The sequence below is a fragment of the Vulpes vulpes genome, chromosome 4, assembly GCF_048418805.1.
Source record: "Vulpes vulpes isolate BD-2025 chromosome 4, VulVul3, whole genome shotgun sequence".
In the NCBI taxonomy this organism is placed as follows: Eukaryota; Metazoa; Chordata; class Mammalia; order Carnivora; family Canidae; genus Vulpes; species Vulpes vulpes.
In genome coordinates this window covers 57962622-58106800 of record NC_132783.1, presented here as the reverse complement: position 1 = coordinate 58106800, position 144179 = coordinate 57962622, and the positions used below count along the sequence as shown (strand labels likewise).

At 38.9% G+C, this 144179-nt stretch overlaps 4 protein-coding genes and 1 pseudogene across 13 annotated transcripts in view; 2 read left to right on the top strand and 3 right to left on the bottom strand.

The window, feature by feature from the left end:
• The window catches only part of LOC112919567 (5'-nucleotidase domain-containing protein 2-like), a 14886-nt pseudogene extending 8857 nt beyond the window's left edge, over nucleotides 1–6029 (bottom strand).
• A 27866-nt stretch (nucleotides 6030–33895) lies between these two features.
• HELQ (helicase, POLQ like) lies at nucleotides 33896–82514 on the bottom strand. Of its 6 annotated transcripts, none has more exons than XM_025998172.2 (18): nucleotides 82127–82514; nucleotides 80245–80962; nucleotides 76433–76611; nucleotides 75646–75846; nucleotides 75115–75187; nucleotides 72782–72892; nucleotides 71645–71743; nucleotides 70047–70192; nucleotides 66164–66403; nucleotides 63622–63763; nucleotides 62968–63072; nucleotides 50046–50268; nucleotides 48153–48310; nucleotides 46811–46909; nucleotides 43823–43996; nucleotides 42635–42748; nucleotides 41142–41276; nucleotides 33896–34746 (listed from the first exon to the last, which is right to left on the bottom strand). In XM_025998172.2, the coding sequence occupies exons 6-18, from the start codon at nucleotides 72851–72853 to the stop codon at nucleotides 34642–34644; spliced, it is 1812 nt and encodes a 603-aa protein (XP_025853957.1). In that variant the 5' UTR covers nucleotides 72854–72892; nucleotides 75115–75187; nucleotides 75646–75846; nucleotides 76433–76611; nucleotides 80245–80962; nucleotides 82127–82514; the 3' UTR covers nucleotides 33896–34641. The 6 variants fall into 6 exon arrangements, with proteins under 6 accessions (XP_025853957.1, XP_025853955.1, XP_025853956.1 ...); XM_025998170.2 differs by having other exon boundaries at nucleotides 72795–72892; XM_025998171.2 differs by lacking the exon at nucleotides 42635–42748 and having other exon boundaries at nucleotides 72795–72892.
• A 367-nt stretch (nucleotides 82515–82881) lies between these two features.
• MRPS18C (mitochondrial ribosomal protein S18C) lies at nucleotides 82882–87557 on the top strand. 2 transcript variants are annotated; one of them, XM_025998168.2, is made up of 6 exons: nucleotides 82883–83027; nucleotides 83874–83926; nucleotides 85427–85510; nucleotides 86493–86550; nucleotides 87300–87359; nucleotides 87442–87557. In XM_025998168.2, the coding sequence occupies exons 1-6, from the start codon at nucleotides 82928–82930 to the stop codon at nucleotides 87516–87518; spliced, it is 432 nt and encodes a 143-aa protein (XP_025853953.1). In that variant the 5' UTR covers nucleotides 82883–82927; the 3' UTR covers nucleotides 87519–87557. The 2 variants fall into 2 exon arrangements, with proteins under 2 accessions (XP_025853954.1, XP_025853953.1); XM_025998169.2 differs by lacking the exon at nucleotides 86493–86550 and having other exon boundaries at nucleotides 82882–83027.
• On the bottom strand, nucleotides 86338–108335 carry ABRAXAS1 (abraxas 1, BRCA1 A complex subunit). 4 transcript variants are annotated; one of them, XM_072755771.1, is made up of 10 exons: nucleotides 108161–108276; nucleotides 106999–107157; nucleotides 105838–105928; nucleotides 102194–102230; nucleotides 99204–99270; nucleotides 96627–96820; nucleotides 95526–95645; nucleotides 94507–94591; nucleotides 91857–91971; nucleotides 90937–91474 (listed from the first exon to the last, which is right to left on the bottom strand). In XM_072755771.1, the coding sequence occupies exons 3-10, from the start codon at nucleotides 105866–105868 to the stop codon at nucleotides 91041–91043; spliced, it is 1083 nt and encodes a 360-aa protein (XP_072611872.1). In that variant the 5' UTR covers nucleotides 105869–105928; nucleotides 106999–107157; nucleotides 108161–108276; the 3' UTR covers nucleotides 90937–91040. The 4 variants fall into 4 exon arrangements, with proteins under 4 accessions (XP_025853950.1, XP_072611872.1, XP_025853952.1 ...); XM_025998165.2 differs by lacking the exon at nucleotides 106999–107157 and having other exon boundaries at nucleotides 86338–91474; nucleotides 108161–108335; XM_025998167.2 differs by lacking the exons at nucleotides 106999–107157; nucleotides 108161–108276 and adding an exon at nucleotides 107645–107763.
• A 33134-nt stretch (nucleotides 108336–141469) lies between these two features.
• The window catches only part of GPAT3 (glycerol-3-phosphate acyltransferase 3), a 61890-nt gene continuing 59180 nt past the window's right edge, over nucleotides 141470–144179 (top strand). Inside the window, exons 1-2 of the mRNA XM_025998164.2 lie at nucleotides 141470–141592; nucleotides 142398–142699. Of these exons, the coding sequence (XP_025853949.1) occupies nucleotides 142559–142699 (141 nt within the window). The 5' untranslated portion in view covers nucleotides 141470–141592; nucleotides 142398–142558. The remainder of the gene's footprint in view (nucleotides 141593–142397; nucleotides 142700–144179) is intronic.

Below are 144179 nucleotides of genomic sequence, written 5' to 3'. Positions count from 1 at the left end.
AAATAAATAAATAAAATCTTTAAAATAATGAATAAAGCTGCTAAGAATACCCTCACCTCTGTCTTTTTGTGGACATGTATTTTAATTTCTCTAGGGTGAATAGCTAGGAGTGAAATTATTGGGTCATAGGGTCCTTATGAAATCACCAAAAGTTATTCCCGAGTGATTGTACCATTTCACATTCCCATGGACAATGTATGAGAGTTCTGGTAATTCTACATCCCCACCAACATTAAGTAAGTATTGTCAGTTTTAAAAATGGTAGCTGTATGTGCCCGGACAGGACAGGGCATATAATCCTGTCTCATTGTGGTTTTAATGTTCATTTCTCTGATGACTAATGGTGTTTTTTATATGCTTATTTGCCATTTGAATAGCTTCCTTTATGAAATGACTGTCCAAAATTTAGTTAATTGTATAGCATTTTACCATATGTAAGGGTTGTATGCCAGATAGTAAAAATAGAAAAAGAATACATAGTGCTGTGGATTCAGATATTTAGATATCTGAAGAGCCAAAGAAATGCCAAATGTATTTGCATGATGGCCCTGTCTAGGTGGGGTGTCAGAGTTCTGTAAATTAAGAATCAGGACCTTGGGACGCCTGGGTGGCTCAGCAGTTGAACATCTGCCTTTGGCTCAGGGCGTGATCCTAGGTCCCAGGACCCAGTCCCACATCAGGCTCCCTGCCCGGAGCCTATTTCTCTCTCTTTTTATCTTTCTGCCTCTCATTCTCTGTGTCTCTCATGAATAATGATAACGATCTTTAAAAAAAAAGTGCTTAAGAATCTGATAAAACTCACATCCACAGATGTGGACCATGGTCAGGGTTACATTATGACTTTCAGAGGCTCTGGGGCACTTTTGCCTAGAAAAAATATTAGAAATTGTGTTCTACTGCAGCATTGGTGTAAAGATGAATATAATCCAAGCTTGGTTTGGAATTATATATTCACTATTATTACATTAATATTTTTCTTCTGATTTTAAAAGAAATTCAGAGGTGCCTGGCTGGCTCAGTCAGTAGAGCATGCAGCTCTTGATGTCGGGATTGTGAGTTCAAGCCCCACATTGTACGTGGAGCCTACTAGAAATTTTTTAAATGTTAATGAATAAATAAATAAATTAAATTAAAATGGAAGTATATTTGTAGGCACCTAAAAGTATCGTAGGTCCTAGACACTGTGCCAGTCTCAAAACTGAAGGTCATTCCTGTTATTGACCACCTCCTCCTTAAGTTGTAGTGTAGAAAATTATAGTAATTATAAAAGGGAACTCCCCCTAGGTCTGGGTTGTGAGAAAAGGAGACCCTTAGGTCTGTAATCCAGGCTCATTGTCCAGGCTGAATCTTCTGGTTGTTCTGTAACATTTCAAGGATGTGAGAAGGTAATTACCCAAAGTGTGGGACAATGTAACCTTTTCCTTGGCGAGTAAGCATCTTCCAACATCAGAAAGCGTTAAGTATAGGAATGTTTAGGAAAATCACACCTATTCATGAATATTTGAAGGTGAAAGAAACTGTACCTATTTGGTATTTAAGGGTTTAAGAGATTTGGGTCTGTTAGATTAATATTTCAGCTTTGTGATTCCCAACTAAATGTATAATTGAGCAACTGATTCAGCCCATGATTTTAAGTTCAAGTGTTATAAGTTTAATCTTTTAGATTTTAACTTACCTAAGAGCATAGAAAGGTTTGTTTGTCTAAGCAGTACTTGAAAGAAAAATCAAATATGTTCAATGTATAAATATAGCTGTAAATACTTGAGGGAATCTACTCACTTTAATAATCCCTCTTTAAGGTGAGTGCTTAAATTGTCTGGATTTATCAAGAGAGTTAAACATTTTTTTTAAACTGTGGTTTTGGGATCCCTGGGTGGCTCAGTGGTTTAGTGCCTGCCTTTAGCCCAGGGTGTGATCCTGGAGTCCCAGGATCGAGTCCCACATCAGGCTCCCTGCATGGTTCCATGGAACCTGCTTCTGCCACTGCCTGTGTCTCTGCCTCTTTCTCTCTCTCTCTCTGTGTCTCACGAATAAATAAATAAAATCTTTAAAAAAAAAAATAAAACTGTGGAAGCTTAAGCTTAAGAAATAGATTTTGAATAATTTGAATACTAATTTTTAAAATGAAAATAACTCTGTGTGTGTGTGTGTGTGTGTGTGTGCCAAAACGCCATCCATAAGGACATTAAAATCATGGTATTGATGATGTATATTGTGACAATGAAAGAAATGAAGTGATGAGGACAGGCTGTGTAAAGCAGGGATCCCAGGAGCCAAGTGCCAAGGGGAGCCTGCTCCTTACCCGAGCCTCATATTTGCCCTGTTTGGACCTTGGTCCCATGCTCAAACATGTGTCTCTGAAGTCATATGCCATATGTCCTAGATACTGACACCCCAATGTCAAAGCCCTGTGTCAATTTGCTATGGTCACCTTCCTACAAAATACACTTTAAATCTTTTCATCAGTATTTGGTCTCTCAAATATGGCTTCCTCCTTGCTTTTGCATTATTTATCTGCCTATTTATTCCACCCAGATTCTTCTTTTTACCCCCATGGTGCAAATTAAAGCCTTTGAAAGCAGCCTCAAATTTTTCAGTCACTAGGGTCCTATACCTTCATTTAACAGAATAATAATTCCTTAAATGCTGCCCTGGTGGCCTGAAAAAAAAAACATGCCCCCTTTCAAATTGCCTAATTCACATCCTGAGCATGATTTAGCCACCCAGCAACATCTAGAATTCTATTTTTATTTATCTCATTAATTAACTTTCTAGTTACTTTGAGAATTATTCTTAGAGTAGCCATAGTATATCGCTTGGTTAAGGGGTATATTAAAGACATTGAACTAATGTGGGTTATTTTAAGTTGCTATATGAGGTATAATACAGATGTATAATACACATATTCATATGCAAGAGGTATTTATTTAAAGATTTTATTTATTTATTTATTTATTTATTTATTTATTTATTTATTTGACAGAGAGGGAGAGCACAGGCAGGGGGAACAGCAGGCAGAGGGAGAAGCAGGCTTCCTACAATGCAGGGAGCCCTATGCAGGGGCGCTTGACCCCAGGACCCTACGATCATGACCTGAGCCAAAGGCAGATGCCTCACCAACTGTGCCACCTAGATGCCCCCTAAAAAGTATTTTTTAAATGTGAAGGTCATGATATTCTGATATACAGGAGGTTAAAATTACGTTAATTTCACATTAAAATTACCAAGTTTTTGTTCCCTGGGATATTGTCATGCACACACTACTCTTCACACCTCTGAGACCTGCTCCTCCCACCTGTCCACAGAGTTGATTCTGCGCAGAAAATTTGTGCTACGTTATGGCCACTGTTTCCTGCCGTTAGTTGACTGACCAAGGACAGAAATGCAATCTCAACTTGGTCATCCCTTTTGGAAAATTGAGAGATCCGGAAGACTGCCCACTGGCATGCAAGTGGGAGGCTCCGGGAACAGGGTTCAGAAACTATTGATGTGGGGCAGCCAGACTTCACCCCACCTGTAGAGCCAAAGAGCCCATCTACAGAGAGAGAGAGAACCAGATGTGCAGAATAAAGTAAAGCTAGATAAGGTCAAGGCAGCCATGGAGAGAGATGGAGCAGCTCATTTTTCATGGCTTTGTGGTTCCTGGTTCCAATCCCTTGTGAGCCAAGGACAGGACAGCACATCCTGTCCTTGGAATCTGTGAAGTGACCCTGCATTTTATAATAAACCCTCCCGTTCGTCCTAGGTTACTTTGCAAGGGTTTTTCTTACATGTAACCCAAAGAACTTTGATTATGAAATAAAGGCCGCTTACTAAATAGTAGGTACAGATCTGAATCTTTTTTTAAAAAAATTAACTTACTCAGGAGAAGAATAATACAATCTTTTTCTGTTTTGTTTTGTTTTTATTTTAATTCCACTATAGTTAACAGAGTTAGTGTCAGATGTACAATGTAGTGATTCAACAATTCTATACATAGTCAGTGCTCATCATGACAAGCGCACTCCTTAATCCCCGGGACCTATTTCACCCATCCCTCCATCCACCTCCTCTCTGATAACCATCATTTGTTCTCTATAGTTAAGAGCCTGTTTAAGGGTAAGGAAATCTTGGGCGCCTGGGTGGCCCAGTCTGCCTTCTGCTCAGGTCATGATCTCAGGGTCCTGGAATCAAACATCAGCTCCCTGCTCAGCGGGGAGCCTATCTCTCCACTTCCCTCTGCCCTTCCCCCCAGCTCGTGCCCTCTCCCACTTGTTCGGTCACAAAGAAATAAAATCTTAAAAAAAAAAAAAAAAGAGTAATACAATCTTAATGAAAGAAAGATCACAGTCCAGAGAGTTGTTATTAGGTTCTACCGTTGTTAGGATTTCCCTTCCTGTCTGAAAATTTTAAAACTGTACAGTAAGTTCACTTTAAAATACCAGAGTGAGGGATCCCTGGGTGGCGCAGCAGTTTAGCGCCTGCCTTTGGCCCAGGGCGCGATCCTGGAGACCCGGGATCAAGTCCCACATCGGGCTCCCGGTGTGTGGAGCCTGCTTCTCCCTCTGCCTGTGTCTCTGCCTCTCTCTCTCTCTCTGTGACTATCATAAATAATAATAAAAATAAAATAAAATAAAATACCAGAGTGAAAATTGCATAAAAATAAGCACATCATCATTTCCCCTTGATTTCCTCAGAAACTTTTCCTTTCCAGTGGAGATTTGTGAATTCTGTAATATACTCTATTCCACAGCTCAGTTCAGATCTTTTAGCAGACATTTAATAAGCGTATAATAGATTATACCAATATTGGCAATACAGGATGAATGAGATTGGTTCTTGCCTCTAGAGGAGTGCCAAACACATGAAGAGGGATGTAAATTCCCTTCCTCTCCTTTCTCTGCTGTTGGGGCTCTATGGGAAGATGGAGTGTGGTCACCCCATCTTTGTTTAGCTGGTCTAAACAAGCCATCTTCCTTGGAATCTGATCTAGCAGAAAAGCACTGAATTAAAAACTTGCTTTAAAAGCTGGACTTTGCCAGTACTAACACAGATCCGTGAAGACTTTTCCTAAGCCAGTTTCCTTGTTTATTTTCACAACTGTAACTGGGGCAAAGGCAAACTGAGAAGGGCTCACGTGGTAGATCGCGCATGATTCAGTTGTCAGAAACGGATGCCATTCCATGTATATTTTGCAGAAAGGGATTTTCAAAAAGGTAAGTAAGCACCTACAGAATTGTTGGGGCTACAAAGAAGGGCCCTAGACTGGACCTCTGGGATGAAGCTCAAGAACATATTGTAGAATTGGCTCAGCAGGGAATCAGAGGCTGAAGTGGGACTCATAGTTTTCAAAGACCATAGCCTTGGGTCAGCTGGGTGCCTCAGCGGTTGGGCATCTGCCTTCGGCTCAGGGTGTGATCCCGCAGTCCCGGGATCGATTCCCACATCGGGCTCCCTGCATGGAGCCTGCTTCTCCCTCTGCCTGTGTCTCTGCCTCTCTCTGTGTCTTTCACGAATAAATAAATAAAGTCTTTAAAAAACAAACAGAGACTCTAGCCTTGGTCCAGGACCAGCTGTCTCTGGACATCCATGAAGCTACTGAGGGACATCAGAACTCCAGGACAGCACCTGCCAGAGGAAGACAGCTGCGCAGTAGGACGATGGCCTCTACCTGGCTTCCACCTTCAAAATAGCAACAATGATTATTAAATGTGAGTAAAGCTAACACTTCCCAGTTCTATGTACCAGTCCAAGCAATTTATGTGATTTAACTCACTTAGTCCTCACAACAATCCTACGAGGTAAATGCTGTTACTACTGCCCCCATTATGCAGACAAGGACCCTGAGTTAGAGAGGAGACCTACTCAGGTCACACCAGGAGCAAGAAGCGGTAGAGCTGCGCATGCATCCTATTGGTGGACTTGATTTCGTACTTAGACCCCAGCTGCAAGGAACGCTGGGAAGCAAAGCGACACTTCTGTTTTTTTTCCCACCCCTGCAGCCTTCGAGGCAGTGCGGAAGGCAGCAAAAGGGCTGTCACCACGTCCATCCCCACCAGCCGGCTTGAGACCCAGGGCTCCCCCGACAAAGATGCCACAGCAACAGTGATTCAGCACAAATAGGTTCAATGCACTGAATCTGTCGTCTGCTACCCAAAGATTAGCTCACTACAAAACCCTATCAAAGTGATAGGGACAGATTCCGGATTGTATCCGACGCACCTCTTGTTTGAACAAGGCTTCATTTAGTTTCTTGCCTGTGTTTATTTCATCCATGCAAAATTACTAAAATTTAGTGATTCAAATTTATTCATTTTTGGCAAAATCCAAAGTGTTTCTCTTTAAAAACAAAGCAAACTAACTTTGAAAAATGATCACAAGCCCATTGGCTGTCAACAATTCCCCTTCATTTCTTAGAACCAAACTCAAAAGGCATCTCTTTCGTGAGGATTTCCCTCTGGCATTGAGTACTTTTGTGTATTAATTTTTTAAAGACTTTATTTATTTACTGATGAGAGACACAGAGAAAGAGGTAAAGAAATAGAGAAGCAGGCTCCTCACGGGGAGCGCAATGCAGGCCTTGATCCCTGGACGGGCATGACCCCCTGAGCTGAAAGTAGACTAGGTCAACCGCTAAGCCACCCAGGTGTCTCTTTTGTGTATTAACTCTATTCTCTTCTATGAAAGATCTCTACATGTCTGCATGAGTTTGCTAGGGAAGACGTAAAAATTACCATAGATTGGGGGGCTTAAAAACAGATACCTGTTTTCTGACTATTCTGGAGGCTGGAAGTCTGAGATCAGGGTGTTGACACTGTTGGTTTCTATTGAGGCCTCTCTTTGTGGCTTGTAGACGGTTGTGTCTTCAGGTGGCCTTCCCACTGTGTTTCTCAGTTCTAATCTCCTCTTCTAGAACTGGATTAGGGCCAGCCCGAATGACCCCATTTTAACTCAATAACCTCTTGAAATTCCCTATCTCCTAATATAGTCATATTCTGAGGTCCTGGGGATTAGGGCTTCAACATATGAATTTAGGAGGATACAATTCAGCACATAACAGCATCCTTTGCCAATAAAGCTATTGTCTTGGCATTTTTCATACCAAATAAATTTTTTCCAAATCTAACTTTAGTTTTAGATACAGGAGTTAAAACATTTTATGTAGTCAAACAATGCTCATCTTTTGGTTCAATTCTTCAATTATAGTCTTTAAATTTTTTCTTCTTTTTTTTTTAAAAAAGATTTTATTTATTTATTTATTTATTTATTTATTTGAGAGAGAGCATGAGTGGGGTGAGGAGCAAAGGTAGAGGGACAGACAGACAGACCCCTTGCTGATCTTGGAGCTGATGCAAGGAGTTGGATCCCATGAGGAGTTGGCTCCCATGATCCTGAGATCACAAACTGAACTGGGGTCAAGAGTTGGATGCTGTAACCAACTGACCCATCCAGGTACCCCTTAATTTTTTGTTCTATTTATTTATATAATTAAAGTCTCGCAAGCAGGACACTTGGGTGACTCAGTTGGTTGAGCATCTGCCTTCAGCTCAGATCAGGATCCCAGGATCCTGAGATGGGGCCCTGTGTCAGGCTCCCTGCTCTTTGGGGAGTCTGCTTTTCCCTCTCCCTGCCGCCTGTTCATGCTCTCTCACTCTCTCTCTCTCAAATAAATAAAATCTTAAAAAAAACAACAACTCTCTTAAACTTATTTTGGTATTATTCAAGCAAAAACCTAAATAGTTTTTATTTCTCTAAATTTTTAATTATTTATTCCTACATCACCTTTTTTAAAAAGCTATTTATTTATTTGAGGGATAATTAGAGAGAAAGGGAGAGTGAAAGCATGAGCAGAGGGAGGAGCAGAGGGAGAGGAAGAAATAGCCTCTGCTGAGCTCAGGCGGAGTTCAGTGGAGGGCTTGATCCCAGGTTGCTGAGATCATGACCTGAGTCATGCACTTAACCAACTGAGCCACCTAGGTTGCTTTCTGACATTGGCTTTTGAATATGCCTTCCTTTTTCCATTTGATATGTGATGGGGGATCCCTGGGTGGCGCAGCGGTTTGGCGCCTGCCTTTGGCCCAAGGCGCGATCCTGGAGACCCGGGATCGAATCCCACATCAGGCTCCCAGTGCATGGAGCCTGCTTCTCCCTCTGCCTGTGTCTCTGCCTCTCTCTCTTTCTCTCTGTATGACTATCATAAAAAAAAAAAAAAAAGATATGTGATGGTATCTTTTTTATAATATTGTAAATATTTGTATATAATTCTGTTGCTTTACATCCAAGACATATATATAGATTCAGACCAGTACCAGAAAGAGTGGGAAAGCGCATGTTTTCAGCTGGGTCATCCTTAAGTCTATGAGGAAACAGCTTAGGATGGTCACTTGCAAATCTAGCTCCCTCCTTGCCCTGGTCTCCTCTGCTGTTCCCTGGGCTCCAGACTCCATTTTGTTCCACTTAGTAGTTGAAGCCTGTGAAATTTTTTGCCCTTTGCATCAGAGACAGATAAAATAGATTTTTCTCTCCATCCTAGAGGGCAGTGTATCCTTACATCGTTCAGAGATCTGATGGGTGTGGAGGTTTGAAATAGCCATTCTGGTAAATGAAAGAAGGGATTATTTGGTCAGAGAATGTAGTGTGATTCACAGGCAGGGCTGAGCCCCATTTAAAGTTGGTGACCATCAATCTCTGGTGGAAGCCACCTGCTCCATTACGTGCATGTGACTCTTGAGGATGGTCGGGGAATGTGAATTCCTCTGTATAGGGATTGGAAACAAGAGGAGGTGGAGAGGCTGAATTCAGAGAGATGGAGAGAATGGGACATTATCTGGCTCAGAAATGATTAGCCTTGGACCAGAGAGAAAATGCTTCATCCTCTGAGGAGGAAGGAATGGAAAGGGATTGTGTGTGTATGCGTGTGTGCACACATCTGTAGAGGTGTGTGCAGAAATGGAAGAGTCCCTGCCTCTGACGCGTCACAGCGTCTTCCTTCTTCTTGGGCTGGGTGGTATGTGCCAGGCTCCCTCCATCTAATGCTCACCTGGGACTCTGAATCTGGAACAAATAGCTATTTTTGGCAACTGCTATGGAGATGGCAGCAGTGTCTGGTGTCACTGTGCCCCTTCCACCTGTCATGGCTAAAAGATAACTTTGTGTCCTTCCTTTTTTATTCCCTGGAGCTTCTTTCATTCTGGCTAGTTTTCCTGTTGTGGCCCTCAGGCCCCAGGCCAATATTATAAACCTGCACTATCCTTTTATTAAAATTGTCAGTACCAGTCTCTGTCACTGTTACTTGGGGGTGGGCTTTGGAGCCAAGCACAGGTTTTAGTCTTGTCCTTGGGACCAACTTTGTGGCCTTGGACAATATACTTAAGCATTCTAAGCCCCAATTTTTCTCATTTTGTGAAATAAGAATATATCTTTAAAGAGTTCTTGTTAGAATCAAATGAAATAGTAAGTGTAAATATCCTCAATAATATCAGCATTTTTGTAAGATGTTGATAAAGAAGAGTTATTCTTTTACACAGTGTTTTCTCATGTATGATCTTACAAGGCAGGACAGAGGTCCCCATTTTCAGGACGCCTGGGTGGCTCAGCAGTTTAGCGCTGCCTTCAGCCCAGGGTGTGATCCTGGAGACCCAGGATCGAGTCCCACATCGGGCTCCCTGCAAGAAGCCTGCTTCTCCCTGCTGGTATGTCTGCCTCTCTGTGTGTGTCTCTCATGAATGAATGAATGAATGAATGAATGAATGAATGAATGAATCTTTTTTAAAATCCCCATTTTACAGATTTGGAAACTGAGGTTCAGAGAGGCAAGGTGATACACTCAAGCTCACACAGGGAGTAAATCTGGGGTTTGGGTTTTCTGATTTGTGGTCCAGCTTTTCTAGAGGCCTGGCTGTGAACCTGTAGATGGGTATGAGAGTTTCGTGCAAACCTCTGGAGAAAGGTAATTTAGGGGTGGGCATTTGGAACGGAGACCAGCAGCATGCATTTTACTCCAGTGATTACAGTGAAGAGGAGAGGGAGCGCAGTCTTGTGTACGCCAGCGCCGAGGAGAAGCAGGCTCAAACAGAGAATATGGCTTATTGCACAGAGAAGAGAATCAGCGTTTTAACAGCACTTGAGAATAATGAGAGCAGGGGAAGGAGTGACAGAATTAGGCATTTCAAAGAGATCAAAAAAAATGAAGCCTGAGAGCAGGCCATTGGATGGGGCTACCGAGAAATCACTAGTACTCAGCTCCACCGTGTTCTGCTCCAATCTGCTCACCAGACTTACCTGTGTCATCAAGTTGACAAATATTTTAAAGCATTTGTTTCATTCACAAAAATAGATATAACTAAATAGAACATTAGTGACAGTTTCATTAAGTATACCATATTATGGTTTTCACTAATTGCCACTAATCCTCTAAATGGCAATGTTCCCTGAAAAGTTTAGAACATAGTAATTTCTAAAATCGTCCCATAAGGATGATGATATTTTCTTATTTTTAGTACTTTTTTATTGATCACTAGGAAAAAATGAATAGCTTTTCTGAAACATGTAAGTGCACAATTAAAAGCTAAAAAAAAAATCCAGCAACACAAGTAATGTAAAGCTATTTCCTAATGTACAGAAATAGAAAGTATGTGGGTTGCCTGGCTGGCTCAGTTGGTAGAGCATGTGACCTTAACCTTCAGGTTGTGGGTTTGAGCCCCATATTGGGCGTAGAGATTACTTAAAAATAATATCTGTAGGGATGCCTGGGTGGCTCAGTCAGTTGGGTATCTGCCTTCCACTCAAGTTGAAATCCCTGGATCCTGGGATCAAGCCCCGCATCAGGCTGGGAGCAGGGTGTTCATCAGCAAGTCTGCTTCCCCCTACCTGTGCTCTCATACATTCTCTCTTGAATAAATAAATAAATAAATAAATAAATAAATAAATAAATAAATAAAAAGTAACAGTATCTTTTTAGAAAAAGGACGAAAAAAAAAAAAAAGAAAAAGGACAAAAGGAAGTGCATAGTATCAGTGAGCAGTTTGATTTTTGTTTTTTGCAAGGTTGAGTATAAATGAGCTCAGTGCCTGACAGGTTCACTCAGCTCTAACATCCTAAATTAAGGCTGAGCACATGATTTGAAACTGACTTTGGAAATCAATCACAATGGGGAATAGAATGGGAAAAGACCTTACATGGTGCTTTGCACACTGTCCTCTCTATCTTATGACAAAGTGTTCGCTTTAGAACAGTGAAAAAGATATTATTTGGAAAATATTATTCTAGAAAATAGTTTATTTTTTAGAATAGATTTTACATAAAATAACATCTAGAATAGATGTTATTCTATTTTTTTGTTAATTTCTTGGAAATTTATTTTCAAATATATTTTATATTTTATTTTTAAAAGATATTTATTTATTTATTTATTTATTCATTCATTCATTCATTCATTCATTCATTCATTCATGAGAGACACACAGAGAAAGAGGCAGAGACACAGGCAGAGGGAGAAGCAGGCTCCATGCAGGGAGTCCAACGTGGGACTCCATCCGGGGACTCCAGGATCACACCCCCGGCCAAAGGCCGGCGCTAAACCGCTGAGCCACCGGGGCTGCCCTCAAATATATCTTAATAGAAAATATCAATGTAACTTTTTTATTTTTTAATTTTTATTTTTTCAAAGACTTTTACTCATTTATTCATGAGAGACACAGAGGGAGACACACAGAGACACAGGGGAGAAGCAGGCTCCATGCCAGGAGCCAGATGCGGGACTCCATCCCCAGACTCCAGGATTATGACCTGAGCCGAAGGCAGGCACTCAACCCCTGGGCCACCCAGATGCCCTTATAAATATAATTTTTAAATGTTTTTATGAAAATGTATTACTACTTAGTTTGCATTATGAAAAGTCATGAGGACAAAAGAGAAGCTCTGGCTATGTTGATAACCTTTGAGACCAGATTCCACAACCAGAACTTCATCATTTTCTCACTGAAGTGCTCAGGTAGAAGAGCACTGTGCGGTAGCAGGCTCCCTGCGGTAGAGGTGGTTGGTGTGAGGGGCCCAGATCCCTTTTGCCAGCAGGTGGACACACTCTCCTACTGTTACTGTGAGGCAGGGTGGAGTGGGGGGCCTCATAACACCCACTGTTGCTGCCCTAGCTAGAGAATTGCCCTCAGCCAGTAGGTGCAGACTGGGCCTGCCCCAGAAGCTCTGCTACCCTCTTGCCCATCCCTGAGTTGTCCGATGACTGACTGATGAGGAAGAGTCCAAGCAGCCTCAAGGGAGACCAACTCCGTATCATAGTATGTGCTCCAGGGCATCTCCGGGTTATTAGACTGAGCTAGGCTTCCATGGAGACCACATGCTTGCTTCACTTTATTCCCCTATTCTGTCCTGCTTCCCCCTTCCGCTGCTCCTGAGGCATTTGCCCCATAAAGCGCTTGAACGTGAATTCACATCTCAGGCTCTGCTTCTGGGGAACGTAACCAAAGACCCACTCCCAAAGGGAAGCCTGTCCCGTAACACTCATAACATGGAAGAGCTGGACAGAATAGAGGCTCTCTTAGGGCAGGATCATTCCTAAGACGAAACTGAGAGAAGGCTTGTAGACACATTGCTCCAATCCCTGCCTCCATCCTGGCATTCTTTCCTGTGTCTTCACGTCATCTTCTCAGAAGGATATTAACCATATGGGACATAGGGCCCACTCCGTTCCATGAAGACCTTGTCTTACTATTTCTATGATGACCTATTTCCAAATAAGATTACCTTCCGATGTCTTGGGGTTAGGATTTCAACAAATCTTTTTGGAGGGCACAAGTCCAACCATAATGGTTATATAGGTCAAATAAGAGACCTGTGAAGGCCAGATTCAGCCGGAGGGGTGTCAGCTGGCTGATAGTGGTGTTTCTCCGCTGTGTTTCTATAGCACCTGTTTCTACCTGTGTGCAGAGGACCCGTCTCTATCACAACACTTGTTACATTTTACACAATAATCACCACTTTGCTTTGCTTTCCTTAACCGCAATGCCCTGAGGGCAGGAGCAATTTGTTATTTGGCATCCTCAGTGCCTGGTATCAAACCTGCCACATAGGACTCACTTGCCAAAAACTTGTTGAACAAAAGTAAGATGGTTCTAGACTCTCAAATACAATTTGGCTTAGATTTTTGGGCCCACTACTTAGCTCCTCCGAGCCTCTAGTTTGCTATTCGTAAAATAGAATTAATTGAAACTAACCTGTGGAATTGTGGGAATAAAAGACCCAGACCAGTGCCACGGTTTAGAAAGTGTTTGCTTCTAACCCTTTCATTGCTTTTCTGTCTTTGAAGGTGTGGGGACTCACTTGGAACCCCCAGAGTTGGTATGAAGATTATTTTAAGGTGAAGATGGTTGAGATTCAACAGATGTAGAGAAAAGCCTTCTCAGAGCTTCCCTGATCTGGCTAACTCTTAAGAAATGAGGCTGCCATAAATTCTCCTAGGCGTGGTTTCTACTCCCAGGAGCGGGACCAGGAATAAGTCTTCTATATATCCACTCTCCAGGGGTGTTTCAAGGCCATGAAGAAGACAGAAAGGCCACCTGCACGTGTATAAACAAACATTCTCACAATTTTTTTGATCTCCCATTTGTTCTCCTAAAAATCCATTTGTTTTTGCTAGAGGAGTCTATTTCTTCTTCCCATAGAAGCTGTTAGACATACAAGTCTTTAACCATTTAACTAGCCAGCTACTTCTTTTACTGGCTCTTGTGTGCATACTGAAAAACCGTTCTCTTCTGTTAATCTGTCCTTTGTCAGTTTAATTCACAGGCCCTGGGCACTAAACCTAAGCGAGTAGAGGAAAAAATCTTTCCTTTGCTACGAAGGGTTTGGAAAAGAATTCTTTTTTTTTTTATTTCATTTTTGGCTGTGTGGCTCCACTATGTACAAATACAAACATCCTGGAACATTATCTTAATAAGGATGGATGATTCTGCCATAAAACAGTTTGATCATTATTGCTCTCAACAGCTTCTGGCAACTGCTGAACCACGTCTGAACCATAGATGTCCACAGTGACCCTTTTCTCCCTTACACAGAACGAACAGGGAGCACGTGTAATTTACATCATTAAAATGTTTAAGCTCCCAAGGCAAGAAGGAAAGAATATATACCAAAGTGTCAGCATGAATTATTTCTGGATGAAGACATTTTAAAATGTCTTTTTTGGGGGGGGGGGGGATCCTTATTTTGTAAATTTTCAGCAGCGAATATTATGGTTTTTTTTTGAATATTAGTTTTATAATAAAAAGGCTCTTTCTCAATAAATATTTTAAAAACAAAAGTAAGCAATTAGAAATACAAGGTAGGCGATTTCACCTAGACCACTCTCGTCTGCTGGTGTTTTTTTTTTCTTAATTGTTGTTTTGTTTCTTTTTTTTACCTTCAATCCAGATTTGACATGGTTTTTTATTTATTTATTTATTTTTAATTAATTTTTATTGGTGGTCAATTTACCAACATACAGAAAAACACCCAGTGCTCATCCCGTCAAGGGTCCACCTCAGTGCCCGTCACCCATTCCCCTCCAACACCCGCCCTCCTCCCCTTCCACCACCCCTAGTTTGTTTCCCAGAGTTAGGAGTCTTTATGTTCTGTCTCCCTTCCTGATATTTCCCAACATTTCTTCTCCCTTCCTTTATATTCCCTTTCACTATTATTTATATTCCCCAAATGAATGAGAACATACACTGCTTGTCCTTCTCCGATTGACTTATTTCACTCAGCATAATACCCTCCAGTTCCATCCACGTTGAAGCAAATGGTGGGTATTTGTCATTTCAAATGGATAAGTAATATTCCATTGTATACATAGACCACATCTTCTTTATCCATTCATCTTTCGATGGACACCGAGGCTCCTTCCACAGTTTGGCTATTGTGGCCATTGCTGTTAGAAACATCGGGGTGCAGGTGTCCCGACGTTTCATTGCATCTGAATCTTTGGGGTAAATCCCCAACAGTGCAATGGCTGGGTCGTAGGGCAGGTCTATTTTTAACTCTTTGAGGAACCTCCACACAGTTTTCCAGAGTGGCTGCACCAGTTCACATGACATGGCTTTTTAAACATTAACTGCATATTCAACATTCCTTGCTCGCTGGTCACCTAGAAGGTAGAGTCATTTCTTCTCGGATTTTGTAGTCAAGGTAAGTGTTGAAAAAAAAGAGAGAGAAAGAGAGAGAGAAAGAGACAACAGGCCCCAAATGGAGTCACTTGTGCAAACCCACATCGCTAAACCAAGACTTAATACCTAACTAAATGTAACCACAATTGTAACTGAACTCACGTGAGTTTGCTCCTTGGTGAGTTACAGGCGGAGACTATACCGAATGAAGTTATCACACAAAGGGAATTTTATTTGCAGCATGTAAGAAGATCACAAGGAGTAACTTCCAAAGCCATAACTCCTGGAGCAGGCGTGAGTGGGTTTTTTTTATTTGGAGTTAAGATAAATCTTCAGAAAAGGGAGTTTTGTCATCTTATGTTGAGGTAGGCATGAAGTTGTGCGTGCATTTTACGGAAACATGACTATGCGTGCATTGTATGTTATGTCAGGGAGGTTTGCGCTCCTCCTTGGGTGGAGATTTTAACATAACAGGCAGAAGAAAGTGGGACAATGGGAAGGGGCTGGGCCCTGCTTACTCTTGAAACAGCGCTGACTTATTGTCTCTGATCTGATATGACTATTTCTTGGCCTGGTAGAGACTGTGAGTTTTTGCATTCGTTTTGTTCCCTGGACATCCTTAACCACTGAGATTTTTGCATTTCTTTGTAATTCAGCACCTCCCGGGGAATTCCACCAGCATGTGCTTGGGCCAGGGAGGCACAGACCTGGGCAAGTAGCTGGGCACCTAAAATGACTTCTCTGGTTTCACAAAAGCACTGTCTCATCTTTCTCATCCTGGCTCACCACCCTCTGGGGAGCTTTCCCAGTGTAATCTGAAACCTGCCCCAGTACTCACAGGGCAGGGAGAGACCAAAGGAAGAGGCAGGCCACTCCAGGTTGGCAGGTGGCAATTTTAAGAATAGCAAAGGGAACTTAGATGCGAAGTTCATCTTGGGAGGCAGCAAGATGAATGGACCCTCTCACTTGTCCTCCAAATCTTAGGAGTTTATAAAGAGGCCCTAACTGGGCTCAGTCAAACCTAACTGTACCGGTGTTTTTGACATCATGTCACCATCTCAACACTATGTCCTTGGAGCAGCCTCTAGGAGCGGGAAAAGCAAGGGGAACCCACATTCCAAGGACGGGGTGTTCCCAAGTGCCCCAGTCTAGCACAGGGGTCTGTTGGAGGTCACCTCTTTTTGATGACCTTACCCAACATCTGGGGACCCCTTTTTATGCTTAGGTCATGTCTCAAACCCTGTCTTCACCCTGGAATGGAGTCTGGAACCAGTCTGGAATCACTTGACTAGCACTAGAGAGGAAATCTGCCTGACAGACCCTTGCTGTCCCCAAAAGGAAGGTGATTTAGCCACAAAAAATCCACTCTGCTAGTAACTTCCTTGTCCTGCCCCCTTCTGCCTATGAAAGTCTTTCATTTTGTACAGCTCTTTGGAGCTCCTTTCTATCTGCTAGATGTGATCTGATTTGTGAATCGTTGAGTAAAGCCAATAAGATCTTTAAAATTTACTCAATTGAATTTTGTTTTTTTTAATGTAGAGGTTGAACATTTGCCGCCCAAACATGAAACCAGAACTCATTTTATTTTATTTGCCAAAAATACCCCAGCTGGTCACAACTTTTTACTAGAGCTTAGCTCTGGGTGCTGCTTTTATCAAGCACAGCTCCTATTAACAAAGGAAAGAAGAAATTAACAAAGGAAAGGATAGAATGATTTCTTGGAAAGGAATGTGAAATAGTGAAATGTCCTTTTGAAACAAAGGTGATTTTAAGATCACATACTACTTATTTGAAAACAATACTAATGTTTATTATAATTTGGTTAAGGACAGATTATAAGAACACTTAACAGAAAACTTAACCTTGAACTGAATCGAGATAAAAAGAAAATAAGAATAAACTGGTGTCGAACAGCCTTATTAGGAAAAGATAAGAAATGCGTGTTCACATCTCTGACAGATTTTGCTTTTTAACTATTCTAATAAACTGGCATTTGTTGGGGAAATATAATTAAAGATGAAATGTCTTCATGACGCAGAAAACGTCTCTACAAAGAGAAAGAAAAAACATTTTTTTATTGAATAAGCATTAAGCCAGAATGTGATGCACATCTCAGGCCATCTGCTAAAGATGGCAAAGACAGAAGGAAATCTTGCTCTCTTACAGCTGAGTGAGTGATCGCACCCGTGACATTCGGTAGGTTTTGCAATTTGAAGTCAGATGATAGTTGAAGTTAGGCCTGTCTTCTCCTAGCAAACTGGGAGGTAGGGCATGATCTTCCTTGATGATTACATTTCACAGAGATGGCTCCAGGTCCTCTGTCCTCCGGAAAACATTCCTGAGTCGTGAGACTGGCAAGAGGCTTATTTAGCCATTACAAAGATTTATATACATTTGAAAAAACAAAGAAAGAAATTCTGAAAGAAAAGGGAAAGGAAGGTTTGTTTCCTTGTTTCCAAAAGGAAGAATTAAGCCCCTTACCTGCCCTTACACATACTGTGGGGTGACTTCTCAATTCACTTACTGTGTGTCAGATAATGGGGGGGGGGCAAGTGGGGGTGAGGGGTGTAATTCAGCAAATGTCAGGTATGCAGTTTTTCCTTTCTGCAAAACAGCAGAAGCATACTCTTTTTCTGATTGCCTAGACTAGGGTTTTTTAACCATGGCACTACTAACATTTTGTGGCCAGATGATTCTATGTGGTTGGGACAGTCCTGTGCATTGTAGGATGTTTAGCAGCATTCCTGGCCTCTTTATCCACTAGATGCCAGTAGGATAACCCCCTCCCCAACCTGTTGAGTGAGGAAAGTGCTAAGGAATAGGCTGGGAGAGACAGGAGCCCCTGCTTCTGCCCCACTCTCCTGACAAGGCTCAGGCAGGGGCCTACGTGACCAGACTCACAGAAATCCCAGATGTTGGGAAATGCTGAGGACAAAACCAGAGGTAAGGGAACATAACGGGACTGAGGAGACTACCTTGTTTGTCCTAAACGACAGCGATGGGATATCTCTATGACAGTGACACTTGGACCACTGAAAGTTACCAAACTTCAAACAAAAAGTAAACATGGTGCTTTCAGTGAGAGAGGCATCAAGAAGATTTAAGTTCCTTGGTCAGTTCTCAATAAAAGACTGCCACTCAAAGCCCTCCATGGCAACCCACTTGGGACCCATCTCACTCAAGAGAGCTTTTTTCTTTTATTTCTGTTCTCACCTGCACCTTGTAAACTTTCACTTCACTTCACCCTTTTGTGTCCGTGAGATTCATTTTTGACTCCATGAGACACGAACCCAGTAACCCTGTAACACTACAGCAACTAATAATGTCTCAGTTATAATCAGATGCCCCCAGTGGAGTGAGGGTGGGAATCACCCTCCGTTGAAAAGTACTGGCTTCAACAAATGATTGGGGCTCCTGGGTGGCTCAGTCTGTTAAGCATCTGACTCTTGATTTCGGCTCAGGTCATGATCTGGGGTCGTGAGATCGAGCCCACTGTGGGCTCAGTGCTCAGAGGAGAGTGTGCTTAAGGTTCTCTTTTTCTCCCCACCTCTGCCCCTGTCCTCTCATCCCCCCACCCTGGTTGGTGCTTATAGGCCTGCGAACAAAAGCTCTCTTTCTCTCTCAAAGCAAAACAAGGGACACGTGGGTGGCTCAGTCAGTTAAGTGGCTGCCCTCAGCTCAGGGCAGAGTCCCGCATCGCATCATCGGGCTCCCTGCTCAGTGGGGAACCTGCTGCTCCCCGTCCCTCTCAGAGCTATCCTGAAAAAGAGGAAGGAGGAATCCTTTTTTGGATGGTTTTGCCTGGCTGAGAGGATATGATCCTGCCGGCTGCCATCTGGCCACCATCATGGGGGAGCCTGACTGAGAATGGAGGCAATCTGGGGGGAAGAGAATTAGGGTAACAGAGGACAGTATCCTGAGGACACGCTTTGAGCCCTGGCTCTAGCCAAGTCTGAAACCACTGCTTTTGAATCGTTTCTTACTGTGAGTCATGGAAGCTGGGGCTGGGAAGTTAGTGTGCAACTGGCACACTCAGCACACTCACACAGCACTCACACACTCTCCATGCACTCCTTTCTTCCCAAATGGATGGGGTGGAGGAGGGGGATGAGAGTCATGATATTAATCCTCTCTCTCTCTTTTTTTAGTTGCAAAAATTTTGCCTCAAAATATTTTTTTTTATTTCTGTGGTGGTTTTAACATATTTCCACAAATACTTTGATACTTTGCTATCAAGCAAGTGGAGCTAAATTTGTCTCCCCTTAATTATGAACTAAGTAGACTTAGTGACTCACTTCTAGAGAGTAGAGGATGGACATGGAACTGTACTAACCACAATATCAAGATCTGCAGACACCACTTGAACTAAGGTGGTCAAAGGAAACATCTCCAACAATAATGAAGGACGGTACGTTGTTCTCCCTGATAGGATACGAGAAGGATATTGTACCACATGATATTTCTTCCAAAAATGGACTACCTCAGTGTAATCATGAGAAAATATGAGACGAACTAACATGTGGGGGCATTTTACAAAATAACTGACTGGTCTTCTTCAGGTCCAGGTCATGAAAACAAGAAACGACCAATAAACTGTTAGGAACCAAAGTTAACTAAGCAGGCATGATAACTAAATGCAATATAAATCTCAGTTCCTGGAACAGGAAAAAAAATTATTGGAAATACATTATTGGAACATTTGGTGAAATTTAATAAAGTTTTGCTTCATTAATATTGTATCAGTATGAGTTTATTAATTTTCATAAATGGTTATTAACACATTGGGTTTTTTAAAGACTTTATTTATTTGAGAGAAAGTGACAGAGAGGAAGAGTAGGGGGGTGGTGAGGAGGAGCAGAGAGAGACAGAGGAGTAGGCTCCCTGCTGAACAAGGGGCTTGACATGGGACTTGACCCAGGGATCCATCCCAGAACCCCAGGATCATGACCTGAGCCACAGGAGGGTGCTTAGTTGACTGAGCCACCCAGGTGCCCCTTAACATCCTCTTCTAATCTCCCTCAGCACTAATCTACTTTTGTCCTGAAGCTCCTCTCTCATCACTTGTGTTATGGTTTATTTATGAGAATGTCTTCTCTGCTACTAAGTTACATGTTTCTTAAGGGCCAGATCCTATCAGATTCATCTTTGTATCCTCTGCAGCATACATCAGGCCCTCAAAAGTACGGGTTACATGAGACAGCTTCAATGGGGACCACAATTAGTGATGTACGTGTGTCTTAAATTGATGTCCTGATTTTTGCAGTAAGATTAGAGGGAGATTTTTAGCAGTGTTCAGATTCTGGGAACTGGGCTCATTTGTTGACCCTTAACTGTTTGGGGTCCATCTCTCCTTTTTCTGTATTCTTCCCTACTCATAGCTAGGGACACATGCCATGGCCTAACACCTCAATTATCCCTTTCTTTGCCAGACAATGGTTCCCAAGTTCCTGCTGTCTTCAAAACATCAGTGGATTCCCTGTTCCTGTAAAGAGTTTAAGGATGGAAGGCAGTGGAAGGTCCCTGATGTTGCTGAGGAAGACCGAGCTGTGACTATCTGTTTATCAGAGAGAATGCAGTTTGGAAAACAGAGTCTATCCTAGATAATTCAGTTGAGGGAATGTGATGTAGGCAACTGCTTATAAAGTGTTGAAAGAGTTGAAAAGTCAAAGAAAGGACGGAGGAGGGACGCTTGGGTGGTTCAGCAGTTGAGCATCTGCCTTCGGCTCAGGTGGTGATCCTGGAGTCCCAGGGTTGAGTCGTGCATCGGGCTCCCCATAGGGAGCCTGCTTCTCCCTCTGCCTGTGTCTCTGCCTCTCTCTCTTTGTGCCTTGCATGAATAAATATATCTTTAAAAAAAAAAAAAAAGAAAGGATGGAGGAGGAAGAAGGGAGGAACAAACCATATATTAGCAATAGCAGAAAGCTGCCATTAGGGAGAAGATGGTATCAAGAGGCTGGAAGCCAGAGCTACTATCATCTGGGCGAACTGTAGGGGCCAAGGGCAGGCCACCCCAAGATGGACTACTTTAACATAAAGATTATTTTTAGTTAAAAGCAATCAAGACCCAGCCAATTCAGGAAAAGCTTTTTACCACCCCAATCCCCAAATAACTGCCTAAAAAGAATTTAGATAGAGGACCTGCTTCAGGTATAGAGCTTTCACCATAGACAACTACATATACTCTGAACTAATCATGGTAGACAGTGAGGAACCTAGCAAGGCCTGTTGGATCAAAATCCTCTATGTCCCATTGTTTCTGAGTGGCCCAGCAAACATTTGTTTACTAAACATTTACTTTTTTCATTCTTCCTGAAGATTGCATTTCTTCCCTTTAAGGGAAGACTCAGACCCGTGTCCCTTTCTGCTTGGTTCAGAATGACATGTACACTTCATGTTGCCTGACTGTCTTTGGAGTTTCCACGTCTATGTAGATTCTCTGTGTATATACTATTACATTTGATTTGTTTCTCCTGCTAATCTGTTTCATGTCAATTTGATTCTTAGTTTGGCTAGAAGGACCATGAATGGGGTATGAGGTCTTGCTCCCTGACAGAACTACCCACACTGCCAGAGGAGCTGAGACTGAGGAGGGGCTACCTGACAGCAGCTGGAACTTTGGGGGAACCATGGCCAGAGATGCTGTCCAATCTCCTACCGGTGCCTCTTATTGGAGAAATTGGGGAAGAAAAACTTTTCCTCTATCCTCTCAGGTTGAATAACGGGGGCCCTGAGAATTTAATTGACAAAAAGAAGATTAACAAAAGAAAAGGCAGAGTTAGTGTGTGCAATTAGTTTACACGCCAGAATGTTCTGATGAGTAACTCAAAGGGGAGGTTAGAATTTGGGAGTTTATATACCTAAGTTAGTAACGGAGGGGAGGCTGAAGAAAAGGCTTCTACTGGAACAAATAGGTTTCTTTAAGAAAGACAAATGGTTTTTAGGAGAACAAATAAGAGATAAGAAAATGTGTGGTGATGTCTATTTATACGGGTGCAGGTGGTCTTTCTGCCATGACATTCCCCTAGAGAGGGGAAATATGGTGGGCTTACTCTTGCTCTCTCCTGGGAACAGACCCACCCCTAGAGGGAATTTATGTAAATTAAATTTCTCAGAAGTTTCTCCTTTTATTTTAAAAATGATTTTATTTATTTATTTATTTATTTATTTATTTATTTATTTATTTATGAGACAGAAAGTATAAGCAGGGAGAGGGGCAGAGGCAGAGGGAGAAGCAGACTCCCCACTGAGCAGGGAACCCTGACACAGGGCTCGATCCCAGGACCTTGAGATCATAACCTGAACCAGAGGAAGACACCCAATCAACTGAGCCACCCAGGCACCCCAGAATTTTCTCCTTTTAGTCAGGTAAGAGAAGTTCTGAGGGGGCTTCTTAATATATCTGTTGAATCAAATATCTTCAAGTTAAGATAATCTTTATACCAACTCTGGGGTTCCAGAGGAAGGCAGTTTCAGGATACACCACCTGCAAATATGTCACGTAGCATACTGAATATTCTAAGCTGAAGGAGTTTGAGAAAACAGAAGCGGGAAGGTCACTGTGCCCTTCTTCCAAAATAGGTATTAAAACCCCCATGTGAGAAGTACTCTCCCTTTACCCCAGGAAAGGAACACCCTTATCTCTTAAGATAAAGGGACATGGGGAAGTATCTGAACAAACAAGCCTTACTAAGTTTTCTCTACTATACTTATCCCATACTCTTTTACTTGTTACATTTCTATACAACTGCCCACTCTTCATTAAACCATAAAAATACTCAGGTTTAACTGTTTCTTTGGCATTACATAAAACCTATATTAAATAAATTTGTGGGGGGATCCCTGGGTGGCTCAGGGGTTTAGCGCCTGCCTTTGGCCCAGGGCACGATCCTGGAGTCCCGGTATCGAGTCCCATGTTGGGCTCCCGGCATGGAGCCTGCTTCTCCCTCCTCCTGTGTCTCTGCCTCTCTCTCTCTTTCTCTATGTCTATCATAAATAAGTAAATAAATAAGTCTTTAAAAAAATAAATAAATTTGTGTGCTTTTCTCTTATTAATCTGTTCCTGTTGGTTTAATTTTCAGACCCAGCCAGGGACCTTGGTGGGTTGAGAAAAACTTTTTCCTTCCCTTCAGTCTCCCTAGATTTAACCTTGGAGGGTCAGTTGGGCAAGAGAGCCTGGGAAATGGAAGTGTTCAGATTGCAGGCTCTCAAATTCAGAGAAGAAAGAAGCAGGGAATGCTTCTAAGAGCAAACAGGCAAATGACGGGCCTCTTTTTCTGTGGTCTCCTGTGGTATACAGCTTTACCATTAGCCTCTTCCCAAGTCCTGCATTGTGAAGGAAACAATGCCCACCGGTCAAACAGCAAGCCCAGTGATTCACTGCTGGGTCTACTTAAGTGGCTTAGTGGTACTACCTAAATAGCCAGCAGAGCTTTGTATTTGAGAGACTTCCACCATGCCCTCAACAGTCACATACATGAAAACTACCGATATCTTGGTTTATAAGCAACACCAAACTAAACTATCTAAATAAAACACCCAAATAACACTTGGAAGCTTCTTAATTCACAACATAGATGTGACAATCATTCCCAAAGATATGGAATGAAGTCAATGTACCTGTGGAACAATTGCACTACAATTCTAGCAGGGACCAGCCAGGGCACCTGTTCCAAGGCTGGGATTCACCTTCTCTTTCTCCAGAGATCACTGAAGTTCACAATGTAAGAGCATAAGTCTGGAATGGGATTTTTTGGTCTTAGCCTGCTTAGTGGCTTGTATCAGACATAGAAATCCAATCAACCATTATTTATGAATGAAATCACCAGCTATTATGAATCAGAAACATCCCAAATCACGCATTGGAATAAATAATGGGAAAGACTTTCTCTCTGTCAAATTGATAAGAAAGGAGTTTCTTGACAAGAAAGAAGTTTTGGCAGCACTTTCTGGAAACTGCTCATTTGGCAGAAAAAGATAACAAAGTATGCATTACCCTCAGTAACAGGACAGATGCAGCAACTGCTGAGCTTGTTCCTCTTGTTCTTCTACCATTTAGGGAGGCATCACAATGTTCTTACCCTTTCTCTGTGTGGATGTGGACTCATGCCCTCCTCTGTGCTCCTCTCAAGGACTTTCAGCTTCTCCTGCAAGAACACATGTTCCTCCAGCCCAACATCCTGGCAAAAGCGAGTCTTTTTGGCAGCAGGACCATTAATGATAGTGGGAGTTGGCATAAATCTAGGAAGCCAGGGCACAAGGGAAGGCAGTGACCCAATTACTGACAGCTGTTAGAGCCTCGTTTCTTGGCATTTTAGTTTCCCCAGTAGAGTGGCACAGACACCACCATCATTAACATTTAATTTTGATTTAGTATGTCTGCACTGGCTGGAACAGCTAAAGTGCAGCCTGTTGCCTATAAAAGTTCAAGCCCCTTTGAGGTATTCTGAACTGCACCTGCTCAGGCCCAAGCGAGGGATAGAGGAAGCTGTTCAAGGTCATTTCAGCTTCTTCTTGCTACAGGGGTCTTGAAAGTTGATTTAAAAGCTATGTGAAGAGCTGGGATTATTTATGCAAAACTCTCTTCCTACTCCCCTGTGATCATGCTGAGAAAAAGAACCAAGAACTAAGGTTGTGTAATATAGATAGAAGGAAACCAAATATCAATATTGATGATGGCATTTTTTAAGTGAGTAAGTGGTGCATTTTTAACATAACTAAAGAGTGACGGAAGTCCTCTCCTTGACTACACTTTTGTGTGTGTGTGTGTGTGTGTGTGTGTTTTGTTTCTTTGCTTTTTAGGGTTTTTTTTTTTTTTTTTCCTGACCACACTTCAGACAGGCTTCTCAGGGCTCTCTCTTTGACAAGGCCTCAACTTTGACCTATGAAACCTGCATACTCTCAGCACAGATGATTTCATCTATTCTCCAGCTCCAGGAAGCCCCTACTAAAAGACCTGAACAAACACTAACATAATTTCTAAATGCTCAAGGCTGTACCCCTAGGGTAATCCCAGAGCCCTTTAAAGTATCTACTTGAAAAAATTGCTCAGAGAATTACTGTTTGTTCCAGTTCAAACCTGGTAAAAATGAGGCTTCAGGAATACCCCCACTCAAAATAGGTAATATCCTCAACATTTTTTAAAAATTAGTTCTAGCTTACATATACTGAATTATTAGTTCAGGGGTAGAATTTAGTGATTCACCAGTTTCACATAACATCCAGAGGGCATTACTTCAAGTGCCCTCCTTAATGTCCATCACCCAGTTACCCCATCCCTCCATTTATCTCCCCTCTAGCAACCCTCAATTTGTTTCTTAGAGTTAAGATTCTCTTGTGGTTTGCTTTCCTCTATATTTTCATCTTATTTTTTTCTCTTCCCTTCCCCTATGTTCATCTGTTTTGTTTCTTAAATTCCACAGATGAGTGAAATCATATGGTTTTTGTTTTTCTCTGACTGACTTGTTTTGGTTAGTATAATACCCTCTCAAAATCAATAAAAATAGGTCAAGCCTTGACATAAAATAGTGAAGCTTGCAAATTGCAAAGATAAAGAGAAAATTCTGAGAGCAGTTTGGGACAAGAGGTCCTTAACCTATAAGGGTAGACATGTAAGACTGGCAGCAGACTTTCCACAGAGACCTGGGAGGCCAGAAAAGGACTGGCATGATATATTCAACATGCTAAATGGCAAAAACATACAGCCAAGAATATTTTATCCAGCAAGGCTCTGATTCAGCATAGAAGGAGAAATAAAGAGTTTCCAGGGCAAATAAAAACTAAAGGAATTTGTGAACAATAAAGCAGCCCTACAAGAAATATTAAAGAGGCTCCTTTGAACAGAGAGAGAGAGAGAGAGAATGCCCAAAAGTAACACAGACCAGAAAGGAACAGAGACAATACAGGAACAGTGACTTTACAGGTTATACAATGGTACTAAATTCATATCTTTCAATAATTACTCTGAATGTAAATGGACTAAATGCTTCAATGAAAAGACACAGGGTATCAGAATAGATTTAAAAAAAAAAACAAGACCATCAATATGCTGCTTACAAGAGACTCATTTTAGATCCAAAGACATCTCTAGATGGAAAATGAGGGGATAGAGCATCATTTATCATGCTAACAGACATGAAAAAAAGCTGGGGTAGCCATCCTTATATCAGACCAACTAGATTTTAAATTAAAGACTGTAGGGACACCTGGGTGGTTCAATCAGTTAAGTATCTGCCTTTGGCAGATCATGATCTCGGGATCCTGGGATCTAGTGGCATATCAGGCTCCTTGCTCAGTGGGGAGCCTGCTTCTCCCTCTCCCTCTGCTGCTCCCCCTGCTTGTGCTCTTTCTCACTCTCTCTTCTCAAATAATTAAACAATAAAATATATAAAAAAAAAAAAAACCAAAGACTAATAAGAGATGAAGAAGGACACTACATCATAATAAAAGGATCTATCCAACAAGGATATCTAATAATTATAAGTATGCCCCCAACTTGGGAGCAGCCAAATATATAAACCAATTAATAACAAAATTAAGGAAACTCATTGATAATAATACAATAATAATAGGGGACTAAAATGCATTTATACTCCACTCACAGCAATGGACAGATCATCTAAACAGAAGATTAACAAGGAAACAATGGCTTTTGAATGACACCCTAGGACAGATGAACTTCACAGATATATTCAGAGCATTTCACCCTAAAGCAACAGAATACACATTTCTCTTGAATGCACATGGAACATTCTCCAGAATAGATCACATACTGGATCACAAATCAGGTCTCAACTGATACCAAAAGATTGAGATCATACCATGCATATTTTCAGGCCATAATAGAAGTCAACCACAAGAAAAAAATTTGGAAGGACCACAAATACATGGAGGTTAAAGAACATTTCCCCAGCTTTGAGATGCAGACCCTCTACCACCCAACACCACCTTCCCAAGAACCCAGAGCTACCTGTGGAAATGCAAACATGCAGGACAACAACTCCTGCTCTCCCACCGAGGCAATGGGCAGCTTGCTCTAACTTGCACCACTATCTCCAGTCACAAAGATACTAGATGTTTGCTTCTCCTCCAGATAAGCAGTGATGAATAAAGCCAGTCTGCTGGGTTTCGCACTTATTTCCTTCCCTACTCCTTCATCTTAACTTTAAAACACCCGTCACCTCTGCATGGACAGAAGTTGAACTCTGTTCACACTAGAACTTCTTCCCCATTACAGTGGTTTTACTGAGAAAAGTCTATCCTAGTGTCTGGCTTATTTTTGACAAAGGCCAAATCCATATCTTCTTGTATCTGCCCTAGGGAGCAAAGGTTAGTTTAGCCAGACCACAGTGCTAACAAGACTAAGTTTATGAATTTGATCTCCATATGGCTCTGTCCATATCGTGACCACATGCACACACCTCTGTCAGGTGTTTCATGAGTGCCTCTCATTGATCACAGGGGACATCAGATTAGAAAGTAGGGATGGCTCAACACAAACCATTTTCTGCTGCTTGTTTGTTTGGTTTGGCTTCTCATTACTTTTTAAGAACTCAAATATCCAGATGGTATGGCACTTTGTCTTTACCTCAGCTAAAAGACTGTCCTCCCCCAGATACCCTTCTCCTTTTCTGTCTCAGACATTCACAATTCTCCTGCCCTTTTAGCATCTTGTTCATGGCCTACATCTTCCACCAGGTCTTTCTCAAAAACTCCACCTCCCACTAGTGTCTATAAGCACTTGTCTTTTGTACCTTGTTTCATTCTGTTACATCAGTGGCTCATGGTTTATGTAACTATGTAAGAAATAATCAAATCACCTTATGTTTTCCATCAGTGTCAAAGCATCAGGCTCAGTGTATTGAAACCATTCAGTAAAATGCATTTACACATATTCATTGAGCTTTCAAACAGCTTTGACAAATTTTAACAAAATGAGGTTAAATTTCTTCATCATTTCTAGGATGGGCAATAGGCTGTTATTATAATGCTCAAAGTGCTTATAAATATATGCAAACTGAAGTGGTGTTATGGCATTTTATACAGAATGAAGAGCCAGTCTATTGCCTGTGGATTTTTTCCAATTTTGTGTGTGATCAGACAATATTATATTTTACCACAAGAAAAAAAAGTTGTATAGTGTAAGTTATAACACCTAGTTCTTTATACTTACCTTGCTGTTGGCATACATTTTCATAGTTTTACACAGATCTCTTTATTACTCCTACACCCTCTATGCCTATTTGAGAGAGCAAAAAATATATGGGAAAATGTCATAGACTAGTTGGCTTATAAAACTCCTCAGAGTTAGGGACTCAAACTTCCAATGTCCATAGCAATTGGATGTTTTTTATTGTTTTGTTTTAATCAACCAGGGGTAAGGACTTTTATATTTTACTTAAGCTGTTGTTAACAGCATAAGTAAAAAAAACCTTTGCACTGGAGAAAGTGTGATTAATAAAAATGGTAGGTGGGGCACCTGGATGGTGCAGTTGGTTGAGTATCAGACTCTTGATTTTGGCTCAGGTCATGATCTCAAGGACGTGGGATTGAGCCCCCCATTGGGCTCTATGCTCAGGACAGAGTCTGCCTGAGATTCTCTCTTCCTCTCCCTCTGCCCCTCCCTACTGTACTCTCTCTCTCTCTCTCTCAAATAAATAAATCTTTCAAAAAATAATGAAAATGGCAGGCATTTGTCACAGTTAACTTCTACAATTTTCAGGAATATAAAATCATCCCTTCGACAGGCATAACACATTTAACTTAGATTGTTCGCGTGCTGTGATCCACAAGGGGTCCTCCAGAATGGTGGTTTTCCAACTGTGTTCCATGCTACTTTCAGATTTATTAGTATCCTATTGCTGCTGTGACAAATTACCAACAAATCTCTGGCTTAAAACAATATAATTCTATTATTTTTACAGTTCTGAAGTCAGAAGTCTCAAGGTCTCAGTAGGCTAACAGGTGTCAGCAGACTTGAGTTCTTTCCTGAGGCTCTAAGAGAAAATCTGTTCCTTTGATTTTTCCAGCTTCTAGAGGCTGTCTGTATTCCTTGGCTTGAGGCCCCCTTCTACCCTCAAAGCCAGCAAGAGTTTCTTACATCATATCATCTGACTGCCTCTGACACTCCTGACTCCCTCTTTCCTTTATAAGGACCTTTGTGATTATAGTGGGGCACATAGATAATTCAGGATAACATTCCCATCCCCAGGTCAACCTTGATTCCATCTACAACCCTAATTCCCCCTTGCCATGTGACATGACATATTTATACTTTCCAAGGATTAGGAAGTAGGGCTCTTTGGGGTAGGGTAGTGGGGTGTTAATTCTGTCCACCACACCAGATATTATACACATTTGGGTTAAACTTTTTTCCCCAGGTCTATTGAGGCATTATTGGTATATAACATACGTAAATGTAAGGTGTACAATGTGAAGACTTGATACATACATATATTGCAAAATGATTACCACAATAAAATTAGTTAATATCTCCAACCTCTCACATAATTATTTTTTGTGTGTGGTGACTGCATTTAAGATGTGCTCTCTTATCAACTTTCAAGTATATAATACTGTACTGTTAACTATAGGCACCACACTGTTCATAGATCCCCAGAACTTAAAGCTTATAACTGGAAGTTTGTGCCCTTTGACCAAAATCTCCCCAACCCTCCTATTCCCTCATCCCAGCCTCTGGCAAACCAGCAATCTACTCTGTTTCTATGATTTTGGCTTATTTAGATTCCACATATAAATGAAAACATACAGTATTTGAGTCAAAATTCTTAAAGATTTTTTTTTTTTTAAATCTACGATAGTCACACACACACACACACACAGAGAGAGGCAGAGACACAGGCAGAGGGAGAAGCAGGCTCCATGCACCGGGAGCCTGATGTGGGACTCGATCCCGGGTCTCCAGGGCCAAAGGCAGGTGCCAAACTGCTGCACCACCCAGGGATCCCAAATTCTTAAAGATTTTTAAATTTATTTACTTTCATGAGAAACACAGAGAGAAGAGAGAGAGGCAGAGACATAGGCAGAGGGAGAAGCAGGCTCCATGCAGGGAGCCCGATGTGGGACTCGATCCTGGGTCTGCAGGATCATGCCCTGGGCTGGAGGCAGTGCTAAACCACTGAGCCACCCGGGCTGCTTTGAGTCAAAATTCTTAAAACAACAAAAACAGGTTAATTATTTGAAATACTCAGAAGAAACAAGGGCACCTGGGTGGCTCAGTTGGTTAAGCATCTACTTTCGGCTTAGGTCATGATCCCAGGGTCCTGGGATCGAGTCCCAAGTTGGGCTCCCTGCTCAGCTCCTCTCCCTCTGCCCCTGCCCTCTATGTGTGCATACTCTCTCTCTCTCTCTCTCTCTCAAAACAATAAAATCCTTTAAAAAATTATAAAAAATATATTCAGAGGAAACAAAGCTACACGAAGATAGGATGTACCAAATTTTAAACACCAGATACTACCAGTGTATTAACTTGGGCTGCCAATTTCATTTGTTTTAGTGTAGCCCTTAAACTGAAGCTTCTCCTGCAGTTTCTGTGTAGCATCTCATCTTGGGGGAGGTTTAATTGTGTCACATGTTTTGTTCAGCTAGAGCAAAGCCATTAATTTCTTCCAGAGTGTCAATTATAATTCTAAATAGCAAAGTTTTTACACATTACATACTTACATTTTCCTGAAAGACAATTGGTCACATCTTGAAGTACTCCAAATGGCCACTTATCACTTGAGTAACAATTTACTGAAGAAAGGGATCAAAGACTCTTTTTAAAATGCAAAATGGAGGAAATGAAGTGTGCTAATTTAGCACATCAAATTTTTATTTTTAATTATTTTACAGGATTTTAGGCAGGAGGAAGGGCTAATATACATATGCTCAGTCTGCCATCTTGATCAACTAACTCTTTTCCAAACACTTGTAGGGTAGCTCCTAATGTAAATACACCCAACAATAATAATAAAAAAGAATTATTAATATGTTCCAGGAATGAGGCTCTGTCATTTAATGGGGTGATCCAGGTCAAGCCACATTTTCTTTGTTTATAATATTTAGAGGAAAAAATAACATGGCCTAGAGGAATTGCCTAGATAACACATACACAATGTTTAGTAGTGTGGGCACATGATAAGGCCCTCAATAAATGATAGTTTCTTGTCATCCTTATTACCATTAAGAGTAACGAAAGAAAATATACACTGATCAATGTAATTATAAGTTACTGGAAATTGTCAAAGAAAACCAAGTATAACAATGCTTACATACTGTTGGTGTGTTACCTTTGCCATAATGGGATGTAGTTCAAAAGCTTCAGTGATTCTTTTGTGATCCTTACAAATGGAAGCATAAAGCGAAGGAGGACCTTGTCTTAGTCCTTCCTGAAAAAATATCAGTTTAGATATTTATTGAGAGGGCAGCTGGGTTTGAAAAGATTTAAACTTTGATGTACCTAATAGAAAAGCCTTTTTTTGGTGGTGGTTTGTTGAAGCTCATAGGGCAAATCAAAAGAAGCCAAGACATTAGAAAGATCTTGGGGAAGTTAAGTATCCTAGAAATGGGTGAGCGGTTCATAGCTTCCCCCTCTCCCGACCCCTCCCCCAAAACATAAAAACTAAAAGGAAAAGTGGACAACACATTGGAATTGCTGAAATTTTAATGTTTTCAAGCCTGATGTAAAGGAACTGTAGGTACTTTCCTGGTGCTTCAGTACAGTCAGGTGACATCATCAAAGACTTCACATTCAAATCTTTTCATTTCCCTAAAATTGAATCAGGTTTAAGGAGATGGGTAGAAATTCAGCTTACAGTTTTTCTAAATCATAATGTAGCCATTTGTTCCAACTCCAGTCACTAAATTACTGCTCTTTTCCACTGGGACTCAAGTAGTCAGGACTATAGCCTGTAGTAGCTATTGGTTTCTTTGCCTACCATCCCCTTCTCCCTGACTTCTGAAAAAATGAAAACAAAACCAAAACACTACACCCTGGCCACAGGGGTGGGCAAAAGACCAATCAGACCATTAGAATCCGTCCCAGGGAACTTTTCAACCTGGGGTTGGCAGCAGAGAGCTTTATCTGCTTTGATCGTGAATGTGTAAGGAAGTCTAGAGTTGTCTGATCAAGAAGGGGTGGCAAGTCCCCATCGTGCTGAGGCTCTGGTTCTAGTTGTCCTGAGGCCAGTTCTATCACTGCTGTGGCTTGACAGTGTGATCACTAAATATTCCTTTTTGTGTAAACTAGATCTGTGTGGGTTGCTGTTACTTGAATTGGAAAAACGTTTTCTTATATACTAAATTCTTAAGTGTATTTGTGTCTATTTTTATTTTCACTCTGTTCCCACTGATCTACTTTTCCCTTCTTCTCTAGTGTTTAAATTTCTCTACATTTTAAAATCTTTTAGGACTAAGTCCCCATCATTACGCTTCATACAGCCTTTTTAGTTGAATTAACCTAGAGAACCATTGACTGGGCAGGGGAAGATCATCCTGGACTGCAGATCTAGCTATTTTGGTTTCTGTAAAGGTCCCACGCCACCTCCACCATCCCTGCAATCTTGCCATCTCTAATCCTAAATTAAGTTGCTCAACTATACTTCAATTAAAAATAAATAAGAATAAATTAATTCGAGATTACTACTCAGTTTCTTGTAAATTGGTTTAGCAAGAATCGGGGCTTACCTTCAGGCTTGCTTACTTGGACAGATTAATGAAATGGAGATTTCTGGATTCAAGAAAAAATGAAGACTGGACTCTGAACCACTAGGAGCGCATCCCAAGTGGCCAGCAGGCTAGCCAGCTGCTCTTTTAGAACCTCTTTAGCTGCAACAAGTGGGACATGTTTAGTGAAGCCAAGATTTTACTAAGACACTGGATGCCATACTTTGGTTCATATGAAGGGTGGAGTGTAAATGAAGAGATGTAATGCTAGGGATAAAATCAAGGCCAGGAAAGGGACACTTAGGAAGGGATACAACGGGCAGATTCTACTAAGACAATATTGTATGAATGTTAGGTGAATAGACTTTAGATGGGAGAGCCTGGGTCTGAATCTCTGCTGTGCAACTAACTCGTACCTGACTTCGGAAAAGTTATTTTAATTTATCTGTGTCTTAGCTTACTCCTCTGTAAAATGGGAATAATAATAATAATATGGGCCTTACAGTGTTGTCGTAAGGATTAAATCAGTCATATGAAGGACTTATAACTGTACTTGGCTTATAGAAATTACTAGGTGAATGATGGTTCTAATAGTCTAAAATGTTAAGGCACAAAGAACTCAGACTGTGGATCTTCTTGCAAGGTTTCCAGTGGATGTCTCAGATAGGCGAGTAAAACTTTAAGCCAGGCCAGCGCTCAAAAACATTGCTAGTTATTACCTTTTTTCCTATAGATAACCACCCATGTACATTTGAACTATAAATCTAAAAAGGGATGGGAGAGAGGTAATATTTAAGTTGTGTTTAAAGAGAATCTTTGAATTGTTAATTTGGGTAGTGTTCATTCTTTGCCCAGGCTCCTACTTTCCATGAAGGACGGGCTGAGTGCCATGTGGCATACAAAGATGATAAAAAGGTCTAGACCCTCCAGGAGATTGCAAATGAGCGGTATGAAAAAAACCATGAGCATAATGAAGGGCTCAGGATACTTTGAGTAGGTGAAGAACCCATGTATGGGGTGGGATGAGGATGGACTTGGACAATTTCATAGAGGAGACAGTATTTGAGAATTTGTAGTTGACATTTGAAGCATATAGTGTATTTTTTTTAAAAAAAGATTTTATTTATTTATTCATGAGACACAGAGAGAGAGGCAGAGGGAGGAGCAGGCTCCCTGCAGGGAACATGATGAGGGACTTGATCCTGATCATGAACTGAGCCAAAGGCATATACTCAACCACTGAGCCATGCAGGTGCCCCCAAACAGTACATTAAAAAAAAAAAAAAAATTATTTACTTGAGTGAGAGAGTATGTGTGTGCAAACGAGTTGGGGGAGGGCCAGGGGGCACGGGGTTTGATCTCACCACCCTGAGGATCATGACTTGAGCCAAAATCAAGAGTTGGATGATCAACTAACTAGGCTACACAAGTGCCCCCATACAGCACATTTTAAACTAATTTTTCATATACTAGGGGTAGCATAAAACAATTAGGAACTGAAGGGTTTGGAAATCCCAGGGAAAATTCTGGGATTTCAAATAGTCTAGTTTGATGAAAAAATGTATAAGAGAATAATAAAAGGTCTGGCTATAAAGGTAAGCTGCAGATATGTTGAGGCCGTTGGATTTCATTTTGTGGTGGACACTAGATTTTTGAGCAGAGAGATAATGTGCAAGTATTGAACAAGATGGATTATTAGTGGGAAGGGTGAGAGGTATATTCAAACATCATCCACAGTTCTTAATATATAATTAAAATGTATTTTTTCATTTATAAATGATAGAGAATACTTAATAAAAATATGTACAATAAATCATTCATATTTGAAAATGCTTGTCAGACAGCTTCATGCCTTTTCAGAAGAGGCTGCAATACTGGGAAAATCAGAAGGCAATCTCAATAACTCTTCCACTTCCTCTTGTAAAGCCTCTGCTTTCTCATGTAACAGCATCTACAATAAAAACATCAAGACATGAGGCCAAAATATACATTGCCAGAGAATTGCTAACATTTTTACCACTGTCTATTAGATACTTGAATCCCTGCACATCAGTAATCTAGACATTAAAACTAATAATGAGATTGAAAAATAGCCACTTAAGCACAAGCGATTATAGTAAATGAAACTGAAGCATTTAGCTAAAGTCATTTTAGCTGATCATTGCATTTGGTATACCAAAAATAAAGGAGCTTTAATACTCTCAAAGATTTGTTTTATTGAAGACTCAACCACTTAAAAATTAACTTTTAATCTATAAAATTTAAGGCAATTTTGCAAAAATTTAATTAGCTCTTAAAATGTTATCCTTTATATATACTTTTTATTATTCTTCAAAGTTTAGTATGCTATGTTTTAAAAACCTATCAGTGTTTCAAAGAAAAGTTTTATTCAAGCTCCTAAAATTAACATAGCTAATTTCAAAAGAAACATAATGAGCCAAGAAAATATTTATGAACATGGCACATAGTAGATGTCAAAGAATATTTGCTGAATAATGATTTTCCCTCTTTCTTTTAAAAACCAGAAATAGGAGCACCTGACTGGCTCAGTGTAAGACTCTTGGTCTTGGGGTTGTGAGTTCTATCCCCACAGTGGGTGCAGGGATCACTAAAAAAATCTTTAAAAACAAAAAGCAAAAAACCAAAAATACAATTTTGGTATTTGCTGCAGCTGGTTGTTGTGTATACTGGGGTGCAGTATTTGCATTCCTTCTGTTTTAAAAGTTTTATAACAAAAAAGTTCAGCAAACTCATATCAAGGCAAAATTCACAGGACATAAAATGAAAGTGAAAAGCCCACTCTACCCATTTGACATAAAGCATAGCATTACACAGCATTATATATAGGATGGATTAAAATGCTATCAGTAAGCTTTCCAGTAGCTGAGGTAATGGTGACCATGTAAGACTCATCTCCCAATACATCCTCTAAAAACTACTCAGATCAATGAGAACAGCAAGTAAACTGCACAAAACCCATGTGCCAGCATTACTAGAATACAGAGAACATTATCACCTTCATATTATAGCTAAGACTACCTGCCAATTTCCAGTAGAACCATTTCTCAAGCTCCCACTCCAAGGGATTGCAGAGATCAAGGTGAGATTGAGGAAAAAAATACAAGGGAAGGAGAATAGGGAAACAGAAGGTCTTAGAGTAAATACTGTCACCTTCAGAGAGAGAAAGGCTATCCCAAGTATAAAAATACTGAGAAAAGACTATTGGTAGATTGAAGCACTATCTATAAGAAGGGACTTAAAGTACATGAAACTCTAGAAAGGCAGTCTTGGAAAGGCAATGCCTATGGGGGAGAAGATAAGTAAAAAAGAGAGGGGAGCCCCTTAGGCTGAGCAGGGAGGGGAAAAAGAAATAAAGGGTAAAATTTAGGGTCCTGTAGGACATAAGGAAATTCAAAAAATCAAAGAACACACTCTTCCTTGCACTCTTCTCCCACCATAAGTTGTTCATTAAACTAACCTTTGCTACACTGACAGAAGACTCTTGAACTAGAATTCTCATCAACCACTCCAGATGGCCATCTCTGTCTGAGAAATGCAGGGGCATAAGCAGTTCTTATTATACTAAATTACTACATAAAAGGAAACTGAAAATGAGAATCAAAGCTCTTCAACTCATAAAAATGTCCTCTCCTGAAAGCAAACTATGAAGCAGAAAACTGTAATGCAACATTCTAAATTGATTTAAATATTCCCAAATAAACATTTGGAGATATGGGGGAAAAACATATCCTGAATAAGCCCCAAACTAAGAACAGAAATGGACCGAGAACAGGAAGAAGTGACATAAAAGCTGAGTAAACTCAAGGAAGAAAGAAGAAATAGGCAAAATCGTATTAGAAATAAAAACTAAAAAAGTGCCCAAAGAAGAACAGATTATAATAAACCTTAATTAGGGTGATGGTAGTGGGGATGGTTGTAGGGGGCAAGATTACAAGATGATAAAAATGAGGTAAAGAAGTAAAGGGGCAGCTGGATGGCAGAGTCAGTTAAGTGTCTGGCTCAGGTTGTGATCTCAGGATGGTGAGACTGAGCCCTGCATTGGGCTCTGTGCTGAGCACAGAGTTTGCTTAGAGTTCTCTCTCCCTCTCCCTCTGCCCACCTGCCCTTCCCTCCCCTGCCTTCAAACAAATAAACCAATCTTAAAAAAAAAAAAAAAAAAAAAAGTAAAAATGGCCAGAGAGATAAAAAATGAAAGATGGGCAAAGAAAATTCAATATACATATAATTGGAGTTGTTAAGAAGAAAAAAATCAAACAGTGGATCATATTGAACTAATACTTAGAACTACAATATGGGGTGCCTGGGTGGCTTGGTCAGTTGAGTGTCTGACTCTTGGCTTCAGCTCAGATCATGATCTCATGGGTTGTGAGATCGAGCCCTGATGGGTTCCATGCTCAGCAAGGGCTGTGCTAGAGATTCTCTCCCTCTGCCCCCCACCCCCAACTCGCAGGTGCGCATGCACGTATATGCTACCTTTCTCTCAAATAAATAAATTAATTAAAAAACTACAATCCAAGGAAACTTCCAGAAATAAAAGAAAACGAAGATATCTTAGTAAAATTATTTCAACTTAAGAAAATAGGTTCATGTTTTACATACTAAAAATAAATATTAAGGATGGGGGGATCTCAAATAGAATACAAACAGAATCTAACTGCTCTTCAAATGAGTAACGTAAGCATGGTGAAGCAGATTTTTTTAAAAAGTAACATTTGAACACATTATTTCAATTATATATTCTCAGACGAAAGACAACAAGCTATAAATAATACTGAACTTTAGTTTTTTCGCAATGGTATGTTTTTTTTTTAATATTTTATTTATTTATTTAAAGAGAGAGAGAGGGGCAGAGGGAGAAGCAGGCTCCATGCAGGGAGCCCGACGTGGGACTCGATCCCGGGTCTCCAGGGTCACACCCTGGTTGGAAGGCAGCGCCAAACCGCTGAGCCACCCAGGCTGCCCTGCAATGGTATGCTTTAATAATTCTGAAATTATTCGCAGTATGTTCTAGTATTGAGCAAAACAAATACATTGATGAAAACAGGAGCTGGGTTTCTCACTGTTAGAGAAAGGAACTAAAAACATGAGAAGAGTAAGACTACAATGAGTCCTTTAGTGTGGGATCAATGTGGATTAAAGGTGACTAGAAATTCTTTGATGTTTACATTAACAGATGAGACCTAATTCTTCTCTTGAACCTGTGTTTCACTTGTAACTAACAGAACATAGTGGATATGATGCTGCATGATTTCCAATGGCCTGTCAAAAGAAATTGCAGCTTCTGCATTGGTTTCTTAGGATGAGACCATTCCAAGATCTCTTGAATGCTCCCTCCCATATCCCAGTACCATGCTATAAGAAACCCAAGCTAGGAGCAGCTGGCTGGCTCAGTCAGTAGAGCTTGCAACTCTTGATCTTGGGATTATGAGTTCAAGCCCAATGTTGAGTACAGAACTTACTTTAAAAAAAAAAAAAAGAAAAAGAAAAAGGACTAAGCTATAGGTAAATAAGAAACACACACTATTTTAAAGAAATTATACCAGATTAAATAAAATGGGACAGAGTTACCTTTGAAGCCCTGAACTTCTAAGGACAGAGAAAAGACGGATATAGCTATTCAGCTGCAAACATGGGCCTCTACTTATGGAAAAGAAAGAATGATCTAGATGAGAAAATTCAAAGCCAGGAAGAATCATTCCCAGGGAGAATTAAGTCCTAATCAAGGAACTGGCCACGTATGCATGACTGGATATCAGAAATGCTTCTACATACCACACATTTTCCCCCTTTTTGAGTGGGAGTATAATGTAGTTATCCTATCTCTGCTCACCATTGTATATGTACCTCTTTAGTTCATAGATCTTCAGAGTGACCTGTGAAATTGTGCTCAAGGAGCATCACCTGCACCTAGACTTGATTTAGAAGAAATATTGAATGGACCTTGACCCTGAGTCTGATGCCATAAAGGGATAAATCTTTTAGGGATGAGTATATTTTGCATGTGGGAGGAATGTAAATAACCTGTGGCCAGAGGGCAGACACTACAAATGACTGCAAATTATTTGGGACTCCCCTCATGTAGAGGTGGGTCTAATTCCTCTTCCTTTAGATCTGGGCTGATCTTAACAGCCTTCTAGTAACCAATAGTATACAGCAGAAGTGACACTACTCAACCTCAGAAGATTTCCTGCCTTTTCTGCCTTGATCTCTCAAAGTGTTCATTCTATGGACATTCCCACTTGAAACTGTGCTGCCATAAGAAACCCAAGCCCCATAGAAAGGCCATATGTAGTTGTTCCAGCTGAAAGTGGCAGATAACAGCCCCCATTCGCGACCGCCAGTCATGTGAGTGAACCATCTTGGATATCCAATTCAGTCAAGCCCAGTCAAAACCTGACTGTAATAGAAGGAGACTCCAAGTAAGAATCACGCAAACTAAACCTTTCCAGAATTCCTAATCCACAAAAACATAAAATAGCTGCTGTAAGCCACTAAATTTTGAGGTAAAACTTTGTTATGCAGCAGAATGTACCTGGAAAAATTAGAATTGGAGTTCTCAGTATGAGTTCATTGCTTTTAATAATTTACATGTAAGTATAAAAAAATAAATATACAGGCTTATATGGGTTCTCTCTGCTAAGAGAACCTAGAAACAATGTTATTTCTCTCCGGTAATGAGCATATTTGCCCCTAAAACTTAAGTTTCTAAAATAGCAATCCTCACCAAAAAGAACTAGGGCTTTTTGGAAAAATGGTTGATTCTATGACCAAGGCAGGCTGAACGTGGAACATCCTGTGCAAGAGTACTAGTTGTTAATTTTATTGTTTCTCAGTTCCAAATCATTCTTCATTGTCCTGTTGGAGATAGATACTAGGGCTAGATCTTGTCAACATTTCTTCTTTGCCAGCTGCTACAATGTTAAGCTTTGCCAATAGAGGGCACTGGAGGGACTGTGGGAGGAAGGGGCTTCTCTTTCCTGGCTTTGAGGTGTCTTTTTCTTATGGCTCCTGCAGTGCTAGTCCAGGATGCTGAATATCTGGTGGCACTCATTCCAGTGAGTTTCAACAGCATCCCTGCAGACAGTTTTCCAACATGTTCCATGGGTATTCAAGCTAGTTTCCAGGCAAGCACACTCCAGGGAGCTTCCTGGCAGTTTTGCTGGCATCCTAGTGGGTAGCTTCCTGCCTGCCAGCCTTGGCTGCGACACAATGAACTTATCTGCTGTCCAGTGAGCCACAGCCACACCCTCTCCAAGGAAGTATGACTCCCATCCACAGTGGGTGGCATGGGGTGAGAGTGGACACTTCTCATTATTACTTCCCATGGTTGATGAAGTTCTGTTTAGCCCTTAGAAGCCATCTAATCACCTTGGTTACTAGTTACTAACTCTTTATATTAAACTTTCCTCTTCAAATTACTGTGTGGTTTCTGTTCCTAATAATTAGACCCTGACAGATATATCCCAAAAGTAAGAAAATCCAATAATGATAGGGACAAGTCAAAAAGACAAATTGGCCTGCATCTAGAAAAGGATAACTAGAATAGTATATATAATAAATGCCCATTTACCCACTCAGCTTTAATAGTTATTGATCCATGGCTTCCAATATTTTTATTGTCTTAAATATTGCTTTCAGTATTTTAAAGTAATGCTCCATCTTCTATTGGAATCCTTCCACATGTGATATTTTGTCTTCAGGATAAATTCCCAGAGGTGGGAATTGTTTTCAGTCATTTGGGAAAGAAATTGCCTAAAACTAGATCCTTTAATGTGAATTAAAAAAACAGAAAAGAGAAACTCTTGGAGGTGAAGAGAGCTGTTTTCAAATATGTGAAAAACTACCAGAGGAACAAAGAAAATAGAATAGTTCTAGAGGGCAGTACTTATAATGTAATGGTGGACACTGTAGGAAGGCAACAGTTGCCTCATTAGATTGGGGTGCTTTACACTACAAGTGTTCAAAAATAGAACTACCTAATTTTTGAGGTTGTAAACTCCTTGTCAGTAAAGGCATGCAAAGGTGGGAAGACCAAATGTCAGGGATGCTGAGGAAGGGACTTCTGTGAAAAGGGTGAGGAGGCAGGATTCTGCAAGTTCTCACATTCCCTGTACTTCAGGGGACTCTTGAGATGGTCTAATTTCTAAGAGGTGCTTTTTCTCTTTTTGGCAAGCCTTGTATTGTAACAGATGCACTATTTCTATTCACGTATTGTGAGTATACACTTCTGTATCTACAGTTAAATGTTTTTGCTTCTATGACCGGAGTTTAAGGAGATAATATTACAAAATATCATGAAGGGTAAAAAATGGTTTGTTTGCTCACCTTTGCTGATGAAACCATTTGCTTGGCCTGGCTTCTTGATAAATGATCAATTGTTCTTATTAGAACTTCAGGATTTGCGTTAGCTAAGTGCGTCAGACTTTTATAACCTGCATTGTATAACTGTTTTGCTCGACCCTGAAAAGTATTACAAAAATCATTAGGGCCAGAATTTGAGATTAGGAAAAAATAATCAAGTGTTATTGAAGGGAAAAGTTTCACAAGCAAGAGACAGAAATAGACTAGGTAATAAGAAATCAATTATTCGATTTCGAAGTAATCATTTCAAAGTTATTAGAAGAGGTAACACATCTGAACCCTGAGAAATTTTTAATTAATTAATTAATTAATTAATGACAGACATAGAGAGAGAGAGGCAGAAACACAGGAGGGAGAAGCAGGCTCCATGCCAGGAGCCTAACATGGGACTTGATCCCGGGACTCCAGGATTGCGCTGTGGGCCAAAGGCAGGCGCTAAACCGCTGAGCCACCCAGGGATCCCCAACCCTGAGAAAATTTAAAAGATAAATCTGGGTGGTTCCAATCTGAGTGCAAGATAGCTCTCTGAGCAGCGTTAACTGATGTGTGTTGCAACCAGGAATGAGGAATCCATTAAGGCATTCGGGGAGGGGCATTATTTTAGACACCCAATCACAATGTTCTAGTCCAATATCCTTAAAATGTTTTCACCATCTACTTAGGGCACTTGGGGAACACGGGCGTGTGTGTTCCCAGGCAGAAAAATGCTTCTGATTGAAGGACTGAATGACAGAATAAGCTGAAATCAACAGCTGGCTAAAAACAGTAAGCTGTGGGATGCGTGGGTGGCTCAGAGGTTGAGCATCTGCCTTCAGCTCAGAGTGTGATCCCACGGTCCTGGGATCAAGTTGCACATTGGACTCCTTGCAGGGAGCCTGCTTTTCTCTCTGTCTGTGTCTCTGCCTCTCTCTGTGTGTCTCTCATGAATAAATAAATAAACTCTTTAAACAAAACAAAACCCAGAAAGCTGAGAAACCAGGTAAGGATACTCTCTTCTCACTCCCTTAGGAAATGGAAATAAGCCTTGTTCCCACCGAATCACTACTTCCTTGAAACAAGCAGGGAATCTAAACTGACAGAAGGTAAAATTCTTCATTGGAGTGGAAGAAGAAAGAGATGCTAAAGACAAATGGGGAGTCTCATTTTTATCCCTACTGTTTTTCATATACACTTGGGGAGTCTCATTTTTATCCCTACTGTTATTTTTTTTTTCACAAATGTGATTTTTTTCCCCATCAGGACAGCTTCCAGATTTACAAGGGATTTCTGGGAGGCCATAACACTTTATTAAAAAACAACAACAAAACACCCTCTCATGACAAATGAGGAATAAGGCTGTTGTTACTTACCTGTGGTATGACTTATTTTATGAAGAAGTCTTTTACTATTTAATTAGCAAAATCTGATTTTTCTGTTAGTTGAAATCATATCAGTTGGGAAACTGGGAAACTACTAACCTCTAAAACTCCAGTCACTTCCATGAGAGGGATTAGCTCTGCCTTTACACAGTAAGTCAACTTCTTGGTAAGTTCTACCAAAAGGGCTCTATACACCCAAAACTCCTCAAGTTCCTGCAGAATATAAAGAAATATATGGAATTGAAATCTGGTAAGTTATTTCAAAGTCTGATTGGCGTGGTAGGGGGTTCAGAGAGGATGTTCCCTGATACAAGTTCTGAAACTTGATTAAGCCAGAGATGAACAATAATTCCACACAAAATTAGCATAAGGAAACATGGCAGAGACTGAGGAATTTGATGACGTAGTTTTGGGATGAAGAAGAAGACTGAAAATTGACAAGAGTTCTATTCATTTTTAATCAAAACACCAGCAAGTGAATGCATAGTTTTTCTTTCCCAGATGACTGAAAACAATTCCCACCTCTGGGAATTTACCCTGAAGACAAAACATCACATGTGGAAGGATTCCAATACAAGATGTAGCAATACTTTAAAATACTGAAAGCAGTATTTAAGACAATAAAAATATTGGAAGCCGTGGATCAATAACTGTTAAAGCTGAGTGGGTAAATGGACATTTACTATATTATACACTTCCCATGGTTATCACCATGAGAGATACTCCTACACAGTCTATATCAATGGAGAACTGTTGTTTTAAGAGTTGATTCTAAATACTTGTAACTATTAGTGATGGTTCTAAGAGTAGGGGAACTAAGAGCTTTCAACTTGTTTGCTATATATTTTGAGTGATCCAGTCATTTTTGTATCTTTATCATAAGTTAGTATATAGGATTCTTATAAGCAGAAAAAAAAAGATGTATTTTATTTATTTTTATTTTATTTTTTTAAAGATTTTATTTATTTATTCATGAGAGACACAGAGAGAGAGAGAGAGAGAGAGAGAGAGAGAGAGAGGCAGAGACACAGGCAGAGGGAGAAGCAGGCTCCATGCAGGGAGCCTGATGTGGGACTTGATCCCAGGTCTCCAGGATCACGCCTTGGGCCAAAGATGGTGCTAAACCGCTGAGCCACCTGGGCTGCCCAACAAATGTATTTTAAATAAGTTTTGAGCGCTCTGTATTAGTAGAACAATGAAGAAATAATGACTAACCAGTTTATGAGTTTAGCAGCAATTAAAACAAAAAGATGCACAAGGCATGTGTCATCTAGTTAATGGAATTACCTCACAGAAATGTAGCACACAAGAGGAGAATGAGGCAGCTCCAGTGAGAAGACTTTGTATATAGCCTCGAGGCATATTAAATTTTTCAGACACACTCCAAATGTTGGCCTCTTTGAGCAGGGTATAAAGAACAAAAGACAGGTACAGTCTGTTGACAATGTCCTTGTCCACCTTCTAGAAAGACACAAACAAATTTATGTACTGGACCTGCTAAGAATGTAGCTTATGTTGAATTTGGACAAAAGGTAATGTGAATGAAGTTATACGCCAGGAAAGCCAGACTAGAATGCTTCCACAGAAATAAAACTAAGATTTAGCATATGTACTTTCAGATGATCATTTTTCCAAATATAAAAAAAAAGAAAATAAGCCAAATTATTTCCAATTTATTTATTTATTATTTCCAACTTAAACTCACTTCTATAGGGGAGCTGTAGTGGGTTGAATTGTGTCTGCCACCCCATACCTTTTTGTGGTACCTGTGAAAGTGACCTTACTTGGAAATAGAATCTTTGCAGATGTAATTAGCTAAAGATCTTGAGATGAAATCATCCTGGATGTACAGTGGACCCATTAGGGCTCTTTATTAAGTGACAGGTGTCTTTATAAGAGGAAAGGACACAGAGTGACACAGACAAGGCAATGCGAAGATGGCAACATCCAATGGAGACTCTGGAGGGATACATTTACAAGCTAAGGAACACCAAAGGTTGCCAGCAACCACCAAAAGCTAGGAGAAAGGCAACATATTTTCCTCCTCAGAGCCTCCAGAAGAAGCCATCTTGATCTCAGACTTTTGGCCTCCTGAACTTTGAGAGAATAAATTTCTGTTGTTTTAAGACACTCATTTTGTGCTAATTTGTTAGGGTAGCCCTAGGAAAAGAATAAAGGAAGGAGCTGGGAAGCCCTTTACATTTACTGTGGTAATTATAGGTTGCATATATTTGTGAATGTAATGAGACAAATGCATTTATTTAGATAGGTATGTTAATAAGCTTGTCCATATTGTAAACTAAGTAAATATTAGATTCTATGATTTCCACATGGTCATGATAAATAATTAATGTCTCCAAAGTTAAAACACTGAAAGAGAAAAATGCTACCTGTAGTTGACAATTTCTGTGTACCTGCTTTTGCTTGCAGTATCTAGTGGTCAGTTTTTGTATAAAGTATTTCATAGCCAATATCAAGCTAACTTAGAAACTGAGTAACTCATGCTTGAAATCAGAGGAAAGAAAGGATAAACTGAAAATAGAAAAAGGGGTATAAAATACAAAATTATATCCCTTATGATGGTAAAAGAATGGGACGAGAACTTATAGTGGCATATCAAAGACTGTATGAATTACAGATTCTATGTGTTGATACTTTTTAAAAAGTATTAAGCTGAAAAATCATGATAGTTGAATTGCTAATAGGGAGAGACTGCTTTTTAATTTCCCAATTTTAGTGTACCTTCATTATTAACTATAATTTGAGTCAATGTAGATTTTGCTTAGAATATATTTTCTAAGCTAAGAAAAATGATTTAATTATATTACATGGCAAGATAAGATGCTTTATGCCAATTTCAAGATCTTTTACAAGAAATACTTAAAGGTGGGGATGTCTTTTTCAATGTATAAATAAATCTGATTTTAAGTAAATATGCTCTCTAGAATTTAAATCAGCTGAACATTTATTGAGTATATTACATTAAAATGTAACAAAAATAAATTGATTCAAGTTTAAAAAGATGCATTAGTCTAGTAAGATTTTGCAGATGTTTATTATTTGGTAATGAGTTCCAAATTAATATGATTTTGTTTTAATTTATATTTTAAAGTTGTATATAAAAGGTTTAAGAAATATTTTTATTTAACATTTTGAACATCTAAACAAAATGTATGCATTTCTGAGGTAAAGGACTCAATCAAAATACTGTGATAAGATAAACATTAAAGTACTACACCGACATTTATAATTTTATGATTCAGTAGATAGGACAGGGCATCATTCAATTCAAATGTGTGTAGACTTTTCACTTTTCAAAATGAAATTAGTAATATTTACGTAAATTTAAAGATATGGAGGAAATGGCAGGTAAGATAATTGGGTTTCAATAAAAATTGTATTACCAACAAAATTATAAATATAAAAAGTGTATTATAAGGTGGAAAATATTAACTTAAGGAATTTGAAGGCATGTTTGCCAAAAATTATTTCCATTCCTCTTAAAGTTAGTGTATTAGACACTTGCTTCATATTTGTTGACTAAATTTCAAAATACTAAAATAGAAGAATATCATACAAAAAGGCATTAATTTATCAACTTCAACCTTTTACAGAGCTCTATGTACTTGAAGTACTAACTAGACTGGGAATTCTTTAAGGACAACAAAACCCAACAACAACAAAAACCTCAAACCAAACCTATCTTAGAATCCCTAATACCAAGTAGAATGCCTAATAAAAAGTTTCTAGGTCAGGGGGGCCTGGCTGGCTCAGTGAGAGGGGCATGTGACTCTTGATCTTGGATCATGAGTTCAAGCCACATGTTGGGTGTAAACATTATTTTAAAAAATAAGTTTCTAGAAAATTCATTTTTTTCCCTTGAACTGAACTTATTTCAGGATTATATACTATCATAAAAACATTTAATAAATATTTTACAATTTTTATAAGCCATAAGTAGCCTAAGAAAAATAGATAATAGGGTTTACCTTTTCCTATGATAAGAAGCTTATATGTGCATGACAGAGTGTTTCAGAAATGCAAAGGTATACACACAAAAAAGGCCATCATACCATTCAAAAATAAATACTGCTTTTAAAAAATGCCCAAATTTCTGCTCCTCAAATGTTTTAAATAGTAAAATGGGAATTATATTAATTTAAAGGAAAAAAATATGAAACAAAAAGACCAAATCAACAAAAGCCAATGATACAACAGCATTAATTCTGCTAAATTAACTTGGTTATTTAGGGAGAGAAAAAAAGACTATGGTACCTTCTTTATAGGTTGACCTGATGCTTTCTTCCCAATAAAGTTTTCAGAGACTCCCAGAAGAGCAGCTACATTTTGTTCTGCTGGACTAAGCTGGCTAAACTACATTTAAAAAGAGTAAACAGAGAAAAATCAAATTGTAACTTTAAAAAAAAAAAGATTTATTTATTTGAGAGAGAGAAAGCATGTGGTGAGATAGGGGGGCAGGAGAGGGAGAACGAATTTCAAGCAGACTCCCTACCGAGTGTGGAGCTCGACTCTGGGCTCAATCCCACGACCCTCAGATCATGACCTGAGTCAAAATCAAGAGTAGGATGCTTAGCTGACTGAGCCACCTAGGCACCTTTCAAATTGTAACTTTTAAAAATCTGCCATTTGAACCAAATTTAGTATTTCCTGTGATATCACATTATCATGGTTTTGAAGGATATGAAAAAACACAAATTTTACTTATACATATTGTAAAGCTCAAAAAATGTATTATTAAAACATAACATATTTTGGTAGAATACTTAAAGGCATGGTCACAAGCACTGTGACTATGGACTATGGTTTCCATGGTCCATGTGGTTATGTTTAATATTGAGAGGTCTGCGGGGAGGAAGGGAAGGGAAAGCTTTTGACAGTAACTGCATTATATAGGACCACTTAAAAAACTTAGTTACAATTTAAAATATGACATTAAAAAGAAAATTAATTTCCTGCAAATTAAGAGCAGCATACTGCTTCTGCCTACTATGTGTTCATGCATCTGCTCTGTTCATAGTAAAATCCTAACAGACTGTACTCTACCACCTGGTTTTGTAACAAGTAGGATCCAGCTCCACCTTCCTGTTAGTGATAAAACTGATATTGCTTCTCAGGTAGTTAACGTCACTGAGTTTAGTTATTTTGCTTGGCTCCGATAGAGCTTTCATGTAATTAAAATATCAAAAAAAAAAAAAACAAACAAACCCCCAGCTTTCATGGTTTTCTTCACATTGTAGGCATCATAAAATGGAGTGGCCCCTAAAACATAACAGTAACTATCTTCGGGGAATGAGATCAGGGATGATCCTCTTTTCTTTTCTGCACTTTTTGTTATTTTTTCGATAATGAACTTGTTTATATTTAACAGAAAAGTACTATTTAAGTGACACTTAAATACTAAGTGTCTTAATAGTACTAAAAGTACTATTAAGTGACTGAAAATGCTATTTCCATATTACTCTTCTAAAAACTGACACATGAAAGGCCCAATTACAAACATATTTTAGTAGAGAAAAAAAGTGAATAATCACTTAATAAAAATTGTATCATCATTAATAAATAAGACAGACCATACTGAAGAGCCTTCTATTCTCACCTGCCTGAAGTATATCATCCAGTCAGGGTCACAGTGAGAAGCCATGTCATAGGGAGTTGTTAAATAAATCAAGTGAAGAAGGCTTTCGAGAACAAGTCCTTCAAGACCTTTCTTCAGATCTCTGTACAGAATGTCACAATAAGCCAAATCTATAGTCCCTAAAAGGAAGATCAAAATTTCATCTTTCATAATTACCAAAGGGGGAGAAAGGTGATTTTTGAAAATGTCTTGTTGAGAAGTTACCTAAGCATAGCAAAAAGTCTTCAAAATTTCTTAACTCCAGCATAGTTAACACACAGTTTTATAGTTTCCAGTGTTCAGTGTAGTGATTCAGCAATTCTAAACATTACTCAGTGCTCAGTGCTCATCATGATGAGCGTACTCTTAATTCCCTTCACTTATTTCACTCATCCTTCCACCAAAATCCCTTCTTATGTAATTTATCACAACTATTTTGGAGGTCATTTTGACGGACCTCCAAATGTTTGATACATCAACATTTAATAAGATTACTCCTTCTGACCCAATTGCTGTTTTTGGAAATCTAACCCAGAGAAACATTTCCACACATACCCAAAAATAGATATAAACAGAGATGCCCATTGCAGTTTTGTCTATAGTTGAGAAAAATTAAAAAAAAAAAAAAAACAGTGCAAATGTCCATCAATAGGGGAATGGTTAATTAAATTACAGTATCTAGACTATGGATGATTATAGTAGTAAAAGAAAAATGAGGTAAATTTAAAGGGACTGACATGTTAAAGTACTCCTTAATATTTTAAGTGAGAAAAGTAAGCTGCCAAAAAATACTTACAACTATGACTTTATCTTAAAAATAAACTACAAAATAACATAAAAATGTATATACATGTATATATATAAAATCTATACACATATACATACAAACATACATATATAATATACATATACATGTTTATCTGTATGCATAATCATATGTGGAACAATACACATCAAATTGTTAACAGTGGTTGCCCCTGGAGGGTGGAAATGGGACAGGAGAATGGGATTTTCCATTACATAATTCTGAGTTCTAAGGAATTTTTTAAATGACAGACATGTATTATTTTTCATTAAGTAAATTATGATGTAGCCATTAAGAAAAAACTATTCCCTGTCAAGAAACAATTTTTAAGGAAAAAAGCAAGTTCTGGAACAAAACCAATGATTGTTTACTTAAAAACAAAAGCTTAAAAAAATCTTAAACTTGTATATTAAGTATATGTTATGCATTGAAATGAAATGTACAGAACATGTCTGAAAAGACATATACCAAATTGCCATTCTTGGTAGGATATTAAGATTTGTACGATTGTTAGTAGAGGGGTGTGTGAAGGGGGATGATAATCTTTTTCCCTCTAAATACTTCTGGAGTATCCTAAATTACTTGTAATTCAAAACATCTTTCAGGGTGTCTAAGTAGCTCAGCCAGTTCAACTCTTGATTTTGGCTCAGGTCATGATCTCAGGGTTGTGACATGGAGCCATGAGTCAGGCTCATGGTGGGTGTGGAGCCTGTTTAAAACTCTCTCTTCCCCTCCCCCTCTGCTCCTTCCTACTTCCTCTCTAAAAAAACAAAAACAAAAAACCCAATACTTTTTCAACTTTTTATTTATTTACTAAAAAACCCTTTCTAAAAAGTAAGTTCTACACCCAACATGTGGCCTGAACTCAGAACCCTGAGACAAAGAGTCACATGCTCTACTGACTGAGGCAGCCAGGTGCCTACACTTTTCAACTTTTAAAAGCGAAAGTAGTATAATAGCTTGTAAGATTAATGTTATTAATATGAAATTAGTTCCAATTTAAAGGAAGAGAATGATTTAACTTCTTTTTTTCCCGGCACATTTCCTCAGAAACTTAGGTAAACTCTTACCCTTAAAAGAAGCTCGTCCCAGTTTTGTAATATGAAAACTATATTGGATCTCTTCTTTGGGCTTATCAATAGTGTCTTTTTGTAGAAGTCCTTTTTCTGTCAGGTATCTAAGTGATTCGATGGTTATGTCCCACAGACTTTTTTCTTGTAATAAAATCTTTTGCTGAACACCAAAAAATGTACCACACATAAAGTGATATATGTCATCAAGATTTGTTGCAATCTGAAACAATTCAAGACATCATTGGAACATTTTCCTTAATTTAAGACATCGTTTTGAATGCATGTTAATGTCCATACTGCAAAGCTACTGAAATAAATTAGCATAAAACTAACATACTTGCACATATAAAGATAATTTTATAAGCGGCATTTTAAAATTAACAAGAAACAATTTTAAAAAGTTATCATATTCATACTTTTAATGAAAACATCTACATATTTTTCACCCAAAACTCCTCACATTTTTAAATAATTTTTCACAATGTCTCCAAAGCTGTGCTTTGTTTATTCTCCAACCAATTATCACTAATTCTCACTCAGCCTCCTTCAGAAATCCTCCCTTTACCCCTTTCCATCCACCTGTGAAAGTATTCTTTAGCAATAAAAATTGTATTTAAAAAAAACCACCACACACATGCAAAACATAACTGAAAGTCTCCACTGAAACAGGATCAGGCAATATTTCCCAATATATACCTAAAAATATATAGCAGTCTTCTCTTTTTGTCTCTCTCATTCCTGTTCTTTTGCTGCCTTTCTCTCTCCCCCTCTTAGTCACTATTTAAAATTTATAGTGGCAATCATTAAGTAATATTCAATCCTCCATTTGGTATTCAGATATAAAGTTAATGCTGAATTAGGATAATTTTATATTAGCCAATTTCAATGAAATCATTATGTTCTACTAAAATATAGTCAATCAATAAATGTATCACTTATTCTTACAGTTCTGATGACATTTTTTCAACTGGAAAACTTAAGTAATTATTTGATACTAAACCAATATAAGAGTTAAAAAAATATGATGAGGCAGAGACATTTACTATTATTTTCTTTTTAATAAACTCAATTTAAAAAAATGTTTGATGCTTTTTATTATTATTATTATTATTATTTTTTTAGAGAGTGTGCACAAGTGGGTGAAGGAGGGGCAGAGAGAGATACACACACCCTTAAGCAGGTTCCATGCTCAGCATAGAGCCTAATGTGGGGCTTGATCTCCCAACTCTGAGATCATGACCTGAGCCAAAATCAAGAGTAGGATCTTAACTGACTGAGCCACTCAGGCACCCAAAACTCCTTCTTAATATAATGAGGCTAAAATGGCAGTTTTAAGGTATTCAAGACTGATACTCAGTTTGTAGATTACCGATGAACTTAGCTGCTGAATTGTTTTCTACTTGGTTGATTATAGTTAACATTAAGGATATTAAAAAAAATCCTTTACTTGATCCTTCTAGCTACCATCATGTTATCTTTCTATCCCTTTGTGAAAAACTTGCAGATACAGTGATTTAGACCCACTGGTCCAGCCTCTGCCTCTGGCCTCCACAGCTTCTCAAAGCTGGATTCTTCGCTGTTGCCCCAACCTTCAGGTTCACCCATGCCCAACTCCAAAGTGAATAATCCATTCATTCATTCATTCATTCATTCATTCATTCAAGTATTTGCAGAGCACCAACCACATGCCAGGCATTGTGTTAGGTAGGCACTTGGATTCAGGGACAAATAACAATAAATATGGATTCTGCTTGTACAGGTTTTATATTCCTGTGGGGTAAAATCAGCCAAATCACTGCACTAACCAGAATATAATTACAAACTGATAGGTTCTACTAAAGCAATGTGGTTCTATAGATACAATAAACTGACTGGACTCAGAGGCACAGGGAGGCTTCCCTGAGGAAGCGATGGTTATGTGGGTAAGGGTGAGACAGGAGATGGAGTGGGGAAGATGCACGAATCTCACACTTAGTGAGCACTGGGGTGGGAAGGAACATCACGTGCTTGAGAACCTAAAAGGCCTGTATACCTGGAGTGCAGAGTGCAAGGAGGCTGGTGAGAGATGAGGATGGAGACAGGTAGAGGCCAAATCTACCACTGCAGACCATGATAAGGAATTTGGGCTTAATCTTAAAGGCAATGGAAACCACCACTGACAAATTTTAAGGAGAGAGGGGTAATACATTCTGAGTTTACATTTTGACAAGATCAGTCTGTGAAGAGTTATTTGGAGAGGATGTGGGAAAGCGTGGAAGAATGGATGCAAGGCAGTCAGCCCAGTTAGGGGACGATCACACTGCCCAGGCAGAAGACTGCAGGAGCACGGGCCCCAGTGTGGGTGCAGGGAGCAAGCAGGCTGCAAGCAGCCTATATTACCTGCCTCGTTTTGCCTCAGATTCTTTTTACAAAAGGGGAGCCACATTACTTAATTCAAAGGTATGCAAGGATCAGAGATTAAATACATAAAGTGTCTAACAGGGTGTCTAAGGTGTGGCTGTGATAAATAGATGATAACTGGAGGCTCCCTGAATCCTATGGCCCAACCACTGTTACGTTTTCTCATCAATTCCTAGAGTTTCCTTCTCTCCACCAAACCACCGGCCTAGTCTCTCCAGGGGTGCTCATCTGTACCCTCCTGCCCTGACCTCACTGCCCAACTCACAGACCTCACCCTTCTTGCTTCTCAGTTCTCTTCCACCTGACTGTTTCTGTCTAGAGGACTTCTGCTTCATTTCCAGCTCTAAAGGTTTTCCTGCTCTCCACCATGTCTAGAATTCCAGCATTCTTCCACAACTAGAGCCCTGTTGTGAACCCCCACTTCATGGTGTAAGAGTAATCTTGCTGGCCTGGCCTCCTCCTGACTGGGTCCAGTTTCTTGAGTTCTGCCTCCTATGGGCAAGCTTGGAACAACAGCTGCCTACCTGCTAATCTCCTGAACCAACTGCTGCCTGATTTCTTGCTGGGGCACTTCAACTGTTAAAACAGAATTTAAACGCGACTGTTTGTGCCCCATAGATCTTGTATTGCCAGGTCCAGAAAACCATATCCCTGTGGCCAAGTCAGTTTTCCTAGTCTCCCTGTTACCTGAGCACTTCCATCTTAAGGGAAGTTCCAACTCCCTCCCAATTCCACTACTTTTGCTGAGTCCTAACTCATATACATACTTGTCAGATGTATGCATTATGAATATTTCCTCTGGGACTTCTCACTTTTTTAGCAATGTCTTTTGAAGATAATCGTAAAAATTATGATGAAGTCTATTTAATTGAATTTTTCCCTTCATGGTTTATGTTTTTCGTTTCCCGCATAAGAAATCTTAACCCAAGGTAACAAAAAATTTTCTCCTATATGTCCTAGAAATTATATTTTTAGCTGTTAAGTTTAGGTCTATGGTCCATGTTTAATTATTCTGGACAAAATTAGAGTGAGGTAAGAGTACAGATTAATTTTTGGTTTTGTTCTATATAGATACCTAGTTGTTCCAGCACCATTTATTGAAAACAAACAAAACTATCCTTTGTCCATTTAAATATCTTGACACTTTTTGTTAAAAATTGATCATTTTGATCATTTATAGGGGTGCCTGGCTGGCTCAGTCAGTGGAGCATGCAACTCTTGATCTTGGAGTACTGAGTTCGAGCCCCATGTTGAGTGCAGAAATTATTTTTTTTTAAAAATTGATCATGTATGTGTAGGCCTAATTCTGGACTTATTGATCTATTGGTCTATATGAACCTTGCACCAATATCACACTGCCTTGATTACTGAAGCTTTATAGTAAGTCTCAAAGTAGTGTGAACACTCTTTGTTATTTTTTCACAAAATTGATTTTGGCTATTCTACTTTGTATTTCCAAAATAAATTCTATTAGCCTTCAATTTCCACTAAACAAGTCTATTGACTGGAATTGCACTAAATTTATATACCAATTTAGGAAGTATCAACAGATCAAAACTGTTCTAATTCTTTTTTTTTTCAAAGATTTTATTTATTTATTCATGAGAGACACACAGAGAGAGGCAGATACATAGGCAGAGGGAGAATCAGGCTCCCCGCAAGGAGCCCAATGTGGGACTTGATGCCAAGAGTCCAAGATCATCTGCCAAAAGCAGATGCTTAACCGCTGAGCTACCCAGGTGTCCTGACTGTTTTAATTCTTGACCATGGATAAAAAAGCAGGACCCATCTATTTGCTGTCTACAAGAGACTCATTTTAGACAGAAGGACACCTACAACCTGAAAATAAAAGGTTGGAGAACCATTTACCATTCAAATGGTCCTCAAAAGAAAGCAGGGGTAGCCATCCTTATATCAGATAAATTAAAATTTACCCCGAAGACTATAGTGAGAGATGAAGAGGGACACTATCTCATACTCAAAGGATCTATCCAACAAGAGGACTTAACAATCCTCAATATATATGCCCCGAATGTGGGAGCTGCCAAATATTTAAACCAATTAATAACCAAACTGAAGAAATACTTTGATAATAATACACTTATACTTGGTGACTTCAATCTAGCTCTTTCTATACTAGATAGGTCTTCTAAGCACAACATCTCCAAAGAAACGAGAGCTTTAAATGATACACTGGACCAGATGGATTTCACAGATATCTACAGAACTTTACATCCAAACTCAACTGATACACATTCTTCTCAAGTGCACATGGAACTTTCTCCAGAATAGACCACATACTGGGTCACAAATCGGGTCTGAACCGATACCAAAAGATCGGGATCGTCCCCTGCATATTCTCAGACCATAATGCCTTGAAATTAGAACTTAATCACAACAAGAAGTTTGGAAGGACCACAAACACGTGGAGGTTAAGGACCATCCTGCTAAAAGATGAAAAGGTCAACCAGGAAATTAAGGAAGAATTAAAAAGATTCATGGAAACTAATGAGAATGAAGATACAACCGTTCAAAATCTTTGGGATGCAGCAAAAGCAGTCCTGAGGGGGAAATACATCGCAATATAAGCATCCATTCAAAAACTGGAAAGAACTCAAATTCAAAAGCTCACCTTACACATAAAGGAACTAGAGAAAAAGCAACAAATGGACCCCACCCCCAGCAGAAGAAGACAGTTAATTAAAATTCGAGCAGAACTAAATGATATCGAGACCAAAAGAACTGTGGAACAGATCAACAGAACCAGGAGTTGGTTCTTTGAAAGAATTAATAAGATAGATAAACCATTAGCCAACCTTATTAAAAAGAAGAGAGAGAAGACTCAAATTAATAAAATCATGAATGAGAAAGGAGAGATCACTACCAACACCAAGGAAATACAAACGATTTTAAAAACATATTATGAACAGGTGTACGCCAATAAATTAGGCAATCTAGAAGAAATGGACGCATTCCTGGAAAGCCACAAACTACCAAAACTGGAGCAGGAAGAAACAGAAAACCTGAACAGGCCAATAACCAGGGAGGAAATTGAAGCAGTCATCAAAAACCTCCCGAGACACAAGAGTCCAGGGCCAGATGGCTTCCCAGGAGAATGCTATCAAACGTTTAAAGAAGAAATCATACCTATTCTACTAAAGCTGTTTGGAAAGATAGAAAGAGATGGAGTACTTCCAAATTCGTTCTATGAGGCCAGCATCACCTTAATTCCGAAACCAGACAAAGATCCCACCAAAAAGGAGAATTACAGACCAATATCCCTGATGAACATGGATGCAAAAATTCTCAACAAGATACTAGCCAATAGGATCCAACAACACATTAAGAAAATTATTCACCATGACCAAGTAGGATTTATCCCCGGGACACAAGGCTGGTTCAACACTCGTAAAACCATCAATGTGATTCATCATATCAGCAAGAGAAAAACCAAGAACCATATGATCCTCTCATTAGATGCAGAGAAAGCATTTGACAAAATACAGCATCCATTCCTGATCAAAACCCTTCAGAGTGTTGGGATAGAGGGAACTTTCCTTGACATCTTAAAAGCCATTTACGAAAAGCCCACAGCAAATATCATTCTCAATGGGGAAGCACTGGGAGCCTTTCCGCTAAGATCAGGAACAAGACAGGGATGTCCACTCTCACCACTGCTGTTCAACATAGTTCTGGAAGTCCTCGCCTCAGCAATCCGACAACAAAAAGACATTAAAGGCATTCAAATAGGCAAAGAAGAAGTCAAACTCTCCCTCTTCGCTGATGACATGATACTCTACATAGAAAACTCAAAAGCCTCCACCCCAAGATTGCTAGAACTCATACAGCAATTTGGTAGCGTGGCAGGATACAAAATCAATGCCCAGAAATCAATGGCATTTCTATACACTAACAATGAGACTGAAGAAAGAGAAATTAAGGAGTCAATCCCATTTACAATTACACCCAAAAGCATAAGATACCTAGGAATAAACCTAACCAAAGAGGTAAAGGATCTATACCCTAAAAACTATAGAACACTTCTGAAAGAAATTGAGGAAGACACAAAGAGATGGAAAAATATTCCATGCTCATGGATTGGCAGAATTAATATTGTAAAAATGTCAATGTTACCCAGGGCAATTTACACGTTTAATGCAATCCCTATCAAAATACCATGGACTTTCTTCAGAGAGTTAGAACAAATTATTTTAAGATTTGTGTGGAATCAGAAAAGACCCCGAATAGCCAGGGGAATTTTAAAAAAGAAAACCATAGCTGGGGGCATCACAATGCCAGATTTCAGGTTGTACTACAAAGCTGTGGTCATCAAGACAGTGTGGTACTGGCACAAAAACCGACACATAGATCAATGGAACAGAAAAGAGAACCCAGAAGTGGACCCTGAAATGTATGGTCATCTAATATTCGATAAAGGAGGAAAGACTATCCATTGGAAGAAAGACAGTCTCTTCAATAAATGGTCTTGGGAAAATTGGACATCCACATGCAGAAGAATGAAACTGGACCACTCTCTTTCACCATACACAAAGATAAACTCAAAATGTATGAGAGATCTAAATGTGAGACAAGATTCCATCAAAATCATAGAAGAGAACACAGGCAACACCCTTTTTGAACTTGGCCACAGTAACTTTTTGCAAGATACATCCACAAAGGCAAAAGAAACAAAAACAAAAATGAACTACTGGGACTTCACCAAGATAAGAAGCTTTTGCACAGCAAAGGATACAGTCAACAAAACTAAAAGACAACCTACAGAATGGGAGAAGATATTTGCAAATGACATATCAGATAAAGGGCTAGTTTCCAAAATCTATAAAGAACTTCTTAAACTCAACACCAAAGAAACAAACAATCCAATCATGAAATGGGCAAAAGACATGAAGAGAAATCTCACAGAGGAAGACATGGACATGGCCAACATGCACATGAGAAAATGCTCTGCATCACTTGCCATCAGGGAAATACAAATCAAAACCACAATGAGATACCACCTCACACCAGTGAGAATGGGGAAAATTAACAAGGCAGGAAACCACAAATGTTGGAGAGGATGCGGAGAAAAGGGAACCCTCTTACACTGTTGGTGGGAATGTGAACTGGTGCAGCCACTCTGGAAAACTGTGTGGAGGTTCCTCAAAGAGTTAAAAATAGACCTGCCCTACGACCCAGCAATTGCACTGTTGGGGATTTACCCCAAAGATTCAGATGCAATGAAACGTCGGGACACCTGCACCCCGATGTTTCTATCAGCAATGGCCACAATAGCCAAACTGTGGAAGGAGCCTCGGTGTCCATCGAAAGATGAATGGATAAAGAAGATGTGGTTTATGTATACAATGGAATATTCCTCAGCCATTAGAAACGACAAATACCCACCATTTGCTTCAACGTGGATGGAACTGGAGGGTATTATGCTGAGTGAAATAAGTCAATCGGAGAAGGACAAGCAGTGTATGTTCTCATTCATTTGGGGAATATAAATAATAGTGAAAGGGAATATAAAGAAAGGGAAAAGAAATGTTGGGAAATATCAGGAAGGGAGACAGAACATAAAGACTCCTAACTCTGGGAAACAAACTAGGGGTGGTGGAAGGGGAGGAGGGCGGGTGTTGGAGGGGAATGGGTGACGGGCACTGAGGCGGACACTTGACGGGATGAGCACTGGGTCTTTTTCTGTATGTTGGTAAATTGAACACCAATAAAAATTAATTTAAAAAAAAATAAAGAAAACCAAAACAACAACTGTAATTTATATTGTAATGGTTAAAATATATTCTCTGGCTATAGACCCAGAGGAATGATTCTGTTGATTATTAATGAAAGGATGGGAATCAGCCCTTGGTCTGTTATTGTTAGAGGTGTGTGTGTGTGTGTGTGTGTGTGTGTGTGTGTGTGTGTGTGAGAGAGAGAGAGAGAGAGAGAGAGATTTTTACATTAGCTAGTGCTAATTAAAAATATATATATATTAGCAACCTTTAAGACCAATATGGTTTTTCTGAAAAGGGTTGTTCAATGATTCAAAGGGGGTTGAGAACAATGATCTTTTACCTGGTTATATGGGAGTTTCTCCAAATCATTTCATCTCTATTTCACATATGACTGCAGTTTTGTTTTGGAATGTCTTAACATGATAAACAAATTAATTCAGGAATACTTATGAAAAAACAAACAAACAAAAAACAACAACAACCAAAAAAAGGAATACTTATGAAGAATTAAATATGACCTACATACTAATGCAGATATTAAGGATTGCATTTCACTTCAGGAATAAGAGGAGAAGCTACAGTATAACTTTATCATTGCATGAAAACATTCTCTGTCTTCATTCTTAAATTCTTCCAGTCATTTCTGGGGAAAACTGGAAAAAATGAATTGCCATCCTAAAATGTGAGTGACTGCATAATACAGAAATCTTCTCCTTTCCGGATGCGTGGGTGGCTCAATGGTTGAACGTCTGCCTTCAGCTCAGAGCATGATCCTGGAGTTCCTGGATCGAGTCCCACATTGGGCTCCCTGCATGGAGCCTGTTTCTCCTTCTGCCTGTGTCCCTGCCTCTCCCCGTGTCTCTCATGAATAAATAAATAAAATCTTAAAAAAAAAAAAAAAATTCTTGACCATGGTATCTCTCTCCATTTATTTAGGTCTCCTTTAATTTCTCTTAGCAGTTTTACAATTTTCAGTGTATAGATCTGACATATATTAAACTTATCCCTAAATACTGCATATTTTTTGATGCTCTTGTGAAAGGAGTTGTTTTTCTAATTATTTGTAGTGAGTGTATTATTTGTAGATACAATTGAGTTTTGTACATTGACCCTGTATCCTAGACATGCTGATTACACTCTAGTTTTCTTGTACGTTTTTTTCCTTTGGATTTTTCTTGAACCTAATATCAGCAAATAAGACAGTTTTACTTCTTCCTTTTAATCTACATGCCCTCGTTTCTCTTCCTGTCTTGTACTGGCTAGGATTTCTGATGTATGCTGAAAAGTAGGTAAGAACAGACCTCTTTTCTTTTCCTGATCTTAGATGGAAAAACATGTAGTCTTCACCATTAAGTGTGATGTTACCTGCAGTTTTTTTTTTTTTTAAATAAACACCTTTTAGCAGGTTGAATATAATCTCTTCTACTCCTAGTTTGCTGAGTTTTTATCATAAATGGGTGCTGAATTCTGTCAAATGGATAGTAACATTGAATTTTGAATGTCAAATGAATAGTAACATTGACTTTTGAATTTGAATTACTGGAATAAACCCTGTTTTGCTGGATTACTAATACTTTGATAAGGATTTTTATAACTATTTTTACCACAGATATTGGCCTTTACTTTTCTCCTCTTGTAATGTCTTTGTCTGCTGGTAAGATGAGATGAGCAGTGTTCCCTCTTCCTCTACTTTCTGGAAGAATGTGTTTTCCCTCCTTAAATGTTTGGTAGAGTTTACCATGAAGTCAGTTGGGCCTGGACTCTTCATTGTGGGAAGTTTTAAGTTATAAATTCAATTTCTTTAATAGATATAGGACTAGACTTTCTACTTCTTTTTCAGTCAGTTTTGGAAATTGTCTTCCAAGAATTTTTCCCATTTCATCTAAGTGGTTGGATTCAATTTTCAGTATTCAAGGATACAGTTACTCAAGGATTATTCTTTACTATCCCTTTAATATCTCTAGGATCTTTAGTGATGACCCTCCTTTCATTCCTGATATTGGTAATTTATGTATTCTCTCTTTTCCCTCTGATCAAATCAGTCAATAATCTTACTGATCTTTTCAATGAACTAGCTTGTAGTTTCATTATTTTTTTCCCTTGTCTACTTTTTATTTCATTTCTGGGTTTTTGTTTTTTTTTTATTTCCTTCTTTCTACTTTGCCCCTCCCCTCATTCCTAAAGTAAAACTTAGACTACTGAATTTGGATCTTTCTTTTATTCTAATAAGCACTTAAAGCCATAAATGTCCTTTTAAGCACTTCTTTGGCTTCATGCCACTAATTCTGATATATCTATTTTCATTTTCATTCCATTCAAAATATTTTCTAATATCCCTGTGATTTCTACTTTGACCACTGGTCAGAGTATGCTATTTAATGTCCAAATATTTAGGTAATTCCCTGATATCCCTCTGTTATTGTTGGTATACTATAATTATTTCCATTAGACAGTTTACTATATTTGATTATTTCAATCCTTTTAAATGTATTGAGACTTGTTTATGGTCTCAGAATATGATCTATGTTGGTGAAATATTTCACGTGCACTTGAGGAATATTCCACACATATGATGGTACACTGGAAAGAGTACAATCCAGCAAGGCAGAACTTAAATTATAGTCCCATCAAAACCATAATTCACTGAATGATCTTGGATTACTCATCAATTCTCCGAGTCTGTTATATAATATATAACTTATCTAATATATATCTTAATATATATAATTTAATATATAATTTGATGATCTTCATGATCTCTTCCTCCTTTACTAACTCCTTGGCAACCCTCCTACTACAGGTCTTTATTACATTATATATGGATTACTACATACTAGTAATTAGTATGATTACAGAAGAATCAGTAAAAAACTTAGAGTTAGTTTTAGGGCACTTTTTATTTTGAGAGCATGAAGTATGGAATGTGTTGATGAGATTGTTGATAAAGCTGAAGCCACTTGCAAAATGATTTTTTTAATGAAATGCATAAAGTCTTTTTGGATAATATAGTATGCACCGCTATTTGCTTGATTATGTGATGTCAAAAGTTTAACTATATTCCAAGTACAAAAACAAACTGGATTACTTTGAGGATGTTCACTAGCATTCACAATCGGTTTGTTTTGGTGTGGGGCAATTGCCACCAGCTAAAACAGTGTTGTTAATAGTAATTCAATAAAAATGATTTTAAATGTAAAAAAAAAAAAAAAAAAAGTACTACATTCTGTAGTACTTAGTACTACATTCTGTAACTAGTACTATATACTACATTATATATGGATTTACTCATTGCTTCTGAAGTGAATTCTGAAGTACACTTTAGAATTTCCTCTGATGAATGACAGTGTCACAACTCTATAGTCTACCATTTAAGTATACTCTTCCATTTTTCCCAATTTACAGCACACAGTCTGGCTTAATTTTTTCTACCCAACTTTCAACTCTTCAGGATCTGCAGCTCTCGTCTAGATCTATAGAATCTAGTCTGTTGACTCATCTCACACCATCTTAAACTTTCTCTTATTAATTCTATATTAAGTACCTTGAATGGCTTATTCCTTCTCTCTGCTTATCTAAGATGTCTATCTCCTTTACTACCCAGCACTGATTCCTTTTCTTCCTTATAGCCTTTCACTATTCTGAACTGCCAGGGAATATTATAATATTATTCATCTACAAGGTAATTAAAACTTATGGTATTTTTTATTTGTTAATTACTTTTTGTATTTTCACCTAAACTATTCAGGTTAATGAAGGTAGACTGCATGATAGGTTTTTTTTTTTTTTTTAAAGATTTTATTTATTTATTCATGAGAGACACAGAGAGAGATGCAGAGACACAGGCAGAGGGAGAAGCAGGCTCCTTGCAGGGAGCCCAATGTGGGACTCGATCCCTGGACCGAGGATCATGCCCTGAGCTGAAGGCAGATGCTCAACTGCTGAGCCATGCAGGCATCCCAGACTGCATGATAGGTTGGTTTTGTAGTGGAACAACAAATTCAAACCCTGCCTTTGCCACTTTATGGCCAGATGACCTTGGACACACTATTAAAATTTACTTAATTTAAGAATAACCATTGAAACACCTGAGTGGCTCATTGGTTAAGTGTCTGATTATTGATTTCTGCTCAGGTCATGATCTCAAAATCATGGGATCAAGCCCTATGTAGAGCTCTTCCTTGGCCTCCCTGCTCAGTGGGGAGTCTGCTTGAGATTCTCTCTCCCTCTGCCCCTCCCCAACTTCACGCAAACTCTCTCTCTAAAATAAGTAAATAAATCTTAAAAAAAAAAAGTAACAAAGAAGTTTAATTCAAGAGTAATCCTAAAAGAGAGCTAAATTCTAAGAAAATGAAGTTTTCCTACTGTCCTTTTTTTTTTTTTTAATTTTCTGCTTGATAAAGGCTATACTGATTTCACAAATGTTTATAATATCTTAGAATGATCATAGGGCTACAGGTGAACCTTATTCTTAACAAGGGCAGGGATGATGTATTATCCCCTATCAGGACCTATGTCCTTATAGTTTCTTATATCCTCTAGAGTATCCAAAAAGTCTCTCACTTGTAGTGATGCCTAGTTATGATTTGTTGATTTTTCATATTTCACATAACTCAAAGCATTTAAAAAGGTATGTATGAATCTAGGTTCAGAGTTCTCATGTCAGACTGCTCTTTTCCACATTAGATTAGAAGCTAACATTTGTTTTCATACTTACAGTTCTCATAACTTTCAAATCTCTATTTTCTTGGGTAATGGTAATAAGATTTAGAAATAATGAAAAATACCTTCAAACCAATCAAAGAGAGAAACAAAGTTTGGATTCCCTTGGTGAATTCTTGAACAAGATGGCTATAACAGTTTTCCAACGGTCTACTTATTAACTCCAATACCTATAAAAATTAAAGCAATGTTTTGTGTTATTATAAAAAAATAAAGTGTTCCATATAAAATTTTATATTTTGTATAGATCTTATAGAAGCAGGTGGTGTTAAGGACATAAAGACAAACAAATAAGAATTTAGCAGGTGTTCTCATGAAAATGGGAGAAAGATAAATATACTTTTTGTTGTACTCTTTCTAATCTTAATCACAGAGAGAAAGAATCATTATTTAAAGAAATATTAGTGGGATGCCTGGGTGGCTCAGCAGTTAAGCATCCGCCTTTGTTTTTGTTTTTTTTTTAAGCATCTGCCTTTGGCTCAGGGCGTGATCCTGCAATCCTGGGATCAAGTCCCACGTTGGGCTCCCTGCATGGAGCCTGCTTCTCCCTCTGCCTATGTCTCTGCCCCCCTCTATCTGTGTATCTCATAAAGAATAAATAAAATCTTTAAAAAGAAAACAGTATTAGTAATTAATTTTTAAAAGATGATATCATAAAAGGGCTAGACCAAAGAACAAAAAAAGACAAAACAAAAAGCCAACAACAATCAGATTATTACCTGTTGCTTGTCTTTTTCTTGCAGTATAAGGATACTCTCCCCAATAGAATCTATTCCAGCACGGCCAGCTCTGCCAATCATCTGTTTATATTGATTCCTCTTTAAAAATTCCTTAGCAACATAGGGAGCTCTTAGAATAACTCTATGGAATTGATAATATTAATTAAAAGTAATAATCCATTTATGATAATATCTATTTTAAAAATTTAATTTCATTATATGTGATATTAAATTTAATGACAGTTAACTCAAAATAATAAGTAACTGCTATTTAACAGGAACCAACAATGTCCTAGATTCTTTATGTACATTCTCAGTAATTCTACAAAATTCTTGGTAATAATGTTCTTTATTATTTTACCTTATTTTATTTACTTATTTATTTATTTTACAAAGAGGCTAACTGAAGCACAGGCAAACTAAGAGGCTTACCTCAACCCAGAGAACTAATAATTACCAGGGCCATGGTTTAAATGCGTTGGCCTAGCTACGGAGCTTAATTGTTACTAGAGCAACAGTCTCCAAAGACTGATTCTGATACCCCATAAACGAAAAATCTGACCATGCATCACCAACTTACTAATTTATTTATATTACTGTCAATTACATAAAATTGCAGGTTTCATCTGTTTTTGACCTACAAATAAGGCCATTTCCCTGTTCATGTATATAGTAGTCTATAGCCAGATTTCCTGTTTAAAAGTGAGAGGAAACCTATGTCATTTATCTGCTAATCAACCTACTCCTTTACAAATCTCAAGGACAGCCAAGATTATAACTTGGATTAAACACTTGGAGAAAACTTTGCATAAAAGAAAAGCAAAGAATATACAGAATAAATGTCTGACAGAAATAGGGAACAGAAAGAACTTTAAAAAGTTCCAATTGGGTGTCACCTGGGTGGCTCAGTCAGTTAAGTGTCTGACTTCTGAGCATAGAGCCTGCTTGTCCCTTTCTCTCTCTCCTTTGCCACTCCTCCTGGTCATGCTCTCTCCCTCTCCCTCTCCCTCTCTCTCTCAAATAAATAAATAAAATCTTAAAAAAAAATAAAAATAGTAAGTATAATTATTCAAGGATGGCAAAATAAAAAATAAATCATGGAAGGAAGCCATGGGATACAAGAGGCAGTGGTAAACAAAAAAGCATAATTGACAGGATGTTTTAAATAATTACGTACTATAAGATGAAAGAAAATTAAAAACCTGGCAGTAAAATTCTAGGTAGTTGCAACATACAGTAGCAGTATAGGAGAATACCCAAATGTTAAGACTGTTTTTATGTTCAGGAGGGGATACAGTCATCGATTAATTCTAAAATGGCAGAAAAGCATGTTTGATTACAACTGTTACAATTTTAAGAGTAACATCTGGGATAAGAAAAATAAGATATATAACTTCCTTTTTTATCCTCCAATTGTCTGAAAAATGGAAAATTTAATCTGTGACAGAGATCAAAAATAAAAGAATGGAAAAAGATATACTTGGCAAAGAAAATGTAATCCTAGTGTTCAAAGCGAAATGACTCAGTGAAAAAAAAAAGGATCTATTATATTGATAAAAGATATGATTCAGCAATAAGATATTTGAAATGAACCTTTATATACCTTAACAGTTTTGAAATACAAAGCAAAAACCTCTAGAAAAGACAACTCCATAGTAATAATGGGAGACTAACACAACTCTCTGAAATTGACAGATCACAGAACCACAAACAGTAAGAAAACTGAGGGAGCTAACAACATAATTAAAAAATGTGATCTCCTGGAGATGTATAAAACTGCACATCCAGCAGAAGATACATATGTTTTTTAACATGGATGATTTCTAAAAATCACCCACACATTTGGAAAAAAAACCCACAAATTTTAAAGTAAATTTTTAAAATAAAAATTATAAAAAGCAGAAATCAAAGGCCCATAGCTATACAGGTCCATAGCTTTGGTAATAACTGAAAAGATAATCAAAGATCTACTCTGAAAAAAGATACTAGACTCAGAAGTCTTTATGGATGACTTCTCTAAGGTTTCAAGGAAATCTCTATGTTAAATAAACTCTTTCAGATCATAAAAAATGGTAGAAAGCTTGCCAACTGTTTACAATTAGAAAAATAAACCCTACTGTCAAAACCAGATAGGGAAAGCACCAAAGAAGGAATTCTAATATCAGGAAATCTACTAAAGTTATTTTTCATTAATATATAAAGGAAACAAACCAAGGGCACTTGGGTGGCACAGCTGGTCAGGCAGCCAACTCTTGATTTCAGCTCGGGTTGTGATCTCAGGGTCATGAGACCAAGTCCCGCACTGAGCTCTGTGGTGAGCATGGAGTATGTTTGAGATTCTCCTTCTCCCTCTGCCCCTCTCCCTACTCTCAAATGAATAAATAAGTAAGATAAAGGAAATAAACCAATCAACTCAGCAAATGATGAAAAAATATCTGATAAATTCTCAACCACTACTGAGAAAAAATAGAACAACAAAACTCTTGGCAAGCGAAGAATTTTAAAAAGTTCTGAGCCTAGCTAATAGCTACTTATATCTTACCTTCGAGCTGGCAGATTAACACCTGCTGCTAGAGTGGATGTGCAGGTAAAAAGGCACAGAACTCCTGTGGAATAGGCCTCCTCCAAGAGTTTCCTTTCATCACTCGTTAAACCACTGTGGTGGTAAGCAACACCAAAAGGGATGGTGCGCTTTAAAATGGGACACAAGTTGCCACTGCTGATATTCTTCAAGTTCTTAATCACCTCATGTTTTTCTTTCTCCCTGTGTTTCAGATATTGTCTAGGAAAAAAGATCTGTTAGAAATATGAACCCTCAATCTTACAGCGACAAAGTGCCTGTTTTAATTGATGCACGTGAACATTCTTTATTGAAAAACATATTACTTTCATTAACAGAAGTGTATAAAAATGTTCTTAGAATTTTGATTCTGATTCCATCAACTATTAGGTCTCTCCACCTTTTTGTGGATCACAGAGCCCTGTGAAAATCTGATTAAAGCTAAAGAAAAAAAAACATAACATACATAACACTTTGCTTATAAGTTCATGGACATGGACTTCTTGAAGTTCATTCTTATACTGCCTATGAATCCAAGGATGCTAGGTTTAGTACACCTGCTATAGATGGTAGATGGTACAATTATTTTTTTTTTCATTAGAACATACATTTTTATTGATGATTTAAAAAAATTTAAGTCATAAATTTTCTTTTCTGAAAATGGAAACATACTATCAAATCATATGTATTTATGTAAAACACTATCTGAACACTAGCATTTTAAAGATTTTATTTATTTATTCATGAGAGACAGAGAGAGAGAGGCAGAGACATAGGCAGAGGGAAAAGCAGGCTCTCCACAGGGAACCCGATGCGGGACTTGATCCCCAGACCTGGGATCGCACCCTGATCCAAAGGCAGACACTCAACCACTGAGCCACCCAGGCGTCCCTAAATATTAGCATTTTAGAAGTTTTAATGATACCCCACAATATCTCTGCATCTAAAAGCACCTATTATTTTAAATTCCTTTTTGAAAAGAGAGAAAGGACTTAAAGAGTAAGTAAAACTGATTAGGAACTGACTTCTGAATACCAGTAGCAAAAAAATATAGTCTATGATGTACAATTATACCCACAGCCTGTGTTGTTTCAGTGTGCTGCATGGAAAGGACAGAAAGCTCTGGGTCTATTAGTCTGCTGTTAACTGTAGGAGGCCAATAACTTCATAAGAAGCTGAGAAATGGTACAAGAAGATAAAAGAACAATAAAGAATTGGCAAGAGAGTGGTCAGATGTTATGGGCACAAGAATTAGAAGTGACAGCTGAGGAGGGAACAGCAGACTCTGTTACCACTTTCTAGTCAACATGTGGGGCCTTGGGAAGGATGTGTAGGATGAACTCAATTCTTAAGAAATTATGTCTTACATGGGGTGAAAATATGGATAATCACATATAATTTTAGAGAAGGGAGACACTACTTAGAACTGATCAGGTAAGATATGGTTACATGGCAGAAATTGAGATCTGAGCTGGGTCTTGAAGAATGAGTGTCAGAGAGGTGACAAGAGGCAGAGAAGCGACATTTCCTGGCAAAGGATAAAGCATGATCAAAGGTACAAAATGAGAAGTTCAAAGCTTAAACAATGAGTAGTTCACATGAGTTGCAAGGTGAATGAAGAGTAGAAGAAATAAGGAGGGAGAAGTAAGTTGGATCCCAGCCTGAATTCTAGACTAAGAAAGCACTGTGTTAGTATCATTTTGGGGGAGATTTTCAGGGAAAGTGACAGGACTAGATCTTTGATGGTTGTTGGCAAATAGTGTTTAAAAGTCGTTCTTGACTTAGAAGTCAAAGGTAGTGACAGCTATAAAAAAGATGATAATTTTTCTTGAGATTGAGATAATCACTTGGGAAAATCTGTTTCAGGGGCACCTGGGTGGCTCAGTAGGTTGAGCATCCTACTTTGGCTCAGGTCATGATCTCAGGGTCCTGGGACTGAGTCCCACCTGGGGCTCCCTGCTGAATAGGGAGTCTGCTTGTCCCTCTGCCCCTCTCCCTGATTGCTCTCTCTCTCTCTCTCTCTCTCTCTCAAATAAAACAAATAAAATCTTAAGAAAAAAAAAGTTAAAAACAAAAGTTTCAGTCTTTGCACTTAAGTAGACATAGAGCCATATTCTACTGCCCAGGTGGTTTTACCATACCAGCTTCTCATGCCATATATAATAAGGAAGCAAATAATTAAGATACAGTGAATAACCCAGGACTCTAAAGAAATCACGTTTTAAAGATATTGCTCAGATCAGAAGCCATTTAGCTCTAGATTTTACTTCATCTACATGTAAATTACAGAATATCAAATAGAATGCTCAAAACACTATTCACCATTTTCTAATCAATAGTCACAAAAAAGGGATGCTAAACTATACTTAGAATATTCAGCTTATGAAAGCAGTAATATGCAAAATATATTTTAGAGGAAATTCTCCTTCAAAAAGTGTCGAATCCTATACCTTTAAGAAAAAGTATCAAGTATTAGGGCTCCTGGGTGGCTCATTTTGTTAAGCATCTGACTTGTGACTTAGGCTCAGATATGATCTCAGGGTCATGAGAAAGCCATAGCTGCAGCTCTGCACTCAGCAGGGAGTCTGCTTGAGATTCTTTCCCTCTGCTCCTCCTGACTGCTCACTTGCTCTCTCTCTCTGATAAATAAATCTTAAAAAAAAAAAAAAAAAAAGGCAAGTATTCATTACAATTCATTAACTAAGCATTCTGGAAAACCAAATTTTCAAGTGCTTCAATGTTAAACATCAACATTTATGATCAAAATAAACTATTATCATCAAAAAGCAAAATAAGTCAGAGGTACAGCTAATAAATTGCATGTCTCCCAGTCAAATGTTAGTTTCTAAATTTCTACATCACTTAGCCAGTGCTAAAATTCCCTTATTCTACTAAACAAATGATTTACTGAGACTACCTCGATAATTTAATTTCCTTAGATTTTTAAAATCAGTATCATCATTGCAAAGGCAGATTATTAGTTAATGCAATGGGAAACTCCCTGACTCTATCCCAAACATCTAGATCTTTGTGCTGGTCAATAATTTTAACTCTCTTAGACCAATCCATGAGAGTAGGACTGGAAGGGGAGGTAGGCACTCACTAGATTAGAATCCAGGGTAACAATGGTCTATGGTGATACAGAATTGGCTAAGGGGCCAAAAAGAAGTCTGAAAAATCCAATAAAACTACACGTGAGACAAAGGTACAGAAAAAAACTGAACTGTTCATACTTAAGGTCACTTTATACTTATCTCTAGGAGTATAACAGAGTCAATATTAAAATACTATCAAGTTACAAACTAATAAATTTCTTAATTAGTTTAGAATTTTAATTCAACTGTCCATACAGCTTACGCGTGGTTTACTAAGAAAACAAAGGCAGCAGTATTATATTAAAAAGAAGGCTAAACTAAAGATATGATTCATATTCACAGTGATCAGTGACTGGTCCTTTGGCTATTGTAGCCAATGGATGATGTTGGCTGCATGTTGAACCTGCTTGGAGAGTTTTACAAAATAATGATGCCTGGGTCCCATCCTCAGAGATTCTGATCTGTCTGGGATGTAATGTGGGGACTAGGCTTTTTAAAAGTCCTTGAGAGGATTCATTTGCAGTTAAGATTGATAATCATTGATCTAAGCCATAATAAAGCATTGTCTTATAAGCCTTAGAATTTTTCTTTGACTATCTCACATTTATGAATTTTATAGTTAAACTTTCTTCAAGGTTAGGCCTTTAGAATCTAGAGTAGCAACTTAATATGATGTTCTACCAGAAATAATTAGTGCTTGTTGAATAAACAGAATACACAGCATATAAATCATGATAAAATAAAACAGTATTTTAAAAAGATTAACGTACTTGCTTAAAAATCTGCATATCATTTCTGCTACATTTTCACAGTTCTTCTTAGTGGGACAGAAAACTAAGCAGGAATAATTGGGAATAACTTCTGTTGCCAATGCTACCAAGTGATCCGGATCCATCTTTTTCAGGGTATTAGAATACTGTACAACAAGATGCAGGAAAGACGCAGTTAGCAACCATGAAAACCTATCATCTTACAAGAGTGCTTTTTTTTTTAATATTTTATTTATTTATTCATGAGAGATGGAGAGAGAGAGAGAGAGAGAGGCAGAGACAGGCTCCATGCAGGGAGCCCGACGTGGGACTCGATCCCGGGACTCCAGGACCACACCCTGGGCCAAAGGCAGGCACCAAACTGCTGAGCCATCCAGGGATCCCCTTACCAGAGTGCTTTGAAAGGTAAGGAAACTATCTGCAATTCTGAATTTCTCATTTAACAAATCTAATCATTTAAAAGAAAAGATAAAACGCAGATGAAACACCAAAATGTTAAGTCCCACTTTTAGGTTATTAGGGTTTTAGGGTATATTTGGTTTTAAATTAAAGAAGTGAAAAGAGTAAATGTTATTAATAGCCTCTCCTGCACGTTCATCTCCACCAGAGCAAAACAAAAAAGTCCACAGAGAGAAACACAGATTGGTCCTAGTAACGGTCAAAGGACCACATAAACAAGATATATCTTTTACTATTACTAGCAGTTTTCATAAACATAGATTCAATCATACTACAGGATATATTTTCACAAATAGAAAATGTATTCATCAAGCAGACACAAGGAACCCAACATAAAGAAAAATATAAAATCATTTAAAACTCTCACTTCTTTCAACTTTACTGAAAACTAAGATACAGATTTAGAATAATATATTTTTATAGAATTCTAAAACTATTGTAAAATCTCTTTCTCCCCTTTTTAATATCCTTTATATAAGTCACAGAACAGTAACATAGCAGACATTAACGTTTTCAGACCTAGTATCTGAACTACATAGCCCACAAAAATTTCTTCTTGTTTTGTACTTGTTGCTGAATGAATAAACGTTTAAAGCAGAGGTCTCCAGATTTTTTTGGTTCATGGAGCTCCAGGGCCAAAAGAAATACCTAACAGCTTTGTTTATTAGGTATTTAGGTACAGACAACTTAAGTATGAATTTCCTCACAATTTAATAGCCATTTGAATAAATAACACACATCAGTTGAATGAAGAAAATATTATTTCATTCTTAACCACAATAGCCCACTAACAGGATGTGCTCACAACTGGGCACTGAAGTCTTTCAAATCTTCGAATCAGATTGGACATGACTACCCTTTTTCTGTCCCACATGGATTTTCACATGGTATTTGTTTACGGTAACTGCAAACAAACAAAAAACTTCACTAAGGTATGTTATCATAGAAAGGAATACAGTGTATCTGATGTCCAAACTGGAAACTACTTAGAACCAGTAGTTTGTATGACGTCCAAAAGAGGTCAAGCACCAGCTGTTTCTCTTAAATATCTAAACTATCTCATAGTACCCTGTGAATCTTTTGTGGTGCCCCAGGGCATCAAGTCTGGAAAGCTCATATTCCAGGGTTATCAACGTTACCTGACAATTAAGGAGACGTGAAAAAGTCATTCCGTTCTCAGCTTTGCTATCAACCTCATATATTGCATCGTTTATTTTCAAATATTCTTTTAATTCAACCTTGAATTAGAAGGACATTTATAGTTAATACCATATGTAACCTCCTCTTTCCAGAGTTTTAAATTTTGTAAAATGTTGTAAAAATGGACAAAATTGAGCTTTTATAAGGTATGTAAAACATGCCTCAATTTAAAAGTTTTTTTTTTTTTTACCATTTCTTTAAGTCTCTTTTTCCTCTTTCAATCAAAATAGGGATTAAATCCTTGAAGAAATACTTTTAAACAGCCACTAGCTAAAAGAAAACCAGACACTTGTATTTGTTACAAGTATAAATAAGTCAATGTTCATTGTCCTGTGTTATTCCTCAAGATCTAAAATTTTCTGTCTTATCAGACACCAGTTTTAATTCTAAATACCACCATATTATTTTTAATTTAAGCATTTGTAGCCAAATATGTTTATAAATAGTTCATTGCACTTTTGAAAGAATAGTGTCTAATTTGACTATTAAAGTCAGCAAATATCTCTCAAAAATTCATGCACACTAGCACTGCAGACAGAGTCTATGTTCATTATAAGTGACTTTCAAATAACTATAAATTCTATTTATTTACTTAAGTCTTTTTGGGAATACCATTATTATGGGCTTAAATTTAAATCCACATGAAGTCTTAACTTATTAAAAGAACACTGTAACTACCAAAGCATAAATATTTGAAAATATTTTAACTTTTAAGATAAATGTTTATATGGCCAATAACTCAAAACGTGACTAAATTTTGGCCAAATGAAAAAATTCACCCCTACAGAATAAGAAGAGTGGAAAAATAGAATGCGTCTGGAAAATTTCATTCAATAAAAATTCACTGAAGGTCCACAGGCCAAGCATTGTCCCAGGTGCTACAGATACAGTAGCAACTCAAGCCAAGATCCCTAACAGTTTACATTCTCTGTACATAAACTCTTATTAGCATATAGCCATGGGGGTGGAGTTATGCCCCTTCACTACTCTATAGACTTTTTTTTTTTTTTAAATAGTATGTTTGCTACTTTTCTTTCTAAGTAAGATGATATATAAAAATATCCATACATGCAAACCTTAGGTACATACTGGTCTAAACTGACTGGTATAATATTCGGCTTGAAGGAACTTTTGTAGGTCTTCAACATTGTTCAGTGTTGCACTCATGCCAATAATTTGAGTTGTTTCTAAAAAACAAACAAACAAACAAACAACAACAAAAAAAAAGATAGAGGAAAATGTTATTAAGTTTAACACAATAGTAATTTTAGCAACTTTTTTGTGTTCTGGATTCTTTTTGAGTGATCTGGGAAAGGAGGGAGTGGGGAGGAGGTACGAAAAATATGAAGATATAAGCAGAGTATTATTCTGGCAATCAAAAGCTGAAAACTTTTAGGTATCTTGACAGTCACTATTTGGAATTTTACAAAATTTCACCCTTGGCAAAAAGGTCAGCTCTTTACCAAGACTTCTAAGCAACAATAATGAGTATAAATATGCTTGTTGATATCTAGACCACTGTTATGAAGAGTTGTAATATATGTCCCACAGGTATAGTTATAGGCAGATGTACAGAGTAGGATGCAGGGCTGAATAGGTCCTGAACTCTTGCCAAAATCATCCCCTTATGGGATTTTGTGATCAGGTTGTCAACTTTTTTTTTTCCACAAAGGTGGAATGAAAGTCATGAAGCTGCATGTCCTTCTGGGCAGTATAAAATGGCTGCTTTCCATAGGAAAGCAGTTCAATCAGGCAGGTTCTATTACTATTATCCATTTTATAAAGTTTTGTTTATTATTTAAGTAAAGCTGACATACAGTGTTATATTAGTTCCAGGTATATAACACAGTGATTTCACAATTATATACATTACACACTATTCACCACAATAAGTATAGCTACCATCTGTCATCATACAACATTATTACAATATTACTGACTATATTCCCTTTCAACCTATACCTTTCAACTCATGACTTATTTTATAGTTGTAAGTTTGTACCTCTTAATTACCTTCACGTATTTTGCCCTTTCTACTATTATCTATTTTTGATGCCTAAGGGAACAGAGGCACAGTTAATATAACTTGCTCAAGGTCACATATGTGGTTAAAAGTAAGTTTGAATTTTAATCCAGCTCCAGAGTATGTCCTCAACCATTATGCTATGCTATCTCTCAGTGGTAACACATGATCCCCCCATAGAGACAGCAGAGAAAGCAAGAGAGAGTACTTCAGCATTCAAAGGAAAAAAGAATGATAAAAAACCAAATGCTGAAGAAAAATAAGACAAGGACAGTCAGTGTACACTGGATTTGACAAATAGGTGATGACTCTCCTCCTTGGCTATAATTTTTCCATAGAATTTGTCACCATCTGACACACCATATATTTTCTTGTTTATTTGTTTATTGTCTACTCACTTTCACTAAAATACAGGTTTCATGAAGGCAGGGGCTTTGTGATATTCACTGCTATATCCTTAGCACTTAAAATAGTGTCTGGCACAAAGCAGATACTCAATGTTTTCAATGAATGATTATAAAGTGCTACAATGTGCCTAAATACCACTGCTATCAAAATTTTTTTAAAAATTATTTTTTAAAGATTTTATTTATTTATTTTGAGTGAGACAGAGATAGGGAGAGAGTATGAAGAGGAGAGGTAGAAGAGCTCCCCACTGAGAAGGGAGCTGGACATGGGTCTCGATCCCAGGACACTGAGATCATGACCTGAGTTAAAGGCAGATGCTTAACTGACTGAGCCACTCAGGTACCCCTTAAAAATAATTCTTAATATTTAAACTTTATAGTTCATAATTTTCCCATATATAAGCTATTGCAATATATAACTCAAAAAGTTACTATAAGAGCATATCTATAGATAGGGAAGAAGACATTTAGAGCAAATATTTCATATACCTTGAAAGACCATCTGATGTTGCAAATAGCTCCTTAAAGTGACCACTTACATTTACTGCTTTATTGGTATGATGATGATGATACCAGTGGCAAGAAATGCTTATTGAGTGCTATGTGCTAGGCAATTGCTGAATGCTTTACAGTAACTCATATAATCCTCACAACAATCCCCTCAGGGTGGTACCATCATTATCCCCATTTTACAGATGAAGAAATAGAAAGGCTGAGTCATATGCCTACACACTTATAGCTGGTAAATTGAGGATAATACGGGATGTCCTCAAATGTTAATCTCCTTCATGTTCACAACTCTGTTCATATACCTATTCTTCCAACAAAAATTTATCTTTACTTTAGATATAAAAAACCGAAGCAGGAAGCTTAAGTGTCTTACTCTAGGTTACATAGTCCAGATAGCGATAGAATTAAGTCTTTCATAGGCCTCCTGAGTATAAATCAGTTAGTGACCATAATAGAAAAAAATACTTACTGCTAGTGTACAGGACTTTTGCTAGGGTCATTTCCAGTATAGCACCACGGCTCCCTTCACCAATCATGTGCAACTTTGAGATTTAAAAAAAGGAGGGAGGGAGAAAAGTAAATTTGCATGTAATACCTATATAGAACCTGCATGTGTTTATATGAAATGAAGTAATCTTTGCTTTATAACTCTTACGCATTTTGGATACAGCAGCTAGAATACATATGCATTATATCACTGGTATTTTGGTTAATGAGGTTTGGGCACAACATCCTAACATATCTAGAATTCATAAGTACCATTATGAAATTCAACATATATACACATATATTCACTCTTCAAAAAATACTTGACACAAAACTGAATTTAAGATTACCAAGTATGAAAAAAAAATTTAAAAAAAAAGATTACCAAGTATGAAATGTATTATTCAGTATTAATAAAATAAACTACTTATTTTCACAGAGGTACGAAGCAGATACACATAATAAATGTTAGTATAATAAAAAATGTTGACAAATTATAAAAGTAGTTACCAACCTCATCTACAACAACCAGACCCAGACTACTAATCCTTCCAGTTTCAATCAAGGAGTTCACCAGACTATTTCCTTTTTCAATAGTGGCAATATATAGAGACTTTTTTTCCCTTCTTTTAATTGGAGGAAATTTTCCTTTGCTTCCAGCATATTCTTCAACAAAGAAACCCAGTTCTATACCAAAACTTGACAAAGCTGAAATCTAGAATATTAGTTAAAATAAACAAACAAAAAAAGTCCGATAAATAACTCAATTATCAAGTGCTCAATGTTGATTTTCTAAAAATCTAAAATAGAATATAATACCGATGAATAAGAACAAGGTCATAGATAAGACATACATATCTAAGAAAGGTCATAATTAATGTGTGTGGCTCTTTGCAAAATGAATGGAACTTTTAAACTACATAATTAAATTATGTAGTTATGTAAATTAACTACATAAGTAAATTAAAACTATCTCCTCTGATGTAAAAAAAAACCAGAATAACTTATTTTGATAATAATTGGTTACTTTATGCTTGAAAAGGAAGGCTAACTATCAATATATTAAATAACAATATTAAAGTGGAATTTAATCCACCAGTTTAGAAAAAAAATAGAATTCTTTTTGCAACAGGTAATTAGTATTAGAAGAGATTTTGGGTAGGTCTTACATCTGCTTTTGCACATCCTAAAATATTCTCTATCTCTTCTCAGTCAATAAAAAGTTGTTATATTTATGCTAGCTTTTATATTTGAATGTGAAAATGTTAGCAAATACTGCTTGTTAAAAAAAAGAATCACACCTTTTCTTGGACAATTGCCACATATGGTAGGATCATCAGAACATCTCTCCGCCGGCAAAGCAGTTCTTGTAGCATTAAAATCTCAGCCACAAGAGTTTTTCCACCACTCGTTGGCAAGGAATATATTAAGTTTTTTCTTTCTTGCACAGAATTCAAAGTCAAGCAAGTGTGTTGCCATTCTGTGGAATTAAAAAAAAAAAAAGCTTTACTTTTCCCTTCTACAATTCAGTCTCAATAAAGTTTTCTAAGGAAAAATCAAATCCCACTCTGTATATCAATCTTCTAATAATGGTGAGTGTAATTATACATTAATGTTGAATGTCAAACATCCCCAGGGCACAGTGGACACAGCCAGTGAGAGTTTAATTCTAATTCAGGCCTGGGCAGTGAAGTGGGCAACTAGGCCACTTATTTGTCAGGTGCACACTTAGGTCTAAGATTCCAAGTGGCCTGAGACATCATCTGAGACATCAGAGGAACTACAGCATAGTATGAGGATCTGTGTGGATTCTAAGGCTTTCTTCTCTTTCCTCTTTGTTCTGCAAGATTATTTAAGCTTCCTTTCCTCATCTACACAAACAATATCATAGATAGAAATAGGGAAAGGAGGAAAACAAAAATCTATGAGGTTTCATACACACTAAGAAAGACTATTCAACTGGCTGTCATGGGGAGCTGAACTCTGGTCTGAAGACCATTTTGAACTATAAGAATATTTAAACCACAATAGGCTAGGATTGGGGTGCCTGGCAGTACAGCATGTGACTATTCATCTCAGGGTTGTAAGATCTCTACATGTTGGATGTAGACATTACTTAAAATCTTTAAAAAATAATATAAAGGACTAAGATTATTAACTAGCACATCTAGGAGTTCCACAATTTAGCAAGGTGGAATTGATGAAAAGGATCACATCAGATCCAAAACATAGAGTGAAAATTAGTCAAGTACTCTGTAGGCTAATCTAATAATGTGCATCATCAAGTCTTTAAAACACGCATCAATATTCTATCACTAGAAAAATGGGCAAAAGATATAATAAGACATTTCACAGCAGGGAGAAATACCTGCAAAAATGTTCAACTGTTATTTACTGGGTTGGCAAAATAAATACACAAATAAAACACAAGTTACTACTACCACACACACACACACACAAAAAAAGCCCCACATATGGACAATCCAGAGCTGACTCAACTGGGGTCAAATAGACATTCTTGTGTGTGGTTGCTGAGAGCATAAAATACCATCATCTTTTTGGAAAGCAAACTAACAGTTTTGAAAATAAAACTGCACATTGTTAGTTCTAGCTCTCTACACTTATAGAAATAAAAGCAAGGACAGAAAGATTATGTGTAAGATGTTCATCATAGCAGTGTTTATATATAACAAAGAGCCATCAAGGGGTAAAGGTTAAATGAATTATTGCACAATTATATGATATTCTTTGCAGCTTGAAAATAGGCGGTAGACTGATTTTTAGACATGTTCAATATACAGTTAGGTAAAAGATCATAAATGTGTATTGGATCATATAAACCCAATTGTGGTACAGATACTAGAAAAGAATATATACATAAAAAGTTGGACTTAGGTGTATTACATTTTTCAAAAAAATTAAATTTAAAAAATGACTTGTAGAATATATTACAAAGGTGTTAAAAATAGTTACATCTGAATGACAGCCAAGTGACTTTAATTTCTTGTAGTCTGGAGATTCCCAAATACTTGCAAATGACTTTTTTCCCCTTTAAAAATACTTAAGCTTAATATTTAATACATATTAAAAATATTTCAGACTGGTATTACCCATTACATATGAAACTGCAAACATCTGTGCGAAAATATAACTTGACTGTTTCTGCATCTTATCCAACTCAGATTTTTAAAGTATAAAATGACCAAATTAACAAATAGTGATATCACTTATCTTCACACATTAAAAAAGATGATATTAACTTGGTTCTCAACATTTATATAAAACACATTAAGCATGCAATTCTATGAGAAAAAAGCAAAAGTAACAGTATAAGGTTGAGGTTCTCAAGCTCAGTGGTTCTCAAACATCTGGCACATTAGAATCCCCTGGAGGACTTGTTAAAGGCAATTGCCAGGTCACACCCCTAGAGGTGGATTCAGTAGGTCTGGGGTGGTGCCTGAGAATGTCTATTACAAGTTTCCAGGTGATGCTATGCTGGGGTCCAGGAACTACACTTTGAGAACCATTGCTTTAGTGCAATGAAAACTGGCACACTATTTATGCTTTAAATCGGTCATGTCATCAAGCCAGATTTATAAGTAAAAAGAGATTTAAAAACTTATTTGCTGAAGTTCTTACTTAGAAGCTACCAATATAGTTACTAACAGGCATTACCACAGTCTAATTTGGCACATCCTTGACACAGAACATAACTTACAAAACAACCATTATTGTTATGATTATTCCTTTTTAATATATTGGGAGCTAAGGCTCAGAGTGCAAAACTTGTGTTTAAGTGACAGGACCAGACTTCATAACTAGGCTGATGAACCCTAGCAGTTGAGAACCTACCAGAGCATACCAGCCACAGTGCTAATTATGTAAGAAAAGAGAAGTCAGATAGAGAGCCCTGTCCTCAGGGTACTCACTGAAGGAGATGCAGATTAAACAAAGAACAAAGTGCAAGGAGAAAAGCAGAGGGAAGAAAGTTAACACTTACTTCAAGGGCAATACACACCTTTAGCTCTTTAACTGCAAACCTCACAATTTAGAATTTATTAGACTCTTGTAGTCTTATATTAGACTTTATTTCCTGTAGTTCTACTTTTCCACCTGATTGTCTTCTCCCTGAGGTGAGAACCATGTTTTCATATGGTTCATAAGGCACTAACATAGGAGCTTGAGAAATACTCATGAAGTGACTGGTCGGTAGGCTCATCTTTGAGGATGGCAGCAACTGTCCCTGGTCTAAAATGACACATATCTGAAATATACGCAAGGCCTTAAGATTTTTGAAAAACATCACAACATATATTGTTATTAATACTATCTCCTTGCATGTAACTCTTCAGCTCTCTCTAAAGATGTTTAGTTTAATCAATGGTATTACTAATATTGACACTCACTTAGGACATGAGTAGTCAAAGGAACTTCAAGTTTTGGTACAGAAGACAGAGCTAAAGAAACACCAGCCAAGAAAACAGAGAAGCAGCTAGACAATCAGAGAAAAAACCAGGAGTGGAATGTCAAGAAGCCCAGAAACAAGTGTTTCAAGGGTTTGGTCAATTGTGTCATGTAAGTTACTGAGAAGTCAGGCAAGTAAGAACTAAAAATATCAATGGATTTAAATACCCTCATCATTGTATCTTGAGTGAGAGCACAGAACCCGGAGCTGGAGTGGGCTGGGAATTATTTAAGGTGAGGAAAGGGAGGCAGCAAGGGTAATTGATTTGAGAAGTGTGGGACACCTGGGTGGCTCAGCGGTTGAGTGTCTGCCTTTGGCTCAGGGTGTGACCCGAGGTTTCTGGGATGGAGTCCAACATCGGGCTGTCTGCATGGAGCCTGCTTCTCCAGACTCTGCTTATGTCTTTGCCTTCTCTCTGTGTCTCTCATTAATAAATAAAATCTTAAAAAAAAAATTTTTTGAGAATGTGACCATGAAGGGAAGGAAAGAGGTTCAGTAGCAGGAGGATAGGGATGGAAGGTTGAAAGGATTGATATTCTGTCTTGTTTTAAGATGAGATATAGGACCACAGAAGCATGTCTTCTATTGACTTGCACTAGTATTATGGTAATAATGGTAAATTTTTTTCATTTCAGCAAAAAGCATTACCATATAATTTTTCAATTCCCTTGAACTGAACATAAAGGTCTCTCACTTTGCTGGGTAATGAATAAAAAGGACCAAGGTCATCTGATGATGACTCAATTGCTTTCTTAGCAACATTAATTTCTTCAGATAGGAGAGTCTCTTTGAGCTGTTTAGTTCTAGAAAATACTGGTGTTTGGGCCTTGGCATTTCCAGTCATGGCACTTTTTAGATGTTCTTTAAGACTTTTTCTCCTATTCTCCTCTGAACTAGTTCCGACTTTAGAACAGGGATCATCAATTTGCTGGTGGTGTTCTGTGCTATTCTGGGGTAATTCCTCATTCCCAGTCTTGTGAGAGGATGAGTTCCAATCCTTCTCTTTAGTAGATTGATCGCCCAAATCATTTGAAGACTTCTGCAAATTTTCAAAGTATAAAACTTGTGAAGAGGGTACATCATACAAAAGATCAGGTTCAGGTTCAATAAAGACATCTTTGTGCCTACTTTGGTTCTTTGTGTGCTCATCCACTTTTGATTCAGTAAAGTTGCCTACAGTAGTAATGCTGAGTTTGTTGTGTTTGATGCTTCCTGAACAAAGATCTTCAATGGTAAGGTCTGAGGCATGTTTCCTAAGTTGAGGAACTTGCATATACTGTTGCTCCAGGTCATCAACTTGAGCTAAAAAAGAATTTCCAGCAAAGCTATCATAGTCACCAAACATGTCCTCTTCACTGTCATTATTCTGGAAAGAAAACGAAAAGCTTTAAAGTCAATTCTAGCTTCATTAAGAATAAAAATTACAACATAGAGCTACACCAAGTATATAATTACATGGATCATAGACCTAAATGTAAATCATCCTATGAAATGGATAATATCGTTTCCACTTTACAGATGAAGAAATGGAAGCTCAGAGTGTTTAAGTGATTTGCCTAAGCTGCACTCCTAGGGTATGGTGATACTGGGATCCTAGTTCTTAAACAAGGCCTAAATCCTTAAAAGGTAGCAAGACCATTAGCCATCTACTGGGATGTCATCTCATGAGAAGTTTCTGGTAACTGCAGCACCTTTCCCCTGCCCAGACTCCAATCTACAGAGACTGGCTTGTAACAAAACCATGCTTGTATGACTGGACACTCCAAGGAGACTTTGTTACTAGGAATTTGGAATTGAGAAAACAGGATTTGGAGTCAGAAGTGTAGTTTAACTTCTTAGGGCCTGACTTCTGTTGTCAAATCTAGATAATGTAGCTTAAAAAGTACCCAGCACACAATGGGTGTGCAATAAATGGTAGGCACATTTACAGTAGGGGCAGCAGTAACTTGGAAATCTAGATGTACGTCTCAACCATGCCATTTATTTGCTGCATGAAGTGTTATATCTTGGGGTCTACTTTTCATATCTCTGTAAAAATGAGGATAGCAGGGGATCCCTGGGTGGCTCGGCGGTTTAGCGCCTGCCTTTGGCCCAGGGCGCAGTCCTGGAGTCCTGGACTCCCCGGATCGAGTCCCACGTCAGGCTCCTGGCATGGAGCCTGCTTCTCCCTCCTCCTGTGTCTCTGCCTCTCTCTCTTTCTATGTCTATCTATGTCTATCATAAATAAATAAATAAATAAATAAATAAATAAATAAATAAATATTTTTTGAAAATGAGGATAGCAAAGCAATACCTCCCAAGTGAGGATTAACAGCGATAATAAGTCGAGGGAAGCAAATGAAGGCTAGTAGACAGCTGATCCATTGTCTGCACGGAGGAAGGGAACAGCCAAGATTTTGGGGTCTCCCGTTCCCTGGCTTCTACAGCTGGTCTCCGCGTTCCTTCAGTGGGCACGCGCGGTAGGAGACCTGCGTTTGTGTCATCTCCCCCAAAGTGGGCCATTAGACAAGGAACTCAAGGAATTTGGTACCTGCGCCGGCTCCACCTCCACGGGTTTCTCCCGCCGGCTCCCAACCACGGTCTCCTTCTCCTCCCCTTCCTCCTCCTCGTCGCCCGGCTCGAGCTCGGCGGCGGTGGGGGCGGCACAAACGCTCCCTAGGCTAGGACGGCTCCTTCTGCGAACACGCACCCGCCGGCGGATGCGGGCACCACCTTCATCCATGGCAGGCGCCAAGGACCCCGCCCGAACCTCGTCCCGCGTGACCCGGCCGCCGAGCCCGCGTGGAAGAGAGCGTGGGGGGCAGGGCTCGGGCAGTAACTAGGGGAAAGCGCACTCGCCTCTCCATCCACCTGAGGCTACGACCACAAGTCCATCGCCCGGCTCCCAGACCGGAAGTGGAGGCACAAGTGTAGGCCCCGCCTTTTCCTTGTCCAATCAGAAGTGTCTCGGCCTAGTGGCGGGGAGGGTTAGAAAGCAACGGTGCTGCGCAGGCGCATTGAAAACCTTCCCGAGGGGTCCCTGGTGGCTCAGCAGTTTAGCGCCACCTTCAGGCCAGGGCATGATCCTGGAGACTCGGGATCGAGCCCCACGTCGGGCTCCCTGCATGGAGCCTGCTTCTCCCTCTGCCTGTGTCTCTGCCTCTCTCTCTGTGTCTCTTATGCATAAATAAATAAAACCTTTAAAAAGAAAAGAAAAGAAAACCTTCCCACGTCTTCTCTTGTTGGCGGGCGGAACCTTTGAACCGAGTACCGGGCCAACAGGGGAAGAGCACCGGAGGGGACTTGTCAGGACGCTTTGGAAAGAGGAAAGGAAGAGGAGGAGCGAGGAGCCATGGCGGCTCTGGCTGCGGTGTGCGGTGCTCTGGGGAGGAAGAGGTCGGCGCACTTCCTAAAGGCCGCTCTCTGCCTCACAGATCCTGGGACTCCTGCGGGTACAGCCTCCATATCCATATCCACCGCTCTTGTGCGCCATTGCAGCTGCTGGCGTAGCGCTGATTAGGTTGGGGGACTTGTTCCTATCAGCTAAACGACGCCGGTTTCTAGGCGATTAAGAGCTTCTCCAAGATAGGGGGGAATCTTTTTCTTTTTTTATTATTTATGATAGTCACACAGAGAGAGAGAGAGAGAGAGAGAGAGAGGCAGAGACACAGGCAGAGGGAGAAGCAGGCTCCATGCAGCGGGAGCCCGATGTGGGATTCGATCCCGGGTCTCCAGATCGCGCCCTGGGCCAAAGGCAGGCGCCAAACCGCTGCACCACCCGGGGATCCCGATGGGGGGAATCTTTAATGACCCATGGCTAGTATTTTAAAGCAGAAGGAGGCGTGAATGTCCAGAAAAGACTGACCGCGTGACTCTCAAAAAGAGGCAGGGACTTGCCTGAGAGCTCCAGGTAGAATTGGCAAGGAAGAGACATCCCCAGTCACCCAGTAGCACGGGAGTGGTCTAAAGTCCCCTATCAGGGTGACACTGTGACGTGGGCTCTCAATGGGCTCTCATTTCTGCATCTTGTCAATACCTGCTCTTTAGGGGGTCTGTTATTTTTCCTTTGGTATAACAGTGCCCTTCTGTTGCTTTCCCCGGAAGTATATGCCTTAAAGTCCGTCTCTAACCATGGAGTGAAGGGAAAATAAATTTCACGAAGAGAGCTGGTGAGAGGTGGTAGGGGTGGAGAAATACGTGCCTTTCCCCCAAAGCCTTGGAAAGCACGTTCATCTTAAACATCTTTCTGAAGTTGCTGAGCTAACAAAAATAACTGGTTTGTTGCTGTTTAATTGCAGTGCTTTGGAGAAGTTGTTCACAATATGAACAGGTAGCCAGCAATGAGGACCTGGTAAGACTATTTTCCTTCCTTTTTTTTTTTTTTTTTTTTTAAGATTTTATTTATTCATGAGAGAGAGAGAGAGGCAGAGACAAAGGCAGACAAAGGAGACACAGGCTCCATGCGGGGAGCCCAATGTGGGACTCGATCCTAGAACTTCAGGATCTTGCCTGGAATCGAAGGCAGACGCTCAACCACTGAACCACCCAGGTGTCCCTCTTACCTTCCTTTTTAAAGGTATTTGCAAATATGACCAAATTCTTATATTTTAACTATTTGAATAGAGTTCACCTGGAGGACAAAACAAGAGGATAATCTGAGATTAAAAATTATAATTCACTGGTGAATTGTCACGAGATTTGAAGAGAACCTAGATTCCTAATAAGCATCACTTGTCTAACACCATATTTTTCTTCCTAGATCTTAAATTTAACAATATGTGCTTTGGAAATTAAAAAAGGTAGTTTTGGTGGGTGCGATAATTGCAGAATATCCAACAGAGGGATTGCAATGTATACCTATGCCTTAGCTCTCTTCCCTATTGTAGATTCAGTTCTCTGTCCCATTTAGTACTGGGAGTGGGGAGTGGGTATTTGAGTAAGTGAAGGATCAAAATTACAGTTCTATACTAGGACATTAAATACAATTTCTTTTAGCCTGTAGGTATATTTTTATGGGTTTCAAGTCCAAGCATTGGACTTGGCCAGTGTAGGTTTTCCTGCCACCTGCAAAGATGATTTGACACTAGTCAAACCAGGCAAAGCAATTAGCACCCTGTAAAGAAGAGACATAGTCATTACGTGTGACCTGCATATAAATTAGATTAAGAAAGTTTGAGGAGTTGGAAAACACATAACTCCTCTAGTTCCTTGAGCATCCTTCTTGGCCATCTAATTAATGCACACCACAATTCAGGAGAGTAAAGGAAATTACTAGAGCTCTTTTATAGATTATAAATTCCCCTAAGGTTCTGACGAAATACAGGCTCTCAGAAAAAATGCTCAGTCTCATTCAGTTGAAATTTTGCATACAACTACAGGGGGCTAAGGGCTTTAAAGCCATTTCTAGATTAAGAATCTCTTGATGGAGACATGCCTATACCGATTATAGAAAGGTGACAGAGAATTAGAGGCAGTAGTGAAGACAGAAAAACCAAAAAGGATGACATAAATGTATAAAGCAATCTGGGGCCATAAAAGTTATTCTCTGATAAACCTTTGTTTTCTCCAAAGATTGTATTTTATCCCAGAATCCTCCTTGATGATTTAATTCCTCTTTAGCCAAACCAGAATACTTGTACAAAATATGAACACACTGAAATCTTTAAAATGGTGATTCCTTTTCAGAAACACCAATTTTTCTTCTGTAACCCAAGCTGTTGCATTTACCTTTCATATTAAGAAAGGTACAACTAATCCTTTGGATAGATTAAAATTGGTATCTTTAAGATTTAATTTTTAAAAATTTAACACATTAAGCTGTATTATCCGATTTTTCTTTCCTTTATCTTAGCCCATTCCAATGGAAAATCCTTATAAGGAGCCTCTTAAAAAATGTATCTTGTGTGGAAAACGTGTGGATTATAAGAATGTACAGGTGAGATATGGTTTTACTTCACTATGACATTTGATTTTAGGATTTGCTTTGTTAGTCATAACTAAGGAGAATCAAGTCAGTTTTATAACAGGCTTTGTGTAGAGGCACCTGTTTTAGTAACTTCATAATTTCAAATATCGTTTTCTATGTATAAGGCATCTCTATTCAAATGAGAGCCCTTTGGCTCTCCCTCATCTACTGTTACTTCAGGTCAGTGTTTCTTTCCCTTGTCTGCCCTGAGAGTCACCAATAGCTTACTATACAGTGACTCTTAGTAGAGTTGAACAGTTTGGAAAAAGCTCCTCTGGTAAATTTGATCTCTGTACTGATAACACTACTGATATAACTGCTTCAAATGTAATTTTATCTATTGTCCAGGGCTCAGCAAATTAAAAGTGGCAAATCTGGGGAGATAATGGTGCTGGAATTAGTATACTGACAGCATAAAGTGTTAGTAGCTGCCTTAGGAGCAAAGCCAAGAACTTTAAAGGTGCATTGTATCAGGAGCATTATGTGTAGTGCCAGGAACAATGCCCAGTTCCTGAAAAGTACTAGAGTTTAAATTAGTAAAACATAAATTATGGCAAGTGGCCTGATGTACCTGTATCTCTTGAAGACCTCACTGTATGTAGTCTGACACAATGTAGTAGCCTATCATGACAGATGAAATGCTTAGTGCCTTGTTAGAAGTATCTGTGGAAAAGTCAGGAAAACAGCTTTAGTACTGAAAAAATGTGCACATCAATCTATCTTGACACACTGGATAAGAGATGTTAACTTTAGTAGTCATTTTTTTTTTTCATTTAAAAAGATGATCTATTAATGAGCACAGTTTAGTATTTTTATTTCATGAAGTTTGTCTGAAATTAATAAACCTTTACATAACTTGAAAGTAATATATAATTCTTTAATTTACATAACCAAGATTAAACAAATGTATTGATGTAAATTTTTTTTCTCCTCCAAAAAAAACTCAAAACAGCTTTTGTCCCAGTTTATTTCTCCATTTACTGGATGCATTTATGGAAGGCACATAACAGGTATTTTGTTTTCTATTATAGCAACTTATAAAAGATTATACATATCTATCTCTGTTATTTAAGAAAAGTTTTGTCAAATTTTCAAGTTGTGCTATAAATCAATAGTAGACCAAATACTACAGGTACTTTGAGAAGGCCTCTTTGTAGGCCAAAAGGATTATTATTTTACATGTCGTCTTATGCTCAGAGTTAACTGTAGGTGGACATGTAAAAAAAATTAGGACTTAAGAAAATTGCATTGATGTTTTACAGTATACTGTAATAATTCCTGGATTACTTATTCAAGCCAGGGGCCTACTACCTACAGGCCAAGTCTGCTCTGCCATGTTTTTGTAAGTAGCTTAGTTTACATTGTGTCTATGGCTGCTTTGTGAGCTACATCAGAGTAAAAATGACAGTGACTGTATGGCCCGCAAAGCCTAATATATTTATTGCCTGGCTATTTACAGGTTTTCCGACCTTGCCTTAAGATAAGTAGTTAGGCATTTTTTTTAAAAAAGATTATTTATTTGTTTATTTAATTTATTCATGAGGCACAGAGAAGAGAGAGGCAGAGACATAGGCAGAGGGAGAACCAGGCTTCCTGCAAGAAGCCTGATGCAGGATCCTGGATTCCAGATCCTGCATCCCAGGATTACACCCGGAGCCAAATGCAGATGCTCAATCACTGAGCCGTTCAGGTGTCCCTAGTTGTTATGCATTTTTTGAGTGTTGATATTTTTTATGAATATGAAAGCATTTTTTTATAGGTCTTTGTGGGAAGAAACAGAAAGAAATCACAAAAGCAATTAAGAGAGCTCAAATAATGGGTAAGCACCTGAAAAACTGAATTGAGCTAATTAAAACTTTGCTCATTATCTTTGTGAAGCACTTTCATTATCTTTTTTACAGGGTTTATGCCAGTTACATACAAGGATCCTGCATTTCTCAAAGACCCTAAAGTTTGTAACATCAAGTATCGGGAGTAAATTACATGAGTTTTATCAATAAACATATTTTACAATAAATGGTTGTATGATTCTAATACTGATCCAAATGATAAGATTTAATAAACTTTGGGTAGAAAATAGGCTAAATCTTATCAAAGAATTGCTTTTGTTTAAGTTTTATTTATTCATGAGAGACAGAGATAGAGAGGCAGAGACCTAGGCAGAGGGAGAAGCAGGTTCCATTCAGGGAGCCGGTGTGGGACTTGATCCCAAGTCTCCAGGATCATGCCCTGGGTGGAAGGCATATGCTCAACCACTGAGCCATCCAGGCATCCCCAAGTATTGTTTTTAATTAATAACTGAAATCTCATAAGGAAAATGTATTTAAGTAAAGCTTCCTCTTCACTGTTTTAAAGAAAACAAATTACTTAAAACGTTAATACTTATTACATTTTACATACATACATACAAATTTTAAAAATTGGTACTGTACAATGGTCCCAGTTAGCTTAAACAACTCATTGGGATTTTAAATATGGAAGGAATGATTTGTATTGTAATTTTCCATCAGGCCCAGATTCTGTCTTATAAATAGGATTTAAGGGATATGGGTGCATGAAGGTGGAATGCTTGTATCAATGTACAAATTCCACGTGACAGGGTGTGGATTTGAAATTGCTCAGATTTTCTAACTAACAGAAGTTTTCCTGGCTAAGACAGTGGACCTTCCCTTTGTAGAGCTTTTACATGGGGATGGGTAGTAGCACAGTCACAGGATCTAACATTTAATCCTGGGCTAGTCTATCCTAAAACATAGCATTTTTAAAATGATCCATAGGTAGATGGTCTAGGACTATGTCGTTGTATCTTAGTCCAGTGATACAAACTAATCGCCAAAAGATGATAATTGGTGGGGGAGATAAGGACCCCTCTCCTTCTTTTCATTTAATACCCTGAAATGTGGGTCATGAAACTTAAATTATGGAAGTTTAGCCAGTATTGACTGACCTCAGCAAGATTCTCTGATTTAAAGTTTAGCATCTTTCTTCAAAGATGGATTGTTGTGTACAAATATGACTCAAGTAACATTCTATACAGTGTTTTAACAAAGTGAACTCTGAAGAGTCTTTGTAAGCAGCCTTCGAAAAATCTTAAGCTATGGTCTTCAGAAGACATTTGCTTATGTTGGTTACTTACTGCTTCTGCATTTGTCTAGCCTGTTTTATCTGTTGGTTTATAAACTGGTACATGGAGGGCAGGGAAAGACTGAAGAGGCAGACAGCTCCAGGTGTGTAGGAGGCAGGCTTAATAAGCAAGGTAACTCACTTAGGAAGTTTGTCTTGGGTAGCCACAAGACAAGTAGATCTCTGCACCTGCCTTCCACTCTTAAAAGTTTATACTGAGACCTTAACTGGGTTCAGTCACACACACAACCCAAATGGTGTCAACACCTGACTTTTTTTTAAAGTCTATGTCCTTGGAACAGCTCCCAGTGTGTCAACAGTAGGCAAAATGTACATTCCAAAGACAGGAGGGGGTGAGAATCTTTGCTTCAATCCAGCTCACAGGTCAACCAGCAGTCCTGTGTTCTGGTGACCTCTAGTAGTTTAGTTGTTTATTGCATTTAGTCCTAATCTGCATTCTATATGGTGTTCTATTTGCTCTAGTGATGTTTGTGGTTATTTTTAAATTAGGCTTCAGACTGCCAACATATTACCCCTCTGCCTGGTGATGTTACACTACAGTGCTTCTTAGGCAACCAGTTAAGCAATCCCAACAGAAACTCATTATTTGTACAGGCCATCCCTACTGTTACGTGGGCTTCATTAGCACCCCATGGTAACTAATGCATGTTAACACAGATAAAAGACAGTTTTGATAGTAGCTATGAATTTGTTGTCACTAAGGAAGTAGCAGATAGAAAAGCAATGGTCAAAGTCTATGTCCAGTATTTCATCCACTGAGTAAAACATGAAGGCTTCATATGATATATAGGCTTGATGGAAAATTCTCACAATTATGAAAAAGACAAATACAAAAGCACAATAAAAGCTGTTAGCCAACCTCCACTTAACCAACTTACTGAATTACTGAAGCCCATGACTCTTCAAACCTATTGAGTTTTACATTGCCAAGAGTCAGCTATTTTGTTCCCAGACCTGTGTCACTTGTTTGTCATTGTATTAATGAAGTATAAGCATCAAAGTTATTGTTGCAATGAAAACGAAGTAAATGCTTTTGAAAGGCTTGTAAAAAAAATAGCTTTAAGAAAACAGTTGTCAAGTTAGGTGTGGTTAGGACAACTGAAGGCTGGAAGTAGGAGGGTGCTGTGAAATGAAAAAAGTAGTGTTTTGTACTTAGGTTGCTTTGCTTTCAGGTTTCTTTAAATTAATTCACTTTAAAGAAACTAAAACTGGGAATTGTAAAGGTTAAGTAAGGAATATGATTTACATAGGAACAACAATATACTCCCAGAAAAGTTCCTAGTTCTACAACAAAAGGTTGGCAAATGAAGGTACAATTCTGCCTTATGTTATAGTGAAATCTGTGATAGACATATGTATACATATATACATATATGTTCCATTTTTGAGCCCTACTTGAACTGGCCTTTTCAGCTACTTGACCAGCTACTGATCTCAGACACACTGCATTACCAGGCTTGTTCTGTACTCAAATTCTGGATTCACTTGTGTAGAGGACTCTAGACTAGGGAGAGGTATTTGTGCTGCTGCATTATAGTTTTGCCATAATTAGAACTGCCAGATTTAGCAAACAAATATAAGACATGCAATTAAATTTGAATTCAAATTCAGTTATTCACTTAAACAATGAGTAAGTTTTTAATGCCTAATATTGCATGTTTTCTGGTATTTTATCTGGCAACCCCAGCCATTTATAACCTAAAGAGCAGGAATTATGACTTAAAAATGAAATATACTTCATATTACCTTAGACATCTTTTTTTTCTTTTCCTATCATGAAAATAAGGCTAGTCTTTTCCAATTCTAAAGAATGCTATAGAAGTGGGACGCCTGGGTGGCCCAGTGGTTGAGCGTCTGTCTTTGGCTCAGGGCATGATCCTGGGATCTGGGATTGAGTCTCACATTGGGCTCCTTGCAGGAAGCCTGCTTCTCCTTCTGCCTATGTCTCTGCCTCTCTCTCTCTCTCTGTGGCTATCATAAATAAGTAAAAAAAATAAAATAAAAAATTAAAAAAAAATCTTTAAAAAAAAGAATGCTATAGAAGTTTAAAAGAATATCACTTAAGCTTTTCCCTCAAGAGTTTCATAAAAGGGGGCAGGGGGCACCTGGCTGGTTCAGTTGGTGGAATGTGTGACTTGCTCTTGGGGTTGTGGGTTTAAGCCCCATGTCAGGTGGAGGAATTACTTAAAATCTTTAAGGTGGGGGGGGCAAAAAAGGTTATGGTTTTAAAATAAAGTACTTTAAGAAATAAATGCACTAGAATGTATGTATTTCTGCAAATACCTGGATTTGATAAAAACAATATAAATGGCTTTACCCTTCAGCTAATTAAAGATCTCCTTTTGGTCTAAAAGGATCAAAATGTAGGAGACTGTGGATATTCACCAGAACCCTTCATTTTTTCAATGTCTTCATCTGTTTCTGGGCTGCTCATTGTGGATGCTTTTTCTTGATTACTACTATCAGGATCTGTTTTAGATGGTTTGTTTTGTATCTCTAACAGCCGTGACTTCTTCAATTGCCATCCATCATCAGTATCTAAAGCTTTACGTTTAAGCATCTGTGGTGTGCCGCTAGCTGGGCTAGCTTCAGGAACATCAGTGTATTCTACCATTAAGGTCAGGTTGTCTATCACATTGAGCTGGTGGTTGGCAGTGCAGCTACTTTTAGAGATATGCCTGTTTTTCAAGGAGATAACACATGAATGAAGAAATTCTTGATCTGGAAAAAAGGTCCGTAAAGCTTGACAAAGAAAAATGTTCTCCTGAGGGTCTTTTTCGATGTTCTCTCCTAAACAAAATAAAACAATTCAAAATAATATTTGTTCTACAAAGCTTTTGTATTATTTGTTGGTAATGTCAAAGACTTCAACTGAACAGTTATATCAAATCCTCTAAATTGAGAAAAGTGGTATGCATAATCCCAAGTTCTAATTTCCATGCCACTATATTCTAAAAGAAAATTTAAGTTGTATTTTTTAATATCAACAATATAGTAAAGCTATAGTAATACCAAGTTCTTTGTTAACAAGATTTAAAAGTATTAATAAAACTATTTTTAACCCTAAGGTTGATAAATTCATCAGTTACTGTAGCCAGCTCATCCATAATTCACATCAGTGAAAATTTCTTTTAAAGCACAAAAGGTAGTTATGTGTAAACTTTTTACTTACGTGCTGCTTGGGTTTGTGCCTGTTTTCTTTTTTTAATTTCCCGTTTCAATCTGGTTACATCCTTTAGTAGTTTCTCTACTGCTTGCTCACTGTATTCTACTTTCTTGCATATACTCTGCAAAATGAAATTAAGGGCATAGATAAAATTCCAAGTTGTGTAGGAATCAACTTGGTTCACAAATTATAGAAAATCCTTTGTGGTACACAGTCTCAAGTATTGTTAGCCTTTATATATATAGATATTTTTTTTTTTTTAAGATCTTTTTTTTTTTTTTTTTTTCCTTTTTAAAGAGAGCACACAAGTAAGGGCAGAGTGGGAGGGAGAGATCATCTGAAGCAGACTCCACACTGAGCTTGGAGCCTGATTTGGGGCTCAATCCCACAACCATGAGATCATGACCTGAGCTGAAACCAACAGTCAGATTCTCAACCAACTGAGCCACCCAGGTGCCCCTTACTGGCCCCTTATAAATATTTTATTTTGTTTTGCTATTTTCTGAAAGAACTCAACAAGCACTTATATGGTGCTTTCTATTTATAAAATGCTTTCCGGATGTATTAACTTCCCATTTATACACAGCTTTATTGTACAAGTTATCTGCTTAATACACAAATAAAAACCAAAAAAAACCTTGTTATTTTGAAAGAAAAAAATAACAGTATTTTGAGAGATGCATATTTACTGCAAACATTTAAGAAACTGACAATAAAGAAAAGTATGTTTTGTTATGAAAGAAAACTATTACAGACTTTTAATTGGTATAAAAGAAACTACTTTTGAAAAGCGGGCTGGCCTTACATGTCATCAATTTTAAACACTAATTAAATACTCTTTGATTTCATTTGGGAATATATTTTAAAGTAAATAACATAAATTTATATAAGATAATGTTTCTAAGTATACCAAATCAAAAGTAACTAATTTCTAATCACTGGGTAATAGGTTGTTACATCTAGTTTTAAAATGTTAGTTTTTTACTCCACACTTAGCTTTAAAATGGATACATTTTAGGATGTCTGCCCAGCCTACTTCTCACCATTTTGTCTACCATGCCATAAAAGTTCACCAGTAACTCCTTGACCAGCTTTCACCCCAACTGACCCAAGCAGAGCTACCTCATAGCCAGCTGGCAAATCCTAATGCCTTCTGAATAGATCTAAATGCGGTTCTCTGGCTGGCTAGTGAATGAACAAACAGATCTGTATATACTATGAAGGAAACCGATGTATAGACAAAAAGGGAAAAAGTAAGTTCTGATGGCATTCAGGCTTCTGGTTCCAATCCTTTCCTGAAGCTCAGATGCTTTCTGCCTACAGTTTCTGTAACATACCTTTACATTCCCTATTTTAGCCCAAGTTAGTACTTTTGAGATAGGAGTTCTAATATATTGCTATATGAAATATACTGCCATTAAAAATAACTACAGAATATGGGGATCCCTGGGTGGGCTCAGCAGTTTAGCGCCTGCCTTCGGCCCAGGGCGTGATCCTGGAGAATATGTAGCAAAAATGCTTAATGCTTTTAAAATGAAAAATGCTTAATGACATAAAATAAAAATCATGACACAAGTTTGTAAGTCCTCATCACTGTCAACTATGTAAAAGCATGTATGTATTTGGAAAAAACTAGAAAATGTGGCAAAGTGAAAATAGTTATGTTACAACAATGGGATTCTGGATGTTTCTCTAAGATTCCTGTATTATTCACATTAAAAAATAGTGTGCAATATTAGTAGTGTAAAATGTATTAACTTCTCTTCATGTACTATATCCATGGGTATGGTGGCCATGGAATATACTATCTCTAAATGGAAATCTGAGTAGTTGAATAACAGTCCCAGTGACCATACTTTTGGGGCCACTACTGAAGCCACACTTCTCCTAGGCTGCTCTTAACCAATAGGAGTATTAGGTACAAATCCATCCCTGTAGGACAACTTTGCTGAGACTCCCATCAGACTGGCTGAGACCTCTCTGGCCCTGCAGTCTAAAGTTCTCTCTAACCACCTGTCCTCCCTTACTGTCTCCTTTCTCAGGTGTCAGACTCAGCATTACAAGTCTCCCTGCCTGCTCTTGCTCCTCCCCCTTTATCCTTCTCAGGCCTAATAAATCTCTTACATGTCTAATCCTATCTTGAGGTCTACTTCTCAACTGATACAATGAGATAGAATTTAGTACTGTGGTAGATTGTTTTGTTCTCAAATACTACTTCCCTTTATATCCTGTAAAAGGATTATATATCCTTGACTACTACCATGAAATAGGGATATATAATCTGGCCAATGAAATGTGAGTGGAAATGACATGCCAGCTCTGAGCAGAAGTTTTGAAAGCTGTTGTGAATTTCTACCAGCTTTTTTGCTTGTTTCTATTGTCATGAGAAGACCACATCCCACATGAGGGCTGCTCCCTCAGTCTGGAACCTAGAATGAAGATGGCAATTATACCAGGAGCAAAACTACAGCCAAGGTATTGTTAGTGAAACAACTTTTGTTTTTGTAGGCCACTGAGATTGAGGTCTTTGTTACTGAACCTAAACTGTTACAAAAATATAAATCCAAATAAATGTCAAGTTGTCTCTAAAAGATTTCAGTTATCAATTTGATATGAACTCTAGAAGTAGTCTTTAAGTGTCTGAATGTTAACTTACCTTTAATTCCTCTTGTAAAGAAGCATACATTTCATTTATTTTATGTACCTCCTTTAAAGATCCATCTTCTGTAAAAAATTCAGAGCTGTAAAAATTACCATTTTGTCAGGCAAATATACAGAACTAATTTTAATGCAACAATGAAAAACTTATTTGTAGTTGAGCAAAAGAAGATTCTTTTTATACTGGTTTTGTAGGGATATTTTGTCAACCTCCTTGTTCACAGCAAAAACTTAGTTCGTATATCTTTACATTAGCAGACTTTGAAGCCTCTTAAGTACTATTGCCACGACTCAAAAGAGGTTAACTAAAAATAAATACTGAAGTAGGAAGGAGGGGGGTTCTTTCTTGGCAATGGGGACCAGTCAATTTTTAAAATATTTAAATGAATTTAAGTCATCACTGTTTCAAAGTGGGAACATTATTTTATATACCAAAAAGAAAAAAAAGGTGAAGGCATAGTTTGTAAAATACCCCAATTGAGATAAATGTAAAACTGCACCTCAGAATCAATGAAATGTGGTATTCAATTTCTATAAAACTGTTAATCTTTATGGAACACAAAAATAAATAAAAATCTAGTCCTTTATTCTCAATTTCCACTCTAGTAAGCACTCTATACTACCAGTGTTATTTCTGATATTAACTATTCCCTTAATAAACACAAAGTTATAGCTTAACAGCCTATGAATAAAGCCTCATATTCTGTCATTACTTAATATTCAGTCTAATTTCATGCCTTTATAATCTAAATTGCTGCCTTAGAAAATTATTTTGAGACTAGCTACTATTCTTAGAACACACATGCTGACACACACAGGCTACACAACAACCCCCCTTCCCTTTTTTTGTATATTATAAACGTACAAGTGTTGGAAGGAAATGTGGAGAAAGGAAAAAAGTCTGGTTTACTTGAGGAAGATGGTCAGTTTTCCTTTCATTTTTATTCTATGTAATAAAAAATTAATGTTAAAAAACAAATAGGAGTAAAGTTAGGGGAAGCAGTTGAAGAATCTCACCTATGTGTTTTTACTGCTCGGCTAAAACCAGTAGACTCACAGGAACCTGATATAGTCTTATAACCCAGTTGTTCGGACATGCCCAGATTGGCCACCACTAAAGGTATCCTATGAAAAAGCCTGAAGAAATAAAATTTAGAAGTGTAAAATTAGAATAAAGTGAAATATTACTATCCACCTATTATAAACGCATATATACTTATATATATTATGTACAGATAATACATATAAATACATATAAAAACGCATATATACTATATACTATACTACTTACTCAAGATAAAATTTACTGACTTGAGGCAAATACCTTTTAAAAGTGGTGAAATGTGCACAGCCTTAAGATAGTTGTGTGAAAATAGTACTTTAACGGCTATTTTAACATGTAAAAATAGGCAGTATTGTTGAGATTTATTCTGTCTTCCATGAATAATAAAATTAATTTTAGTTGGTACTCTTTTACTTAATCCTCATATTCCATGAGAATGTTATTTATATAACCTGGGGGGGCGGGGAGAGTGGCTAACTCATTTTTGTGGGCCAGCAAGAACGACCTCGCTTCCTTGCAGAGGTTAGAGAAAACCTGCTCAAATACCAAGGCTTAGTTCCATACTATGTCTTTTAGCAACCAGTATCTAACATACACCTATTTTTTCCATCTTATGGTAAATAATAACAAATCCTCAGTGCCTAAAACAAAGAAACCCATTCCATACTGGGCTTCTAATTTCTTTATCTAACCATTTTTCCATCTATAAAGAAATATGGTAGTCCAACTTCAGAGGGCTATTGTTACAATGTAATGCAATAATATTTGAAAATATTTGATAAGAGGCAAAAAGTAAATGAAAACATTGGGTAGGGCAGCCCCGGTGGCGCAGCGGTTTAGCGCCGCCTGCAGCCCAGGGCGTGATCCTGGAGACCCTGGATCAAGTCCCACGTCAGGCTCTCTGCATGGAGCCTGCTTCTCCCTCTGCCTGTGTCTTTGCCTCTCTCTCTCTCTCTCTCTCTGCATCTCTATGAATAAATAAAATCTTTAAAAAAAAAAACATTGGGTATATTTTTTTATTAACTGAAAATAGCCAGTGACTGGCCAACACTTACCCCTTCTGAGGTTTATATAGGGCATGCTCCAGCCGATGAGTAGAGCAGCTTTCTGTTATTATGCTTGGTGTTAGCAGTAGAAAAACAAGTTCCTGGCTTGAAAGATGCTTCTGTAAGTTTTTGTGAAGCAGTCTCTCTCTAAATGTCATGATCTGGTCTGAATGACGTCGGAATTTGTACCAACCAACCACAGCCTGAGAGAAAATAGAGAAAAATATCAGGTGTATACCTTAATGGTTACAATTATTGTGTCTTACTATCATAATTAAGCAATAAAGTTGACAGCCTTAAAAATGGCTTTCTTAAATTTAGCAAGATTTAGGACATATATAAACAAAGCGCAAACTTAAGTATACGCTTTATTTTTTAAAATTTTACTTTAAAGATTTTATTTGAGAGAGAACAAGAGAGAGTGAGCATGAGCTGGTGGGGGAACAGATGGAGGAGAGAAGCAGACTCCCTACTGGGCAGGGAACCCAACAGAGCAGGGCTTGATCCCAGGACCCCAAGATCATGACCCCAGCCAAAGGCAGATGCCCAACCAACTAAGCCACCCAGGTACCCCTAACACTTTACTTTTATAAAGCAGGCAAACTGACTTACAGTCAGATTACTTTCCATTCAGTTAGAGGGCTACGATTTTACTCAGTATACATGAGAAAAAAAATTCCTAAATTCCTCTAGTTTCTTTATGGTTATTTTTGCTCTTTTAAAATCTTAGTCTTTAGGGGCACCTGGGTGGTTCAGTCAGTTAAGCATCTGCCTTCATTCAGCTCTGGTCATGATCCCAGGGTTCTGGGATTGAGCCCCATAATCCAAGAGAGAGCCTTTTCTTTCTCTCCCTCCACAGCTCCTCCTGCTTATGCTCTCTAGCTCTGTCAAATAAATAAAAATCTTAAAATCTTAGTCTTTGGTCAAATCTTTAAATAGAGAAAATGTCAATGAAAACAAGTTAACTTCCTGTTTGGGTACTTGGTCTGCTAAATAAGTAAACTGAATCCAACAACTTTTAACTGCTATCACCTATCCAACAGAGTTGGTTTCAAAATGGAGTAAGATCATATGAAATGGTTTTATAAACTGTTAATATCTGAACAAACTTCTTAGTATTAAACTTTTTTTTTTTTGAGATTTTATTTATTTATTCATGAGAGAAAGAGAGAGGCAGAGACACAGGCAGAGGGAGAAGCAGGCTCCATGCAGGGAGCCCGATACAGGACTCGATCCCAGGACTCCAGGATCACGCCCTGGGCCAAAGGCAGGCGTTAAACCCCTCAGCCACCCAGGGATCCCCCTAAACTTCTTTTTTTTTTCTTTTTAACTGGAAAAATAAATCTCATTCACCAAGAATTAAATAATTATAAAAGCAACCACTTTGCTTACAGATGTGTATGACAACTTCAGCAACTTTTAACAGAGGAAATTAAAAGGACTTCTTAAAAGATTTTATTTATTTGAGACAGAGACAGAACATGATCAAGAGGGAGAGGCAGAGGGAAAGGGAGAAGCAGGCTCCCTTCTCAATATGGGGCTCGATCCCAGGAGCCTAGGATCATGACCTGAGAGGAAAGCAGACACTTAACCATCTGAACCACCCAGGAACCCTGGATTCTCTTTTTAAAACTAAATAGTTTTTAGAAGTACATTTTTTTTTAAAGATTTTATTTATTTATTCATGAGACACACACACAGAGAGACACAGGCAGAGGAGAAGCAGGCTCCATGCAGGGAGCCCGATATGGGACTTGATCCCGGGTCTCCAGGATCACACCCTGAGCTGAAGGCGGGCACTAAACCGCTGAGCCACCCGGGCTGCCCCTAGAAGTACATTTTAAATAACCAAATACAATTGGGGGAGAAGCCCAAAGCATTTTCATCAAAGGATGTTTTTTGAAAGAAACTTCTTTTACAGGATGCCTGGGTGGCTCAACGGTTGAGCTTCTGCCTTTGGCCCAGGGTGTGATCCTGGAGTCCTAGGCCAGGGCTCCCTGCATGGAGCCTGCTTCTCTCTCTGCCTGTGTCTCTTCCTCTCTCTCTCTCTCATGAATAAATAAATACAATCTTAAAAAAAGAAAAGAAAACTTCTTTTACTGAATCTACTTTTATTCTCAATTCAGAGATCAAAATGTTTTAAGTACCCCCCTCCCCATATTGTGTTTGGAAAATACAAAATACTTGTTGATCACTCAACAAGTCTTAACTAAACACCAAAATGCTGTGGAGAGTTCTACGTAGCTAAGTGCTAGTAACTGCAGCCATGTAAAAAAAAGAGTAATGAATTAAGTCCTAGGATAAATGATACTAGCAAAGGATATGGTAGGGATGCAGAAGAGGAAAGGATTGATGCTAATTAGAATAGCTGAGGATGAGAACAAAATCAATACTTTAAATCACTAGTTTTGCTCTCAGGGCAAAACTTTGGATTTCTGGAAAGAACAAGCCTTTCCTCACCTGCTTTAAAGGACACTGTGAAGACAAATGCTGCTTCAAAGTTGTTAAAGTATTATACATTTTTAGGAGCTGAAAATAATGCATATAATACCAAACAAACAAAAAAAAGGTTAAGTCAGGGAATACCTTTTTGACACTCGATAGTATTTTCCTCAGTGCTTGCTCATTTAGTTCACCAGAAGAGTTATAAAAGCTGTAAAAGCCAAAATAAAAGGATTTCAAATTGGCTAAAAATATGATCTTATTAGCACTTTTTAGTTACCCCTTACCAAACCAAAATCCATATATCCACTTGCTAGTCAGATGAAGTTCTAAAAATATTAATAGAGAAAGTTCTCAAATTAACAAACTTAAAATGGTAGAAATATGAGGCCCATAAGCAACAAGAAAGGAAAAGGACTGGAGAAACTTCAAGAAGTCTGGGCATCACATTAAGCTTAAAACAAACTACCCATTAAATATAAGAAGTTTTAAAGTCTACATAGCCAGTTCACAGTTCATTCACAATTTACTTAAAACTTTTTTTTTTTTACACTGTTGATACATACAAAAGAATGTATGAGTAATGAAGCACAACAACACAAAGACAGTTTATTCACTGCAAATTCCAAAAGCTTTACTTCTTTCAAGTTGAGAAGTGCTTTAGGAGTTAGTTGGCTTTGGGGCTGAGGGAGGGGAGCAAGCGGTTTAGATACTGGTTTAGTTTTGTGGTCTTTGTTCTGTTGGAAAGTCAAAGATGTAGGGAGAATTGAAAGATAATTCTAAAATTTTCTAAAGTGTTTATTCCAGCTTTCTTCCCTCTCCAATAACAGGGATTGCAGATAATGTTTTCCTCCCTTTCACATTCACTGTGATCAACAATATTCTTTTCTATGATGGTGAAATATCTGTTATGCAAAATCCTTTATAAAGAATATTCACAATAGGCTTTTACTGGCAGTTCTAATGTGTTCAGAAAATTTTAGTTATGTCAAACTGAAAAAAAATATCCTAATAAGCGATTTTTTAAACTTACAAAGACATTAAAAATTTTCCATCAAAAAATTTTAATGGGAAAATAGACAAAATGAAGTGCTCCACCTACCCAAAGGGGATTTCAACTGATCAAACATATCCCTCCACTTTACCTACTTATTCTAACAAGAATACTCTGAATACAAGAGTTTATTCCTGTATTTCTCTAGCATGATCCACTTCCCACTTCTCAAACTGAGACATAAGGCAATACACCAAGAAATAATAGGATAACAGTGTACACATTCTGTGCAAGTACTGATTTTATGTTAAGTTCCTGGGATGGGGGCATTTTTATATAGAAATATATACTGTGCAGAATTCATGCATAATTTTTTAAGTGACTAAGTTTTAGGTTTTAGTGGACTGTTTTCCAGGTGTTTATCCTTTAGATTCTTGATAAGAGATTCAGTGTTTTTCAGTGGAAAACTGAGAAGCAATGTTATTAAAGCAGGGCTGGCAAACTTTTCTCTAAAGGGCCAGATAGTAAATATTTTAGGCTTTGCTGAACACAGTCTCTGCTGCATATTCCTCTTTTCTTTTTGTTTTTTTGAACAACCCTTAAAAAATGTTAACTATTCGGGATGCCTGGGTGGCTAGCAGTTGAGCATCTGCCTTTGGCTCAGGTCCTGATCCCAGGATCTGGGATCGAGTCCCACATCGGGCTCCCTGCAGGGAGCCTGCTTCTCCCTCTGTCTATGTCTCTGCCTCTGTGTCTCTTGTGAATAAATAAAATATTTTTAAAAAAATGTTAACTATTCATAGACGGCCCTATAAAAATGGGCCATACTTTGCCATGCTCTGTATTGGTACATAAAAAGTGGGTATTAAAGCTTATCCAACTGGGACTCCAAGAAGTATGTATCAAAAGGCTTTAACATGTTTACCTGTTATTATTTAAAACGAGGAAGAAACACCATGGTATGCTGTTGGATTAGAACTGAAGAAATCCTCATTCTTTTAGTTTTTGCCCTACCATTAACCAGCTCTGTGGCATTGGTTATATCATGAACTTTGCTGAATGACAGCCTTCTCAGGTGGTTCTCCTTATGCCTTCCTCCCCTTTATCTTGTAAAGCTAAAAGGCTGAGAATCAGATGGGCTTCCTCCATTCTAAGATTTTATTAAGTTGGCATAGTTATTTAAGGCAGTTGCCAGTAAATACTGAATCACTTTTTTTTTCACTCTTCCTTCCTAATCTTTTGCTGGTCCAGAGTACCCCAAGGAAGTATTTTTTATGAGTCTCCACCAAGAATCCCTCATTCAACAAATATTTTTGTATGTCCACTGTATGTAAAACACTATCCCAAGCTCTATCTCTTTCTGGTATAGCAGTTTAAGACCAAAGTCTTCATTTCTGTCATCTCTTACCACAGATCTTTTTCACCTTTACCACATGCTCCACTGCAATTCTCACACAATCTTAGCAATGTGTACATACAGTGTGACTATAAGATAGTAATGCTGATTTTTCAAATACGTTTTATAGAAATCAAAGCTATTTCATCAAAACTACATATTATGGTTACAAGTGTTTGAAAATCCATTTATGTGTGTACTTTTCTGTATGTATGTTATACCTCAGTGAAAAGTTTTTAAAAATATCATAGCCTATTAGGACTATTACTATCTGTGGACTAAAAACACAAATTTTCACCATAGGAAGGCAACAGGAAGCAGGCTGGATAAAGAATCTAATCAAATAACAGACAAAAGATTAATAAATATGTGATAAGTGAGAAGACAAATGATGAAATAAGCCGAATAAAAGAGTAGAAAGAGGGCTGCTGTTGATGTATGAGAATGTGTCACTGAATTTACAAAATATGCGATGAGGTGCTGGGTGTGAGAAAAGCAATCCTCTAGGTAAACTGGTACCTGAGAGAGTGTGCGGAGTACAGCTAAAGCAAGCATATAAATACAGAGAAAGAACTATTAGAGTTGAAATGAACAAGTGACTTTTCAGGTATTTCCTTTAAAAGTCTTTTATTTTTTATCAGTACCACTATGTATAAAGGATAATTAAGGTATTTGTTTTAAAAACTACTTCATTTACAGACAGTAATTTTCTTAATGGATCATTTACTGCCTCTTACTACTTACCTGAAAAGCTGATAGCATGGAATATATTTCTGGATGTCTGGAAAAAAGGAATTTTGTGCTATGATTACATTAATTATCATTTAAATAGTATATATTGAGCACTTCATATATAAATATCACATAGCTTCAAAGAAGTACTTTAACATGATCTCATATAATCCTTACAACAAACCTATGAGACAGATGTTTTATCATTCCTTCTTCTGTTTTAAAGATGCGGTAATAGGTGGAAAGAATGGTGGAGCCAAAATTCAAACCCAGTGTCTCAGGCTTAACTAGAACACTACATTCCCTCTAAACAGGTTTAATAATGAACAGCAACACAAGAGATCAATTCAAAGTTGGTATATTTTCATTGAATTCTAAGAAAGGTTATGCTCTAGTTTTACTCATTGACAACAACAGCTGTTTAAGGGATTATCTTTTGTTATCCCAAGTAGTTCCTTCATAAAGGATTTGTCAATATTAACTATAGACGAAGAAAAAAAAATGGTATCTTTTAGGAAGTAAGTTTTATTCTTGTTAATAAAAATACATCTAAATACATCTAAATACTGGTAGCTGCAGATGCTGTGCAATGAAGATTAAATTCTATTGCATAAGACACCATTATAAATCTTGTAAAAAGCATCAAGATGAATATGGTGTCCCCTCGATCATTCCAAACTTTCGGATCTTTCAAAATTATTCAAGGAAAAACAGGAGTGAAACATCCACATCTGGTAACACAGAAACTTATCAAGAGAATAGAAGTTCTGGAGCACCTGGCTGGCTCGGTTAGCAGAGCAGGTGACTCTTAATCTCAGGGCTGTGAATCTGAGCACCACCCTGGGTGAAGAGATTACTTTAAAAACAACAACAAAGACAATACAAGTTCTTCTAGGCTTCCCACTTTTAAGTGTCCCTTGTGTCAAAAAACAAATTTACCAGACATAGTTTTCTGGATCACTGCAACAACAATCAACTATTTGAGATAGTTCCTGTGACATGTTCTATTTATGCGTCTCTTCCTTGGTCAGATCCTAGCCAGATTACTAGAAATTTTTTTAGTCACTTAAATCAAAGACATTAGTTTGATTACAGAGAATCTGTGAATCTTCAGCTAGATGAGGAAACCCATTATCAAAACTGTTGAATAATTTCTTCATGTAAACATCTGAAGGCTGGAGATACCTCTACAGGTTTGTACCTTCAAGTGCCATCTTTAGAGAGACTGAAATCATGAAATCATTTCAATAACTTTATGTGTATATTAATAAAAATAATTCTATTTAAAAAAGGAAAAGTGATCATTTTCTTTAGACATTTTTCTTCTAGCAAATGTATGTTACCCTGATAAATCCCTGTGTGGAGAACAAAACAAAACTGACAGAAACAGTCTTTGTTACTGATAACTGGCCAAATATACACTGGTATAGATAAGGGAAAATAAAAAAATGATGAAAACATCATTAACCAAAGCAGTATAGTAATTTGTAGATCTTGGATTTTACTCGTTAATGATCCAACATTTTAAAATAATCTGAGCAAATACTTACATGTTCCTACAGCACTTGCCTAATACCTTGAAGCTTAGCATTGTTCACAGCATAATGGAGTTGCTCAATAAATGGCTACTTAATTAAACTCCTCAAAATATGTTTGATTACCCTGGGTGGCATGCCAATTACAGCTAGAGGGAAAATATGCCCCATGAGTTGGTTTTTAAAGCTTGTGTCTGGGGGCGACTGGGTGCCACAGCTGGTTAAGCACACCAGACTCTTGGTTTCAGCTCAGGTCATGATCTCAGGGTCCTGAGATTTGAGCCCCATGTCAGTTCCAACCTGTGCAGAGCCTGCTTCTTAAGACTTTCTCTCCCTCCCTCAAATAAATAAATCTAAAAAATAAAGCTGTGTCTGAACAGAAAAAAATATATATAATTAACAAAGTAAAATCACAAACTATAGAAACATGGATAACACATGACAAAAGGCCAACTACCTTAAGCTGTAACATGGTATTACAAATCAGTAAGAAAAACCAAAATAATTCAGCAGAAATACAGTCAAAGCATGCAATATAGACCTGTCCTTGCCCCCAAAGTAATAAACATATAACCTCGTCTGTAATTAAGAAATACAAATTAAAATTACTTCTTTTCACTCATCAAACTGGCAAAGATTAAAAGATTGGTAATATAATACCTAGTGGTGGGAACAGTATGGGGACCTAGGCACTTTTACATATTGTGGAGTCTTTATTTTTTTTTTATTTTTATTTTTTCATATTGTGGAGTCTTTAGATAGCATGACTTTTCCAAAGACAATGGTCTACAAGGAATTTGACTTTCCAATAGACTCAAGGCAAACTGTTTATCATATTGTTTGTATTAACAACAAGTCATTCATAGCTGATTACATAAGTGATGGAACATAGATACAGTGGGAATATAGAGCCATTAGGACAGACTATACACAATGATACTATTCTGTCCTAATAGAACAGTATCCGTAGAGATATTTATCTTGGAACTATTTATCCAATGAGAATAGTATAATCCCATTTGTGTAAGTAAAAATATATACACACTTATATACTTATGTTTTGTTAATGAGCAAAAAAATATTATAAACCAGTGGTTGCCAAAGAGTCTGAGACTGAATTTCTGTATTTACATAAATATACATTTATGTACATATGTAAATTTACACATATGCTTCCATTTTTAACCTTTTAAAGTGGCAAACAAAAAATGACATACAGGAATATAAACTGATACAATCTTTCTGGAAAGCAATTTGCTAATACTAATCAAGAACCTTAAAAATGCTCATACCTTTTGGTACCATAATACCACCCCCAGGAATCTATGTATAACAAATGTAGAAAAATGTATAAGGATGTTCACTGTAGTGTAACTTAGGACAATGAAAAACTGTAAACAACTGATTATAATTTAAAGGACTGCTGAAATCACTAAAGAATACAATGCAGTCATAAAAAATGACAGGATTGTTTAACATGGGGAAGTGGTCATGACACAATCTGATGTCATGATGCCACATTTTTTATGTAGCACACCACCAATATTGTTTTTCAAAATATGCTTAGAAAAAATTATATGTTAGATAATCAGAAAACTCCCTATACATTTTAAAGCTCCCCTTTCCCTTTCTTCCTGAGAGAATAGCTACCATCTGCTGCAGGTGCTTCAGGGCCCTCTCCTCAACCCCTCTGTAGGCTGGCCTTTCCCTCATTACAATTCACAAATTACTTAAGGTTTTCAGTGATCTAATCACCATTTTTTTTTTTTTCATTTTTCCTCTTCCAACTTTTCTGCAGCATTCAATGTTTTTGTCTGAACTGTTTTATTTATTTTGTCTTGCTTGCTGGTTCCTTCACCTTTTGCTGGGCCATCTTCCTGACACTTAAACATGAGCAGGAGCTACTCCATCCTTGTTTCCCCACAGTAGTCTTATTTGCATCCTATGTCCCACACTCTTGCTTTAGCAGTCCACAGCCATAATTTTCATTGATAAATGAATGCAGTAAAATCTGCTTTAAAATGTTTTATTTATTTTTTAAAGCAACTTAAGAAATAATTTATGCTGATCCCATTCAGCATAAACTACCAAATGTAAGAGACACAGAAATAAATGACTCACCAATTGTATAAATAACTTCAACATCATCCATTTGGGAATCAGTAATACTATTCTTGGCTTCACCTTTCACTTCCCCAAGAAGAAAACCTTCCTATAAGGATAAAAATAAGCAGTATATAGAATACCGTGATTGACTTACTACTCACTTAACTAACCAATACTTCCCAAGTGTTTCACAATGTATACAAAGTGTGTGCTACAGCTCCAGGTATGTAAAAAACCAGGTGCACTTCCAGTGTAATTGGGAAACATGAACAGTAGAGAGACTGCAAATAAAATAATAAAATGACAAGAGATTGTAAATACCAGGATTTTACCACACCTGTAACACTAAAGGCTTAAAGCCAGGAATGAGCATACAATGTTTGAAGGAGGAGCAGAGCAGTTTGCCTTGAACAGAGAAGGCTCTCTTTTCTGAGTAATGAAATCATAAATAGGAGTAGCGCCAATAACAGGACATCCCAAGTAAACAGTCAAGGACTCTGGATTACTGGCATGTGCTTCTTCTAGCAGCCAGTAGAAGCTTCTGAGCTATTAAGTAACACAATGATTAGTGTTTTTAGATAAAAAATTGTACAAAATATTAAACATCTGGAATTCAGTCTGATTTCTAAAAGGAGCTGTTGAGCCCTGTTTGTTTTAAAAATGCAGACATTTGCCACAACAGTAATGAGGTCTTTGAATTTCAGATTTTTCAAATATTTTACTTGGCACATTTAAAGAGTCTATATGCTTAAGAGACGATAAAGGTCTCTTCTTTATGAGTAGTTAAAAATGCTGCCCCCCACCCACCATCATTAACTGTTGTGGTTAAAAAACCACAAACAGAATGTTTCAATAATGTGAGTCTTTCCTGGAATCTAGGGGGGAAAATCCAGAACTCTATATAGTTCAGTGTTCTAGGCAAACCCTGGGAAAGGAAGCAGGGTCAATGCAAGTACAGCTGTCTGGAAAACCACCTTTTAAAGATGTAAGAAATAAGGGCCTAATTCCATGGTACTTCTCAAGGGCTAATATTTTAAGCTACAGAGATTAAGGATCCACTCTGTTTATATTCGCAGTAAGATATTCCAAAATAATTTCCACAGCTACACATTTTAAATCGCCATATATCTGCTGTTAGCTAGGTGTTACTTTACAAGGTTATTTAAAATTGTATACATGGGGGATTCCTGGGTGGCTCAGCGGTTTAGCGCCGCCTTCGGCCCAGGGCGTGATCCTGGAGACCGTCCCACGTCGGGCTCCCCGCAAGGCGCCTGCTTCTCCCTCTGCCGGTGTCTCTGCCTCTCGCTGTGTCTCTCATGAATAAATAGATAAAATCTTTAAAAAAATAAAATAAAATTGTAGACATGAAAGATATCAATTCCAACCTTATCAGGATTGTGCCAAAAAGCAATTTTGGATAAAACAGACCTTGTAAAGTGAAGGGCACAATTATCTAACAGAAATTAGAAGGCTCTGTTCAGTATGGTATTTTCTAAACTGTACTCGCATACTAAGCACTTAAGCAGAACACACTACTTCTCAGGCTCAAAGTTTGAGTATTTCTCCGACTTCCTACAAGTTCTTTTTTAAGACGTGTACTGTATTTACACTACTACTGCACCCGGAGATTTTGAACCTGGCAGAAGCAGAAGAGTAACTAATACTTGAGGATAAGCTGAAGTATTTTAATGGTAACTGAATGCATCAGAGGCCTCACAATTCCATCAATTTGACACCACTGCAAGCCAAGTCGGCAATCTGCTCTACCAAGTCAGACTTGCTCGCCCACTAGGTTTGGGAAACCGCCGCTGACTGGACGCACCTTCCACGACTGCTCACTAGCCCACCACTTCCACAGACACGCACGGCCGCCGCCGCGCACGAGAGACCCGGCGGTCCTGGAGAACTACTGCCGGTCGTCAGGAACGGAACGTTAACCGGCCACCGTCCCGGCGGAGCTGGGAGAACGCTCTGCGGCCCCGCCATCCTTCCACAACCAACTTTCACCAGAGAAAAAAGGGGCGGGACTGCTGGAAGAGAGACGGCGGCGAGCGGGACACTCCGGTCGGGGAAATTAGACGCCGGGGAGGAGGAGGAGGAGGGAGAGCTCGTCCGGGACAGCCCAGGCGGCGGGAGGCACACCTAGGACGGCCCGGGGCGGAGGGGGCGGAGGGCGCGGGGGGCGGAGGGCGGAGGGGGCGGAGCGCCAGGGCAGAGAGCGCGCGGGCGGCCGTCGGCGAGCTCGTGGGCGCGGCCCGGGCAACGGCGGCTGGGGGGGCGCCCGCGCGCCGGGCCTCTTCCGGGGCGACGCCGGAGCCCGCCTCGCCCCTCGGCTCACCGTGTCCGAGTCGGTGTTGAGGTGCTGGAACGCGAGCGCGCCGAGCACAAATCCGGACAGCACCGCCGACGTGCTCTCGCCCTCCATGCTTCCGCGAGCGCAGCGCCGGCCGGGGCGGAGGCGGGGCACGCCGGGCCGGGTCCTTCGGCGTCGCGGCGGCGAGGCGGGGCCGAGCGGGGGCGGGGCTTGCGCCTGCGCACAGGACGCCGCGCCCGCCGCCGAGGGGGCGGGCCCGGAGAGGCGTGGGCGCCCTCTGCTGGTGGGGGCGGTGGGGGCGGGGGGGGCGGCCCCGCGGCCCCGGGTAAGCCGGGCAGGGCGCTTTGGGTTCCTCCCGCGCGGCGAGGCGTGAGTCCCAGAGCGGCCCCGGTGCAGGTGCAGACTTCGCCCTAAAGGCCGCTGGGTGTAGGGACGCCTGTGCAGAACACGACGGAACGCGTTCGGGGGCCCGGGCCCGCTGCTGCTGAGCGACCGCGGCACAGACGCAGGTTGTAAAGACTGGACGATGCTGACAGGAGCGTTGCTTGTATCATTGCAGGAGCACAATGGAAGTGCCGTGTTCATGGTTTCAAAGTGCATGATACTGCCTTCTGCTCACCGAAACTTCTAGAATACTAGTACCCTGTCAGAAATCGTCTCTTCCAGAACTCTTCAGTGATGTTCCATCCCGTGGGGGCGCGTTGGGGCGATTTGGGTTTCCTTGAAGGTTTGCTAAGTTTTAGAAAACTAAGGACTCTGAGTAATTGAAGGAATACGCTGATTATAAGCATTGTTCTGACATTAAATGGTATGTAAGCCACGCTGGGCTGGGTCATTTGATATCAGTGGTAAGGGGAGTGGGATGACCAGGGCTTGACGATATTCCACCCACAAATATGTAAAGCTTAAATGATTAAAAGTCAGCAAAAATATCAGACTACTGAATCGAGTTAGCATTGCACATTTCTGGGTTTTGTTGTGTGGCAGCCATGTTTGCTGAATAACACCTTGAAAACAGATTTATAGAATTTTGGGTTTATTACCTAAAATTATCTTGCCCCCCCTTTTTTAAAAGCAAAATTACTGTTTATGAAAAGGTTTTTCGATTAATTTCTGTTTTATGAATGGTAATGATCTTAAGTATTAAAAAATAAAAAGACCAGAAATAAACCCTGAATATAAAGTCAAATAATTTTCAACAAGGTTGCCAAGATGGTTCATTAGGGAAAGGACAGTGTTTTCAACAAATATAAAAGAATAAATATAGGCGCCTCCTACACTACAGAGAGCAATTAGCTCATAGTGGATCAAAGATGTCAACATTTAGACCTGAAACTATGAATTCTTAGAAGAAAACAGGGGAAAAACTTAATGGCATTGGATTTAGCAAAGATGTCTTAGATGACACCAAAGGCACAGACACCAAAGTAAAAAGTATACAAATTGTACTTCACCAAATTAAAATCTTTGTCAAAGGATACTATCAAGAGAGTGAAAAGGCAGCCTACAGAATTAGAGAAATATTTGTAAACCAAGTATCTGATAAGAGATTAATGTCCTAAATATATATTACATATAATACATATAATAATATATAATATATAAATAATAATTATGTAATATAATATATAATTATAATTATATAATTATAATATATTATAATATTTTATATTATATATAGCTATATTATAATTATATATTAATATAATAATTATATATTATAATCATAATATATAATATAATATATTATAACCATAATATATAATATAATATATATTATGATAATAATATATAATATAATATATATTACAATTCAACAACAGTACAACTCAATTAAAAAAGGAACAAAGAACTTGGATAGACATTTCTCCGAATAAGATACACAGATGGCCAATAAGCACATAAAAAGATAATCATCATTAGGGAAATAAATCAAAACCACAATGAGATACTACTTCATATGCTACAGGATGGCAATGGTATAATAAAAAATATATTTGGTCTTTGTCCCTGTATCCAGGAATAGTGCTCCTAAAACTCATGGAGTTCCCAGTGTGATAGAAGTATCTTTTTGCTAATGTGACTCTTAGGGTGCGAGAGCTAGGTAGTGCAAGGATGGGAGCTAGTTGCCTGAAAGACCAAACCTTGGTTAGATTGGAACTTTTAGCTGCACTCCTGACTTCTTAGGTGAGAGGTGCTGGAGCTTAAGTTTAATTACCAATGGCCAATAATTCAATCATGCCTAAGTAATGAAACCTCCATTACAACTCCTTAAGAATAGGATTTCACTGGTAGCCTGAGTGGCTCAGTGGTTTAGCGTCACCTTCAGCCCAGGGCCTGATCCTGGAATCCCAGGATGGAGTCCCATGTGGGGCTCCCTGCACAGAAACTGCTTCTCTCTCTGCCTCTTTCTCTCTCTCTCTTGCTTGCTTGCTTATGAATAAATAAATAATCTTTTTTTTAAAGGGATTTCCCTGAGCAAAAGCAAGCAAATATCTAGGCAGCCTTATAAAATTTGTCTCAGCTTCCTCTTATAGGTCTTTCAGGGACTAATACAACAAATTAGTTAACAAGGAAATGGGGAAAGGCAGAGAGGAGAGTCAAAAAACTCTCTCAGTAAAGTGGAAATCTTTAGACGGTTATTAAGAAATGACATGAATAGAGCATCTGGGTGTCTCAGTTGGTTAAGCATCTGCCTTTAGTTTAGATCATGATCCTGACATCCTGGGATCGAGTTCCCTGTTGGGCTCCCTGCTCCATGGGGAGTCTGCTTCTCCCTCTCCTTCTCTCTATCTCTTGTTCTCTCAAATAAATAAATAACATTTTTTTAAATGAAAGAAATAAGACATTGATGGGGTTAAAAAAGTTTTTAATATAACACTCTTGAAGATTGGGGGGACCAAATGAACCCCTTTCTAGTTCCCCAACATTAAAATACCCCCAAACAAGTTTGCTCTATTTACCCCAGTTTGGAGAAATTTAAAAAGCTGGAAACCAAAGAGAAATGTGGCCTGGAATCACCTGGGGCAATAGTCAGGTAGATGAACCAAGATGAAAATTGGCACATGGGCCAGAGTCCCTTGGCTTGGGACCCAACGCTTAACACTCAGGAATGGGTAAATGGTGGGAGGATGAAGAAAAGAAGTATCAGACATTCCTGGACACAGGAGACACATGCATTGTGGTACCGACACCTGTTGGTAAAGCCCTAATGTGGGCTGCAATTAGATTGAAGGAATATAGAAATTTAAGAATTGATAGGATTAAGGTAAAATTTTGAGTGAAAATTGTAATATTTCAACAGGCTTTATGTGAAGAGGTTGTGTCTCCTTTATCTGAATGTTTTATGGGAAAAGATACTGTTAAAAACAAGACAACTGGGATCCCTGGGTGGCGCAGCGGTTTGGCGCCTGCCTTTGGCCCAGGGCGCGATCCTGGAGACCCGGGATCGAATCCCACGTCAGGCTCCCGGTGCATGGAGCCTGCTTCTCCCTCTGCCTGTGTCTCTGCCTCTCTCTCTCTCTCTCTCTCTCTCTGTGACTATAATTAAAAAAAAAAAACAAAAAAAAAAACAAAAAAAAAACAAAAAAAAAACAAGACAACAGGCCTAAAGTGGAGTCATTTCTGCAAAGCCCCTTGCCCAAACTGAAACTTAACTTAGTTTCTGCTCTCCCAGAGATGGAATCTTTTTTTTTTCCCCCCCCAGAGATGGAATCTTAAACTAGTGCCTAATTAGCACTGGTTAGGCAATTTGCCTGATAGACCTCAGCTATACTGAAAGGAAAGCAGCCTTGCAATAACTAACCTACTTTTTTTTTTGTCTAGTATAGCTTCCTTGTTTCTGCTTCCTTCTGCCAGAAAAGTCTTTCATTCTGGGGACACCTGGATGGCTGAGTGGGTTAAGCGTCTGACTCTTGGTTTTGGCTAAGGTTATGATCTGGGAGTCCTGGGATCAAGCTCCACATCGGCCTTTGTGCTCAGTGCAGACGGAGTCTGCTGGAGGTTCTCGCTCTCCCTTTGCTCCTCCCCTGATCTCACGCTTCTCTCTCAAATAAATAAAATTAAAAAAAAAAAACTATTTCATTTTGTACAGCTCCCCAGAACTCTTTTCTATCTGCTAGATTGGATGCTGCCTGATTTATGAATTGCTGAATAAAGCCAATAAGATCTTTAAAATTTACTCAGTTGAATTTTGTTTTGTAACAACATTATATCTGACTAGGGGACACTTTTCCTACATAGTGTGGGGCGACCTGATCAGGTCACTAGCAGCATGGGAGGTAAAAGTATTCACCCAAAGCAGAACAAAGGAGATAGAAATTTATTGAATACAGTGCAAGAGAGCAGCACGCACAGTATAGCACAGGAGAGAGTGTCTGCCAGGAGGCAGTGGTGGTGGGAGGGGGGACTACAGTTAAGGGGGAGCAGGTGAGGAAATATGAGAGTTTGTTTTTTTCCTGTTACCTGTGCCCTTTGGTCAGCTAGGGCTTATAGATATTGTGAGGTGGGTCACCTAATGGCCCTGTTTATATTCAGCCTTGGAGTCACTGTGAGCCCCTTTACCTTTCTCAGATTTTCATTGCTCAAGTTGGTTGCCTAAAAGCAGTCTCTATACCTGGTACTGTAAAACCAAAACCTGCTAAGGGTTTTACTTCATACCATCAAATTGTCCTATAGTAAGACTGTTGTAATTTACAATTTCATAAGAAATGAGTGCCTTGAAAAAATTGTTACTAAATGGAGTCTTTGCCAACGTTATGGGTCAAAGATTTCCTTTTAGGTAGTTTCAATTATTATGATTGGTACTTTGCTTGCTCATGAAACTGAGACATTACTTGGTCATTTTTATTTGTTCTTTCATAAATTACATCAATATATATTTGCTCTTTTCCTATTGCTGTTTATATCTTATTGATTTAAAAGAGCATTTATATATTAAAGGTATTAAGTTTTGTCTGTCAAATATTCAAAGTGTTTTTTTCTCAGATGCTTTTTAACTTCTGATTGTGTTTAAGGTAATCATTCTTAATACAAAAATGTAAGACCTTTTATTTAAAATTTCCATTCATGTTCTTAATCTTTCTAAGATATCATATTTAGGAACACTTCCCTGTCTTATGATTAAAAAACATTATTTTAAATAAGAGTTAATTACTAGTTAGGACTAATGTATTAATGTCACTGGGTCATGGAACCATAAAGAGATCATTTACCAAAAGTTTAAATACTGGATTCACGCAAACAATAGAATTGTTTTTAAAAGACTTTATAGGGATCCCTGGGTGGCTCAGTGGTTGAGCATCTGCCTTTGGCCCAGGGCATTGGTCCTGGAGTCCCGGGATCGAGTCCCACATAGGGCTCCCTGCATGGAGCCTGCTTCTCCCTCTGCCTGTGTCTCTGCCTCTCTCTCTCTGTGTGTGTCTCTCATGAATAAATAAATAAAATCTTAAAAAAAAAGACCTTATAAAAAATGATAATTGGTACCTTTCTTCACTGAAAGGATCTAGCACTCCTTGGGAAAAAGGCTGCTTGCAAGGACTGAAGTAGAGAAAATACAAGATGAGCCTGGAACTTTTTTTAATCCCAGAAAATAAAGATGGGCTCAAAGAATGGTATAAATAGTCAACTTGACATAAGAGTCAGGTGGGAAAGGGTGATACTGACCAAATCTGAGGCAATTTAACTATCAAAATTATGATAGTAATGGATTATGTACCATAAATAAAATAGGAATCTTTGAGTCCAAACTGATATAAATTAATGAACAAATAGTTAAGGTAAGAGAAAGCTCTTACTTTCAGTAGAATGCCAACTAATAAAAGTAGAAGAAATCATAAAATTAGAAAAATCTCCTTTGGCAACTATCATCATCATCATAATAATCAATACAGGAAACAGATACTACAACTAGTGGATAAAGTTTGAGTAACAGACAGTTATGAATGACAGGAGAAAAAAATAACTTTACAAATACCATCTTAACCAAATAATAAAAGTTAGCATCACCAGTAAAGAGTCAAAACAAGATCAGATGCATTGTAATGTGATGCTCTGAGACAACACCATATCTGTGATATTCTTGCTAAAAATGCATAACCTACATGATGAGATAAACAATGGGTGTTATACTTTATGTTGGCAAATTGAATTTAAATAAAATATAAAAAAATAAAAGTACATAACCTGAATTTTATCACAGGGAAACAACAGACAAACTCAAATTGAAGACCATTTTACAAAATAACTGATTCTGTACTCTTCATTAATGCCAATGTCATGAAACACAAAGATTGAGAATAGATTAAATACAACTAAAGAAACTGGACAACTAAATGCTGTAAGGAATAATTCACAACGACAGAGACAAACTGACTCAAACAATACTGAAGTACCATTGAAAAATTTTTTAACCTGATTTTAGTTTGCTTTATCTATAATTAGCATAAGATAACTCAGGAAAACTTGAAAAAATGAATAAATTTCCAAGTCTCTACTTTAAGAACTATTTTAAAAATTTACAGGGTTGGGATCCCTGGGTGGCGCAGCGGTTTGGCGCCTGCCTTTGGCCCAGGGCGCGATCCTGGAGACATCGGACTCCCGGTGCATGGAGCCTGCTTCTCCCTCTGCCTGTGTCTCTGCCTCTCTCTTTCTCTCTGTGTGACTATCATAAATAAATAAAAATTAAAAAAAAATTTACAGGGATGCCTAGGTGGCTCAGTGTCTGAGTTTGGACTCAACTCGTGATCTCAATGGGCTCTGGGCTCCAAGTTGGGCTCCATGCTCAGTGGGGAGTCTACTTGAGATTCTCTCCCTCTGCTTCTTCCCTTGCTTGTATATGCATGGTCTCTCAAATAAATTAATAAATCTTAAAAAAATTTTTACAAATGGACTCCTCCAGTTACCCAAATTATAAATCTTTGAATATGTTTGAATAGCAGTTTGTAAATTTTCTGGTCATATTGAAACTTTTCTGTCATGCTGTAAATTTTGCTAAATATATATAGTCTTGTTTTTTCAACATTGGGATTCCTTTAATATAGTATATTAAGGATAATTTTTAAAAACACCCCATTTTACAGGTGAAATGCTTAAGGAACTATGAAGGACACTTTCAGAAAGTCATGGTGCATCTCATTCCCCAAACCCTAAGAAGATAAAATGAGATGATCTACTATACAGTAGTATAGTAGCAAAACAGTTTGAATTTCATAAAATGCATAATCTTCCTTCATTTAAAGTTTTACTCCAAAATAATAGTAATAATACAATCTCTACCTCAAACTCTCCATAAACTTTCACCATATGAAACTTTTATAGGAAGATCTCATGAAGCTTGGTTTGACTCCTGCCATGACAGTTTCCTCCCTGGTACATTTCTAATATTGTCCAGTATTTTCAAAATACCATTTTCGTAGTATATGTCCAATATATATGAGATAGATTTCCAAAACTGTTGTTACTAGACATACTCCTCCTTCATGTACTACCATAAGATATAAGAGACACCAATAGAAGTCAGCCTTAAAACATACTACAAGGGAACATTTTGGACTTTATATAGGTTTCCTAAGCTCCAATGTGTATTCTTGTGGGAATGTGCTTCCCAGAGGTATTAGTTTTCTAGGGCTACCATCAAAATACCACAGACATCATGGCTTAAATAATAGAAATTGATTTCTCACAGTTCTGGAGGCTAGAAGTCCAAGATCAAGGTGCCAGCAGGATTGTTTTTTCTCAGGCCTCTTTCCTTATGCTTGCAGATGGCTTCCTTCTTGCTGTGTCTTCACATGGTCTTTCCTCTGTGCACGAGCATCCTTAGGATCTTCTTGCATATCCAAATTTCCTCTTCTTATGAGGACATCAGTCACTTGGATTAGGGCCTACCCTAATGACCTCATTTTAACTTAATTACCTCTTTAAAGACCCTACCTACAAATATAGTCACAGTCTGAGATACTGTTGGTTAGCATTTCAACATAAGCATTTTGGGTGGACGCCATTCAGTCCATACCATCAACCTGTGTTTGAGATCCCAGATATCTAGTTCCACTGGAGATCTGATCCTGAGATTCATTAGGTGGTTTCCATAAGCAGAAGACCTCCAAAAGTGGAAATCGATCTCCAACACTCTATATATCAAAAGATGGCATTGGGTATCATCAAATAAAATCTTTTTTAAAAATTGGGACCCAATAATATTTATCTCTATTAAGTAGATGTGGCATTTTAAATAGGTGGGTTAATGCAAATTCAAATCATTTCAAGGAAAAACCATGTTTTTTTTACACTTCTATTTGCATTTTTAGATAACCATTTTTCCCATAAAAAGGATCATAACCAGGGACATAGAAAGCAATGGTTGTGCTCATTACATGGGCCAAATTTTGAACAAATGTGCATAAAAATAAGTAAGTATCATAAAGGAAGATAGAAGTCATCTTAACAGCATATCATTAATTATACAATTTCTCAAAGGGAATTGAAGGTGTGTGGCCATAGATATGCTCCACTCCAGTCAGTCTTCAAGGGAACCTATGGGGGAAGGGAGTTGACTGAAAACCTCCACCTGTAGCTCTGTGAATGCTGTGGCCACATTTCCCTACCCTTGAAAAAACCCCACACCCCCGCCCCCGTGAGTGGGACCAGGCCTAACCCAGAGGCAGCCCATCCAGGCGCCTCCCATGATTTTAAGCAACAAAAACATTCTGTTTTTCCCAGATAAGAAAACTACCCCCCCCACCCCCGCCCTGACTGGAAAGTCCCTGAACATGTTCGTGTTGACCTTCAAAGAAGTCAATCATGTCATAACCCGAATGCTATGCTACTCCCGCGGTTTTTTGCCTTTAAAAGATGCCTGTAATTGCCAATCGGATCTCTGCCACCTCGGAGGCGGAAAGCCCGTTTGCGCAAACGTTCAATAAACCCTCTTGCTTGTTGCATCTGCCTGTCTGGGGTCTGAGTCTCTGGGGCGTCCACCGGGACACGTTGGCACCCCTGAGCCAGGGTCCAACACCCTGGCAGCTCCTAGCCAATCAGCGTGCACAATGGAGAAACTAATGAAGGCCCATCCTCATGAGAAACCAGATTCCTTTGGCAGAGGACTTTGGCTCAAGGATTTCCTATCAGCCTGGTGGAGATTTTCTTAACTTGTTTTGCATCTGAGACTCCTCCTCCATGATCCTTCTTCCTTCCATTACTTGTTTCCCTGGTGTCAGACATGCATGATTTTATGAAGCCTCTCCCTGCTTACTCATCTGTCTCTCCCTTACCTTTTACAGGTATTTTCCCCAATATGGCTATCTCATATCTAATCCTGCTTTTGTGTCTGCATCTCAGGATCCAAATGGACAGAGTGCTTGCTTTTTCATATCACCCGTGAAGGTCTCTCTGAGCCACAAAGATTCCATTTCCAAATTCATGCCAGTGTTTTTTATTTTAAATCTCCAATCAGTGATCCAGCATAAACATAATGCAGGTCAAAACAGAGTCATTCTTTTTCCCCCAGCTTTATTGAAGTATAATTGAAAATAAAATTGTGGAATGCCTGAGTGGCTCAGTTGGTTAAGGCTCTGACCTAAGCTTAGGTCATGATCTCAGGGTCCTGAGATTGAGCCCGGAAAAGGGCTCCCTGTTCCATGGGGGTCTGCTTCTCCTCTCCCTTTGCCCCTCCCCTGCTTCTCCTCTCTCTCTCTCTGTCTCTCTTTCAAATGAATAAATAAAATCTTTGAAAACAGAAAATTGTATAATTTAAGGTATATAATGTGGTGATTTCATGCAGATGTATATGGTAAAATGATTACCACAATAAAGTTAGTTAACACATCCATGACCTCATATATTTGGCTGTGTGTGGGTGTGGGGGTGTGTGTGTGTGTGTGTCAAAAACACTTAAGATCTTATCTCCTCACAAATATCAAGTACACAATATAGTATTGTTAACTGTAGTCACCATGTTGTACATTAGTGTCCCAGAACTTATTCATCTTATAACTATGACAGTTTGTACCCTTTGACCAACATCTCCCCATTTCCCCCCACTGCCCAGCCCCAGCAACCACCATTCAACACTGTTTCTATGAATTCAACTTTTCTAGGTCCTACATAAAGTGAGATCATATGGTATTTGTCTTGCTCTGACTTATTTCACTTAGCATAATGCCCTCAAGGTTAATCCATATTGTTGCAAATGGTCAAGTTTCTTTCATTTTTATGGTTGAATAATATTCCATTGTGTATATACACTACATTTTCTTTATACAAAGTCATTCCCAAGGTCACTACATAGTGTATAGTACAATATGCCAATAGAGTTATAAGGTTTCTAAAAGATAAAATCAGAAAACATTTTTATTCCCTCTATAAGCGTAGAATGTTATTAGCTTACAATACATTGTTGACTTTTATTCAAGGACTCAAAGAATTCTGCCATAATTTGTGATCTTCTTTATGGCTGTTTCCCAAATTTTCAAAATGGTCTATGCTTACCATACTAGTTTGTTAGGGCTGCCAGAACAAAATACTACAGACTGAGTGGCTTAAGCAACAGAGACATATTTCCTCACAATTCTGAAGGCTAGAAGTCTAAGATCAAGGTGTTGGTAAGATTGGTTTCATCTGAGGCCTCTCTCCTTGGCTTGGAGATGGCCATCTTCTCCCTGTGTCTTCGAATGGTCCTTCCTCTGTGCATGTCTACATTCGAATTTCCTTTTCATATTGGATTAGGGTCTATCCTAATGGCCCCATTTAACCTTAGTTACCACTTTAAATTCCCTATTTCAAAATACAGGCAAATTCTGAGGTACTGGAGATTAGGATTTCAACGGATGAATTTGGGGGACGCAATTCAACCCATAACCCTCACATACATGGACAAAACACACTTATCCTGCGAGTTTCTTCTTTACTCTCATACTATTGCTACACAATACTGTTGTCACCAGATATGTGGGTTTTCCACATATCAGACAATTCTCAGATACCAGTCAGTTTCCTACAATTCAATTCAGTTCTGATACCATCTACCTAGAGTAATTGGTCAATTTCAGGTCCTAGCATAGTCGCAGTTGCCGGGTCCCATTCCCAGCCCCGCAGCAGCCAGATATACATGTGTGCAGCTTGCACACATATTGCAGGAGCTAGGATGGAAAAAGATATTCCATTCAAATAGTTACCAAAAGAAAGCAGGGATTGCTATACAAATATCAGACAAAATAGACTAAATCATAAAAGGTTCCAAGAGTCAAGGAAGGATACTATATATTAATTGAAATTCAACACAGCAAGAAGATATAACAATTAGAAACATTTACATATGTAACAACAGACCAGCAAAACACATGAAGCAAAAACTGACAGGGTTGAAAGGAGAAATAGACAGTTCTACAATGAGAGCTGGTGACTTCAAATACCCCTCTCACAATAATGGATGAAACAACCAGATAAAAGATAAGCGAGGGAAGAAGAGAGGACCTAACACAATAAACCAAGTAGCTCCAACAGACAGGTGCAGAACACCTCACCCAGCACCCGGAGTTTGCACATTCTTCTCAAGTGCACATGGGACATGTTCCAGTAAAGACTGTGTTAGGCCACACTTAAGTCTCAGCAGATTTAAAAAGATAGATGTCATACAAAGTATCTTCTCCAACCACAATAGGATGCAGTTAGAGAAATCAATAACAGAAAGAAAACTAGAAAATTCACAAAATTGTGGAAATTAAACAACACACTTTTAAACAATCAATGAGCCTGAAAAGAAATCTCAAGGGAAATTAGAAAACTCTAGAGATAAATGAAAATGAAACATAACCATGCATCACATTGAAAGTAGTGCTAAGGGGGAAATTTTTTTTAAATATTTTTATTTATTTATTTGATACAGAGAAAGCGAGAGCACAAGCAGGGGGAACAGCAGAAGGAGAGGGAGAAGTAGGCTCCTCACTGAGCAGGGAGCCCGGTACTGGGCTCCATCCCAGGACCCTGGGATAATGACCTGAGCTGAAGGCAGACTCTTAACCACATGAGCCACCTAGGCACCCCTCTAAGGGGGGAAATTAATAGTTATAATTACTTACATTAAAAAAAATGAGAAAGATCTGAAATTGACAATCTAACTTACAACTTAAGGAACTAGAGAAAGAATACACTAAATCCAAAACTAGTAGAAAGAACGAAATAATAAAGACTAGAAGAGAGAGGATCCCTCGGTGACTCAGTGGTTTGGCGCCTGCCTTTGGCCCAGGGTGTGATCCTGGAGTCCTGGGATCGAGTCCTGTGTCGGGCTCCTGGCATGGAGCCTGCTTCTCTCTCTGCCTGTGTCTCTGCCTCTCTCTCTCTCTCTCTCTCTCTCTATCATGAATAAATAAATAAAATCTTTAAAAAAATAAAAAATAGTAAAAATGTATTTAAAAAAGACTAGAGGAGAGATAAATGAAATAGAAACTAGAAAAACAATGGAGAAAAATCAAAGAAAATGAGAATTGGTTCTCTTCCTGGTGAGGGAGGCCATCTTCCTCATGAGAAATTGTATGACCTGCTTTTTGTTAGAAAGAGTAGATGAGAGTGCCCTTTCTGCCTCTGCTGTTTTTCAGATGCCTTCAGTTCAAAATAATTAATATGCTAAAGTCTTGTATTTTGGGTGGCATATTTGAAAAACATTTCACCTTAATTTTTTAACGCAAAGAGTAGATTTATTAAGCATTCTCCTTGGTTGCAGGCATCAAATAATACAAGAATTGAAGGGAATTTTAGAGATACCTTCTAGTTCCATCCATGTCATTGCAAATGGCAAGATTTCCCTTCTTGATGGCTGAGTAGTATTCCATTGTAATTATACACCACATCTATTTTATCCATTCATCAGTCAATGGACATTTAGACTCTTTCCTTCTTTGGCTATTGTGAAAATTGCTGCTATGACATAGGGGTGCAGGTAACTTTCGGATCACTGCATTAGTAACTTTGGGGTACTCAGTAAAGCAATTGCTGGGTTGTAGCGCAGCTCTATTTTCAACTTTTGAGGAACCTCCATTCTGTTTTCCAGAGTGCCTACACCAGTTTGCATTCCCACCAAGAGTGTAAGGAGGGTTCCCTTTCTCTGCATCCTTGCCAACATCTGTCATTTCCTGACTTGCTCATTTTAGCCATTCTGACTGGGATGAGGTGGTAGCTCATCGCGATGTTGAATTGTACTCCCCTGATGCCAAGTGACGTGGAGCATTTTTTCATGTCTCTGTTGGCCATTTGTATGACTTCCTTGGAGAAAGGTCTGTTCATGGCTTCTGCCCATTTCTGGATTGGGTTATTTGTCCTTAGGGTGTTGAGTTTGATAAGTTCTTTATAGATCTTGGATACTAGCCATTTATCTGATAAGACATTTGAAAATATCTCCCACTCTGTCGATTGTCTTTTGGTTTTGTCGACTGTTTCCCTTGCTGGGCAAAATGAAATCCCGGTAGTTCATTTTTGCCTCTGTTTCCCTTGCCTTTGAGATGTGTCTAGTAAGAAGTTGCTGTGGCCAAGGTCACAAAGGCTGTGATGGATTTTGATGGATTCCCGTCTCACATTTAGGTCTTTCATCCAGTTTGAGTCGATGTCTGTGTGTGGTATAAGAAAATGGTCCAGTTTCACTCTCTGCATGTGGCTGTCCAAATGTCCCAACGCCATTGGTTGAGGAGACTGCTTTTCTCCATTGGATATTCTTTCCTGCTTTGTCGAAGATTAGTGGACCGGGACATCTTGGTGGCTCAGCAGTTCAACATCTGCCTTCAGCTCAGGTGTGATCCTGGGGTCCTGGGATCAAGTCCCCCATCGGGCTCCCTGCAGGAAGAAGAAGAAGAAGAAGGAGAAGGAGAAGGAGAAGGAGAAGGAGAAGGAGAAGGAGAAGAGAAGGAGAAGGAGAAGAAGATGACTAGTGGACCATAGAGTCAAGGGGTCCATTTCTGGGTTCTCTATTCTGTTCCATTGATCTATGTGTCCACTTTTGTGCCAGTCCCATACTGTCTTGATGACTATTGCTTTGCAATAGAGGTTGAAGTCCAGGGTTGTGATGCCACCAGTTTTGGTTTCCTTTTTCAACATACCTTTGGCTATTTGGCGTTTTTTCTGGTTCATTACAGATTTTAGGATTATTTGTTCCAGCTCTGTGAAAAAAGTTGATATTTTGATAAGCATTGTATTGAATGTATAGATTGCTCTCGGTAGCATAGATATTTTCATAATATTTGTTCATCCAATTCATGAGCGTGAACTTTTTTCCCATTTCTTTGTGTCTTCCTCAATTTCTTTAGTTTCTTATAGTGTTCTACAGTTTTCTGAGTACAGATCCTTTGCCTCTTTGGTTAGGTTTATTCCTAGGTATCTCATGGTTTTGGGTGCAACTGTAAATGGAATTGACTCCTTAATTTCTCTTTCTTCTGCCTCTTTGTTAGTGTGCATAAATGCAACTGATTTACTGATTTCTGTGCATTGATCTTATATCCTGCCACTTTGCTGAATTCCTGTATGAGTTCTAGTAATTTGGGGGTGGAGTCTTTGGGTTTTCTATATACAGTATCATGTCATCTGCGAAGAGGGAGAGTTTGACTTTTTCTTTGCCAATTCAGACACCTGCTATTTCTTTTTGTTGTCTGATCGCTGAAGCTAGGACTTCTAATAAATACTGTGTTGATGGGCAGCCCCGGTGGCTCAGCGGTTTGGTGCCGCCTTCGGCCCAGTGTGTGATCCTGGAGACCCGGGATCAAGTCCCACATCAGGATCCTTGCATGGAGTCTGCTTCTCCCTCTGCCTGTGTCTCTGCCTCTCTCTCTCTCTGTCTGTCATGAATAAATAAATAAATCTTAAAAAAAAAAATAGTGTGTTGAACAGCAGTGGTGATAGTGGACATCCTTGCCACGTTCCCAAGCTGAGAGCTTTTCCCCCAAGGTCAGGAACACTGAGAATGACACTCACTGTGGGCTTTTTGTAGATGGCTTTTGTGTGCTATCTACACTGTGAAGAGTTTTCATCAAGAAGGGATGCCATACTTGACAAAGCATACCATTTGACAAAATGCTTTTCCTGCATCTATTGAGAGGATCAAACGTTTCTTGCCCTTTCTTTTATTAATGTAATGTATCACATGGATTGATTTGGGGATGTTGAACCACCCTTGCAGCCCAGGCATAAATCCCACTTGGTTGTGGTGAATAATCCTTTGAATGTACTGTTGGATCCTATTGGCTAGTATCCTAGTGAGAATCTTTGCATCCATGTTCATCAGGGGTATTGGTCTGTAATTCTCCTTTTAGGTGGGGGTCTTTGTCTGGTTTGGGGATCAAGGTAATGCTTCCTCATAGAAAGGGTTTGGAAGTTTTCCTTCCGTTTCTATTTTTTGAAGCAGCTTCAGAAGAATAGGTATTCATTCTTGTTTAAATGTTTGGCAGATGGGGATCCCTGGGTGGCTCAGCAGTTTAGCACCTGCCTTTGGCCCCAGGGCATGATCCTGGGATCCCGGGGGGTCCCGCATAGGGCTCCCTGCTTGGAGCCTGCTTCTCCCTCTGCCTGTGTCTCTGCATCTTTCTCTCTCTCTCTCTCTCTCTGTCTGATGAATAAATAAATAAAAATCTTAAAAAAAAAATGTTTGGCAGAATTCTCCTGGGAAGCCATGAGGCCCTGGGCTCTTGTTTGTTGGGAGATTTTTGATGACTGCTTCAATTTCCCTTGCTGGTTATGGGTCTGGTTAGGTTTCCTAATTCTTCCCATTTCAGTCTTGGTAGTTGATAAGTCTCTAGGAATGCGTCCATTTTTCTAGATTGCCTAATTTGTTGGCATATATTTGCTCATAATATGTTCTTTAATTGTATTTTCTGGTGTTGGTTGTGATTTCCCCTCTTTCATTCATAATTTTGTTTGGGTCCTTTCTCTTTTCTTTTTGATAAGTCTGGACAGTGGTTTATCAATATTATTAGTTCTTTCAAGGAACCAGCTGCTAGTTTCGTTGATCTGTTCTACTGTTCTTTTGGTTTTTATTTCATTGATTTCTTCACTAATCCTTATTACTCTCTTTTCCTGCTAAGCCTAGGCTTTATTTGCTTCTTTACTCCAGCTCCTTTAGGTATAAGGCTAGTTTGTGTGTTTGAGACCTTTCTTGTTTCTTGAGAAAGGCTTGTATTGCTATATATTTCCCTGTTAGGGTCACTTTTGCTTCATCCCAAGGGTTTTGAACAGTTTTGTTTCATTTTCACTTGTTTCCATGAATTTAAAAAAAATCTTGTTTAATTTTTTGGTTGACCCCTTCATTGTGTAGTAGGATTCTCTTTAACCTCCATGTATTTGTGTTATTTCCAAATTTCCTCTTGTGATCAAATTCCAGTTTCAAAGCACTATGGTCTGGGGATCCCTGGGTGGCGCAGCGGTTTGGCGCCTGCCTTTGGCCCAGGGCACGATCCTGGAGACCTGGGATCGAATCCCACGTTGGGCTCCCGGTGCATGGAGCCTGCTTCTCCCTCTGCCTATGTCTCTGCCTCTCTCTCTCTCTCTGTGTGACTATCATAAATAAAAAAACAAAAAACAAAAAACAAAGCACTGTGGTCTGAAAATACGCAGGGAATTATCCCAATCTTTTGGTACCAGTTGAGACCTGATTTGTGACTCAGTACATGATCTGTTCTGGAGAATGTTCCATGTACACTCGAGGAAAATGTGTATTCTGTTGCTTTAGGATGGAATGCTCTGAATATATCTGTGAGGTTCATCTGGTCCAGTGTGTCATTCAAAAATCCTATTTCCTTGTTGATCTTCTGCTTAGATGTTGTGTCCATTGAAGTTAATGGGATATTAAAGTCCCCTACTATTGGGGATCCCTGGGTGGCTCAGCGGTTTGGCGCCTGCCTTTGGCCTAGGGTGCGATCTTGGAGTCCCATGATCCAGTCCCGCGTCGGGCTCCTGGCATGGAGCCTGCTTCTCCCTCTGCCTCTCTCTCTCTCTCTCCTCTGTGTCTATCATAAATAAATAAATAAATCTTAAAAAAAAAAGTCCCCTACTATTATTGTGTTATTGTCAGTGTATTTCTTTAATTTTGTTATTATTTGGTTTATATAATTGGCTGCTTCCATGCTAGGGGCATAAGTATTTACAATTGTTAGATCCTGTTGGATAGACCCTTTAATTATGATATAGGATCCTCCCTCATTTCTTATTACCATCTTTGGTTTAGAATCTAATTTATCCAATATAAGGATTGCAACCTCAGCTTTCTTTCGATGTCCATTAGCATGATAAATGATTTTCCACCCTCTCACTTTTTTTTTTATTTTTTATTATTTTTTATTTTTTTATTTTTATTTTTAATTTTTTTTCCACCCCCTCACTTTAAATCTGGAGGTGTCTTTGGGTCTAAAATGAGTGTCTTGCAGACAGCATATTGATGGGTCTTGCCTTTTTTTTTTTTTTTTTTTTCCCAATCTGATACCCTGTGTCTCTTGATTGGAGCATTTAGTCCATTTACATTTAGAGTAATTACTGAAAGATATGAATTTAGTCTCATTGTATTACCTGTAAAGTAACTGTTTCTGCATATTGTCTCTGTTTTGATCTATGTTACTTTTGGTCTCTTGCTTCACTTAAAGGATCCTTTCTAAAATTTCTTGCAGAGCTGGTTTAGTGATCACAAATTCTTTTAGTTTCTGTTTGTACTGGAAGCTTTTTATCTCCCTTTATGTTTTGAATGACATCTTAGCTGGATAAAGTATTCTTGTCTGCATATTTTTCTCATTTAACACCCTTAATATATGATGCCAGTCTTTTCTGGCCTGCCAAGTCTCTGCGGATAGGTCTGCTGCCCATCTAATGTTTCTACCCTTGTAGGTTGTGAACCTCTTTTGCCAAGCTGCTTTGAGGATTTTGTCATTATCTCTGAGATTTGCAAGTTTCATTATTATATATTGGGGTATTGACCTATCTTTTTGATTTTGAGAGGAGCTCTCGTGCCTCCTGACTTGAATGCCTGTTTCCTTCCTCAAATTAGGCAAGTTCTCCCCTATAATTTGCTCCAATATACCTTCTGATTCCCCCCCCCCCTTTTTCTGGGATCCTAATTATTCTAATATTGTTTTACTTTATGGTATCACTTATCTCTTGAATTCTCCCCTAGTAATCCAGTAGTTGTTTATCTCTTTTTTTCTCAGCTTCTTTATTCTCTATCATTTTTTTCTATATCACTAATTCTTTCTGCCTCATTTGTCCTAGCTGTTAAGTCTCCATTTTTATTGTATCTTATTAATAGTCTTTTTAATTTCAACTTGATTAGATTTTAGTTCTTTTATTTCTCCAGAAAGGGATTCTCTAGTGTCTTCTATACTTTTTTCAAGCCCAGCCAGTATCTTTATAATTGTTATTCTGAACTCTAGTTCTGACATCTTACTTATGTCCATATTGGTTAGGTCTCTGGCAGTCAGTACTGATTCTTGTTCTCTTTTTTGTGAGTTTTTCTGTCTTGTCATTCTGTCCAGAGAAGAATAGATGAAAGAGAACAAAATACTAAAATAGCAACAATGACTCCAGAGAAATATACACTAAACAGATCAGAAGAGACCTCAAACTGAAAGAGAGAGAATGTAATCAGACTGGTGGACAGAAAATAGCAATCCACTGGATCCTATATGTATTTTGGTCTCTTTGTTAGAAAACTAGATTTCAAAATTGTAAACAAAGAAAAACTTATTTATGTACAAAATAAAAATTAAATACAATGAAAGGATAGAATATAACTGCAAAAATTAAAATAAAAAAGATTTAAAGAAAGAGTTGAAAAAATAAGAAATTGAAAAGAAAAGAGAATGAAATTTAAATGGAAAGACTACAGAATCGTGGGAAAAAACCCCTCATATATCCTTTATATTATTTTCCCCTAGTGCTGGAGTTTTGCAGTTCTCTATGATCAGTAAACTTGGTTTTAGCAGCTCTTCTTGCTAATCTCAGGGAAGGGGCCTGTTGCATTGATTCTTAGGTGTCTTTGCCCTGGGCGGAATTGCACTGCCCTTGCCAGGGGGCCAGGCTCAGAAATCTGCTCCAGATTATTTATATGATTTTGGTTCCCTGAAGACTTTCTGCCCCACTTTAGGGGATGAGAGTGAAAAGGATGGCCTCCTAATCTCCAGCCCAGGAGCTGAAAGCTGGGGGCCGCATCCCTCAGTGCACCCTCAGGGAAAAGCATTCAGTTACTCTTGTCTACCCAGCCTAATACTGTTTCTATCTCAAGGATGCCATCCCCTTTCAGGTGTCCAAACCCTGCAGACTCCTGTAGCATGCTCTCTGCCATTCCTCCTGTGGGTTGGAAGGGGGAAGGCCTCGAAGGTTTTGCCACTTGCTAGGCCCCTGCTTGCAGAGTGGTTGCGCCGACCTGCCGTGGTTCAAGATTTATGGTAACTCTGAGCTGAGAGCCCACTCATGGGCTTCCTGATTGCAGGCAGTTTCCCGGCTCCGATGTCTGTAACTCTGCCACACTCAGGTACCCCCCGCTTCTTGTGACCCCGAGGATCCTGAGACCACACTGTCCCACCTAGGATTTTGCTCTGCTTGGGCACCTGTGCACCTTTCAGGCAGGGACATCCCTCACAGGAGCAGACTTCTAAAAGTTCTGATTTTGCACTCTGCTGCTCTATCACTTTTCAGTGCCAGGGGCTGGAAGCTCCTCTGCCGGCAGTCTATCTTCCAATATATCGCCTCGGATTCACTTCTCCACACCTTCTACCTTGCCGAAAGTGGTCTGTTTTCTATGTGTAGAGTTGTAGCTATTCTTTTCTTAGCACCTTGGTTGAGTTTGCAGGTGTTCAGAATGATTTGGTAGCTATCTAGCTGAATTTCTGGGACCAGACAAAACTGAGGTCTCCTACTCCTCCCTGAACTTTACTCTCTTTTATTCCTGTCTTAGTCTCTTTGGACTGCTCTACAAAAACACCATAAACCAAATGGCTTATCCACAGTAAACATTTATTTCTTCCAGTTGTGGAGGCTGAAAATTCCAAGATCCTGGTGCTGGCCGATTCAGTGTTTGATGACGGCTCTTTCTCACAATAACCCAATGGAAATTGGCTTCCTGGGGTCTCTTTTGTAAGGGTGCTAAGCCCAGGCTTGAGGGCTTTGCTGTCATTACTTAATCAGTGTGCAAAGGCCTCATCTCTTAAAACCATTACTTGGGGGTTAGGATTTAATAATATGAATTCTGGAGGGTAGGTGGAGAGACATGAACATTCAGACCATAACAATCTCTTTCATGTCTTTCTACACATCTATATCACACTTGTTAGAGTTCCAGTTTCTCCTTAAACCCTCCTCTACTGTAGAAAGGTATTTTTACTCCTATAGAATTTTTATAATCAGCATCAATTATGTTGCTAGAATGTGAGCTTCATATACGTAGAGATTTATTTGTCTGTCCCCTCCCTTACTTTATTTTCAATCCCTAAGATAGTGTTGAAATGAAAGTTGGCACTTAATAAATATTTGTGGAATTAATAAATTTTGGTTCTTAATTTTTGATGGCTGGGCTTAGTGTTTCTTGGATTTTTTTTTCTTTCCTTAATAAGATTCTAAATTCTTGGAATATAGGAATCTTGCTTTATATTTTCCTTGTATTCATGAATTCACAACTAGTGAATATCTACTTTAAATCAGGTTAGTGTCTGCCCTAAAGGAATTTATAATCTAATTGGAAACAAAAATGTTAAAGACATAATCTCTCATATGATAATGTAATTACACAATTCTGATAAACACTTTGTAGGAAGATAGAATAATTAAGGTACCTAACCCCCACCCCTACCCACCCCCCGTGTTGGGATCAAGGAAAGTCTTCTTAAGGACTAAATAACTAGGGAGGAAAAGAGGTGGGGAAAGAACCAGTGCCAAGCCAAAAAGGAACATCAGGTGTGGAAGTTTTGACTAAAACTAGAGGGAGGGTTACCTGAGCTGAGATAGAGGGAACTAAAATATGTTTTAAAATCTTATTTTGAGGGGATTCCTGGGTGGCGCAGCGGTTTAGCGCCTGCCTTTGGCCCAGGGCGCGATCCTGGAGACCCGGGATCGAATCCCACGTCGGGCTCCCAGTGCATGGAGCCTGCTTCTCCCTCTGCCTATGTCTCTGCCTCTCTCTCTCTCTGTGACTATCATAAATAAATGAAAGTTAACAAAAAAAGATTGAAAAAAAAGATTAAAAAAAAAATCTTATTTGAGTCAATTGTAAACAGACTCTTTAATTATACAAATATAAAGAAATACTTATACTTTGTTTCTAGGGAAACCTGAAAGAAAAACAGGAATGTGGATGTTTTAGACATAAGTCTTAGTCACTGCCATGTTTGAAATGTAAATAATTGTATATAGCTTGTTGACCTTAAAAATAAAACAGCTATTGTACCAGCAAAAATCAGTTTATTTCAGAATAGCAGAGGATTGGAATTTGTGACAAACAAGCTACAGCAAATCCATAGGCAAGTCCGACAAACGAGGAGAAGAATGCTATTTCATGGAGAAGAAGAATATTAGGAGGGGTTGTTTTGAATGAAAGTCCATTAAATAAAAGCAAGAGTTCAGGATGATGATGGTTTCTTATCTGGCTGAGTGCCTAGTTTAGTTGATTTCTTATGTAGGAGATGCAATGTATATCTTTTCCTGTCGGGACCTATAACTGCTGACGTTTTCCTGTTGACAGTTCTGTTGGAGTCTATAATTGCAATTCTTGCTGTAATTGATGTTGAGTGTCAAGGCATGAGAGCTCCCCCTTCTGGCTTCCTGGCTCCATTTTAGCGAGGTTTCCTTTATTAATTTTCAGTTGAGTCCTTATTACAGGGGACTCAGTTGCTTCTGTGGTGGGAAACGTTTCTTGACTTTATACTTACACTTCAAGGTACAGTAAAGGAGGCTTAACCTTGGGGAGGCAGATGTGGGTTTATTCAAGAATTGCTTGGAGGAGATCCAGATCTTTTGCATCAGTGCCAAGCACCCAGAGTCTTTATCTTCTACTAGAAGAGACAATAATGAGGAATAGGATGGGGTTTGGCATAACCAGAAGAGACAATAATGAGGAATAGGATGGGGTTTGGCATAACCCAGTCTATGCTGGATTGTTGATCTTACACATGGCTGTAAGACCAAATAAGCTAAAATATGCTGATGCTTTCTTTCCAAATGACTGCTCCAATAGCATAGTGGAAAATGGATTAGAAGGGACAAAAGTGGATTCATTCTAGGTTATTATGTATTTATAGACCTTCTTAGCCCATTTCTTCACATGTAATTTTAATTTTCTTCAAACTTCTAATATTTATCATAATATCTGCCTTATAAATAGTATGCTGTCTGGGGCCATTTTAATTTTCTTCAAACTTCTAATATTTATCATAATATCTGCCTTATAAATAGTATGCTGTCTGTTATTTGCTTATTGGATGAATAGACCTTTTCATTGGGAGTTACTTTAAAAATCAATTTAAAGGGAATGGAACAAGATATCCTCGGATCACCAGAATTTGTAAATAAGAACATCTTTTGACAATAAAAATAATGTACACATTTAATTCTTATACATTTATATGAATGGATGTAACATACATTTATTGCTCATCACTTTTTATTTCTGAAGTGATTACTTATTCTTACTTTACTCTCCCTTTCTTTCTTTCTTTTTTTTTTTTTTTTTTTGGAAAGGCAGAGAGAGACATAGAGGGAGAGAGAGAGATGAGGAGGGAAAGAGAGAGAGAGAGAAGCGGCAGAGGGAGAGGGAGAGAGAGAATCTTAAGCATGCTCCGTGTCCAGCACAGAACCAGATGTAGGGCTTAATCTCACAACCCCAAGATCATGACTTGAGCCGAAATCAAGAGTAGGATACTTAACTGATTGAGCCACCCAGATGCCTCCATTCTCACTTTTTTTCAAAAAGTGATTTAAAGGATGGATAAAACTATGCATGAGTCATTTGTAGGGGGGGGAAACATCAAAAAAACCTGGTAAATATGCTGCAGAAGAGATGTGAGGAGGACCCATGAAGGTGGCTAGAGTAGATTTCCCAGAAGAATGACCAGAATATGACTAACAGTAAAGGAACCATGACTTCACTGATTATGGAGAAACCTATTTAAGAAAGGAAGATGAGAATCCAGGTAGAGTCAGGAAAGAGAGAAACCAGAGAGGCTGATTTGAGTGCTTATAGCATAACTTGGCTGGGAGAAGCACTGGAAGGTGGCAACTCATCTTTTAGCCACATAGCAGCAATTCTGCCCCAGATTTCTCTCGGCCATGGATGAAAGAACCCTCAGCACTCTACAGCTGTCTTGCTTTCATTTCTTTTGATTGTGAATTTGGTCTTTCAACCCTTTGACACAACGAAGGAGGAGGCATTTTATTTTGAAGATGTTCTGGCTACTAGAAAAATATACATAGCACTAAGCATCTGATGCATGGCGCAGTCTCCTGTGAATTTGATGTTATGAACTGGCCATAAAAGCTTGACTCAACCAAGTTTTACAGTTTTATATCTTAAAACCAAGGGCCATTTTAAGGATCTCAAATGGAGATGATCACACTGAGGTAGTGGTGGGTCTGGATTTTTGATACTCTGTCTCACTTTCTCTAACCCCATAGGAATTTTATAAGAAGAAACTGTCTCATTAGAGTAGCACATTCTTAGACAAACTTGCAGAATCTCTGTTGTGGAGTCATTTGCTTTGGTTTTAGGAGTGCTGGGGAGACTGGGTCACAGTATGTTTCAGATAGAAGTTGCAAAGAATATGTCCCTGATACACTTTTGTAAAGGAAGGTCAATTGGAAAGTTTGAGGCTGAGACTTTAGTCAACAGTGAGCAAGCTGATGTGTTCCTTAACTCACTCAACACATAGGTGTTGATGAACCATCTGGTTTGTAAGGTCTTTAATGGCAGACTCATAGGCTGGGATTTTCCTGGTTTCAAAGAACATTTCCTCCAGTTCACTAGATTCAGCATCCTATCACCAACTTCCTAGGATGCTCAAACCAGCGAATTCTCAGATCCCTGAGATGTTTCTATGCTCTACTTTAAGAAATATTGAATCGAAAGAGTAAATGACCACTACTTACTCACAGAGGACTTATGGGACCCCACGATTATGTCTGTGTTTCTTGGAGTTCTAGGAACTCCATTTTAAGAAGCAGTGAGGAGATGATTGCCTTCACTTGACCATTTATTCATGAACAAAGTTGGGTTAACCAATTTTATTTGCATTTATGTTGAAGTCCCACCCAAAATATTGTTAGTCATTTTCTAGTGAAAATAATACCTGATGGATTTAAAGTAAGTAAACCAATAAAGTTTTTGTTTGTTAGAATAACAAAAAGAGTGGTGAAAATTACTGAAGCATAGAAGTCATGCCGGAATGTGCTTGGCATCATTGCCTATTTTAAACTGGTTTGATGAGGCGAGTGTTTTTCCTCCAACTTCAGGGGGGAGACACGAGGAAGAGACAAAGAGTATTGGGTGAAGCATTATAAATAACAGTGGTGCATTATAACAGTCATCATGGTAGTTGACAAGATTTTATTTTTAACAGAGGACAGAGTACATTGAAGCTACTAATTAGTCAGCAAGTTGTTTTCTTTTTAATTGTTGTTGTCAGCTAGTTGCTTTCTGCTCAAAATGCAAAAGTGAACTTTAGCACTATGTATTATAGGGTGGTGACAGCAATCCATTAATTAAAGGCAACTCTTGTGATTTGAAAACGTTTTTAACTTATGAACTTGCAGAATCAAAGACTCCATGATTAATCCTGGGACAAATTCGATGACAAATTTTCCAATTGTTAATGAATTTCAGTGCATGATCAATCATCAGAGAATAATAAATCATGAAATCATGCCTGGGATCACCAAATCACCAAGACCTATGTATAAGCAACTATGTGTATGTATGTGTGCAGATGTAGTACAATAATTTCACCAGAGAGATGAGGATTTTATCCACCCTTGGGTAATTTCAAGAAGCTAGATATATAGTATTAGCATCTGAGCAAAATGTTGCTATTATTCGGAAATTCTTTTAAAAGATTTTATTTATTCATGAGACACACACACACACAGAGAGAGAGAGAGAGAGAGAGAGAAAGAGAGAGAGAGGGAGAGGCAGAGACAAAGGCAGAGGGAGAAGCAGGCTCCATGCAGGGAGCCTGATGTGGGACTCGATCTTGAGACTCCAGGATCATACTCTGGGCCAAAGGCAGGAGCTAAACAGCTGAGCCACCCAGGGATCTCCTTATCCAGAAATTTTGAACACGAAGTCAACTTTTAAAATCTGTTGACTTTAAAATCTTAAAGTCAAGCTTTAAAATCTGTTAATATCTGGCTATTATAATAACATAATGATTCTTCCAAAATTAGAGAAATATTTAGGAATATTGTTAAATTATGTAAAAATGGATATTACTGGGGAAAAAGTGATTATAACTGCCTGAGGAAGACCTTCCCTAAGTGAGCAGTTCCTTAATGGAAACTTCAGTGAACATTTTTATTATTTCCCTAATTTTATTCTCCTTTGTCATCCTCTCTCCTTCCCCAGATATACCAAACTCTGTAGTGGAGCTTTCTGTTTTAGTCTGGTTCTAGGGATATAGGGCAATTGGCCATAAAACTCCTTGTCTAATCTTGAACAAAGATCTCCAAACTTTGAACAAATAAACAAAAAAGTAAAAAGAAGGAAGAAAGAAAAGAAAAAGAAACTCATTTCTTCATAATATCCAGCTCTTGGAAATACTGAAAATCTAAAATTTTGGTAGTAATGGGATAATAGAATTCCCTGTGGAAGAAATTCTGACTGTGGAAGAAATTCAAATACAAATACCTACTGGCTGGACAGGTAATGAAAGTGAAGAAGTAGGCTGGGGTTAAGAAAAATGTGATGAGGAGCTAGGTACAAAGTACAAATCATTTTCCTCCTACTTCTATTCTCTATAAGAAACAAATTAGGCAATCTGGAAGAAATGGACGCATTACTAGAGACTTATCAACTACCAAGACTGAAATGGGAAGAATTAGGAAACCTAACCAGACCCATAACCAGCAAGGGAAATTGAAGCAGTCATCAAAAATCTCCCAACAAACAAGAGCCCAGGGCCTCATAGCTTCCCAGGAGAATTGGTCATGGTCCCACGGTCCTGGGATTGAGTCCCACATTGGACTCCCTGCTCTGTAAGGAGCCTGCTTCTCTCTCTCTGCTGCCACTCCCCCAGTTGTGTTCTCTCTTGGTTAAAATAAATAAATAAATAAATAAATAAATAAATAAATAAATAAATACAATTTTTTAAAAAAAGTTGAAAATAGACCTACCCTACAACCCAGCAATTGCACTACTGGCTATTTAGCCCAAGATAAAATGTAGTGATCCAAAGGGGCACCTCCACCCCAATATTTATAGCAGCAATTTCCACAATAGCCAAAGTATGAAAAGAGCCTAGATGTCCATTGACAGATGAATGGATAAAGAAGATGTGGGATATATATATATCACACCAGCCACCAAGAAGGGAAATCTTGCCATTTGCAATGACGTGGATGGAAGTAGAGGATATTATGCTAAGGATATAAGCCAATCAAAGGAAGACAGTTATACGACCTCAGTCATATGTAAGAAAACTGAGAAAACAAACTGAGAGTTGCTGCCGGGGAGGGCAGTGGAAGGATGGGGTAGCTGGGAGATGGGCATTAAGGAGGGCATGTGATGTAATGAGCACTGAGTGTTATAGGAGGTTGATGAATCACTGACCTCTACCTCTCAAACTAATAATACATCATATGTTGATTAATCAAATTTAAATACAAAATATTTGGGCAGCCTGGGTGGCTCAGCGGTTTAGTGCCACCTTCAGCCCAGGGCGTGATCCTGGAGAACAGGGATTGAGTCCCACGTTGGGAGCCTTCTTCCCCCTCTGCCTGTATCTCTGCCTCTCTCTCTCTCTCTGTGTGTCTCATGAATAAGTAAATAAAATCTTAAAAAAAACAAAATAATTGCCAATAAAAAAAGAAAGAAAACAAACACATCAGTGGCATAATGATGACTAAAGACCACGAGAGGGATGAAGATGGAGAGGTTTATCCTATAGGAAGCAAACTCAGTGTTGTCTGATTGTAAGATAGTCTGAAAATTTTAATTTTAGTGTGGAGATTTTAAAATGTGTGCAGTCAATTCAAATTTTCTAAACAACATTGGATGGGTCCTTATAAAGACCCTCTAGTTTCTGACTGCTCATTTACATAAAATTAGTGAATAAATGGACTGGGGACAAGCGAACTTGGGCTTTCTGGTCAGAGGCTTCCCTTCTCCCTGTACATACTCCTTGAACCTGCATTCTTGCTCTTTTGGGACATTCTGGTCCAATTTAGAAAATGTGTATTGAGTATATCAGTATGTCATAGCAGTTTATTTGCTATGGCATGAAAAATTTTTTAACTACTAGCTCTCACTCCTACATTTGGAGACCAGATAGAGTAGGTTCAGCTATCAGGTCCTATGATAGTGCTTCCCAGTCAGACCGTAGATTAGAATCTGTGAGGTCATATTTTTAAAAAAGATCTATCTATCTATCTATCTATCTATCTATCTATCTATCTATCTATTGAAAATGAGCAGCAGGGACAGAGAGAATACCAGGCAGACTCTGTGGAGCCTGAAGTGGAGCTCAATCTCATGACCTCCAGATATTGGCCTGAGCTGAAACCAAGAGTCTGAAGCACCACCAATTGCATCATCCAGGCTCCCCTATGGATCACATTCTAGATCCAAAAGTTAGTTTCTTTATCGATAGTTAGCCTATCGATAAAGAAATAATGTGTCAAAATCATCCTTGAAGAACTCCCTAGGCATGCTCTATTATGGATGCCAATAGACTATCTCTTACCGTGCCAGTTTTCCTTCCAATATCGGAATAGATTCATTGCTCCTTGGACTGGGCACAACTGAAGCTTTTAGGGTTAAGCAGTTTGAAAATATGTACTCTAGCTTTTAATGCTAGATTCACATCTGGAAAGGGAAATGTTCACACTTTGAGAAACCCCTTCTTACCCAGAAACTGACACCTTGACAAGGAAGAGAAGATTTATGTTCCTCATCTCAAAATGCTACCTGAGTGGAATGACCACTATTTCATTTTTGCTCTTTTCATTTTTTAGTCATACAATTTAATTCATATAAGTTAAAAATGAGGTATGAGGCATGAGGTATTAGACATGATGATTATGGAATCATCATAAATAATGTGCCTCCATGCACTATTGTTTTTTTGCTGGCGAAATGCTTTTATTTAGGTCAGTGGTTTTCAAAATACAGCCAGGGACTCTTGGAGGTCCCTGAGACATTTTGAAGGTTCATGAAGTCACAAATATTCTCATAGTAATACTTTATTTTTAATATTTTAATAGTTAGATGTAATTTTCTCTTTTTGCCCTCATTCTCACACATGTGTGGTTGATGGTATTTAAATTTTTTTTAGATTTTTAAAAAATGTATTTATTCATGAGACACACACACACACACACACACACACACACACAGAAGCAGAGACACAGGCAGAAGGAGAAGCAGGCTCCATGCAGGGAACCCGATGTGGGACTCAATCCCGGGACTCCAGGATCATGCCCCAAGCCAAAGGCAGGCGCTAAATCACTGAGCCATGCAGGGATCCCCTAAATTTTTTTTTTATTTGAGTAGAGTTGACACACAATGTCAAATTAGTTTCAGATGTACAACATAGTGATTTGACAAGTTTATACATTATGCTATGTTCACCACAAGTATAGATATCATCTGTCACCATAAAAGGTTATTAAAATATCAATGACTATATTCCTATGTTGTGCCTCTTATTCCCATGACTTATGCATTCAGAATCTAAAGGATGAGTTTTCCGGAGTTGTCTTTTTAATCTGATTCGATTTAAATGCGACAATGCTTCTATTTTCAGTGATAAGGACGGCACTAGTAGTCCGCAGCATGATTTGGTAAGAGACTTGCAAAATATGGCCATTGGATATTCCTAATCAATATTAATAGAAGGCAAGATTCTAGTTGACCATATATTTGCTACTTTAGATCATTTTAGTTAAACAAGGGAATATAATGAAATTGGCTATTTGTTCCTAACTACACTCCATTAGTAGGGAAAAAAAAAGGATGAATTCAAGGTTACAAATTCTTGGGTTGCAACTCCAAATGAATGATCTGAAAGCTTCTGTATATATCCTGAAAGAAACCCTAATCTTCTGTAGTCATGGGCCAATATTTCTGAAAAGCATACCTAGAGTCTCACCCTGGGAGTGACTGGATTACAACACAAAAGTGATGGTGTTGATTGGAAAGAAACTGGATCCTGAAAACTGACAAGAGGAATCTGAGTAAATCTTGACAGAACAAGGGGTTATCGAACCCTCAAATTCTGCTGAGTCATCTTTGCCAGTGGAAGCAGCTTTCTGTCTCTGCCTGAAGAACTTAGCCCTCCTTTGCCTGAAGAACTTGTAATGGCCTCCCCTGAAGCACTTGCTTGAAAGACTATGATGATTCTTTTCTGGACTTGCCTCACCACTCATAGCTTCTGGACCTGTAACTAAACTCAAGCAGGCCCTGAAAGGTGAAATACAAAGTATAACCCATGGGGAGGTGCACTATACTCCAGAAGAACTGCATGATTTAAAAAATTCATACAGGCAGAAATCTGCAGAATTTCTGTGGAAATGGATATTAAGGGTGTGAGAGCATGGTGGAAGGAATATAGCATTGGATCAGGTGAAATCTATTGAGATGGGCCCACTAAACAGAAATTCCAGATTTGGTGTTCAGCTCCAGGGGTTACAAAGGACTCTAATGGTACGACTTGTAGTCTGAAACCAAAGGTGGTCTACATGAAAGAAGTTGAGAAGGCAACACTACCTTGGTATACGGTACAGGAAAGTATCCAAAGGCTTAGAGAGATTGGAATGTTGAAGTGGATTTATCATGTAAGGCCTGATCACTTATTTTAGGAAGATCCAAAGACATACCTCTTACTTCATCTGTGAGAAAGAAATTTGTGAAAGGGAGATCTGGCATCCTTGAAGAGTTCTACGGTTGCTTTTCTATGAAGGTCAGAATTCACAATGGGAACTGCTACCATTGAATTAGGGTCCTTCAATGTTAATGGGAATAATGGGACTGTAGGAAGGGGCTGAGTGGCTGCACTTAACTGCCACAGACAAGGTGAGTATGATGACTGTAATGGAGAGCAGAGTGAGAGTAGTAACCAGAATAGTTTGACTCCAAGAAACTTTTGGCATTGACCAGTTGATCAAAAGATATAGACGGGCTGTGTACTAAATTCTCACATATATAAATGGAAGACTCCTAGGTTTAGTCAACAGAAGTCTATTTTGAATCACAACACAGATAGTCTTGGTCCTTCAATCAATTTCCAAACTTGAAACAGTTTACAGACCCAGGACCACTTAAAAGAAGGGGAGGCTGGGTCCCCTTGACACTTCCTCAAGTATTATACTGTTAATCTTTTGGTCTTCCACCAAAAGACTTAAGGCCATTTATCAGAGTGTGCATTGAAGAAAGGAAAATAATCAGACTTTCAGGGAATACTGGAGGCTATTTCTGCACTGACACTGACTTCTAAAGACCCAAAACATCACTTCGTTTTATCAGTAAAAATAGGAGCATATGGAGGTCAGGCGAATGATGGAGTTTTAGCTCAGGTCCATTGAGTGGTGAGCCCAATAAATTCTCAAATCCATCCTGTGGCTATTTCCCCAGTTCTGAAATGCATAATCGCAATAGACATACTCAGCAAATGGCAGGATCCTCATGTTGGATCCCTACCCTGTGGAGTGAGAGATTTTTGGATGAGAGATCAGGAGAGGGATGTGGGGTGTTGGAGGGGATGTTGAGGGGAATGTGTGGAGGGGGAACTGGGATGTGATCAAAGACCTCAGAGAAGAAGAAACTGCAGGAACTGGAAAAAGATGAGAAAGGCTTTGTTGCACGGTGATGGGACTTAAAGTTGGAGCGCTTCAAGAACTAGCCTAAGATATTTGGACTTTACTTTGTGACCATTAGGGTCACATTGCTGACCTTGAAAAACAGTGTGGAGTGAAGTAAAATTCTGTGCAGGTGGAGGAGTGGATAATGGGCAGGGAGTTACAGATGAATGATAAGATTTCTGATAGTAAGCAGTATACAGTGATTTTTGTCAAAAAATGTAATATTTTAGACTCATAAATTATATACATAGAAGAGAATCATGTGATTTACTGTTCAAACCAGGATATTTTCGACAGTGAAAGGAAGCATTATTGAAATAGGCAGTAGGAGAAAAGGTGAAAAACAGGATTGTCCTGAACAACATCATTATTGAGCACTTTACCATCAGCTAAATTTGTAAAATACAATCTCAAAATCCCAATAACTGTCTCACCAAGTGGGTTATTATCCCAGTTAACAGAGGTGATCAGTGTAGTGAATTAAATTGCAGCCTTCCAAAAGCCATACCCAAATCCTAACCTGTGAATGTGACTTTATTTGGAAAAAAGGGCTTTACAGATTTAGGATAGTTAAGTGAAGGATTTTGAGATGAGATCACCCCGATGAGTGTGGGTCCTAAGTCTGGGATGACGAGTGTCTTTATCAGAGGAGAGAAGAGAAGAAGAGACGGAGGAAGGGTGAGACAATGCGTGGAGTGATGCTGCCACCAGCCAGCGAATGCTGGGAGCCACTGGGAGCCACTAGGAGTGAGAGGAAGCAAGGAGAGCTTGTTCCCTGCCCTGGCCCCCTCCTGGAGCTTTTGGAAGGAGCTTGGCCCTGCAGACACCTCAACTTCAGACTTCTGGCTGCAAGAATTGAGAAAATAAATATTTGTTGTTTTAAGTCACTAAGTCTGTGACCACAGATGCCTTTGTAAGGCAGCCCTAGGAAGCTAGCGGAGTAAGTGAAGGGAATCTTAACTGTATGAAAGGAAACCTAAGGATCCTACTTGGGTTTAATTGAAAGAACCTCAAAGGCTGCAGGAGGGGGAGAGGTGATGTGAGTGCAGGGAACATTGGGATCATCCACTCTTTCACTCTTTCCCTCCCTCACCCTCATCATCTGCAAAGGTGCGCCTATCTTGGCTCTTCTGTATTTTAGGCAAGAAAAAGAGGGAGAGCTTTTGCACGTGCACCAACTTGCCTTCTGATCTCTGTGCAGAGCTTTGTTGTTAACAAAGGAGTTTCAAACTCACAACCACATCCGACCGCAAAAGGAATCCATTTTACTGATGAGAAAGCTCAGACTTTTAGTTTTCCATGCTGCAGTGAACCTAAGACCACAAATTCCTGGTTATTACCATTCTACCTTTCTAGTGTGGAACAATAATTCTTCCACAATAGTGAAAAAAAAAATCAAAACAAACAGCAAACCAAAACCAGTTCATGGAGTTTGGTCATGAGCATCAGAAATTACTAGGAATTGTGGGCACCCAGCACCTGTGTCTGGCTGGGTAGAAAAAACCATCCTTATAACTGAGTGGCCTGCACTGGGTGTTTGTTGGGTAAACTTTGGTACAATCATTTAGCTTTCCTCAGTCACCTTCCTTTGAGGAAAGATAAGGACAGTAAGAATTTTGTCCGAAGTGTTAAATGATTCAATATAATCTTTGAGGTTTTATGCTGAATGTGTTTGTTTTCAGCAAGGACTTTGGACAGATTTTGGCAATTGCGTCTTCCTTCTTTTTGTAAACTGGCAGAGAGAGGCACAGAGCAACCAAAGCCCTGAAACGTCTTCATCCATGACTTGGTTCTTATGACCAAGTCATAATTATTTTCTTTCCTGGCGGCTGCGGAGGTTTGTGATACACACCTGGCAAGAGTGCGGAGCACAAACATTTACATTCTTTGCCCTGGGCTTCTCTCCTCCTTCCTGCGCCCCATTTCCTCCACACCCTGGGCATGGGCAGCTTTCTACGTACGTAGTGTTTGCTCTCAACACTGCTTCAATTCATTTTGCTGGCCCTCCCAGTTTTTCCAGCTTGAAATAACACCCGAAGGAGAGCTGTGTGTGAGATTTTGCTCTCATTCTGTAATGATTTTGGAAGCTCTGGGCAGCCTGTTTCCAGCTCCTAGGGTCTCGACATCCCTTCTTAGGTTCATTCTAGAACAGAGACACGAACTGCAGCGAAGCAAATAGGCAGAGAGGGTTTTGCCCTTCATATTCTAGGAAGAGCTGGCAAGGCAGCGGGGCCGGGGTGGGGTGGGGTGGGGGTGCGGGGGGCAGGCGGGTGCGGGGAGCGGTGCTGCACGCCCGGGAGGGGCGCGGCGCCGGGTGAAGGCTGGAGCCCGCCTGGCATTTCTCGGCAGCTTCTGTGCGCGGAGGGTGTTGGCGAACGGTAGGGCGAACCGTGGCTGGAATCTTTCCCCAGGAAGAGAGCGGGTCACAGCCGGAGGACTCCGGTGCAGGTGGGGTAGGCGCTCGGGAGCCGCTCCCCGCCCCCCGCCCCCGCCCCGGAGCAGCGGGAGACCGCCTGAGCCGACCGCGTGGGGGACCTGGAAGCGGCGCAAACGGCAGCTCAGCGGCGCTCTGGGCCTTTCCCTCTGCCTGAAAGCCCTTCTGGAGAGGTTGCTTGACACCCCCACAAACGTGACCTTCTCAAACGTCCCGGAGGGTCAGCAGTTCCCTTTGGGCGTGCGAACATTTTGCCGAAAGCTCTGCTCCCCGCGGGACCTCGGTTGGGCGTGTTGGGGAGGCGGGGCCCGGGGAAGCGGGGCCCGCGGGGCTGGGGCGAGGGGGGCGGGGGCTGCGGCGCCCGCAGCGCGGATCCAGCCTGGACGCTCGGGGTTGGGCGGCGGGGGAGGTGGGGCAAGGGCAGGGCGCGGAAATAGGGCCCCGGGCGCGGGAGCGCGGCCAGTGCGCGGCCTGGCGCCGGTTCCGCCCGCGGCGGGTGTGCAGTGTGCGGTGCGCCCGCGGGCTCCGCGCTCCGGGAGGGCCTCCGTGACTCGGCCGTTGGGTCGTCGCAATCGCCACCCAGAGGAAGTTAGGCACCCGGGTGGGCGCGTTCCCCGCCGCGGTGTCACCTCGCCCCCCAGCTCCGGTCGCCCCCCGGGCGCCGCTAGGTCTGCGCGCGCTGCGGGGCTTCGGCGCTGGCTTGGGCCTCCAGCGGCGAAGGAGTTAACCGGCCGGGCCGGGAGGAGCCCGAAGGGGAAGGAAGGAAGGAAATTGCCACCGTCCCGAAAACTTTTTCCTCCCCTTCTTCTTTCCCTGCAGAGGTGAGTGGCCAGCGGCGGCGGCGCGGACTCCCCGGAGCCCGGCTCCGCGCCTCTGCTCCCGGAGCCGCTGCCCGACCGGCTGGGGGCGCAGGGACAGCCGTCGCGCCCGGACCCCGCCCGCGGACCCCCCCGGACCCCCCCCAGAGGCTGCGCCCAGCCATGGAGGGCGCAGAGCTGGCCGGGAAGATCCTTTCCACCTGGCTGACGCTGGTGCTCGGCCTCATCCTCCTGCCCTCGGCCTTCGGGGTGTCTTTGGGCATCTCCGAGATCTACATGAAGATCTTGGTGAAAACTTTAGAGGTGAGTGCCAGGTGGGATGCGGCGCCCCAGCACCTTCGAGGGCTTTAGGGAGAGAGAACCCAGGGCAGTGGTGGCCGCGAGAGCCGAGTCGAGGCGAGGGGACCGGCTTGGAAGGTCAGCGCTCTCCAGGGGGGCGCGTTTCAGTTTATCCCCCGCGGTGGCGCGGAGACAGCCTCGTGGCTACCCCCGCAGGCGGAGAGATCCGGGCTGAGCCAAGGGACCTTGTTGTTCCTCTACCTGAATGCAGAGCCACCCCCACCCACAGCTTTATTATTATTATTATTATTATTATTATTATTATTAATCATCATCATTGTTATTACTGATTAGAATAACAACACATACGTCTTTTATATTATAGATTTCTTTATATCCATTATGTAGTGCAGCTGCCCCTTCACTCTCCTTAGTTTTTATAGCCGCAGGTTTCAGAGGTCCTTTCGTGTACTAAGGCTTGCTGTCCAGAAAGGCATCATATGTTCTACTTTATGCTCAAGATAAGAAACCCAATTGCTGGGCGGTAGACAGAAATCCGATTATATTTTAATGGAGTCATGGAAATTTTATCTAGTCCAAAGCACTTGAAATGTCATTGAAATATATATTCTTTGACCTCTGTTCTCCCTGCACTCCTGCTTCCAAATTCTGCAAAGAAAGGCGTTAGATGGAAGTGAGCCTGCTGGGGCACAACAGCAGCTCACTCTTATACAAAGCCTAATTAAATTACAGAGGGCTTTCCCTTTTGCTCTTTCAGCAGATGCTCCCCAAAGCCTGAGAAGGTAAGGGAGGGCCAGCGTTATCCTCATTTGCCAGGCAAGGATACAGAGACTTGGAGAAGATCAGTGGTTTGCCTGAGTTCAATGGAGACAGGAGTCTTACTTGAGGAGAGGAACTATAGTCTAGTGACTAGGAGTACAGAGTCTGGATACAGATGTGCTTCCATTTGGTTCTGAAATCAGCTCTGCTTCTCACTGTGTGAGATTAGGGAAGTCACCTTCTTTTTTTTTTTAAGTCTCCTACTTCTTATGCTTCATTTTCCTCACTTTATAAAATAGGAATAACAATATAACACCAGTTCCCATAGGGTTGTTTACATGAGTTAACATCTCAAGCATTTTAAAAGGGTGCCTGTAGGTGGCAGGTGCTATATCAGTGTTTGTGGCTATTAATTAAATGAACAATATTATTATTACTTAGACTCTAGCACCCAGGTTTCTCTAACTTCGTATAGGATCTTCTAGTGTGGGTTCACATTTTTCTGCCCTTATCTTTGGTCTACCCCTGGGACTTGGATTTCTTCTCCCTCAGGGAGGGGGGTGGCTCCCAGATACACATCTCAAACTGCTAATCTCCCACGTGGAGATCTCTCACCTACTGACCTCTTGCAACCCTCTTCTATTTGCTAGTCTCCTGTTTTGCCCCAGATTTTTGTTGCACTTTCTTTTTGTGGCTATTTTTCTGTCTAGTTTTTGAAGTTATA

Coding starts and splice junctions, on each gene's coding strand:
- HELQ (XM_025998170.2), bottom strand. CDS start 82,318: ATGGATGAAGGTGGTGCCCGCATCCGCCGGCGGGTGCGTGTTCGCAGA. Junction 71,744..72,794: donor ATACCAGTCAGTTTAGACCA/GTATGTACCTAA, acceptor TTCTAATTCAAG/GTTGAATTAAAAGAATATTT. Junction 48,311..50,045: donor GGGACGAGCTTCTTTTAAGG/GTAAGAGTTTAC, acceptor TCTTCCTTTTAG/GGACTATAGATTTGGCTTAT.
- ABRAXAS1 (XM_025998165.2), bottom strand. CDS start 108,247: ATGGAGGGCGAGAGCACGTCGGCGGTGCTGTCCGGATTTGTGCTCGGC. Junction 96,821..99,203: donor TACTATCGAGTGTCAAAAAG/GTATTCCCTGAC, acceptor ATTTTCTCTCAG/GCTGTGGTTGGTTGGTACAA. Junction 91,972..94,506: donor CTTTACAAGAGGAATTAAAG/GTAAGTTAACAT, acceptor TTCATTTTGCAG/AGTATATGCAAGAAAGTAGA.
- MRPS18C (XM_025998168.2), top strand. CDS start 82,928: ATGGCGGCTCTGGCTGCGGTGTGCGGTGCTCTGGGGAGGAAGAGGTCG. Junction 85,511..86,492: donor TGGATTATAAGAATGTACAG/GTGAGATATGGT, acceptor AACTCAAAACAG/CTTTTGTCCCAGTTTATTTC. Junction 87,360..87,441: donor TAAGAGAGCTCAAATAATGG/GTAAGCACCTGA, acceptor TCTTTTTTACAG/GGTTTATGCCAGTTACATAC.